General features: G+C 32.8%; 2 protein-coding genes across 4 annotated transcripts; both read left to right on the forward strand.

Moving 5' to 3' along the window:
* Positions 1-4,280: 4,280 nt before the first annotated feature.
* Positions 4,281-69,027, forward strand: LOC127714841 (uncharacterized). 3 transcript variants are annotated; one of them, XM_052220875.1, is made up of 6 exons: positions 4,281-4,402; positions 32,793-32,964; positions 39,693-39,820; positions 41,524-41,634; positions 66,091-66,333; positions 67,539-69,027. In XM_052220875.1, exons 1-6 carry the CDS (start codon positions 4,339-4,341, stop codon positions 67,871-67,873), a joined length of 1,053 nt encoding a protein of 350 aa, XP_052076835.1. In that variant the 5' UTR covers positions 4,281-4,338; the 3' UTR covers positions 67,874-69,027. The 3 variants fall into 3 exon arrangements, with proteins under 3 accessions (XP_052076835.1, XP_052076836.1, XP_052076837.1); XM_052220876.1 differs by lacking the exon at positions 4,281-4,402 and adding an exon at positions 16,474-16,579; XM_052220877.1 differs by lacking the exon at positions 4,281-4,402 and adding an exon at positions 28,041-28,151.
* A 26,578-nt stretch (positions 69,028-95,605) lies between these two features.
* LOC127714835 (uncharacterized) lies at positions 95,606-110,284 on the forward strand. The gene is made up of 6 exons (XM_052220866.1): positions 95,606-95,713; positions 99,262-99,421; positions 100,383-100,492; positions 104,199-104,309; positions 107,719-107,982; positions 109,419-110,284. Exons 1-6 carry the CDS (start codon positions 95,653-95,655, stop codon positions 109,838-109,840), a joined length of 1,128 nt encoding a protein of 375 aa, XP_052076826.1. The 5' UTR covers positions 95,606-95,652; the 3' UTR covers positions 109,841-110,284.
* Positions 110,285-144,179: the final 33,895 nt, after the last annotated feature.

Below are 144,179 nucleotides of genomic sequence, written 5' to 3' on the forward strand. Positions count from 1 at the left end.
TAGAATTAATTATCACATAACTATATATTCATTAGGCATTTAAAAATCAAGGAAACTTTGAATTATTGTAGTTTAATAAGTTTGTTTTAATTGCTACTCATCAATGGCAGCTATTGATAAAAAGATCGCTTAAGAAATTATACTTAAAATTGCAATCATTTAATTTCGTATGGTTTTAGCAATGAGCATTATAATCGTACTATCTAGGTACAAATATTCTATAAATTATAGTTCGTTCGTATATTGATTATCTACAACATCTTTACTAAAATCACGTAACTTTACAAATATCATACACACGTAGCATGATTGTTATCAATAGATTATACACATGACTACGCAAGGGCAAACAGAGCAATTTCATCAACAACCCTTATCTTTACACGAATAGATTATATCTGTCTCACAATTACCTCTATTTATTTTTAGAATGATAATATTAATATCGTAATTTAATAGTATTGTCTAAATCATTACTTATTTATATAAAGGAATTTAATTAGCATTAGATTGTATCTTACTAGTTTAATAACAATTAAGTGTTAAATCATTATTTAATAAAATACACACACATGACAAGAGTTAGATGGTTCGATGACGTAGTAACTGATCTACACTAATTACGGAACAACCAATCAGATTGAGAATACAAATGACGAACTTTATTGTTTGTTACGAGTGACGTGGGAACATTGGAATATCCAATCAGAATCTAAGTCTTAGACTAATGTATGCACGTGGTAATTCTTTGTGTATATTTGCAGTACACATTGATTGCCGCAGAAGTGAACAAACACTTCAACAGAGTTTACATATACAATGTATAATTTTTGAAATAGATTTAAACAAAATACAAATCAATTCATCTCTCAAATAGAGTAGAATTAGTAAAATACAGTTCATCTCTCAAATAGAGTTGAATGTTATATATATTCATTTCATCTCTCAATTAGAGTTGAAATAATTATACAAACAAACAAAGTAGTTTTGTCACGAAAGAAATTTAAAAAAATATATTACTATGAGTAATAGAAAAAGATCTCTCAGGAAAAGGGATCAGACAAAACGATTAATAAAATACAAAAGTAAACTCCGTATACATAATAATAACAAAGGCCATCTTAAACGCACAAAAAACTTTCATGAAAATGTAAGAAAAGCTTTAAACTATATAGAAGTGTTTTCACGTGAAAATCTCACAAAATATGAAATATTAGTTCTTGCAAAGGGATTAAAATTTATTCCCAGTCCTGATGTAAAATACATTAAACAAAATCTCTTACGAGATTTTGACGAACTAGGCAGAAAAATGCGATGCAAATATCACTTTAGTGAAAAATCTAATGCGGACACCAATCATCCTTTTAGAATCAAATCGGGATTCAAACCCTCTTTAGCAAACAACACAATAGAAAATTATCTATTTGCCACAAAGATGGAAATATGCAGACTAAAAATAAACAAAGTTAGAAATAATCTTTCTAAACATGAGAGAGCGGCACTCAAAATCTTACGTTCAAATAATAATATAATTATTAAGAAAGCTGACAAAAATTCATCTACTGTTGTTCTGGATAAAAATCTATATATTAAACAAACACTGAACTTCCTGAACAACAGTATATGCTATGAGCAAATTCATGAATTTAATACGAACAAAATATCCGAAACTATTCAAAAAATGATCAAACAACTACACAAGAAAGAATATATCGACGATATAACATATAAATACCTAGCCAATAATGCCAATATACGAGTGGGACGACTCTATATGTTGCCTAAAATTCACAAAATTAACCATGAAGATAGAGAAAAAATCAAAACTAACAAAAATATTGATACTCCTGGGAGACCAATTGTATCATTATGCAATAGTCCACTTGAAAAAATTGGTCAATTTATAGACTACTTCCTAAAACCAGTAGTTAGCCAATTATGGACTTATACACAGGACACAACCTCATTTATTAACAAAATAGAACAAATAAGGGCACCGGATGACATAATTATGTGCACTTTTGATATAACTAGTATGTACAATTCCTTAACTCACGATGAAATACTGCAAGCAGTTGACAGAGCATGGTACAAAATATGTCGTAATAAACATGAAATACCTCTACCACCAAAAAAGTACTTCTTAAGAATACTTCAATTCATTCTATGCAATAATGAATTTGAATTTAATAACTTGATATTCGGACAGACATGTATATTCCCAATGGGAGCCCCAATGAGCCCATCCCTGGCTGATTTCAGAATGTTTGAAATTATAACGATTATTCTTGATATATTTCCTTTTAAAGATAACTTAGCACTGTTATCTATATACAGAGATGATGGATTCATTCTTTTTAATTCTAGTCAAGATAATCTTACTGAATTATTTAACATTGCTAATAATATACACCCGTTAATAAAATTTACGCATGAAATATCACACACTAGCATTCAATTCCTTGACGTCACAATTTTTAAAGGAAACAGATTCCTTAATCATAATATATTAGACGTAAAACTATACCGTAAACCTACTGATAACTTTCAGTATCTTGAAAGAACGTCAGCTCACCCATCATCGGTGTTCAATGGATTTATTACTGCAGAAATATTGCGGTTTATGAGATCATCAAATAACAAAAATGATACACTAAAAGATATTGAAACTTTCAAAACAAAACTTCTCCATAGGGGATACTCGGAAAAGGATATAAACCCCATAATAACAAAGGCATTGCATAGGGAAAGAAAAGATTGTCTAAGGTACAAGCTTAAAAACAAAAGAGCAATGCCTCCATTAGTTTTAGCCACCAAATTTAATCCTTCCTTCAATGGACTTAATAAAGCAATAAAAAAACATTGGCACCTAATTGAACAAAATGATAGCACAAAAACTATGTTTCCAAAACCTCCGATCATAGCATATAAAAGACACAAAAACTTGAAGGATCCCGCGTCATATGCTTTTTTATGAATGAGCTACCCGACGTCATAGAACGATGACGTAAGAATATAAGCATTTTACGGGAAAATACATGCTTGTGAAACCGAAAATCATCACAACAAGGAAACGTAAACAAACGATGCTATAATGTGTTATATAAGCCATTTTTTGTTTACATATAAGACATATAAATACAATTATCATTTAGATTCATCCAAACCTATCTAAATATGTCATTGTAAATAGTTTACGCATGCCATTTATTCAGTTTGCTCCGTTCTTTTACGTCAATTTAATAGTGCGTTTATTTATGGGAACGCTTCGATCCAAAAGAATTGCCGTATTTGTCCTATTAGAATCGAAATAATTCATGGGGGCTTTTATATATCGCTCAGGGTAAAATATTTGTCATAAAGGGCCAACCCGTGGTAAAATCACGATATATTCAAGCCCCCATGAATTATTTCTTAAATAAATAAATATAATAAATAAATAATTAAATGATGTACTGCCATTTATTCGGTCCGTTTCCAATCTGAGTACTGTTTAACTATCATTTAAGTTGAATATATTTAGGTTCGTCCAATTCAGCGGAATGAGGCTTCTGTACGTGTTTTTTTGTGTACTTTTCTTGTGTTTTGACGGTTTGTAAGTCAGTAAAAGTCCAATGATTAAGTTAATATTGACATTAAAAGACCTTCTCACAAAAAAGGCTGTTCAAATCCCCTCGCTCTTCGGGCTCGGGGATCTCAATATCCCTTTTTGTTTGAAGGTCTTTTAATATCAATATTAACTTATCATTGAACTTTTACTAATTACTTATTGTTGTCATTTGATATAATTTTAGTTTTTGGTTGGGTTCGTTTTATCAAACATTCAATCATTCCTCAAAGTGTTGCTTGATTTCTCCATTTTTTAATTGTAGCCTTTTGGCCGTTTGCAGTAACATTAACGGCACCAATTGTTGTACACCAGATGTGCATTTCGATAATAACTGTATCTTTAGTGATGCTGGAAGCTAAAATACTTGAAAATTTACAGCTTTTTAAAAATAAATGATTTCCGATTGCCCTTTTTTTGTTTCATCCGATAAGACAACTATTCGAACAAAGGATTAAATTGAAGTACCACGTAATACTGCACACTTCAGTGTGTATCAATGAATAATATATGTTCAAACAATTAATTCGACAGCTCTTTATTTGTAATAAAAGCCCAAATCGATGTGTTAGCTAGTTGAAAAAGGCGAAATTGAAGAAGACAACAGATTTTTACTGAATTTAAAAATTAAATTGCAATAGTTATATTTTCCAATATTCGATTCAGTTTCAAATTGGTTTGCACTACAGTGACTAGATGAGTACCATGTGTTGTGTCTGTATACGTGTAAGATGTCATCGTTGATGAGACTCTTGGTTATTTTTATGTACCATTATGTTATAGATTCACAGCCAAGTAAGTAAATTGATTGAATTATTTTTTCTCCTTTCTGTTGTGAATTATCTTATTAATTATCCCTCTTTACTGTATCAAATAAAATACAATTATTTTCATCATTTCGATCTTTTACGTTTGCTTTCTGATTTTTATTTTGTTTTCCTTAAATATAGAAAATGATATCAAAAGTACTAATAAATGTGCATGTCTTGGTACAGTAGATATTATGTTTGCTCTAACATCTTTCGTTTTTATTGTTGTTTTGTAGACTACACGAAAGCTTTTGACATTGTTCAAAGATATATGTTATGGTATAAACTATAAAACTATTGTATTCAAGGTAATTTTTTAATGGTTATCAAAGCAATGTATCCTAATGTCAGTACTGGTGTAGGTGTTGATGGGTATATTTCTGATTATTTTACTAACAAATTAGGTTTAATGCAAGATGAAGTATTATCCCCCATATTTTTTCAATGTATGTCATCGACTGTGAAATGGCTTTTATAAATAATGACTCTATTCCTTATGAGGTAAAGGAACTGAATTTATTTTTACCAATGGGCGCTGACAATATGGTTTTTTTTCAGAAACTGTATCTTGTTTACAAAGTTAACGTACTCAGTATGATAATACCTCCAAATGGTCACTTATGTTCAGTGGTTGTCGTTTGTTGATGTGGTTCATAAGTGTTTCTCGTTTCTCGTTTTTTATATAGATTTAACCGATGGTTTTCCTGTTTGAATGGTTTTACACTAGTCATTTTTGGGGCACTTTATAGCTTGCTGTTCGATTGGAGCCAAGGCTCTGTGTTGAAGGCCGTACTTTGACCTATAATGGTTTACTTTTACAAATTCTGACTTGGATGGATAGTTGTCTCATAGGCACTCATACAACATCTTCTTATATCTGCTTAGTGTTAATATAGCAAAAATTGTTGTTTTCAGAAAGGGTGAAAAATACATGAAAATGAAAAATGATATTTTAATAACTAGGAAATAGAAGTTGTAGATAAGTTTATGTATTACCTATACTCCATGACTAAATATAACTAAAACACAATATGTAAATTTGCCGACCGCCCGTCGAACGTGATAGACGCCGTATGTAATTTGTATCTCAAATAACTTCCAGCAGTACACATTTTACAAAGATTAAACATATACAATGTATTAAATATCAATGTATCAATAGTGTATTCGCTTATATTTCTGAATGTTTACCCTTCATAGATAGTCAAGGCCGTCCAGGAAAAACCAACAATCAATATTTATATATGATTATGAATGGAAACCTGTATCCGATGCCAATGCTCGAACCTATCTTAGGATACAAGTGTCGGACCACACCTTTAATTAGCGAATACGTATATAAGTAAAAAAAATCAGAAAAACAACTTTAATTGCAATCAGCAATTATAAAAAGGAGATTACTATATTGAAAGTGAAGCGCTTGAAAAAACACCAATATATCGTAACACAAAATGCGACTTCATGATTGGTCAATTCTGTAATGCCTTATGAATATTTATGAAAATGTAACGACAATACAATATTTTTCCGCTTTACTATACGAACCGCGGGAAAATACAATTATCTTGGTTTATTGTTAAATTTTAATTGCAAGTATAATCTGTTGCAGCGGAAAGTCCCGAAACAGGGCAGAAAAAGCAGATTTTGCCTTAAGGAGAAATATAAATGATATTTTTTGAATTTTGTTACTTAACTTTCACTTTTTGATACGTATACTATTAATGTACTTTGTTATGGCTGCGAAATATGGGGTGATTATAAAACAACAGCTATAGAAAGGATACATTTGGGCTAATGTAAACATATTATGAAAGTAAAAAGCTCAACTAGTAATGGAATGGTGTATAATGAGCTAGGTAGATTGCCATTATTGCACAACAGAAAATGTAGAATTTTTAAATACTGGTTTTAGCTGATATGTTCCACAAACTGTAATTTTAAAAAACTGTCACTGTTTTTATATGACGATTTACAAAAATTTCTAAATAATAAGACAAATTGGTTGTAATTTTATCAACAAGGGGCTGCTTAGTATAGGTTTTATTTGATATTTGGATAAATCAAGGTTATTTTATAGAGAGTAAGTTCTCTAGTGCTTTATAGACTACTTGATAATCAAACAGCGCCTGTTTGATTGTCTGAGGCAAGATTTTGACAGCCAACTGAGTAACTTAGTTACAAGTTATAAATATATGGTTCAACATTTTTGTTTACAATATTACTTTTGTAAACCAATACCAGTTATTTATAAGACATGTATTAATAAAATAGGACATAGTTTAGCTATAGAATGTGGACATTACACTGCAATTTCTAGAAGTAATAGATTCTGTAGTTTGTGTAAGGATAACATTGCGGATGAGATATATTTCATTTTAAAATTTCCCAACTTGAGATCTTATTTTATTAAACCTTATTATTGGCGAAAACCTTCTATGTATAAATATAAACAATTAATGAGTACGAATAATCTTTAAGTGCTACTAGAACACACCCGCGACATGGCGGATTCGTGACTGAATTAAGGTACCTATGCCATATTTTTAGCCTGGTTTTTAGTATTCCTAATGTCATTTGATGATTGTGAGGTACACAGTTATCTATGGTTTCTAAATCTGTTCGAATCCGTCCTGGTTTTCTTACTACAGTAAACTTACTATAAACTAAATTAATTTTTTTAACTAATTAACCAAAATTAATAGTGGTATTGAGGTGGAAGAAAACAGACTTGTTAAATAGTGTACTATAGTGGAACATAGATATAAAACAACTACTGGAAGATTTCCAGGTTCACTTGATAGAGGAGGAATTTACAGAAGGTAACATGTAACAAATGGGAAACAATAAAAAAAAAGAGAATAAATTAGAAAATATAATTCATTATATACATGAAAGCATTTATCACATTTATAATTTAATCTTTTATTAAAAAGCATTTGTCTAATTAATACCAAATTGTATATGATTGTCATATTTGAATAAGTCCACTGTATTTCCTTTGTGTATTCTCGATCATCCAGATGATTACAAAAATAATAAACTCTAGTTTCCAAACGGTTATCGTCTGATTAACCGTAAATGTCTCTTTATGCTGTATTAACGATTTTCCATTTAAAAGATTTGCATTTGCAGTTCAAGGCATGTGTTCGTATCAAAGATAGTTAATATATTGTACAATACCATTTATTCAATCATTTGATTTCTTGTCCGCGTTTGGCTCTAAGTGTGGTCATGTCTGCTCTTAAGATGATTTTTTTTAGTTCCTATTTGGTTATAAAGCTCTTCAACTGTTTTGGTTCTGATACAGCCTTGTTTTTCAAATATTCGGCTTTGAGCGTTCTTGATGAAAGTTAATCAAGAAAAGTTCTTTGGACGCATGACATTAAATATATAACGTGTTGTTTTCACGTTTTACAGCACTGGGTTGATACCTCTGAAGGTGGACTATCAGTCTCCGAGGGTTTTATCAGCTAAGTATTCAGTACTTCGGTACTGATATGATGTATAACAAACCTTTCTTGAAAATTGTCCATTTATTAATTTTGAAATTATAAAGAAACTTAGATTTCAATTCCTTCATGCAAAGTTAACCTTAAGTATATTTGGCTGTTACTTTAGGTTATTTTTGCTTTTTGTGTGTATGTTTTTTTTTTGTTTTTTTTTTTTGTTGTGCATGTACTGATTTTGTGTCATGGATAGATACCCCATATCCTTTGTTATTCTTTTATATAGTTTTTCAACTGTTTAGGTTTTTATTTATCTGCGTCTTTACAATATTAGGCTTTGAGAGTTCCTGATGAAGGTAATTCCAGAAAAGCGCTTCAGACGCATGCAATTTATGAAGTGTTTTTTTTCTATTCTTACATAGCTTGATCTACTAGGTCCCCCCCACAAAACAAAACCAACAAAAACAATTTTAAAATGTTGACATTGATAGTCCACCTTCAGAGGTATCGACCCAGTGCTGTAAAATAAAACAAAACAAAACGACAAACAACAACAGCAAAAAAAAGATCTCTTAAACTATATGTACCAGTTACGATACAGTCTTCACTCATAGACAAGTGTCTTTACAATTATCTAAATCTTTTTCGATCAATTAGTGAAACAATTACGCAGAGTCCTCCGAATTTGTTACGTCAGAAAACCGTTGACAAGACTCTTGACCTTGGACAGGGACATCAACATTTCGGAATTGAGAGCCTACAAACGTATTGTAATGAGAAATACTGTACAAGCAGTGTCATCGCTTGCTGATTCGTGGACATTCTAAACAGATTTACGAAAATGTCTTTAAGCAAAAACATATGAATTTTGAACCAATGTCAACATTTTGAAATGTTTGCACTCTGCAATACTGACTTCATATTCATGATATTCTGAATTAAGAGGAAATCTACACTTTAAACAGTGTTTCCTCTATAAAAATGAGAATAGAAATACCATTCTTATGTTCGTAGTAATTCCAATAACAACACGATGACGTAAATGTTATCAAAAATACATAAATACTAGTTAAGTGTTGATATTCCAACAGACATTCGGATTTGCAGTGGGTACAAATTGTGCACGTCTGTTGATCTATGTCATTTAAAGCTTGTCTAAAACCCTGCATACATACAAGTAGGAAAAACATCCCCAAACATCCCGCAAAGTTTTTGATATACTGATAAAATTGATATCAGGTATCCTGACCTTAATAAGAATAAGCTGCATTTTGCTATATTTGTGTGTCCATTTCAACGTATTTTTATATCCCTGGCCTTCAAATGTTTATGTTGAAGCGTTGCCGAGACGCACTTTGGACGCACAAAATTTATAAACTGTAACAATCATTCACATAAATCATTTATTACATGAAATTAAGGATAAAAAAGACATAAAGGTAAGGCTAGTTTCTAAGAGGGGGTGGACAGGTGTAAGGGATCATGGGATGAGGTGACAGGAAGCGGGAGTCAGGAGGAAGGAAAGCGGGAGTCAGGGGGAAGGGAAGTGGGAGGAAGGGGAGCGGAAGTGGGAATTGGGGACAGGGAAGTTGAAATTAATGACCCCATGTCCACCCCTCATCTAAGTGTTTTTCTTAGAATTAGTAATGATGCAAATAAAAAAATCAAGTCGGACAAACGCAATGGTTTCAGTTTTCCCGTTGCCAAATTTAACAATGAGTAGTAATGTAACATCTGCCTATCCAATGTCGTTTACGTGTATCGTGTGAATCGACATACCTGCAAAAACTTATTATGATTATGGCAAAATTAGTAACAGAGGTTTGTTCCAAACTTAAAAAAAAGTATTGGGAAGTACTACTCAAATTAGTTATTTGGTCGCTTTAACGAATAAGTTGATCGTTACAATATCCCAGTTTTTTCAGCTGGCTAGTAAATCACAGCTTTAATCTTATTTCTTTGGTCAATATGATGTTTTAACAAATTTGTCACATTCTGTTATTTGTTTTATTATGAATGCAACTGTTGAATTGTTTGATGTTTATTAAATGAATAATGCAAGACAGGAAAGGCTTACCGCCTCGACAGATTTGTTCTCAATTGGTCTGTAGTTCCTGCCATTTCGATTGATTTGGCTTAAATTTTTGTCTTTCGACTATTTGGTTCCTAACCTTTTACTGATTATCTGTTTTCTGCCGTTTGATTTTGAACTTCGTCATTGATTTTTCCTTCCAACGGTTCTGATTCGAGTGCAACTGGTTAGTTTGGTGAAGACAAACAGCTCGATTGCCATGCTAAAATATAGGCCTAGCATTTTTTAATACATTTTCTTTTCTATTTTCTACTGACATTTATAGCTGGAAACGGTAATTTATTTCAGTAAAGTACTAGTCATTTTAATAGTAAAGGGTAAACTCACGCCTAGTGTTTAATGAGATATTTGTTGTCTTCCATTTTTCATAATACATGACTTTTATTGCCCTTTAAATGTAACCCATTTTCACTGTAGATTGAATACTATGATGACTTTCAATAACATAATTTGCATGATTGCTTGATCGATTGCTGCTTGCTTAACGTCTTACTGCACAAATAAAGTGTACACTTCCCTGAAGCAATCTATGTAGGAAAACAACCGGAAGTGAAATAATAATAAATGTCTAATCATTATGATGAAAATAAGTATTGTATTTGACTTTAAAATATTGCAAACGATTTAGTATGGTATATTTATGAAAAACCTATTACTTTTTCATTAATTTGATTATCTTAAATCGTATGCCAGGGGGAGTAGAGATAGGTATCAAAATATATTTTATCAGACCATATTCTTTTACAGAATTATAAGGAAAAAAAGACGTTAGGAAAAAAAAAAATGAAAGAAAGTATCTCATGTTTCAACGACGAATTCGAATATTTCTTAATCTGATATTAAGTGTTATTATTTTCAATAAAACAATAACCCTATTTTTGAAAAGCTTATTAACCATGCTATGCATTTTTTAAATCAAGGAATGTGAGAAAAATAAGTATTCAGTCACAGCTACAGCTGCCACAGTATATCAATTTAGAACAGTTAATCCTTTTCTGTCCTCACAAAAACTAATGCATCGATATTTCATTCCATCTGATGAAATGACCATCATAGATGATTCACAGCTCTTTAATCAAAACTTTAAAATTTATTCCATATTAAGGTTTGGAGAAGAAAAAAAAAAAACCAATAGAACAGAATAAATGTCTATTTTGTCTTCGAATGTGTGAATATGTCCTAAATTGGTCAAAAAATATCTCGGCTTTGCCGCGGGATTTTAATGTTAAGCAAATATGACATGTATATATATATTTCAGATTAATTCAAATTTCAGGAAAACAGATATTTATAATAATAGCAAGCAATTTGTTGTTACTAGTTCATCTGTAGTCAGTGGTGCGGTATTGGCATGATTTGTAACATACCTTCTCTTAAAATTTTCGCACGAAATTTATAATTTTTATTTTCATTTTTATAAAAATCTCATCAAGTTAATGTTTTTTTTAATTTCACTTGCATATGTATCATAATTTTCTGGTACACATAAAAATTGTTTTGGTTGAGGATATATACAGGATTAATGGACAAAACAATTATATTCTGCCAAATGGAAAACTATTACGACAAAAAATATACACGACTGACTGAACAAACTCGAATTGATCTTTGAATTATTTATTTGAAATAAACAGGCATTGATGAATCATTTCTTGTTAAGAAAATCGATATAATTATTAGAATTCTACGTAAAGGTTAATAAATACGGATCCGGCAAGCCACTCGCTCTAAATTTCATACTGTCCAATTTTTAGAACATACTCACCCCTTCTCGTCCAATGGAAAATCAGATTTCTATTTTACATAGTACATGGCTTTCCATGCACTATGTTTTTTAGTTTTTTTTGTGTACAAAGTAATTGCATGGATGATAAATTATCTCAATCATAAAATAGCGTAATAAATATAGTTGAAAATGATTTAACCAAATTCTCAGAAAGTCCATTTCAATGAATAGGAATGTTTTGCTTTATTCTGAGGATTTCAATATTTTATAGGGTACCAATTTACGTTGATTATATAAACAAACTAAAATCGGATTCTTCGAATCTATCATACAGCCTTATTAGTTGAACCTTTAAATTCGTGCTTCATCTATTCCAACGATATCTACGACATTGAGTACCCTATGAATAATTAAGTATTCACAGTAAGATTATAATATGACGTGGTGTAGAGTGGAGTATACATACCAAATAAACCAACGAAGACAAGCTGGCCTTTAGAAGAACGTAGCCAATCAAAAACTTTAAAACACTTGTTAAACACTCCTGAAATAGGTCATATCGGCATTGACATACGATTTATAACAATATTGATAATGAGTTTGAGCTCCCTAATGGTTGTAAATGAAAAAGACAGACGCAGAAATATAAAACAATTCTTTTGTACTTTAGAGAGCCATATCATATTGTTAACATTGTAGTTTTATATAGCACATTTCAAATCATTCTTTGATTTTACGTGTTAATGTTATCTACGTTCAGTAGAAGTAGACATCATCAGTTTACTTGAATTTATAATTCCAAATTTAAATATCTGTGCATAGGCATGTTTTCTGACATCTTTATCAGCTAGTACAACCAGATAGCTTTTCTTATTTTGTTTCCAGTCTTGACATTGTTTCAATAGACTATTTTGTATAAATGTACCTGAAATAATCAACAAGATTAACAAGAAGAATGAGACTCAATGTTTGAAACAGACGATAGTGGACGATATTTCAATTCCTTTCTCAGAAAATTAAAATTGATTCGACTAAATTGCATGCAGTTTCACTAAAAACTCATTACTCAATCTATCATTATGTCCGTTGATCAACAATCCTTATCATAGATTCACAGAGGTTCTCTATAGATGAATATGGATGAGAAAAGTAAAAAAATTGTAAAGTAAAGAATCAAAAGTATAAGTGAAAGGATATAAAACACAACAAAAAAAAGAAAGAAACAACAATAAAACAAGACAAACCAATAATAAAAAGTACAAAAAAGACCAAACATTCTACATAAAAATTCGAGCAACATGAATCCCAGGTTTGATGATCATGATAAGGTATACGGTTCCTGTGCATCCCGCTCGACAGCAGTGACATTCCGATTATAATCAGCATTTTGGAATAGTAGTTCACGGGGGAAAATGTTAACCTAGTGAGAAATGTTTATTTTAGACGTACACTTGTAACGTTTTACAGTTTCAAAAGCAGGTTACAGTTTAAACATTGTGTCCGCTATAACTTGTCAAATGATTAATTCAGTATTTGATATTAGGAAAGACATCAATCATTGAAACATCTTAACATGGTTAATATAAGATGTTGGCTATAGTGAAATACGACTTTTCCCTGAAATTGCGTCTTTTATTAAAAGTTTGTCCGGTTAAGAGAACAGTTGTTATAATACAATTTGATTCCGTCAAATTATCTGAACTGTACAATGAAACACATATATACCTAGCTGTTTAATGTTGTTTGTAGTAGCAGCACGATATGTGCTTACCAATGACGTTTATACATTTCACTTTGTACAACGCACACGTGAGAATCTTCTCTAATAGCAATATCAACAACAAAGTATAATATTATTTCAAAAACCTTCTAGCATGGTAACGAGGACAGTATCACCGATATTATATGTCTCAGTTTCTACGGTAGTCATCACGTTTGAACTGTCTTAAAAGTTTTATATTTATGCTAGTCCCTCAATTTATTATAGACAATTTCAGACTGCCATAGTCAAAGGAGTAAGTCCAGTAAGACCCCTTTTTGGCCCCTAAATAAAGCAGTTAACAGAATTGTTAAAATGTAAACTTTTAGTTATTTATTGGAAAGTAGAATGCTTCTGGTACATAAATATGGGCTGTTTTTTGACAATACAATGCACATATATCGGAAACTAGCATCATTTAGTCATGCTAAGTAACTGAAATCTTCACAATTTTAGCATTTTAGTTAAATTTTAGACGGTTTCCGTCTTAAATGAAAGTGGCCGCATTTGTGTTCATTCTTAATATTAAAAAGTAAGTTGTATTTCATGATAATACATAACATATATAAAGGTTGAGGATGAACACGGATGCGGCCATTTTTATTTTTGGCAAAAACCATCTGAAAAGTGAAATTTTTTGGCATATTTGATACATTTTTCATATTTAAGCTTGAACCGGAGCGTTTTTAATGAGTAAATCTGTTAAAATCTTTCACATAAACTAATAGAATCAACCAAAATAGACACTTAAGTGTTTAAAAAGTGTCGAAAATCTTTCGTCAGATGAACCTGAAATTTGAGGCCAAAATCGGCCCTTACCGGACCTACTCCTTTGATTAATTCATTGATTTTTGTTTGCTAAACGTCCAGTGGCAAACATTCAATGCATATTCAGGACGATAGTAATATTGGAACATCGGCAAACCACTGTTGTCTAGTTATTTTGGTGTCAAATTTCAACCAGATTGGTGTAAACCTTCATGTCTTTTTATCAAAATTTAAGAAAAAAAGTGGGAAAATATTTAAAGATGAAGATGGTACCGGTACAAACTATCGTAATTGTCGTCATTGTTCTTAAACATGTATAACATTCGTTCTACGCATCCCTGTTCTGACGTAATGCAATTTGTAGCATGAATGGTATTTTTTCCTTTGATCTTTGAGTGAGTTAACTTCTGTTATTTTTAGAGGAGTTCGTTAACTGAACGAATTTTTAGTTATTGCATTCTCCAGTCCCGCCGTGTGTCGCTTGTCATAGTAAAAGTAAAGAATTAGAGGAGCTGAGACCAGTGCTCTAACTTCCATCTCAGAGGTTATTTCGTTGCCTTGTTCCGCCTCCTTTGCCTAGTAAACAATGAAATCAATGAGCATAAAATGTCTTGACGAATTTAAACAAAATGCAGACACAACAATAGATAAAAAAACAAAAAATCGGAAAAAAGGGGAGGGGGTTTACCTTAACATCAGCCAACTTGTTAACCTAACCCTTAATTAAAAATGGTTCCCTATACTTGAAACAAATAAATGCTCGAGGAGAGCTACAACAAAGGAATAACGTGGTCTATAAACGAAGAGATGATCAAATCTTCCAAATTGTCACTGGATTTTTAGTCGCCTTATTTCCTCCACTTTTAAACGGTATATCTAGATCTCCACGTGAATTCAGCATGATTAAAATATTTATCTCTGGACCTTACGCAATCAGCCCATCTATTTATAGATCGTTTTCATGGTGTAGGGAAAGGCAAAATACCTTTACAATAAGTGTCCTTCTTCAACTCTTCTAATACTACACGTCCTATGGTTTTGTAAGCAGTCAGCATGGTATACATCTAACAAGATTTGGCATCTTTCCCCTCAAGAAATTTCGCCAGCGGGGCGAAGGGGGGTTCAATAACACGTAAATCGCTCTCTGGTCTTTAAACCTTGATGAACGTATCACTGCAACAATTTATGTACATGTACATCTATCATTAAATCAAATCCTTCTAAACAATTCAATCCATGAGTCCATTTCCTGAAAATAAGAGGCGTTTTGTCGTAGAAAGCACCACTATTTGATTGACATATTTAATTCATGAAAAGTGCAGTTAAATTTAACCTTCGAAATGTGTCATCGCCCATTAATGTTACAAATCATATGTAGCCACGCCTTACTCGTTAACATATTTAATCCAATAAAAGCTACGCTTTTCGTGAATTAGATACATTTATTCGTAAAAGGCGTGCTATACATACCTTGTAATTAATGACAAGTCATTGAATGTTTAACAAGTATTTAAATAAAAATCCTAGTGGAAAAAAAGTAAAAATTATTTACTCTTTGAGCTGTCTCCTAATGGTTTTTTCAGCATTTTACTTGTTGATTCGTTAATTTCTTTGAATTATGAATTGCTCATGAGGACCATCTAAGAAAAGTTTATATTCTTATTTAGTGTTTAGCTGAAAAAGTTCAAATTTGAAACAGGAAACAGATATGTTGGTAAATTGAAAGTTGCTTATTTTGTCTTATTGTTGTCATTTGATATAATTTAAGTTTTTGGTTGGGTTCGTTTTATCAAACATTTAATAATTCCTCAAAGTTTTGCTTGATTTCTCCATTTTGCAATTGTAGATTTTGGCCGTTTTCAGTAACATTAACGGCACCAATTGTTCTGCACCAGTTGCGCATTTCGATAATAACTGTATCTGCAGTGATGCTCTAGGTCAAAAGTCTACAGCTTATTAAAAATTAATGATTTCCGATTGCCCTTCTTTTGTTTCTTCCAATATTTTGTAGACAACTTTTCGAACACAGGATTAAATTGCAGTACCACGTAATACTGAACACTTCAGTGTGTCAACAATGAATAATTTATGTTCAGACATTTATTTCTACAGCACTGTTTATGTAATAAAAGCTCAAATTGATTTGTTAGCCAGTTGAAAAATTCGAATTTGAAGACAACAGATTTTTATTGAATTTTGAAATTAAATTGCAATAGTTATATATTTTCCAATATCCGATTCAGTTTCAAATCGGTTTGCAATACAGTGACTAGATGAGTTCCATGTATTTCGTCTGTATACTTGTTAGATGTCATCGTTGATGAGACCCTTGGTTATTTTTATGTACCATCATGTAATAGATTCACAGCCAAGTAAGTAAATTGATTGAATTATTTTTCTCCTTTCTGCTGTGATTTATCTTATTAATGATCCCTTTTTACTGTATCAAATAACATACAATTATTTTCATCATTTTGAGCTTTAACGTTTGCTTTCTGATCGTTATTTGGTTTTTATTAAATATAGAAAATGATATCAAAATTACTAATAAATGTGCATGTCTTGGAACAGTAGATATTATGTTTGCTCTAACATACTTCGTTTTTATTGTTGTTTTGTAGACTACACGAAAGCTTTTGACATTGTTCAAAGATATATCTTCTGGTATTTACTATAAAGTTTTGGTATTCAACGGTAATTTTTTACTGGTTATCAAAGCAATGTATCATTATGTCAGTACTTGTGTAGGTGTTGATGGGTATAATATTGATTATTTTACTAATAATGTAGGTTTAATGCAAGGTGATGTATTATTCCCCATATCTTTTCAATGTATTTCAACGACTGTGAAATGGTTTTATAAATAGTGACTCTATTCCTTATGAGGTAAAGGAACTGAATTTATTTTTACCAATGGACGCTGACGATACTGTTATTTTTTTTAGAAAATTGATGTTTTCAGAAAGGATGGAAAATACATGAACATGAAAAATGATATTAGAAAAACTAGGAAATAGAAGTTGTAGATAAATTTTAGTTGCAAGTATAATCTGTTACAGCGGAAACTCCCAAAACAGGGCAGAAAAAGCAGTTGTTGCCTTAAGGAGAAATAAAAAAGATATATTTTGAATTTTGTAACTTAACTTTCACTTTTTGATACTTATAGTCTTAATGTACTTTGTTATGGCTGCAAAATACGAGGTGATTATAAAACAACAGCTATAGAGAGCTGAGGATACATTTGGGCTATTGTAAACATATTATAAAAGTAAAAAGCACAACTAGTAATGTAATAGTGTATATTGAGCTAGGTAGATTGCCATTATTGCACAACAGAAAATGTAGAATTCTTAAATACGGGTTTAAGCTGATATGTACCACAAACTGTAATTTGCAAAACTGTCACTGTTTTTATAGAGATTCACTTGTTGTCGAGTATCGAGTTGCGAGTTACAAGAGTTACGAAAGTCGAGTTGCGAGTTACGAAAGTCGAGTTGCGACTTACGAAAGTCGAGTTGCGAGTTAGGAAAGTGGAGTTGCGAGTTAAACATCGAGTTGCGAGTTACAAAAGTGGAGTTGCGAGTTACAAAAGTCGAGTTGCGAGTTACGAAAGTCGAGTTGTATTATGTATTCTTTGGCAGTGACACTCAAAATTGTGGACCTTTAAGTCATATATGTCTACATTGTATTGAGGTGTAGGGGAAAGGTTGAGCGCTCATAAAACTTGTTTTACCCCGTCGCATTTTTGCGTCTGTCCTACATATACGACCGTTTATATATATAATTCTTAAGAAATTAGAGAAACATAATATTTTTGAAACTCGCAACTCGACCTTCGTAACTCGCAATTCGACCTTCGTAACTCGCAACTCGACTTTCGTAACTCGCAACTCGACTTTCGTTACTCGCACCTTGACTTTAATAACTCGCAACTCGACCTTCGCAACTCGTAACTCGAAGTTCGTAACTCGCAACTCGACTTTCGTCACTCGCAACTCGACTTTCGTCACTCGCAACTCGACTTTCTTAACTCACAACGCGGCCTTTTCAACTCACAACTCGACGATAAGAAACCCTTGTTTTCTATGACGATTTACAAAAATGTCTAAATAATAAGACGAATTGGTTGTATTTTTATTGAAAATGAGCTGCTTAGTATAGGTTTAGGTGATATTTGGATAAATAAAGGTTATTTTATAGATAGTAAGTTCTATAGTGTTTTATAGATTACTTGATAATTAAACAGCGCCTGTTTGATTGTCTGAAACAAGATGTTGACAGCCAACTGAGTAACTTAGTTACAAATTATAAATATATGGTTCAACATTTTTGTTTACAATATTACTTTTGTAAACCAATACCAGTTATTTATAAGACATGTATTAATAAAATATGACATAGTTTAGCTATAGAATGTGGACATTACACTGTAATTTCTAGAAGTAATAGATTCTGTAGTTTGTGTAAGGATGATATTGCGGATGAGATATATTTCATTTAAAAATTTCCTACTTATCAAGGTCTGAGATCTTATTTTATTAAACCTTATTATTGGCGAAAACCTTCTATGTATAAATATAAACAATTAATGAGTACGAATAATCTTAAAGTGCTACTAGAACACACCCGCGACATGGCGGGTTCGTGACTGAATTAAGGTACCTATGCCTTATTTTTAGCCTGGTTTATAGTATTCCTAATGTCATTTGATGATTGTGAGGTACACAGTTATCTATGGTTTCAAAATCTGTTCGAATCCGTCCTGGTTTTCTTACTACAGTAAACTTACTATAAACTAAATTATTTTTTTAAACTAATTAACCAAAATCAATAGTGGTATTGAGGTGGAAGAAAACAGACTTGTAAAATAGTGTACTATAGTGGAACATAGATATAAAACAACTACTGGAAGATTTCGAGGTTCACTTGATAGAGGAGGAATTTACAGAAGGTAACAGTTAACAAATGGGAAACAATAAAAAAAAAAGAGAATAAATTAGAAAATATAATTCATTATATACATGAAAGCATTTATCACATTTATAATTTAATCTTTCATTAAAAAGCATTTGTCTAATCAATACCAAATTGTATATGATTGTCATATTTGAATAAGTTCACTGTATTTCCTTTGTGTATTCTCGATCATCCAGATGATTACAAAAATAATAAACTCTAGTTTCCAAACGGTTATCGTCTGATTAACCGTAAATGCCTCTTTATTCTGTATTAACGATTTTCCAGTTAAAAGATTTGCATTTGCAGTTTAAGGCATGTGTTCGTATCAAATACAGTTAATATATTGTACAATACCATTTATTCAATCATTTGATTTCTTGTCCGCGTTTGGCTCTAAGTGTGGTCATGTCTGCTCTTAAGATGATTTTGTTAGTTCCTATTTGGTTATAAAGCTCTTCAACTGTTTTGGTTCTTATACAGCCTTGTTTTTCAAATATTCGGATTTGAGCGTTCCTGATAAAAGTTAATCAAGAAAAGTTCTTTGGACGCATGACATTAAATATATAACGTGTTGTTTGCACGTTTTACAGCACTGGGTCGATACCTCTGAAGGTGGACTATCAGGCTCCGAGGGTTTCATCAGCTAAGTATTCAGTACTTCGGTACTGATATGATGTTTAACAAACCTTTCGTGAAAATTTTCCATTTATAAATTTTGAAATTATAAAGAAACTTAGATTTCAATTCCTTCATGCAAAGTTAACCTTAAGTATATTTGGCTTTTACGTTAGGTTATTTTTGCTTTTTGTGTGTATGTTTTTTTTTTGTTTTTTTTGTTGTTGTGCATTTACTGATTTTGTGTCATGGATAGATACCCTATATCCTTTGTTTTTCTTTTATATAGTTTTTCAACTGTTTAGGTTTTTATTTATCTGCGTCTTTACAATATTAGGCTATGAGAGTTCCTGATGAAGGTAATTCCAGAAAAGCGCTTCAGACGCATGCAATTTATGAAGTGTTTTTTTCTATTCTTACATAGCTTGATCTACTAGGTCCCCCCACAAAACAAAACCAACAAAATCAATTTTAAAATGTTGACATTGATAGTCCACCTTCAGAGGTATCGACCCAGTGCTGTAAAATAAAACAAAACAAAACGACAAACAACAACAGCAAAACAAAAGATCTCTTAAACTATATGTTCCAGTTACGATACAGTTTTCACTCATAGACAAGTGTCTTTACAATTATCTAAATCTTTTTGATCAATTAGTGAAACAATTACGCAGAGTCCTCCGAATTTGTTACGTCAGAAAACCGTTGACAAGAATTTTGACCTTGGACAGGGACATCAACATTTCGGAATTGAGAGCCTACAAACGTATTGTAATGAGAAATACTGTACAAGCAGTGTCATCGCTTGCTGATTCGTGGACATTCTAAACAAATTTACGAAAATGTCTTCAAGCAAAAACATATGAATTTTGAACCAATGTCAACATTTTAAAATGTTTGCACTCTGCAATACTGACTTCATATTCATGATATTCTGAATTAAGAGGAAATCTACACTTTAAACAGTGTTTCCTCTATAAAAATGAGAATAGAAATACCATTCTTATGTTCGTAGTAATTCCAATAACAACACGATGACGTAAATGTTATCAAAAATACATAAATACTAGTTAAGTGTTGATTTTCCAACAGACATTCGGATTTGCAGTGGGTACAAATTGTGCACGTCTGTTGATCTATGTCATTTAAAGCTTGTCTAAAACCCTGCATACATACAAGTAGGAAAAACATCCCCAAACATCCCGCAAAGTTTTTGATATACTGATAAAATTGATATCAGGTATCCTGACCTTAATAAGAATAAGATGCATTTTGCTATATTTTTTGTCCATTTCAACGTATTTTTATATCCATAGCCTTCAAATGCTTATGTTGAAGCGTTCCCGAGACGCACTTTGGTCGCACAAAATTTATAAACTGTAACAATCATTCACATAAATCATTTATTACATGAAATTAAGGATAAAAAATGACATAAAGGTCAGGCTAGTTTCTAAGAGGGGGTGGAAAGGTGTAAGGGATCATGGGATGAGGTGACAGGAAGCGGGAGTCAGGAGGAAGGAAAGACGGAGTCAGGGGGAAGGGAAGTGGGAGAAGGGGAGCTGAAGTGGGAATTGGGGACAGGGAAGTTGAGATTAATGACCCCATGTCCACCCCTCATCTAAGTGTTTTTCTAGGATTAGTAATGATGCAAATAAAAAAATCAAGTCGGACAAACGTAATGGTTTCAGTTTTCCCGTTGCCAAATTTAACAATGAGTAGTAATGTAACATCTGCCTATCCAATGTCGTTTACGTGTATCGTGTGAATCGACATACCTGCAAAAACTTATTCTGATTATGGCAAAATCACTAACAAAGGTTTGTTCCAATCTTAAAAAAAGTATTGGGAAGTACTACTCAAATTAGTTATATGGTCGCCATAACGAATAAGTTGATCGTTACAATATCCCAGTTTTTCAGCTGGCTAGTAAATCACAGCTTTAATCTTATTTCTTTGGTCAATATGATGTTTTAACAAATTTGTCAGATTCTGTTTTTTGTTTTATTATGAATGCAACTGTTGAATTGTTTGATGTTTTTTAAATGAATAATGCAAGACAGGAAAGTCTTACCGCCTCGACAGATTTGTTCTCAATTGGTCTGTAGTTCCTGCCATTTCGATTGATTTGGCTTAAATTTTTGTCTTTCGACTATTTGGTTCCTAACCTTTTACTGATTATCTGTTTTCTGCCGTTTGATTTTGAACTTCGTCATTGATTTTACCTTCCAACGGTTCTGATTCGAGTGCAACTGGTTAGCTTGGTGAAGACAAACAGCTCGATTGCCATGGTAAAATATAGGCCTAGTATTTTTTAATGCATTTTCTTTTCTATTCTCTACTGACATTTATAGCTGGAAACGGTAATTTATTTCAGTAAAGTACTAGTCATTTTAATAGTAAAGGGTAAACTCAAGCCTAGTGTTTAATGAGATATTTGTTGTCTTCCATTTTTCATAATACATGACTTTTATTGCCCTTTAAATGTAACCCATTTTCACTGTAGATTGAATACTATGATGAATCTCAATAACATCATTTGCATGATTGCTTGATCGATTGTTGCGTGCTTAACGTCTTACTGCACTAATAAAGTGTACACTTCCCTGAAGCAATCTATGTAGGAAAACAACCGGAAGTGAAATAATAATAATAAATGTCTAATCATAATGATGAAAATAAGTATTGTATTTGACTTTAAAATATTGCAAACGATTTAGTATGGTATATTTATGAAAAACCTATTACTTTTTCATTAATTTGATTATCTTAAATCGTATGCAAGGGGGAGTAGAGATAAGTATCAAAATATATTTTATCAGACCATATTCTTTTACAGAATTATAAGGAAAAAAAGACGTTAAGAAAAAAAAAATGAAAGAAAGTATCTCATGTTTCAACGACGAATTCGAATATTTCTTAATCTGATATTAAGTGTTATTATTTTCAATAAAACAATAACCCTATTTTTGAAAAGCTTATTAACCATGCTATGCATTTTTCAAATCAAGGAAAGTGAGAAAAATAAGTATTCAGTCACAGCTACAGCTGCCACAGACTTTCAATTTAGAACAGTTAATCCTTTTCTGTCCTCACACAACCTAATGCAACGATATTTCATTCCATCTGATGAAATGACCATCATAGATGATTCACAGCTCTTTAATCAAAACTTTAAAATTTATTCCATATTAAGGTTTGGAGAAGAAAAAAAAAACAATAGAACAGAATAAATGTCTATTTTGTCTTCGAATGTGTGAATATGTCCTAAATTGGTCAACAAATATTTCGGCTTTGCCGCGGGATTTTAATGTTAAGCAAATATGACATGTATATATATTTCAGATTAATTCAAATTTCAGGAAAACAGATATTTATAATAATAGCAAGCAATTTGTTGTTACTAGTTCATCTGTAGTCAGTGGTGCGGTATTGGCATGATTTGTAACATACCTTCTCTCAAAATATTCGCACGAAATTTATAATTTTTATTTTCATTTTAATAATAATCTCATCAAGTTAATGTTTTTTTTTAATTTCACTTGCATATGTATCATAATTTTCTGGTACACATAAAAATTGTTTTAGTTGAGGATATATACAGGATTAATGGACAAAACAATTATTTTCTGCCAAATGGAAAACTATTACGACAAAAAATATACACGACTGACTGAACAAACTCGAATTGATCACTGAATTATTTATTTGAAATATACAGGCATTGATGAATCATTTCTTGTTAAGAAAATCGATATAATTATTAGAATTCTACGTAAAAGTTAATAAATACGGGTTGGCAAGCCACTCGCTCTAAATTTCATAGTATATACTTTTTCATACTGTCCAATTTTTAGAACATACTCACCCCTTCTCGTCCAATGGAAAATCAGATTTCTATTTTACATAGTACATGGCTTTCCATGCACTATGTTTTTTAGTTTTTTTTTGTGTACAAAGTAATTGCATGGATGATAAATTATCTCAATCATAAATTAGCGTATTAAATATAGTTGAAAATGATTTAACCAAATTCTCAGAAAGTCCATTTCAATGAATAGGAATGTTTTGCTCCATTCTGAGGATTTCAATATTTTATAGGGTACCAATTTACGTTGATTATATAAACAAACTAAAATCGGATTCTTCGAATCTATCATACAGCCTTATTAGTTGAACCTTTAAATTCGTGCTTCATCTATTCCAACGATATCTACGACATTAGTACCCTATGAATAATTAAGTATTCACAGTAAGATTATAATATGAGGTGGTGTAGAGTAGAGTATACATACCAAATAGACCAACGAAGACAAACTGGCCTTTATAAGAACGTAGCCAATCAAAAACTTTAAAACACTTGTTAAACACTCCTGAAATAGGTCATATCGGCATTGACATACGATTTATAACAATATTGATAATGAGTTTGAGCTCCCTAATGGTTGTAAATGAAAAAGGCAGACGCAGAGATATAAAACAATTCTTTTGTACTTTAGAGAGCCATATCATATTGTTAACCTTGTAGGTTTATGTAGCACATTTCAAATCATTCTTTGATTTTACGGGTTAAAGTTATCTACGTTCAATAGAAGTAGACATCATCAGTTTACTTGAATTTATAATTCCAAATTTAAATATCTGTGCATAGGCATGTTTTCTGACATCTTTATCAGCTGGTACAACCATATAGCTTTTCTTATTTTGTTTCCAGTCTTGATATTGTTTTAATAGACTGTTTTGTATAAATGTACCTGAAATAATCAACAAGATTAACAAAAAGAATGAGACTCAATGTTTGAAACAGACGATAGTGGACGAAATTTCAATTCCTTTCTCAGAAATTTAAAATTGATTCGACTAAATTGCATGCAGTTTTACTAAAAACTCATTACTCAATCTATCATTATGTCCGTTGATCAACAATCCTTGATATTGTTTTAATAGACTGTTTTGTATAAATGTACCTGAAATAATCAACAAGATTAACAAAAAGAATGAGACTCAATGTTTGAAACAGACGATAGTGGACGAAATTTCAATTCCTTTCTCAGAAAATTAAAATTGATTCGACTAAATTGCATGCAGTTTTACTAAAAACTCATTACTCAATCTATCATTATGTCCATTGATCAACAATCCTTATCACACAGTTCTCTATAGATGAATATGGATGAGAAAAGTAAAAAAGTTTTAAAGTAAAGAATCAAAAGTATAAGGGAAAGGATATAAAACACAACAAAAAAAAAACAACAATAAAACAAGACAAACCAATAATAAAAAGTACAAAAAAGACCAAACATTTCACATAAAAATTCGAGCAACATGAATCCCAGGTTTGATGATCATGATAAGGTATACGGTTCCTGTGCATCCCGCTCGTTAGAAGTGACATTCCGATGATAATCAGCATTTTGGAATAGTAGTTCACGGGGAAAAATGTTAACCTAGTGAGAAATGTTTATTTTAGACGTACACTTGTAACGTTTTACAGTTTCAAAAGCAGGTTACAGTTTAAACATTGTGTCCGCTATAACTTGTCAAATGATTAATTCAGTATTTGATATTAGGAAAGACATCAATCATTGGAACATCTTAACATGGTTGATATAAGATGTTGGCTATAGTGAAATACGACTTTTCCCTGAAATTGCGTCTTTTATTAAAAGTTTGTCCGGTTAAGAGAACAGTTGTTATAATACAATTTGAATCCGTCAAATTATCTGAACTGTACAATGAAACACATATATATCTAAATGTTTAATGCTGTTTGTAGTAGCAGCACGATATGTGCTTACCAATGACGTTTATACATTTCACTTTGTACAACGCACACGTGAGAATCTTCTCTAATAGCAATATCAACAACAAAGTATAACATTATTTCAAAAACCTTCTAGCATGGTAACGAGGACAGTAGCACCGATATTATCTGTCTCAGTTTCTACGGTAGTCATCACGTTTGAACTGTCTTTTATATTTATGCTTGTCCCTCAAATTATTATAGACAATTTCAGACTGCCATAGTCAAATTCGATTAATTGATTGATTTTTGTTTGCTAAACGTCCAGTGGCAAATATTCAATGCATATTCAGGACGATAGTAATATTGGAACATCGGCAAACCACTGTTGTCTACAGTTATTTTGGTGTCAAATTTCAACCAGATTGGTGTAAACCTTCATGACTTTTTATCAAAATTAAAAAAAAAAATGGGAAAATATTTAAAGATGAAGATGGTACCGGTACAAACTATCGTTATTGTCGTCATTGTTCTTAAACATGTATAACATTCGTTCTACGCATCCCTGTTCTGACCTAATGCAATTTATAACATGAATGGTATTTTTTCCTTTGATCTTCGAGTGAGTTAACTTCTGTTATTTTTAGAGGAGTTCGTTAACTGAACGAATTTTTAGTTATTGCATTCTCCAGTCCCGCCGTGAGTCGCTTACCATAGGAAAAGTAAAGAATTACAGGAGCTGAGACCAGTGCTCTAACTTCCATCTTAGAAGTTATTTCGTTGCCTTGTTCCGCCTCCTTTGCCTAGTAAACAATGAAATCAATGACCATAAAATGTCTTAACGAATTTAAACAAAATGCAGACACAACAATAGATAAAAAAACAAAAAATCGGGGAAAAGGGGAGAGGGCTAACCTTAACATCAGCCAACTTGTTAACCTAACCCTTAATTAAAAATGGTTCCCTATACTTGAAACAAATAAATGCTTGAGGAGAGCTACACCAAAGGAATAACGTGGTCTATAAACGAAGAGATGATAGTGATAAATTGTTGGTATCGTGTCAAAACAAATCTTCCAAATTGTCACTGGATTTTTAGTCGCCTTATTTTCTCCACTTTTTAACGGTATATCTAGATCTCCACGTGAATTTAGCATGATTAAAATATTTATCTCTGGACCTTACGCAATCAGCCCATCTATTTATAGATCGTTTTCATGGTGTAGGGAAAGGCAAAATACCTTTACAATAAGTGTCCTTCTTCAACTCTTCTAATACTACACGTCTTATGGTTTTGTAAGCAGGCAGCATGGTATACATCTAACAAGATTTGGCATCTTTCCCCTCAAGAAATTTCGCCAGCGGGGCGAATGGGGGTTCAATAACACGTAAATTGCTCTCTGGTCTTTAAACCTTGACGAAAGTATCACTGCAACAATTTATGTACATGTACATCTATCATTAAATCAAATCCTCCTAAACAATCCAATCCATGAGTCCATTTCATGAAAATAAAAGGCGTTTTGTCGTAGAAAGCACCACTATTTGATTGACATATTTAATTCATGAAAAGTGCAGTTAAATTTAACCTTCGAAATGTGTCATCGCCCATTAATGTTACAAATCATATGTAGCCACGCATTACTCGTTAACATATTTAATCCAATAAAAGCTACGCTTTTCGTGAATTAAATACATTTATTCGTAAAAGGCGTGCTATACATACCTTGTTATTAATGACAAGTCATTGAATGTTTAACGGGTATTTAAATAAAAATCCTAGTGGAAAAAAAGTAAAAATAAATTACTCTTTGAGCTGTCTCCTAATGGTTTTTCAGCATTTTACTTGTTGATTCGTTAATTTCTTTGTATTATGAATTGCTCATGAGGACCATCTAAGAAAAGTTTATATTCTAACTTAGTGTTTAGCTGAAAAAGTTCAAATTTGAAACAGGAAACAGATATGTTGGTAAATTGAAAGTTGCTTATTTTGTCTTATTGTTGTCATTAGATATAATTTTAGTTTTTGGTTGGGTTCGTTTTATCAAACATTTAATCATTCCTCAAAGTATTGCTTGATTTCTCCGTTTTGCAATTGTAGATTTTGGCCGTTTTCAGTAACATTAACGGCACCAATTGTTCTGCACCATTAGCGCATTTCGATAATAACTGTATCTTCAGTGATGTTCTAGTTCAAAAGTCTACAGCTTATTAAAAATTAATGATTTCCGATTGCCCTTCTTTTGTTTCTTCCAATATTTTGTAGACAACTGTTCGAACACAGGATTAAATTGAAATACCACGTAATACTGAACACTTCAGTGTGTCAACAATGAATAATATATGTTCAGACATTTATTTCTACAGCACTGTTTATGTAATAAAAGCTCAAATTGATGTGTTAGCCAGTTAAAAAATTCGAATTTGAAGACAACAGATTTTTATTGAATTTTGAAATTAAATTGCAATAGTTATATATTTTCCAATATCCGATTCAGTTTCAAATCGGTTTGTAATACAGTGACTAGATGAGTTCCATGTGTTGTGTTTGTATACTTGTTAGATGTCATCGTTGATGAGACTCTTGGTTATTTTTATGTACCATTATGTAATAGATTCACAGCCAAGTAAGTAAATTGATTGAATTATTTTTTTCTCCTTTCTGTTGTGATTTATCATATTAATGATCCCTTTTTACTGTATCAAATAACATACATTTATTTTTCATCATTTTGAACTTTAACGTTTGCTTTCTGATCGTTATTTGGTTTTCATTAAATATAGAAAATGATATCAAAATTACAAATAAATGTGCATGTCTTGGAACAGTAGATATTATGTTTGCTCTAACATCCTTCGTTTTTATTGTTGTTTTGTAGACTACACGAAAGCTTTTGACATTGTTCAAAGATATATGTTATGGTATTAACTATAAAATTTTGGTATTCAACGGTAATTTTTTACTGGTTATCAAAGCAATGTATCATAATGTCAGTACTTGTGTAGGTGTTGATGGGTATAATATTGATTATTTTACTAATAATGTAGGTTTAATGCAAGGTGATGTATTATTCCCCATATCTTTTCAATGTATTTCAACGACTGTGAAATGGTTTTATAAATAGTGACTCTATTCCTTATGAGGTAAAGGAACTGAATTTATTTTTACCAATGGACGCTGACCATACTGTTATTTTTTTTAGAAAATTGATGTTTTCAGAAAGGGTGGAAAATACATGAACATGAAAAATGATATTAGAAAAAATAGGAAATAGAAGTTGTAGATAAATTTTAATTGCAAGTATAATCTGTTACAGCGGAAACTCCCAAAACAGGGCAGAAAAAGCAGTTTTTGCCTGAAGGAGAAATAAAAAAGATATTTTTTTAATTTTGCAACTTAACTTTTACTTTTTGATACTTATACTCTTAATGTACTTTGTTATGGCTGCAAAATACGAGGTGATTTTAAAACAACAGCTATAGAGAGGATACATTTGGGCTATTGTAAACATATTATAAAAGAAAAAAAGCACAACTAGTAATGTAATAGTGTATATTGAGCTAGGTAGATTGCCATTATTGCACAACAGAAAATGTAGAATTTTTAAATACGGGTTTAAGCTGATATGTACCACAAACTGTAATTTGAAAAACTGTCACTGTTTTTATAGAGATTCACTTGTTGTCGAGTATCAAGTTGCGAGTTACAAGAGCTACGAAAGTCGAGTTGCGAGTTACGAAAGTCGAGTTGCGAGTAAGGAAAGTGGAGTTGCGAGTTAAACGTCGAGTTGCGAGTTACAAAAGTGGAGTTGCGAGTTACAAAAGCCGAGTTGCGAGTTACGAAAGTCGAGTTGTATTATGTATTCTTTGGCAGTGACACTCAAAATTGTGGACGTTTAATTCATATATGTCTACATTGGATTGAGGTGTAGGGGAAAGGTTGAGCGCTCATAAAACTTGTTTTACCCCGTCGCATTTTTGCGTCTGTCCTAAGTCAGAAACCTCTAACCTTTGTTGGTCTTGTAAATTTTTTAAAAATCAGAAGACACGACCGTCTACATATACGACCGTTTATATATATAATTCTTAAGAAATTAGAGAAACATAATATTTTTGTAACTCGCAACTCGACCTTCGTAACTCGCAACTCGACCTTCGTAACTCGCAACTCGACTTTCGTAAGGCGCAACTCGACTTTCGTTACTCGCACCTCGACTTTAATAACTCGCAAGTCGACCTTCGCAACCCGCAAATCGACGTTAGTAACTCGCAACTCGACTTTCGTCACTCGCAACTCGACTTTCTTAACTCGCAACTCGACTTTCTTAACTCACAACGCGGCCTTTTCAACTCACAACTCGACGATAAGAAACCCTTGTTTTTATGACGATTTACAAAAATGTCTAAATAATAAGACGAATTGGTTGTATTTTTATTGAAAATGAGCTGCTTAGTATAGGTTTAGGTGATATTTGGATAAATAAAGGTTATTTTATAGATAGTAAGTTCTCTAGTGTTTTATAGATTACTTGATAATTAAACAGCGCCTGTTTGATTGTCTGAAACAAGGTTTTGACAGCGAACTGAGTAATTTAGTTATAAATTATAAATATATGGTTCAAAATGTTACTTTTGTAAACCAATAGCAGTTATTAAAAAGACATGTTTTACCAAAACAGAACTTATTTTAGCTTTGGATGTGGACATTACATTGCAATTTCTAGAAGTAATAGATTCTGTAATTTGTGTAAGGCTGACATTGCGGATGAGATATATTTCATTTAAAAATTTCCTACTTATCAAGGTCTGAGATCTTATTTTATTAAACCTTATTATTGGCGAAAACCTTCTATGTATAAATATAAACAATTAATGAGTACGAATAATCTAAAAAAGCTACTAGAACACACCCGCAACATGGTGGGTTCATGGCTGAATTAAGGTACCTATGCCTTATTTTTAGCCTCGTTTTTAGTATTCGTATTGTCATCATTGTTATGATGATTGTAAGGTGCACATTTGTCTATGGTTTCAAAATCTGTTTGAACCCGTTCTAGTTTTCTTATTACAGTAAACTTACTATAAACTAAATTAAATTTTTTAACTAATTCACCAAAATTAATAGTGATATTGATGTGGAAGAAAACAGACATGTTTAATAGTGTACTATAGTGTAAAATAGATATAAAACAACTACCGGAAGAATTCCAGTTTCTCCTGGTAGAGGAGGAATTTCCAGAAGGTAACAGGTAACTACCGGAAACTACATGTGATATATACTATTGGAACGGTATCGGATTCGACCCAGAATTTGTCATTTAGTACTAGTGGTAATACAAGTTATTGCTTTTCTAAAAAGCTTGCCCGTTTTTAGCCTATTATGTTGAAAATTGTTGTTTTGCTTTGTATTTTCATCCCTTCAAAATATTGCTCTGCATATAAATTATAATCGGGTGAAAAAAATGAAGAAGAGGAAAAGCATATATAGTATTTTAAGGGTTGCAATTTTAATTGTGTGCTATTTTGAACTCCTGAAAAGAGCTTTATTTCTAAATCACTTGCGTCATTGTGCGTTTTTGCCTGTACTTATTTCAATAAATTTGTTTTATGAATCAATTGTTCAGCAGACATGTCATAAATTCTCTCAGTTTGAGAAAAGTGTGATCAAGATCTTTCATTAATTGTCCAAATAAACCATTTCACAAACGTTTTAGATCCCAATGAATCTTTAACAAACCGGAAATTATTGATCCTATATCCTACTTAAGAAGGTTCCAGAAGGGTATAAGTTATATGTACATATATAAATCACTCCGACTTTTAAACAACCAAGCGTACAATCCTTATTGTACATCACTTAAAAGAGTAGTGGTATTCGATAGTTGTAAACATATCTATAGTAATGGGTTTCTAAAGGATTATAAACTCTGATTAGGTTACAACGAATCAAAACTATTGAATTATGGGATACAAAAGGTAAATTTGAAGTTATCCCTTCAAATTTGCTACGGATTTGGTTGAGGAAACTTATAGGGCATCTTTGTCACAGATGACAGCAGATATGCTTCACTTATTTTAATCATAATCATATCCTCTTTTTCCCAATTTTGACATCACCAAATGTGACTCGCCACTGTTTTTGTACTTTACATGATACATGATAGCTGCAGCTACGGTAATACGAACTGCTCACCTCCCCGTAGCATCTCATTTTATCACAGCAGTTGGTAGGATTTGTGTGGTTGATTTTTTGACGAGACAGGATGCGCAAGACAAACATAACCGAAATCGACATCTAGAGTGATCAGAACTGCAGTCTTTAACAATAGACAGGTCTCTATACACAATATCGCAAGCTTCAAATCATTCCAAGTCTATATAAGTTATGTAGTAAACAAAACCCCGGATCTTTTAAACCAGGGTCTTTATAAAGTATAAATATAAAAAAGAAGATGTGGTATGATTTCTAATGCGACAACTCTCCACAAGAGACCCAAATGAAACAGAAATTAACAACTATAGGTCATCATACGGCCTTCAACAATGAGCAAAGCCCATACCGCATAGTCAGCTATAAAAGGCCCCGAAATGACAAATGTAAAACAATTCAAAAAAGAAAAACCAATGGCCTAATTTATGTACAAAATAATGAACAAAAAACAAATAGTTTACACTGCAACACACGACAACCACTGAATAACAGGTTCCTGACTTCGGACAGGCACATTCAGAATGTGGCGGGGTTAAACTAGTTTAAAGGCGCCAAACCTCTCCCTAACCTTGGACAGTGGTGTAACAGTACTGTACAACATAAGAACAAACTATAAAAATCAGTTGAAAAAGGCTTAACTCATCAGATAGATACAAATAGAAATACGTCTAACAAAAACACAGAGTGGACGTGGATTGGTACTAATATATCCCCACAACAAACAGACACTAAGTACAGATCTGAGAGTACTCGCAGATACTGACACTAGTTCAAATCAAATAACAACTCATAAAAAAGTCATGCATCTAAGACTAAAAATAACACCATATTACTGGTATACCCCGTTGCAAATTAGTTTCAAACCAAATGTACGCAGTAGTCGTTTTTAAATCTAGAATGCAACCAAGACTTTTGACCATGACCTTAGTTTCAATGTCACAGTAGGTGGCATTTTATATAACGTCCTATAATTTTACTAAAGTTTATAACAAATATAGGAAAAAAAAACAATATAATAACAGTGCATTGACTTTAAGATATGTTCTTGTTTTTCTAGGTACTCTGACCTGTCCTGCAGGTTGGAATTCTCTTGGATTGAAATGTTATAAAATGTCTCACCAGTCATTAACTTTTTGGAATGCAAAAGAATACTGTAATAATCAGAATGCTGAAGTCATTATGCCGAAAACGGCCGAAGAGAACAATGCGATGAAAACACTGCTTCGACAGTAAGTAATTGGGTCATATTAACAGAAATATTGTTTTTCATTAAATAGAAATTCAATTTTATTTTCAAAAGGAAGCCCTATCCAAAGTTATCTTAGTACTTATATCCTCTTTGTTTTCGCCACATATATCAGAATATGGAGTTTTCTTTTTTGTTATAGAAACACAAAGGATATGGGGTATCCATCCATAACACAAAATCAGTAGATGCTCTTTCTTTATCTCAACTTTACAGTGAGGCCTTCAACACGGTGCCAAAAAAAGACTCTCACCTCACTGCAAATTTAAGACGGCCTCTTTGCAACGGCTTGAGCGGAATTCTTTGCAAAAATTTTTCGGATAGACTTTGTAAGATATAACACCACCTAATCGGGCCCGGTTAAAAAAGAACATACTGGAAAGTAATGCATGTTTAAAACAAAATAGTTCCTACGCATAGGTGTAAATATCAAACTATGTAGAAAATATTTTGGTAATTAAGGTATCAAATGAAAGATGATGGACTGGTGATCCTAGTAGAACACATATTGTCTGATAATTTTGAAAAATACAAAAATGTGCAAATGAATTCTAAACATGAGGGCATACATCATGTATATTGCCTGTTTCTCTGATATGAAATTCCTGGTTTGTATCCAAAGTTCCAATAACTAGTATGGTCCAATGTATAAATTACGGTATGTAAATTGTTAAATATCGACTACAAATTCTATTTTAACAGTTTTATTTCTGCCGTCTTGATTGATATTGAAGACATATTAAATATCTTTATTCTTATCCTAGCTTCAATAACAAATTGTAACGATTTATATATATATATGAAAGAAAACGTTTATTCTAAAAGAGTAAAGGAAATATAAAAAACAAAATTGATCAGTTCGGTTCATTGAAAATGTTCATAGCAAGGACAATCATTTTGACGAATTGAACAGATTTAACCCATCGAAATTAAAATGAAGGATACACCAGATACAGTTAAATCTACTTTATATATTGATATTTATACATCTTGAAATTAACAATAAGGTTCGATTGATAACACAACTTTACGATGAAAGAGACGATGTCAGCTTCCCAATTGCGAACTTTTCATTTCTGTGTAGCTGCATTCCATCAGCGCCTGCATGTACATTCAGTATATATCTTCCAGTTTATACTATATTCTCTAGATGGCATTACCTATAATGATTTCATTTATAGAAGGTTCCTTCTTACAAAGAAGCTATTAAACCAAGGTTTCCAAGTATTGAAGTTGTAGTCATTCTTTTGGAAGTGTTAAGGAAGTCATCACAATTTGGTCGAATATTATGAAATATCTGTTTCGCAGATGACGACGAATATGTTGCAATTGTCATAACCAAAATCACCTCCTCTTTTCCTTGAATATGACACAAGCGAATTATACTTATAACCAAATTTGTACTTATAAGAGCAACACGACGAGTGCCATATGTGGGATGTGGGGCAGGTTATGATTACCCTTCCAGAGCACCCAAACACTCGCCGAATTTTGGTTTGTTTCGTGTTGCTCAGTCTTTAGTTTTTATGTTATGTTTTGTAGATTCTTTTTTGTCTTTTGGTAGTTTTTCGCTATGGCGTTGTCAGAGTGTCTTCGACGTATAATTTGATTACACCTTTGATATCTTCTGCCTCTCTGTTGCAAGCAATCCCTTTAAATGTGGTCTCTGTAAAGGATGTATCTCACAAATCAATATCAGATGTGCCTTATTACAATGATCAAACAAGTTAATACATCACTTTGATAACTTTATGCGTCCGAAGCGCTTTTCTGGATTTACCTTCATCAGGAAGGTTTAAAGCCGAATATTTGAAAGCCAATGATGTATAAGACCGAAACAGTTGAAGGGCTATATTACCAAAAAGGACTCGAATATATAACTAAATCTATCTAAGGTCAACTTTGCCTGAGGGAGTGGAAACCTTAGGTTCTTTATTATTGATCAATTTTATAAAAGGACAATTTAAGAATGATCAAATATAATTTGGTAACATTGACTTTCTGCTCCTCAAGGTGATACTGGTTTTAAGGAATACTGCTGCACTTGATTTGTTTTAACCATAGTTGGAACTCGTTCAAGTTGTTTATTAGTGCACATCTGTTGTTGTGTGTTTTGGAATATAGACTTGAATTTGGTTTTAAAAAATATGTACCTATCTGCCTGTTTTAAAATTGTTATGTTAAATCTTAAAAATAATTGAGCATTGTTCAAATGCATATTTTATATTCCAAAATTGAGAATGAAATGGAGAATATGTCAAAGAGAATATCTCCTTTTATCTATCAATATGTACCTACATAACGGCAGATAGATGCATTGGAAATCCACTTACCTAAAAAAAAACCACTGCCCTAAACCTAGTTAGCTGTTTTGTTGATTATTTGACCATGTGCGATCTAATATAAACAAGAAGATGTGGTATGAGTGCCAATGATACAACTATCCATCCAAGCCACAATGAGTACAAAGTAAACAATTTTAGGTAAAAGTACGGCCTTCAACTGGGAGCCTTAGCTCACATAGAACAGCAAGCTAGAAAGGGCACCAAAAAGACTAGTGTAAAACAATTCAAAAAGGAAAACCGTCGGTCTATTCTATATAAATAACGAGAAACGAAAACCACCTTTGAACCACACCAACAAACGACAACCACTGAACAACAGGCTCCTGACTTAGGACAGGTGTATACAAATGCAGTGGGTTTAAACGTTTTAACAGGTGCCAACATTCCCCCTAGCCTGAAACAGTGGTATATAAAGGCAAAATTAGCATACCGCTATTCGAAATTCATAAATCGATTGAGAAAAAAACAAATCCGGGTTACAAACTAAAACTGAGGGAAACACATCAAATATAAGAGGAGAACAACGACACAACAGAAACTCAACACTAAAATGCAACACATACAGAAACGAACTATTATATAGCAATGGCCATTTTCCTGACTTGGTACAGGACATTTTAAGAAAAAATGGGGGGTTGAACCTTGTTTTGTGGCTAGCCAAACCTCCCGCTTTTATAGCAATGTTAAATATAACATTAAAAGGACAAGATTACATGACAGGACTACAATACAAATAAATGGGAGAACATACAGGACAGAGACACACACAAATAATAGCTATCAAAAGGTACCAGGCTTATAATTTAATACGCCAGACGCGCGTTTCGTCTACATAAGACCCCTCAGTGACGCTCAGATAAAAAAAGTTCGAAAGCCAAAACAAGTACAAAGTTGAAGAGCATTGAGGACCAAAATTTCCAAAAAGTTGTGCCAAATACGGCTAAAGTTATATGCCTGGGATACGAAAATCCTTAGTATTTAGAATAATTCACAATTTTGCAAACAGTAAATTTAAAAAAAAATGACTATATATGACTATGTATAACATTACAATATAAAAAGACACACAATAAAATATCTATTGAAATGGCTTAACTGCTAAGACTGTTCATTCATAACTATGCAATACACATGTTTCAAACACATATGATTCCTGACATTGAACATTTGCTCTTAGTTTAAAGAGTGACAGTTGAATATCTCGTATCTCTTCTTTTAACATATAGTTATAAATTTGCAAAACATTAACGAAGAACAATAGATTAGCATGAACACCTAACTTTATTTAGTTTTTGCTTAATTATTCAGTTTTGACCTCTACGTTCCTTTAGAAATTCTTCTTCCCGCTAAATACCCGTCCTGTGAAATATATGTATCAAGCCGTGACATGTGGTCGGGTCTATTTAACGTGTTGTAATTATAAACATGTTTAGGGAAAAGTCAAAAGTAAACTTTTAGCTTCAGATGCTGGAAATAGTATCTAAACATGTTAATGACTGTTAATGACGTCTTTACACAAACTCCATTGAATGTTGGATATGTACTGATAAATATTTTAGTCTTAGATACATGATTTTTTTTTATTTGTTGATATTGGCTTTCAGTAACTGCAAGTACTTTCAGATCTGTATTTTGTGTCTTTTGTGCTTTCTATCGATCTAAATAATAATGCCCTTTACAACAAAGCTGTCCCAGGTAAGGGGAAGTGTTTGGCACCAGCAAACATGTTTAAACCCGCCAAATTATGTATGAGCCGGTCCAAAGTCAGGAGCCTGTAATTCAGTGGTTGTTATCTGTTGCTGTAAGTCATATTCGTTTTTCGTTTATTGTTTTGCACATAAATCACACCGTTAGTTTTCTCATTTGAATTGTTTTACATTTACGATTTTGGGGACAGTTATAACTTTCTATGCAGTATGAGTTTTGCTCAATGTTGAAGGCCTTACGATGAACTATAATTGTTAACGTCTACTTCATTTGATATCTGGTGGAGAGTTGTCTTTTTTGCAATCATACCACATCTTCTTATTTTCATATTAGCACAGAAACATGTTTAATGGACTGTGTTTAATAGCCAAACATGTCACATTTTGTAGTAACCAACGGTTTTCCGTGTCTTAAAAAGAAATTAACAGGTACTGAAGAAATATATGCAACTAAACCCCATGTTTTCCGCTCTCTATTTCGATACCAGTGTACAAATGGAACATATACTTCAATGGATTTTAATCTTTAGTAAAACTTTTAATTCATGTGCTACTCCTATTCTAGACTATGCGTCTGGAATATGGGGAAATAGGAAGATCCAAGCAACAGCTTCAATTTTATTATTGTCATTAAACATTTACAGTATGTTTGTGGCAAGAGAAATTTAGTCAAACAAAAAACAACAAAATAAAAACAAAACAGTATACAAGAAAAAATAAGTGATAAATTTACAATATTACAATATTCAATAGTCATGTTACAATGAGACCACTGCCCTCAGTTATAATGACCTTTTAAAGAAGAAGCCAATAATTCTAACATGTCTAAAAGAAGCGGGGTTTAATATATAAAATAATTTTTGATCATCAGGGAAATGAATGAAATGTTCATCATCTAATTGTATATCATTAATTAGATCGTGTCTGATATATTGGTTTACCTTGCAATTTAGAATAAAATGAAGTTCATTTTCGATGACTTTGCAGGTTTTGTACAGTCTTTGTTCTCGAGAAATTTTAATGTAACAACCATTTTTCTATTTCAAAACCATGTTCACTTATACGAAGTTAAGTAAAAATGTTCTGATAGAAAAATCATTAAACAATAAGTAAAAATTTGCTTCAAGTGAAGGTTTTTTTTTTTTTTTTTACAGAAAACGTTTGCTACATTCGTCGACTTTTTCTATTTTACTTTTATATAAATCTTTACAATAATCATTTATTTCATTTTTAAATTACATTTGTATTATTCTTACAGTTGTCCACTTTGTCTTTAAGGTTATTGTCTGGTAAGACGTTCTTAGCATATGTATACCAAGAATATACACTTTGTAGATCAAGGGATTTTTGAAAATTCGAAGACCTCTTTCAATAATGGGTTTGACTGATCAATATTTAGTCTGGGAAGATATAAAACATATTGGGTTGTAATAAAGTTTTCAACTTGAAGTCTACCTAGTTCCAATCTCACACCTATATTTGATGAGGTCTTCTTGGTTCCATGAAGGTATTTACAAAATGTTAGATGGATCATGTACGTAACAGAGTAATTCGGTATTACTTAGGCGTACACAGATTTGAACCCATTTTAGAAACTTTATGAGGATACTGGGTGGATACTAATTCAGTTTCGGCATTGGGTAAACATCATTCACCATTGCAATAGTCTATTTGAAGACGATCGAGTAACGAAAGTGGTGTTCAACATGGATTACGAACGTTGCACAAGCAATTGGTGTAGTGACACTAAAGATATTTTCACTGAACTTAATGTGTCACATTATTACGAAAGTAGATCGATGGTGGATTTAAAATCTTTTGAACAAATTGTGCGAACTTATTATTGTGATATATAAGAGAGCCGTTTATAGATAAGCCAAAGATATGATCCTACTTAAACTTTAAAACAAACTGTGAATTAGAACACTATGTAAAACGAAAAACGAGCAATCTGTGCAAGCCCAGTTTAGATGCGGGATATTACCGATCAGAATCGAGACTGGTAGATATATCTGGAAACCAGTAGAGGATACACTGTGTCAATTTTGTAGTTCACAGAATGTTGATAGTGAACTACATTTTCTTATAAACTACATTTTATAAGAATATCAGATAAACTGTTTAGCGAGATATTAGTGTTGCCGGACTATATGCAGCTAGATTAACAATTCTAATGGTGATTAATCCAAGGAAAATAGCTAAATACTTAGCAGCATCACTTTTCAGTAGAAAACAAATAGTTTACTCCAGTTAACATTCTCAAACGTTTTCAAATACTTCAGAAGAACCACTTTTGACTTTTACAAATTTTCATTCTTCAATTATGATTATCTTTCTCACGAATTTAAATTGACAATTAACACATGATATTGAAACATTAATATTGAATCGAAAGTAAAAGTTGACTTATTGGTCCAATGGACCTGGTGTATTTTGTATGTTAGATTAATGTATGTACATATATATATATATACTTGACCTATAATGGTTTTCTTTTTACACATTGTGACTTGGATGGAGAGTTGTCTCATTGACACTGATACCACATCTTCTTATTTCTATATTATGTTGATTTACACCTGTCACAATAATAAAAAACTTACTTACTTTTACTATAATATTGCTGATTATATCAATGCAAAGTTAGTTATAAATTACAGGGTTAACAGTACCAAAAAATGGCATGGAATTTGGATTGGACTTACCGATACTGAATCTGAAGGAACATGGCTTTGGACTGATGGTACAAAACTAATTTCTGCAAATAACCATTGGAGTCCTGAAACTTGTAAGTTTTTATATTATTACTAAAACTATAATTGATTAAGGATTAATAAATACACGAAATGCCACACAAGCACATACCCTTACCAATTTCTTTAAGATGGCTACCTGCTAAAAAGAGATCATTCAAGAAGCGTCTTAACAGAAACAACACACTGCATGTACTATATGCGATTTTCTAGTGCAACTGGCAGACAATTTAAATTAAAACAAAGTTCAATAATACGTTACAATTGTTTCATGCATATGTCAGATATGTCCAATACGTAAATTAAGTTCAAGTAAATTATCTTTCCCGACGCAAATTTTTAACAACAAAAAACACTTAGAAAGGACTTAAATTATTTCACATTTTGTCATGTAGGCCTTTAATTGTTGATTATACGGTATAGATTTTGCTAAGTGATGAAGGCCAAAGGGTGACCTATAATTACTTACATTCACGTTATGTGAACTCTTGTGGATAGGTGTATCATTTGCAATCATACCACATCTCTTTTTTTTATTGAATCATCTGATCGAATCTAAGAACAAGTAACATCAAAAATATGTGTCCATATGACACCATGCCAAATTGGCACTATCACATTTCCTTTGTTCAATGAACCGCGAAACCTGAATCCAAACCTTAAATATATTATATGTTCCCTTAATGATAAACATGTGTACCAAGTTTCATGTTGACCACAAAAGCTCAAACAGACAATCTCAATGTGGCTTGTCGGTATGGACTATCTGTGTTAGAGACGACCACTTATTATAGCCACAACACCATAATTGTGTTTTTCTGAATTGCGACGTAACACGGAAATCGAGATAGCATGATAGACAAAAAGGGTGCAATTATTGGTGTAGATATGTTTATCCTCTCGAAGCACATGTGCTTAACCACAGGTTGTCGATGGTCGCGTGTTAATCAAGCTTTAGTTTTCTATTTGTTTTCTTAAGACCTGCTGTTTGTATCTTCGTCGTTCTTATTTTGAGTTATTTGTCTTCGACTTATGGTTATTTATTGTCAATTGGTATCTTCTCATCTTTCTTAAACATTCATTTTTAAATTCAATAAACTATATAGCTTATTACAGAGATGGAAAGGTAACATCTTCTACATGTTCTAGAAAATTCATATTATTACTCACTAAGAAACTTCTTTGTTTGATGGGAGAACAAATTTTTTTTCAATTTTTAAGTTGTATGAAATAAAATATTTCAGAATGTTTTTTCTACACATATCTCAAAATTTTAATATATTCATCAATATTAGATATTCCAAAAAGTTTTATATTCGATAATATACAAAGATTATTTTAAATATCGAAACTATACAAAGATCATTATAAAGCGTTGTTTTTGGATTTTTATAATTTTATGACTGGAAGTAAACATGCCATATTAACCCATGTTTCTGATTAGGTTATCAAATTAAGCTCATGGAAAATCAAAACTTATTTCGATATCTTGCCCGGCTAATATCGTCACAACAAATTAATCGAGCATTATATCCTATCTAACCTAGCTTATGACGTCACAATGCGTTTATTATTTGAAAACAATATTATTCATTTCGTTTGATTTGGAAAGGTAACCTCAAAATTAGGAAGACATTTCTTTTTATGAGAAAACAGTTATGAAATCACTTCTCCTAAACTGGTGCACTTATAGTAACTTTTACGGTATATTTAAAAAAAAATATATGGATTTTTGTAGATGAACCAAATGGATTCACAAAAGAAAATTGTGTCGTCGGTCATACAAGGACTGAAAAATGGATTGATATCGCGTGTTATTCAGAACATAGGGCAGTTTGTCAGTTGAAAGGTATTTTCAATTTACAAATACCAGCACCATTTTTGTAGAAATGAAGCGCTCATAATGTGATGGCAACATGACTAATAATTATAATTATATATATAACTTAGCCATACGAAATGATGAATACAAGTTGTTATTATTATTGAAATAAGTTACAATACGAAAATACTAAAGGAGCGAGAAGCATTGTATTGATGTGGCGGGAAGATACCAAAGGGACTTTCAAATGATTTTACTTGGAGAAAGGGTAATTAAACCCTGGCTTGAGATTACTCAAAGAAAACGTCATTTTCCCCTTCCAAGATTTTACTCAGAGATAGGGTCATTTTACATTGATATGAGTTTACTCAGAGAAGGGGTCATTAAATATGAAAAAACAAGAAGATGTGATGCAATTGCCAATGAGACAACTCTTACCCAGAGACCAAATGACATAGAGGTTAACAGATATAGGTCTCTGTTCGGTCTTCAATAATGAGCAACACCCATAAGTCAGCTTTAAAAGTCAACACTGGACACTTTTAATTTGCAAAACACTCATTTGCAAATCCGCCGCCGCCTCTCCTTACAGCTACAGTGTCGTGTATATAACCAAAATGTGCGGAATTACATGGGATGCAATAAATTCATTGGTTTTCTGCTGTTATTATTATATATATTTTGTAATTTGATTTAGAAAAACATGGGATTTTCAATATCCCATGGGATAAGGCAAATCCCATGGGATTGACCATTATCCCATGGGATTTTGGTTAAATCCCATAGGATTTTTTGGGGTCCCATGGGATAATTGTAGTCCCATGGGATATTTGTTGTCCCATGGGACAAAAAAAATCCCATGGGACTATAATTATCCCATGGGATTTTTAATATCCCATGGGATGAAATAAAATCCTATGAGATTCAAATTATAAATATACAGTAATGTGTATGTTACAATGAATTCTGTTTGGTAGTAAATTGTTTTAAGATGAATCTTTTTAGTTGTATATCTTTTTTTCCTTGGAAATGTTAATGCAATTATATTGTTCTATAACTGTTCAAAACTAAACTTTTAAACAACAAAGTAGATAATGTAAGTATCAATATATGTTTATTTATGAATTGCAGAATACTTTTTTGAAACACAATTTTTTCCCATTTGAAATCAACGAAAACTCTTTTATTAGGCTTAACATACTAGTAGCTTTTTACATAAATCTATTTTTTTCAGGATATCCCTCCACCCAAAAAATTAATAGTTTCTTATCATCCAGCATTGTGTAATCGTAATGTATAGTCCACTTTTTGGCCATTCAGCACAGAACATTGTCATTATTGTGGTTTTAATATCTTTTGACTTTAGATATTTAATAGAACTTCAATTCATTGACTGAGTGATGAAAATAATAACTGATCTGACTTTTGTCTTTGAATTTATTCTGGTCTTGTTTCTGTGTTTTCTCCTTTTATTCTAAGTGATGAATTTCAATCCTTCTGAAAAAGAACAAATAAAATCCGAAGTTATGGATAATAAAAAATTGTACATGTAGCAATAACATATGATTTTCAATAAAAATAGCTAAGCTCCTGACTGTTGAAGGTTGTCCAGTGTCATCAGTTGCTAACCTCCTACATCCTTTGTTCTCTGATGGAGAGTTGTCAAATTAGCAATATACCACATCTTCCTATTTTAATATTATATAACAATCAATTTATGTATTCTTCTTTATAACATTTGGGTATTTTCCCCAGTTATATATATATATATATATAGATCAATGTTAAAACTTTAGGCAATTACAATAACATTCCATTTTTCACAAGAATTTGCAATATATTATACAAAACGCCAACAAACAAAACATATTTAAGCTTCTGAAGTTCTGAAAGAGTTCCACTTGTGTTTTATTTCAATGAGAAAATACCTTGAATTCTTTGGACATGTTGGAAATTATAACATTGATACAAAAAATTATATTGTTTGTTTTTCTTATTTTTGTGTTGTTCGGTTGCTGTCTCATTTTTATATATGGTTATACATATATCCTAAATTTTCTTTTTTTAATACTTAATTATTAATAGTAAAAATGGGATATTTTTTATTTTGATAATCTCAAAACATTATTATTCTATCAAATAACTTATTTTCAAGTTCACAAAACACCAATGTGTCAGATATTTATTTTAAAACATGTACATGATGTATAAACATGATAAACAAGCAGTTGACAGGATGTCATGCAAAAATCTCACTAATATTAAACTTTCACAAAAACTCCATACTCAGCGAGTACTATCAAAAGTTCTTAGTACAGGACAAATTCCTAGTACAGGACACCATGCCTGGCAAACACTAGCATGTGTCAATGTCTAGTCAATCATTTAATCAGGCTCAAAATCTAAGTTCACCACATAATGAACATGTGTATGAAATTCAACTTCATGGTAAGCTATGTACCTTAACCTAAAACGTTATCCTAAGAATGTACTATAATTTCACATTATGACATTTCTATGTTCAGTGATCCCTAAAATCAGGGTAAAAACAGTAAATGCGGTGTATAATGTATAAACAAGAGTGCACACGCTGAAATGTTGCACCTTCTTTACTAATCATTGATATCATGTTGATAGTCCTAAATATAAAGCTTTACTACAACTATCACATAAACTCAACATGATCCAAGAAAATGAATTCAAGGTCATATAAACCCGACAAGAAATACATGTACATCTTACAACCATTCAACATACTAAATACAGTTGACCTATTGCTTATAGTTTCTAAGAAGCAGACTTAACCAAGATTACTAAACACTGACCAATGAACCATGGAAATGAGGTGAAGGTCAGAAGAACCATGCCAGGCAGACATGTACAGCTTACAATCCTTCCATACAACACATATAGTTGACCTATTGCTTATAGATTAAGAAAAACAGACCAAAACACAAAAACTTAACACTGAGCAATGAACCGTGAAAATGAGGTCAAGGTCAAATAAAACCTGCAAGACTGACATGTAAATCATAAAATGTTTCCATACACCAAATATAGTTGACCTATTGCATTAAGTATTAGAAAAAAAGACCAAAACTCAAAAATTTAACTTTGACTACTGAACCATGAAAATGAGGTCAAGGTCAGATGACACCTGCCAGCTAGACATGTACACCTTACAATCATTCCATACATCAAATATAGTAGACCTATTGCATACAGTATAAGAAAAACAGACCAAAACACAAAAACTTTACTATAACCACTGAACCATGAAAATGAGGTCAAGGTCAGATGACACCTGCCAGTTGGTCATGTACCTCTTACAGTCTTTCCATACACTGAATATAATAGACCTATTGCTTATAGTATCTGAGATATGGACTTGACCACCAAAACTTAACCTTAAATATAAAAAAGTAGATGTGGTATGATTGCCAATGAGACAACTCTCCACAAGAGACCAAATGAAACAGAAATTAACAACTATAGGTCACCGTAAGGCCTTCAACAATGAGCAAAGCCCATACCGCACAGTCAGCTATAAATGGTCCCGAAATGACAATGTAAAAACAATTCAAATGAGAAAACTAACGGCCTAATTTATGTACAAATAAACTGCTTCGCTGAGCGCAGCTGGATACGCCCGCAGAGGTCCAACCCTGAACAGTTGGGGCAAAAATGGACACAATATTCAAGCTTGATACAGGTCTGAATTTGGAATGTAATTAAATATTTGACATATTATAGGTTTCTGAATATTAAAATGTAGTCAAAGAACTTGAAATTGGTTATATGAAATGAATTTATATTCAATTAAAGATTTCTTGCTATTGTGCAATACACTGTACTGTTGCGCAATACTTAGTAAATTTGTTGTCAGACTATAAACAAATAAAATCTTATAACTTGGAAACGTAAAATCGAAAATTTATAAAAATCAAAAGGGAGCTTACAAAAATAGATATAAACAATTTACCAAAGTTTCATAAACAAGAGGCTCTCAAGAGCCTGAATCGCTCACCTGTATTTCAGAGAAGATTTTTAAATGTTAGCAAACTTGATGAACAAATTGTGTAAAATTGTCTTTAAAGGGCAATAACTCCTTGAGGGGGCAATTGACAATTTTGGTCATATTAACTTTTTTGTAGATCTTACTTTGCTGAACATTATTGCTGCTTACAGTTTATATATATCTATAATAATATTGAAAATAATAACAAAAAACTGCAAAATTTTGTTAAAACTACCAAATCGGTGGCAGCAACCCAACAATGGGTTGTTCGAATTGTCTGATAATTTCAGGGCTGATATATCTTGACCAATTTAACAATTTTACCCCATGTCACACTTGCTCTAAAAGATTTAGTTTTTGAGATATAAGCCAAAAACTGCATTTGACCCTCATGTTCTATTTTTAGCCATGGCAGCAATGTTTGTCGATGGATACAAACTTCGGATACAATTTATAAACAAGATACCCTAAAGAACATTTACTTTAAGTTTGAAGGTAATTGGCCAAGTAGTTTCAGAGGAGAAGATTTTTAAATGTTAGCAAACTTGATGAACAAATTGTGTAAAAACTGTCTTTAAAGGGCAATAACTCCTTAAGGGGTCAATTGACAATTATGGTCATATTAACTTTTTGGTAGATCTTACTTTGCTGAACATTATTGCTGCTTACAGTTTATAAATATCTATAATAATATTCAAAATAATAACAAAAAACTGCAAAATTTTGTTAAAACTACCAAATCGGTGGCAGCAACCCAACAATGGGTTGTTCGAATTGTCTGATAATTTCAGGGCTGATATATCTTGACCAATTTAACAATTTTACCCCATGTCACACTTGCTCTAAAAGATTTAGTTTTTGAGATATAAGCCAAAAACTGCATTTGACCCTCATGTTCTATTTTTAGCCATGGCAGCAATGTTTGTCGATGGATCAAAACTTCGGATATAATTTATAAACTACATACCCTAAGGAACATTTATTTAAAGTTTGAAGGTATTTGGCCCAGTAGTTTCAGAGGAGAAGATTTTTGAAATAGTTTACGACGACAGATGGAGACGACAGACGACGGACGCCAAGTGATAGCATAAGCTCACATGGGGCCAAAGGGCCCCAGTGAGCTAAAAAAGCTGAAAGCATTTTTGAGTTATTGTCCGAAAACTGGAAAATCCCCCTTTTTGTAATGAATAAAACCCCAAAAATCGGAAATGTATAGTCTAAAATTTATAAAAATCAAAAGGGAGCTCATGTCAATAGAAAAAAACAATTCACCAAAGTTTCTTGCAAATTGATGAAATTGTTTTTGAGTTATTGTCGGAAAACTGAAAATCCCCCCTTTTTTAATGAATAAAACCCCAAAACTCGGAAACGGAAAACCTGAAATTTATAAGAAACGAAAGGGAGCTCACATCAATAGATATAAACAATTCAAACAAGTTTCATGCAAATTAGTGAAATTGTTTTTGAATTATTGTCCGAAAACTGAAAAATCCCCCCTTTTTTAATAAATAAAACCTCAAAACTCGGAAATGGTAAATCCGAAATTTATAAAAAAATGAAAGGGAGCTCACGTCATATATAAACAATTCACCAAAGTTTCATGCATATTGGTTAAAGCGTTTTTGAATTAATGTCTGACATGTTGACGACGGACGGACGGACAACGGTATACCATAAACGGGTGTATAAAAATGAACGAAAAACAAATATGTAACACATAAACAAACGACAACCACTGAATTACAGACTCCTGACTTGGGACAGGCACATACATACAGAATGTGGCGGGGTTAAACATGTTAGCGGGATCCCAACCCTCCTCCTAACCTGGGACAGTGGTGTAACAGTACAACATAAGAACGAACTATAAAAATCAGTTGAAAGAGGCTTAACTCATCAGATGTATAAAAATACAATTACTACAAATACAAGTGGTACTTGTACATCCAAACACCAAAAAGACACTAAGTACAGATCTGAGAGTACTCGCAGTTACTGACAGCTAGTCCAAAGCCACTAACAACTAATAAAAAAAATCATGCATCTAAGACTAAGTTCTTGTTCACTGATCCATGTAATGAGGTCTAGGTCAAGTGAAAACTCTCTGACGAGCATGAGGACCTTGCAAGGTACGCACACACCAAATATAGTTATCCTATTACTCATAATAAGAGAGAAATTAACATTACAAAAAATCTGAACTTTTGTTTTCAAGTAGCAACTGAACCATGAAAATGAGGTCAAGGATAATGGACATGTGACAGACAAAATTGGTATCATGAGGCATCTATATACAAAGTATGAAGCATCCAGGTCTTCCACCTTCTAAAATATAAAGCTTTTAGGAAGTTAGCTAACGCCACCGCCGTAGCTGCCACCGGATCACTATCCCTATGTCAAGCTTTCTGCGACAAAAGTCGCAGGCTCGACAAAAATACATGAACATTTTAAAGTACTAAATTTTGAGTATATACATGTAAAACCACAAGTTCCTAACTGAAGTTCATGGTGAACTGTAACCAAAAACTTTAAGTGAATATGATTTAGAGAAAGACAGATGGATGCACAAACAGTATCAAAACAGAGCATAAAACTTACGGAACAAGATGTTTTACATTTATCCTTCAGAAGCAGGAAAATTGAAGTGTTTCTTTTCTTTCTCTGCCCTCCATGATATAAACTTCAAATTCATTCATGCAAAATATGAAAATCTGCAAAAGTAGGACCTTGTACATCAGCTTATCCACATTTTAACTTTTGAACTGCATTGTTCTTTTCATCTTGCTGGCAACCTAAACATAAAAAAAAATGATAAACACATAATTCTGAAATAACTTTGTGTATTTATTTTTGTTGGTACAAACAATTTTTCCAAATTTAAACAAAAACATCATCACAAAAAAGGATGTCATAGTCTTACTAACCTCCGAAATATTTAAACAAACCAAAATTAATACTTGATTAAGATCTTGTCATAAATGTATAGCATGGATACCTCTTATTTTTGAAGACCATATGTCTATTGCATACTTATATTCCTTTGTACAAGAGTATGCCTATTAATATTAAAGATTGATTCTGAGGACTTTAAAATCAAAGAGGTAGTGCCATTATCCCCTGAATTCATTACACTATACAATGCCATACGGCTACTCCAAGTTGTATGCCAATCTTTAACATGTTAAATTAGCATGATTAATTTAAGTTTCATAACTGCATGTGTACACTTTGAGAATCTTACAATACTGTTCATTCTGATTTTCAGAACTTATTGTGAGGTTTTTATTATTTAATGCGACTGAGAGCTGTATTGAATTCTTATATCTGATACATATTTATGAGCTGAAGACCACCTCCGGGTGCGGGATTTTCTTGCCGTGTTGAAGACCCATTGGTGGCCTTCGGCTGTTGTCTTCTCTTTGGTTGGGTTGTTGTCTCTTTGACATATTCCCCATTTCCATTTTCAATTTTATGTATGCAGGTTTTTCTTAAATCACAATAATCAATCTCACATGTTTGTCCATTATTCAAAATTAGCAACAATAAATGCACACAAAAATTAACATTGTTAAAGCTTTCTTTTAAATTCAAAACAGTTGCCCAAAACCATTAAATTCCTTGTTTGATTTATTTTATATTTATTATTATTATTCAAAGCCTTTTAAAGCTAGCTAGATGGTATGGCTTTTGCTCATTGTTGCATTCATATCGTTACCTATACCTAACTTGTGCATCGTTTGGTCTCTGGTGGGGATAGGCCTGCTGAAGAAGTTTCAACTTGGAATTTGCCGGATAATTGAGTATTTATCCAAAAATGTAGCAGAAAGATATTTATAACCTAAATTATGTTGAAATTAAAGATGTAAATTGTCTGTAACATGTTGTTTCATTTTGATTAGTGAGGTACTGGTGACCTGACGAAATTTATAAACATGAACTTTTGACCTATAGGAGTTACCCTACTGGAGTTTGGATCCAGGTCCGTTCGCCCTGATTCACCTGATAAAGTTAATATCTGTTTGCCCTGGGTCCATTCGCCCTGATTTTAAATTTTATTTTATTATCTTGATGTATAATGTTTATTTTTGAATAATATTTATATTGTATTACTACTACCAGATAATTTACATTATTTTCCTTTGATTTGCACTGTGGTGGATCCAGAAATTTTCATAAGTGACTGCCTAAAGCTAAGAGGGGGCCTGCTCCTGTCATGCTTCAGTGATTCCCTATATAATCAACCATTTTTTTTTCATTCAAGAAAAGGGGGCCCCGAACCCCCACCCCACTAAATCTGCCTCTGCTTTAAAAAACAACTGAAAACCATTATTAACTGCATGTATTTATCTTAATTGAAAACAATTTCTTGAGTTTTTCTCATTTGTATCACCCTGTTATATATAAATTTTATTTTTGTCACTTTTTAAAAATAGGAATGGTTTAAATTCCTCAATAATTCTAGTCAATTAAAAATGTATGAATAAATCATTTAACCTTTATACTATTAATATCAATATATTTCGTTTTTGATAAAAATAGGGCAAACGGATTCTATCAGTCAGGGAACTTACTTAAATGATTAAGAAATCACTGATTTAAGTAACATTTTTTCAGAAATGTTGGAAGTAAGAGTTGTCTTTCTTTAATAATCACCTATTTAAGTAGTACAAATAAATCACTAGACTAAGTGATTTAATTCTATTGTAGCTTTAAACATACACTTCTAATGATCCAGGGACTAATTATGTTGCTAAAATTATCAGAACCAATCTGTGTTTTTAGGATAACCTGTCATGTCAGGTGATGACCTTGTACTGAATCTGGGATAATGACATGAAAATCACTTGTTTTAGTATCATACCTCACTAATTTCAACACCCCCGAACAGTGAAATTTTGGTTGTGAACAGTAATATTTTATTACATAATCTGTAAGATGAAACCTTGAATTATACAGGAAAAATACTCCCACTGCTGGGAAAAAATCTGCTACGAAAGCATTAGATTATTATGTAAAGCTTCATTATAGCATATTTTTCAACAAATATAGGATTTATAGATGAATGATTGCATCAAAGGCATAAACCTTGCTACTTAAAAGAAGCAAAAGTTTCATTTTTTTCAATTTTACTAATAATTAGATATAATTTAAACCTGTACATGTATATTTAAAACTTTGGTAAAACTCTACAAAATCACAGAATTTCTATTTTGCTACTTAAATGAGTGATTAATAAATCACTGATTTCAGTAATTCCCCTGACTGTCTATGGGCGAGCAGACATTATACCCTTGAGGTGGTTTTAAAAAAAGCTTACAACTTAGATGTACCATAAGCATGGAAAAACAATTCAGCAGTTTCACAAAAAAACTTACAAATAATATTGATAGTCATTAAGTCATGTACAATACAGTATACTTACGATTACTTGTAAGTTTTTTTTTTGTAAAACCCACTCAAGTATACTTATAATCAATCTTAGTCGTAAGTATTTTTGTGAAATTGACTCCAGGAGTCCTTAAAGACTATTTATTCATCTTTTGGATAATTTGTAAGGTTTTTTTATGAATATACAGTGGCGGATCCAGAACTTTTCATAAGGGAGGGCCAGCCTATGATATATGTTTATATATCTCTCTGATATGCCATTTCAAATCAAATGTGTATTTAATAAAACTTTACAGTAGAAAAGTAATGGATAGTTATTCATTTGGGAATTTTTCAAATTCACAGCATGCCGGTGCCTATGTTCAAAGTGGTGGGTTTTCAGATTCTTTTCATCACCCTCGTTGTATTGCGGAATAACGATTTAGGCCAATCAGAGACATATATATACACAGAGATTGGCAACTGTAACAGTGGTCAGCGAAATCCAATTAAAAACACGCATCACACGAGACTTGTGTATATATGTCTCTGGGCCAATTGAGAAAAACATCATGTCTGTGGTTGGTAATAGTGTGTGTGCATTAATTTTCTATACCTTCTTATTTAATATTTTTCCAATTTTGAGTACTGACGGCAAGAGTTGTAACGTATAGTGTACCAATGTCTTGAGGCCAATGTGCTCTTTACAAGTGCGATCGAGGAATGCAGGGGAAAGAAACTTATCAATTATGTTTATTCTTAAGACAAAAATTAGCCGCCGTAAAAATGAACCGAGTCGAGGAGGTTACTGACACGTAATAGGGCAGAGACATATATACACATATGTGTATATATGTCTCTGTAATAGGGTCATCCCTCGAGAACATTAACTAGTACATTGATAAAATACTATGCAGTCAGTATCCCGGAAAAAAACAACGTATGGATGCAAAACGCTTAGTGGTTTCGGCTGACTACTTATACGTGCACTTTGTCTCAAAATATCCCGGATAGTTGTTTCATTACCAATCATACCACATCTCCTTATTTTTATATATACGAAAGCTTTATTCATATTTTTTGGTGTATTGATGAATGTGTAAAGATACATTTTAAAATACAGCACAAGAGATGCAGATTATATAAAACTTATAAGTCGAATACATACTGACAACGCCATGGCAAAAACTTAAAAACGACCAAATGACGTACAACAGTCTATAAAACTTAACTATAGCATACAAAACGCAAACATTTAATACACATAAGAAGCACCCAGACAGTCAAATAGAAATTAAAAGAATAAATAATTTGTAAACTAGGCCTACAGCTATATTTTCTTATCATCTAACAGTAAACATAGGTTCTGGTATTATGTGATAAGTCATTTTTTCATGCAGACCCAGTTTCATTGATACTTTGAACTTAAAGTGGTTTTATGCATATCAGCCTGGATTATCATATGTGTGTAATTTTATTAAACAATTCAACAATACACATTCTAAACAGGTTAAAATTCAATTTACAAATTCAGATCTACTGGCATTCAACACCCAATTACTTACTTACTGTATATTGCTAACTTTGATTGTATATTGTCAATCCCTCAACATCGTGAATACGCCATGCGAGGTGTTGGCTATGTTTGATACAGGGTGGCGGCTTCGAAGCGTAGAACAAAATCCAGGTAAATGAAAGTATAAAATTTTGTTGTTGAAAATTTTAAGTACTAAATTCCTAAATTTGTACTTAACTCCGTTCTACGGGTAACATGGTTGTTTGATATGAAAATAGGATAAAAGCTTCCGAAAATTATCACATTATAAGTATTCGTAAATAGATATGAAAAAACCTAACAAGGAATAAGTATTGGTAAACGGACAGAAAGTCGCAGTACAAAAGTTTAAATTAATTATTTTACAATTGTTTAAATATATGAGAGAAAGTTCTTGACGAATTAAATTTATTTATAGATAGTTGCGGAAATGATTAATTCGCCTTCAAATAGTTTTTTTTTTCAAAAACTTATAAAAAGGAGACATTTTTGACAGCATGAAGCCAGTTAATTACCAAACCACTTTAGCAGATTGTTTTCTTAACAATCATTGTTCAATATTAATATTCAAAAATAAATTTTGTTTACAAGTCCGTTTCCTTTTTAAAATATTTCAGAAAAATACTGAAACGTTCTTAAAATTAAGTTTATTCAAAGAAAAAAATATCCCAAAACTGAATCGTGACATTTTACTTGTTACTTTATGCATGTTGTACGTTCTAAGTGTCAATCCTAGCAAACACAAATTTGGAAATAAAATCGATTACAATGTAATTTTATAGAAGAAAAAAGGGGGGTTAATGAACAAATTATTACTATACACTCATATACTTCTAAAAAGATTTGAATTTGTAAGCTGTCTATAGATAATGTTGAATTATTTCAAGAGTTTCAATTAATTTAGGAGAGAAAAAAAGATTACAAACAGTTTAGTTTTCGACGCCTACTACTACAAAAAATAGTGATTCTTTTTGTAGATTTGGTACTTCAGTTTCGACTCAAAATTTCCTATTGAAATTGTTAGATGCAAAATATTTAGGAGAAGATTGTATTTGTAATTTATGTAATTGTAGTGATATTGGCGACGCGATTCATTATATTATAGCAAGGATTTGTACAAATCCTTGATTATAGAATGTTCGGCAATAGACGAAAGTAGACAAACCCTATTTAAACGGGGTTTGGATCTCCAAGGCCGCCACATTTTACATCGAATAAGATCTATATTTATTTAACGTTTTCAAATGAAATAACTTGAATTGAAAATTTCCCGACTATGTGAAGATTTCTTATATTTCTAAATGGCTTCATTTATTACATACAAAACGAAAAATGTATTAAACTTCTTTTTGTAAAAACAATATTCATGTATTTTTATAATTTTTCCAAGGACACGTTTTTTTTTTGTTTGTTTGCAAAGTTTACTTGTATGTGTTTATAACCATCACCAATCAGTTCTTATTATTAAAGATCAAACGTCCTAATCAAAATGATGATTGGTATTGCATATGATCATCGGTCATGCATGACGTTTCCCAAATAACTTCTTTAATGTTGGGTTGATTTTATCAAAACCAAAATTATAAGATCAACATTTAAATTATCTATCGAATGTATACCCTCAACGCTCACTAAAACATACATACCGGTACATGTCCTGAGTGACTTTTTATGTCCTGTCTGCACTCAGGAGGTCCTGAGCGATTTTGAGACGTACCGTTAATTTATAGGCATATATATTTGAAGCTTAGTTCTAGTTATCTTATGTCCTAGTCACAGGCACTTGTCTCAGAAAAAAAATTTCCTATATACTTTTAATGTTATATTAAGGTATATAGGAATCAAAATTCTGAGAAAAGTGCCAGTGGTCCTTGTGTGAAATAAATCCACTGAGAATTGGCCTTTTTAAACACATCTATATATACGTTTTCTCAAGGGTTTGTACATGTAAAGTGAAATTATGTTTACTCCATGCGTAGTTACAATAGACACTAGACAATATTTATAAGCACAAACACATTTACATTAAATGGTTATGGCAAACAGTATTGAGACAAGAAACTGACAATAGTTAAATTGACTATAATTATATTAGAGTTGCAGTGGTATTCACATGGGAAAAAAAAACTATAAATATGTGTGTATCGACAATTAACACATTATTAATGTTCATGAAAAAAAAAAAAAAAATTAGGATACATATTAAAAGAAACATACTTTATACAGATGTTCTCAATAAAAAACAATCATTAATATACTTTATGGTGATTTTTATAATGACTGGCAGACTGCTATTTAAAAGTGCGGTCATATGCCTCAGTGTTATAGGTGACTGCAATTTAATAAAATTGAAATTAAGATTTTTATTAATACTTTGTATATAGGTATCCCTCATTGATGTATAGCATGGACAGACTGAGAAGAAATGGTATTCATCCTCAATTTCTTGTCTTCTGTAGGATAGGCAAATAACATAAGTTTATTTGCTACTTTTTTTCTCCTTTATTTTATATAAATTATTTTTTTTTCAAATTTTAACATTTTTTTCTTCGAAAAATTTGTAGTGTTGCAACAGGGAATGGACACAGATACTTAACTACATTTAACGAAAGAAATTTTGTGTAATGTCATCAATCTGTATTACACATCGACAGGATGTTCTCTAGAAAACTATGGTATTTCTAAAACGTTATACACACCCCAGGGTACACGCACTGTCGTAATGGAAAATTACTGCATGCTTTAATTACCTGTAATCAGCCATGCAACAAATCAGTTGACTGACCATGTCATTACAGTTTAAAAAGTTTTTCCCTAGATCAAAACGGAATATTTATTTTTACTTTAAAATTTAAAACTTTAAAAAGTATACTTTGACATAATTATGAAGTAAAAGAATTTAACAATTTAATAATTGGATTTTTCCAAAGATTAAGATACAATTATATTTATTATTCTGGGACTGACAGATATGTCACAGACACTTGTCTCTGATTTTCCCCCCTATATACTTTAATAAAAGTATATAGAATTTTTTTTTCTGAGACAAGTGCCTGTGAGATATATACATGCATAAGTCCCAGACATATATACTTGTAAATCAAAATGATTTACATAATTACTGGGAAATAATATAATGTTTCAGTTATGTTGATGTCACAAATACACATGAATTATTTGATGATCATGCGGCATGCTGGAATTTCTTATCTAAATGCATGACGGTGACCACAGACATATATATATATATATATATATCCATTTACTGATTCTATAATTTCTTGAGAAAAAAAATCAGGAGGGAAGTCAGAGGGAAGTGAAACAAACATTTTAAGCTTTTATTAAACATTGTTGGGAAAATAATAAAATACGACACTGAGTTTTGAAAAAAAGTTTATGATTGGTCTTGATTTTTTTTTAATAAAGATAGAAACAATTTTTTGTTCCAAGAAAAAAAAAAACAATGCCCCCTTTTTAGCAACACCGACACACGCCGATGAATGGAGAATTCCAAGTAGGGTCACAAGGTCACATTTTAAAACTTTTTCAGTCGCCCAGTCTCAAAAAGCAATTTTGACTGGCATTGTTTTTAGTCGAGTTATATTTTTGCTGGTCGGGTTGCAAAGTGGCAGGTCGGATTTGACCATGTTGACAACGGTCCTCAAAAATATCCGAAAAAACGTTGAATCAAACGATATGAACCTACACAGTTTTATACTATAAGACGGACACACACCAGTGTGCTAACTGTGCTGGGTGAGGTGCTGTAACTTGATATACATGTATCATTAAGTTACAGTACTGTTAGGATTTGCCTGCCTTTTTACAGGGACTTTCTATACTAACTGTTAGTATAGACTGCTCCTGGCTTAAAAGTATGGATCTCTGCTCAGCAACGGGTACGTGATTGTAGCAGTAAAATACATCGGGGGGAGGGGGAGGGGGCACTTCAATACTTAATTGATAGGGTGTGTCGCTGGGGTTCTGTTACCCCACCCTTTTCATATAATTTAGTTCTTAAAAATGTATACCTTTTCATAAATTGCGTGGGTAAAATTGTAACCTTTTCCCATATTGGTTGGGTTTCGTGGGGTGTGTTGGAAAAGTGGAATATTTAAGGCTAAGATTCTGTGTGTAATGTTTACTTACGGCGAGACTTTCGGCTGTGAAAAAATTACAGGGCTTTGCATATACAAGTAATTGGAACTTTATCGACCTTATCATATATTTCTGATAATTTTCCCCACCTATTCCCATATTTTCAAGCTGGAAAAAGTGACCTATTCCAGCGGCACGTCCTATCACCTTGTATATAGGAAGTGCCCCCCCCCCGAGTAATATACGCAAATATATAAGTTAATATACCTTCATAAAAGATTTGTTTAAAGTCGGTTATACATATAACAATACAACATAAGCTCTGTAGAGCACAGTCTGTCTTTACCGTAAATAACTTCGAGATTAATATGTAAGTTTACTTTGCTTATCGATGTTCCTGTAATTCAGATTTATGTTTATTTGTGAGACACCCGTCACTATTTATATTCACTCAAGAGTCACTCAAAGAAAGGGGTTCTCCGTTACTGGGAAAATCTTATCTGATTTAGGATCAATTTATTGGTTACACTCCCCTATCACCAGTGATTCTTTGTTGTAAGCTGACATTCTGAAAAAGGTACTATACTGTTGACTATCAATTTGCATGATTAGTTACAGATGTCGACTCGGACTGCTGCAAAAGACAATAATTCAGTTCACTTATTTAGGTTGAATAGTGGTTCGGTTAATTCTCCTTTTCCCCAAACAAGTAAGAATTAGGTTACATCTTTAGGTAGTCAAAATAATTATGACGTCTTGCAAGACTATTTTAATTTTTTTTTCTATCTATCTATCTTCATATAGGATGAAATTTGAAAATAAAGGCGGGACAGGAGTTTTGAGTAAAAAAAAAATGCAGGATGACAATTTATGTAAAAAAAGGCGGGATAAACTAATAAAAAAAAGGCAGGACCAAATAGAGTGAAAAATGTAAAGGCAGGACAGAGATAACAACTTAAAAAAAATGCAGGACAACATTTTTCATCCTAGCCCCCTCCCCATAAAAATCAAATGGTAACTCCCTTACACCTACATGACAAAAACATATACAAATATGGTATCATTGGACATTGCCAATGTGACGGCTCTTCAACAGAAACTAAAGACGTAGAAGTTAACAACTATATAGGTCACTGTACAGATTTCAACAATGGACTAAAAAGCCAAACTGCGTAATAAGCTACAAAAGGCCAAAATAGATAGACAATATCTGACAAGGGTAGAAATGTTCAGAATGTTGAAAAAAAAACTACTGTCCATTTAAATGGCATCAAAACTGGCAGCTGACTCATAGGAGTTGTTGCCTTAAATACAGATTTTTACCTTTTTGTTTTCTTCATATCTCTTGAATTTGCCTTTTTATCTCTAAAACTGTAATATTTAAGGAGAAACTTAAATCTTATTAAAAAGTTATTGCTTTTCAATGATGATTTTGATCCAGTTTTTGCAAAAGCTTGGAAACTTTAAATCTTGGGTAAACTCTATATTATACTGCCTGGTCTCGTGGTAGCGTGTTCATCTCAAGTGCGGAAGGTTGTTTATTTTGAACCCAACGGGGTAAAACCAAAGACTTTAAAGTTGGTATTTGCTGCTTCTCCCCTAAGCATGCAGTATTATTACGGAGTAAGAGCAAATACTGGTTTTTCAGAGTCAGAATTATGTGTCAAGGTAAGGTGACATGTCCCTCTGAGAACTAGTGTAAGAGATAAATTAGTCCTTGTAAAAATTGTCTGGTCAGACAAATATAACTAGTATAAAAAGTCCATGGATACAGAATTTACTAGTATATTTAGTCAGATGTCAGTAATTTATGTCCCCAGACTAATTTTCCTAGTCAAAGACATCACTATTCCTAGGTAAAAATGTCCAGTTTTTATACGGCCGGCCGCAAAAAATTTTTGCGGTCATATATTGGTATGACATTGGCGTCTTCGTCCGAAGACACATTGGTTTCGCACAATAACTTTAGTTAAAGTGAATGGATCTCTATGAAATTTTACCATAAGGTTCAATACCACAAAAGAAAGGTTGAGAATGATTTTGGGGGTTATGGTACCAACAGTTAAGGAATTAAGGGCACAAAAGGGGCCAAAAATAAGCATTTTTGTAACTTCCAGACAATAACTTGTGTGTTAGTGTATGGATCTCTCTGACATTGTACCACAAGGTTCCATATCACAAAGGGAATGCTGGGATTGATTTTGGGGGTAATTGCCTCAAAATTTTAGGAATTAGGGGCCAAAAAAGGGGCAAAAAACAAGCATTTTTCAAGTTTCATGACAGTTACTTGTGTGTAAGTGTATGGATCTTTCTGAAATTGTACTACAAGGTTCCATATTACAAAGGGAAAGCTCGAATTGAGTTTGCGGGTAATTGCCCAAAACATTTAGGAATAAGGGGCCAAAAAGGGTCTAAAAATAAGCATTTTTCTAGTTTCCAGACAATAACTTGTGTTCAAATGTATGGAACTCTCTGAAATTGTACTGCAAGGTACCATACCACAAAGGGAAGGCTGGGATTGATTTTGGAGGTAATTGCCTTAAAATATTAGGAATTTGGGGCCAAAAAGGGACAAAAAACAAGCCTTTTTTCTAGTTTCAGGACAATAACTTGTGTGAAAGTTTATGAATCTTTATGAAATTGTACTACAAGGTTCCATATCACAAAGGGAAAGCTGGGTTTGAGTTTGGGGGTAATTGCCATAAACGTTTAGGAATTTGGGGCCAAAAAGGGGCCAAAAAACAAGCATTTTTCTAGTTTCCAGACAATAACTTATGTTCAAGTGTATGGATCTCTCTGAAATTGTACTGCAAGGTACCATACTACACAGGGAAGGCTGGGATAGAGTTTGGGGGTGATGAATCATAAGGGGGTTAAAAAAATTGGGGGAGGGGGATTTTTTTTCCTTTTTTTTTTCTTTAAAATTTTCCATTTTAAGTTGGTTATTTTTTATTTATGTATAAAAGCAAATAATAATGATATGGTTTGATTTCATCAAAAATTGAAATATTGGGGTTCTTTGATATATGCTGAATTTAACCGTGTATTTAGATTCTTAATTTTTGGTCCCGTTTTCAAATTGGTCTACATTAAGGTCCAAAGGGTCCAAAATTAAACTTAGTTTGATTTTAACAAAAATTGAATTCTTGGGGTTCTTTGATATGCTGAATCTAACCGTGTATGTATTTAGATTTTGGATATTGGACCATAATAGGTAAATTAAAAAATTTTAAGTTCTTAGACCACATTCATTCTGTGTCCGAAACCTACCGGTATGCTGTGTCAAATATTTAATCGCAATCCAAATTCAGAGCTGTATCAAGCTTGAATGTTGTGTCCATACTTGCCCCAACTGTTCAGGGTTCTAACTCTGCGGTCGTATCAAGCTGCACCCAGCGGAGCATTTTATTCTAATACTGTATGCAACATGTCAGTATATTTGGTGTATGAAAATTTTTAAGGATGTACATGTTAGTCTGGCATGTTTTATTCGACCTTGATTTCATTTTTATGGTTCATTGCTCAATGTTATTTTTTTGTTTTTTGGTCAGTTTTTCTATTTTCTTATTTTCAAATTAGCAATAGGTCAACTTTATTTGGTGTATGGAATGATAGTAAGGTGCATATCATGATATGTTTGACTGAGAAGTTTCGTCTTACCTTGACTTTATTTTCATAGTACATTGGACAATGTTTAGTTTTTGTGGTTTGGTCTATTTTTCGGATACTGTAAGCAATAAGGCCCCTATATTTGGTGAATGGAATGATTGTAAGATGCACATGTCTGTCTGGCATGTTTTATATGACCTTGACCTCATTTTCATGGTTCATTGGTCAATGAAAAGTTTGCATTGTTTTGTCAGTTTATCATATGCTTTAAGCAACAGGTAAATTATATTTGGCGGAAGTAACGATTGTAAGGTGTGTATGTCTGTCTGTCAGATTCATATAACCATGACCGTATTTTATGGTTCTTTGGTCAATGCTAAGTTTTCTTGGTTTTTTCTTTTTATCAGATATTATAGGCATATGTCTACTTGTAAGTGTATGGAATGACTGCAAGGTGTCATATAAAAATAAGAAGTTGTCTGTCTGCCAAGGTTAATATTACTGTGACCTCATTTTCATAGAATATTGATAATATTAAACAAAAAAAAATGATGAGCATGACAAGATATACAAATGATCCAAATTTGTCAGTTGCCTACTAATTATGTAATAGTAGTTATTGTCATTAAATGATAATGTTTACCCTTTTATGTGTAGGGCAAGAACATTAAAGATAAAGGGAAACTATAAACAAACGAGATTATCAACAAAAATAGATTTACAGACGTCAACAAAGCCTGAATGGTAAGTCCACTTCTATAAAAGGTTTTTGCCCTTGAATAATGATTATTATGAAAATAAGATGTGGTATGATAAATGAGAAAACTATCCACCAGAGTTCAATTAAGTGGATGAAAGCAATGCAATTACTTATTAGAGGCCAATGATGACCTGTAAATAATGAGAAAACCCATAACCTATACATGATATAGTCCTCTATAAAAGACACCACAAACAAAATTTGGAACAAAACATCAATTCAAACTTCGAATATACCAGACTAATTCATAAAAAAGAACAAGTTATGAAAAAACAAATATGACGGACGTGAACCAACATCAACCACTGAACTATGTACAGGCTCCTGATTTCGGACAGGCAAAATATGGCAGGGTTGATATAAAAATAAGAAGCGGTATGATTGCCAATGAGACTTTTCTCCAATAAGGATCAAATGACATGAAATTTAACAAAATTAGTTCACTGTACAGCCTTGGACAATGAGCAAACCCTATACTGCATAGTAACCTATAAAAGGCCATGAAATACAAAAACAAATATAAAACAATTCAAAAAGGGCATGGTGTCATTTAAAAAGGACATAATGTCTATCCATGCTAAACATGCTTGGGGGGAAACACCACAAAGGCGAAAGCTAAGTGCCTGATTTTTGCACAAAACAATAAACAAAAAACAAATATGATATATAGCAACAATTGACAACCACTGAATAACAGGCCCCTGACTTGGGACAGACACTTACAAAATGTGGCATGGTTTAACATGTTTGCTGGCACCAAATCCTCCTCTAATTAAGGACAGTGGTTTAAGTGTCAGTTCAATATAAAAACTATAAAATCAGTTGAAAAGGGTTTTTTTTCTGCTCTTGAGTCAGGTTATTTTTATACATTCCCGTTTTCATTCTCAATTTTATTAACTCATTAGAATGCAACAAAGCAGAAAAACAGCTACCAAAAACACAGACCCGATATGTGGCTGGATATTTATTCTTTCCCTGTAACAAAAAAGACTCAACATACCGATCTATTAGTATTCACAGTTACTGACCGCTAATTCATAGCAAATATCAACTAATAAAATAAACATTTTGTGAGCATTCAACCCACCCCTAACCTAGGACAGAGGTTTTAATAACAGCACAACCTTTGAACAAACTGTAAACATTTGTTGCAATTGGCTTAACTCAAAAGACTGCAACAAGGCACAAAAACAACTAATATGAAAACCATAGACAAAAAGCACTGAAATAAGAGTTCTTACGATTTTAAATATTCAAATGAAAGTTTTATCAAAATGTATATAAACATGATAAAGTAGCCATTTTATTGCTGTATTTCTTTTCATTTATAATTTTTGAGTTCTGTGTATTTGTAGGTCAGACATCTTGGTTTTCATGATCATCATTCAACAGGTCAATACTGAACTGAAAACTTAAAGTTGATATTTTTCTACATAGTGTGACTTTTTTATTAATTTGAAATGGAATGTGTTTTTTTCCTACATAAGAAAGAGGAAATTTCAACATAATGACTATAAACAAAAAGGAGTCATATTATCATGATCATAGATGCACAAGAACTAAATCATGTAAATGCAACAACGTAATTATCAATTGAAAGAATGGAGGATTGAAAAAATATATTAGTATTTTGTTGTCCAAATGAACTTGCTTTGTCCACTCATTTAAATCGCTCCATCCAATAAAGATGTACGGAGGAAGATTTTTGAAGAACAGATTGCAAAAATGTTTTGTTTAAGAATTGTAGGAATATCCTAGTGGATGAAATAATTTATTTACTTGACTCTTATATAGTGGACTGAATAATTGTACATAGCAAGCTGAAACAAGAAAACTAAAACTTAACAGGAAAAGTGTTTATTTTATAAATTTGCAAATATAAACGTAATATTATGAACACCACAAAGGTATGAGATTCAAATCGTTTGCATATTCATGTATTGCAGTGGAACTATAACAAAGAAAATTTACCTCATTAAAAGAGTAAACTATTAACTGTGCTTTGTCAATTTATTCAGTCAGAATATGAAATATTTTTTTCAGTTCTATTTTTCATAATAAAACAAACAAGACAAAGATTTCAAATCAATATTTTTTTCTTTTATTAAGACATGTCATCATTTTATTTCAGTTAAAGGATTTTATTTTTTTACTTTAAATATTATTATACTTTCAAAAATAATAATAATCTTTATTGTCATATAAGCAAATTAAAAACATGTTTGTGACAAATGAAAAAAAAACAAAATACACTCGTATATATATTATAAACTTTTTACTACCAAACAGAATTCATTGTAACATACACATTACTGTATATTTATAATTTGAATTCCATAGGATTTTATTTTGTCTCATGGGATATTAAAAATCCCATGGGATAATTATAGTCCCATGGGATTTATTTTGTCCCATGGGACAACAAATATCCCATGGGACTACTATTATCCCATGGGACCCAAAAAAATCCTATGGGATTTAACCAAAATCCCATGGGATAATGGTAAATCCCATGGGATTTGCCCTATCCCATGGGATATTGAAAATCCCATGTTTTTCTAAATCAAATTACAAAATATATATAATAATAACAGCAGAAAAGCAATGAAATTATTGAATCCCATGTAATTCCGCACATTTTGGTTATATACACGACACTGTAGGTCTAAGGAGAGGCGGCGGCGGATTTGCAAATGAGTGTTTTGCAAATTAAAAGTGTCCAGTGTTAAAGGTCCCGAAATGTGAGAGTACTCTGAGAAAGGGTGAATGAGACGTAACATGGCCCCCATAATTTTCGTACAGTGAACGTTCGAATCCTCCAAAATAATCAGCCAATGAATAATTCAAATTGCCTTAAAACACACGCGTTTCGTTTACACAAGAATGTTCAATCAAAATAATTAGAAGGCATAACCAATTACAAACACCAAGTTAAAGAGCTCTGAAACTCTAAACACTCTTGGTTATTTATGTCATCAGAGTAGTAAAACCTTCACGTTGGTGTTTTCATTGATTATTTTTTTTCTATCAAGAGTAAAGTTACAGAAAATGGCTTTATTAATGGAATTGCTGGCTACTGGACTTTTCATATCTCCGAGTGCGAAACGTTCGATTAGCAGTACCATCGGCTCGTGTAAAAAATCAATACAACCGGATAATCGCCTTTGGAATAGAGTATACATTACATTACAGAAGTAAATATGTCTGTTCAAATCAAAGGAAACAAACAAAAGCATTGGGAATCAAATGAACTTTAAAAGGATCAAGACTGTGTGTGTCGACAGGTTAAGCGTCTCCTGATATATATGCCTCACCCGCCATGCGAATCCTTACTCAGTAAAATTGTCACAACCGGGAATAAGAATCACAAATCAGAAACTATTCTTGTATCTAAAGATCTAAGACTGCGAAAACATGTGGTCAACACATGAATATGAGTAATATTAAGTATAGTCTGAGATGAGCGAACTATATTCAACTGTCCATTACAATGGTTTTATACAACTTGACGGCCATTTACGGGACGTATAACATGTAGTAAATGCATGTGGCTACTTTTAAAGTCTATATAACAGTACAAATTGAAATCCAGTAGGATCCAGAATCCTCAGAATACAAATTGGATTTCCACTATCTACCAATAGAAATGAAATTGGAATTCTGATTTACACTAATTAAAAACCAGTATAAATCAGAATTCCAATATCTACTGGTAGAAATGGGGATATTCGGATTTGTTCTAGGGGGATCTTAGATTGTACTGGATGTTTACTAAAAAAGACAAAATAACAGGATTTTCCTTTAAAATGAAATAAACTATTATAATTGAACTTGTGTGATTCAAACAGTAAAGAGGTAGGGCCAATTTCTTATGAATTGATCTCGCAGTAGAGTCTTTTCTAAATGTCTAATGTGACATTTATTTATTTCTTGAATTTACAGTATCATATTAGGTCCTTTATGGTTTTAACAAAACAAGACTTAAGTGCATGTACATACACTTCAGATCATTTTGATAAAAAAGTATAGCAAAAATACTGAGTCCATAAAAACTGACTAAATCAAACGCTTTAGATCAACAGAACAAGTGAAAAACGATTGCCATGTTCCTGACTGGGTATAGGCATTTCCGAAAAAAACATGGTGGGCTAAATCTGGTTTTCTAGCTAGCTAAACCGCCCACTTGTATGGCAATTGTTTATAGTTCTGTTATATTGACAACATTGGGTGAGCAACCCAAACAGATATAAAAGGTTAATGTGACAATAATTAGGATCCATCATCCAAAACTAATATTGTTTTTAGATAATAGAAACCTATATATCATGTATATGGTTAAATACTTCAATTTCGGCAATTATTTTTAGCAAGTATTAAGACCTTTTAAACCAAAACCAAAATTTTATTGGAAGGATTTTATGTATTGTCTATCAGATTAAAAATTAATTCATTGAACTTAATGATGTCTTTTGATACAAAATGTAGCACAAACATGTTAAATTATCAATTACGTCTCAAAATTAATATTAAGAAGACAATTATGTTAATTTACGTAATATGCATTTCCCTGAGCTCTATCCATGGTATAAGGTCAACATTGTTTGCTTATCAAAATTCCATAAACAAAATATTAGCAAATATTATCATCAATAAAAGAATGTCCTGAAAGTTTACCATATTTTGTTTGTAATGAAGAATTGCAAGCGGCATTTTCATTTACTTTTTTTCTACTCACTATAAGTGCATCAGTAAAAAAATGCATAATAAAAAAATTCGATTAGAAGCTAAATCATAATAGTTATTGTTTTAGCAATTTTATTAGGCGGATTCTGGGACCTACTCGGTTCCATTTTGTACTGTAACATCTACATAAATATCAATGCTCCTTAATGCCTTTGATTAAATAGATTTGCACAACAAGTAGTAACTGATTCTTCACCCCATGTTTATTCACATAGATTATATGTATAAAAAAATAAAATTATAAAACAGCGTTTGAAACCAAAAGAAGTTTCAAAATTATGTACCACAGATATCATATTTACATGATTTATATATGCTAATATTTCTTAATAGATGTAACAGTCAACGAGGGTGAAAGCGTTCAACTTACTTGTGGCGTCAACAACATGCAGATTTCATGGACCAGGTCTGTCAAAAACACAAGTGTAAAAGTGTCTGAATATACAAATGGTGTATCTTTGACAAACCTTGTATTCGATAATGTGAAATGGTCTGATGAAGGAAATTACGAATGCAGTTTTACAAGCATCGATGGATTACCTGAGACCAAAATTACAAGACTGTTTGTAAATACTTGTATGTTTATATATTGTTTACAATTACGCTTCTGAAAAACTATGATTACGATTCAAATATCTTATTAGATAATTGTTTTGATAAAGGGACAACTGTAGCATGCATTTTATTAAACATAATCGGTCACCCAAACCATTACTATTCCTTCACTAGATGAGTAAAGTAATTTATGTAAGGTCGAGTTTTCAAATGTTTAAAGGATTACATAATATTAACTGTAGTAATGTGAAACTTAAACATGAAGAAAAGAGACATAGAAAAAAATACCAAAAAACAACTGTTTCACTAAACAAAATCAAACATCTGAAAATCATAGTACAATACAATACAAGAACAACCCAAAATAGACGAACACCATTACACAGTCAGTCATAAGTAGTTGCTTCCATTCCTAATAAACTAAGAAGCCACCATAGGCATAATGGGTGCAATCTAAAATCATTCTTAAAGCAACCCAAGTGCGAGAAAAATTGAGATGACAAGTAACAGTCAACAAAACACGACAAAGAAAACCAAAGATCACAGAACGAGACTGTTTATGACGTATTTACATTGCATACAGAGAATCCCGTTTTTGATTAGTTGTTATTGGCTTTGAACTAGTTTTCAGTAACTACGAGTACTCTTAGATGAGTGCTTTATGTCTTTGTCTTTATGTATGTTGTTTTCGTGCTTCGGATGTGTCATCTATTTCTAAATGATTTTTATAGTTTGTTCTGATGTTGTGATGTTGTGCTGTTACATCACTGTCACAGGTTAGTCTGAGAGTTGACGCTCGCGAACATTTTACAACTTTGCTTAATTCTATTAATGCCTGTCCAAAGTCAGGAATCTGAAATTAAGTGGTCGGCGTTGGTTGGTTTCTGTTAGGTTGTAGCAAATACGCATGATATGTTTACATTGTGCATATAACACAAGAAAATCGAAGAAAAAAACCCAGATTTCTTGTTGTCAAAAGTTGTTAGTTGTGGTTAAATTTGCAATCATGTGCGATCAAAGACCGCACAATAAACCAATTCTACTTTTTGGCATGGCGTTGTCAGATCGTTTTCGACCTTTGAGTTTGAATATATCTTTGATATCTTCCGCCTCTCCTTTAAAAATTGTATTTCGTATCTGAAAATATTTTGTCAGCCCCTGATCAAAATCAATTGTTCGATTATGCTTTTAGACAAAGACAGAAAATCACAGTTTTTCTATTTCAGCAACAAAAATGTGCAATTGTCGATGTGATTACAGAAGAAAACTGGAATATTGGGAATCGACAATACAACGAAATCAAACAAAAACGGAACTGTATAAGAAGTTAGAACATGTCATCCGACAGATACAAGATGAATTAAAAGTAAATAAAACTATGCTTTCGTCAACTACTCGCAAGCTGACATCGGCTTATGACAATCGCAAGTTATCTCAGACAATTGGTTTCGTTGGTGCCGTTTTCATCTCTGTTGTCGTCGGACTGGTCGTATTTATTGACATTATAAAGTTTAAACAACACATAGAAAACATATGGAAAAAATACAGTTCTAAGAGATAAAGATTAAAAAAACAACTATTAAACCAGAAAAATGAAGGAACTTTTCAATATTAGATTCGACGACAACTGTTTTTTTTTTATCGTGTCAATTGTATAGACTTTTCAATTATTTACATATGGTTTTGTTACTACATATATATTTTGTTTGCCCTGTTATGTTTTTATGTTAAATAAGAATACATACATGTACGTAGCAACGATTTGAAAAGATGAGTGCAATTGGATGAAAAGGTTATGGATGAAAGGTGTGTGATTAAAAAGAATAATTTTACAAATTACTTTCAGAGGAACTTTATAAGAAATCAAATTACAAAAACCAAAAGATAAATAAAATGTTAAATAACAAGATAAAAAACGTAAACACAAGGAAAATAATTCCGCCAGCGATGTAATTGATTATTTTCATACAAATACAATGAGGTTAGTTGCAAATTACTAATGCTTATTATCTTTATTTTCATTAGCAGTTTCAGAAAAAGTTTCCGTTTAAAATCGCTTCAAAATATAACAAAATTACCTTTTCTTAAGAAGAATCATCTTTTAAGCGTTCCAGATTTGCGACTGATTTCGAAATATCTATTCGTTAATATATATATACAGTAAAAGCACCGTCTATGTACTAGTATTTTCATTTTCTTTTTACTTTTTTTGTCAAACTATATTCGTAACCATGTGCAATGATTCGGTACAAAGGCACTTTGTAATATATTGATTTTAACTACTTAAAATTAATATATTTTCTATCACTGATGACATCATCAGACATGAAAAGAAAATATTACATTAATCGCAAGTGCAGTAAGGAAACCGATGACAAATCCTCTTCAGTAGAAAAAAGTCTTCAAAATTACGCAAGTTTTCCTCAAGGATGATACAGGTTTTATAGAGATCACAGAAAAATATTTGTAAAAATTAATAATGATAACAAAAAGTTACAGGATGATCATTAAACGTAAAAAGTTCCTCTGAATACAAACAACGTCGAGAAAAGCAGTTTAGATGACTGTTGTTTAAAATAATTTTATAATGTTACTTTGTGAGCAAATGCTCTCCTATACGGCTGCATCTTATTTTTCTAGTGGCGTTTTATGTTATAGGAAACTGTCAATATACTAAGATAGATAAGACAAGTTACAAATAAATATACAAAATCGGTTTTTTACATGATATGTGTGTAATAATCGTGAACATACACTTATAATTGTTAAATATTTAGTTAATGAATAACGGATAACCCTGTTTGTAGAAATATGTTACCCTTCATTTCTGAAACTGCGCGGACTCAATGCTATATGTAAAAGGAGACCAATTTTTGTAATGAAATTTCCGTGAAAATTGTTAGATTTTAGGAAAATGTATTATTCTTAAGACAGAAATATCCCAACAATTAGTGTATTGAAAGAGATTATATTCTGTTGTTCTTAATTTTCATCAGATACATTAACCTAAATGTCCTCGATAAATAATGAAGGTACAACGCTAAATATGTTAACATTTGCTAAAAACAAAAGTGCAACGGTCGTTCCAAAATACCCTTTAGGAAGTTTGAATATAAAGTTAATTGTTTGACAGTCATATAAAAAGCTACTTTGCATTGTTACCGACTCACAAGTCACCAAACACTTAATTGGTTTTTCGATAACATATCATATCGGGATCAACTCAAATTTTTGTATAAGTATGATTTGCTTAAATACTTTTGTTAAGAATTATATTTCGTTCAAAGTCATCGTAAAATTTAGGAAACGTCAATAAATGCGCTATTTAACATTTAAACATTATACATGTTAGACACTTCAAATATCATCGCTGATTCTTTTCAAGCTATCACATGACATACAATAAAATAATTTTAAATTTTGATATTTTAACTGTTCCTGCTTTAAGGTCATGTGTATATGTTGAATATGTGCGTGTACTTACATTTAAATGTTAGTTGCTTGTTTTATATATTCACTAATGCCTTGCAGGTCGGTTTTTGGGTTATATGGCTCTGGAATCAAAATAAATATTACTTTTCTTATCATCTTTTATCTTATCTTGATACGATATCCACGTGTTACTTTTTCCCAATATGATATCGTAAGAAGATGATTACTACTTATACGAAAGCTTTTGCGCCAAGGCTTCTTTATGGTGAGAGTGAAGTTACGCCTTCTAAATGTTTATCGAAAAGTCATAACAATCATGTTAATAGTAGGAGGCTATAAGTTTAACATGACGATGAATGTATTTCATTATAAATCCAATAGGCAAAATACTATTGTCCACTTTCCAGGTTCCTACGCCCAAGCATTTGGTACCTGTTGCAGCTAAACAATCAAATATATATTATACATTTCCAGCAAAAATATTAAAAAAAATAAAATAAAAATAACTGCAAATAAAATCAAGTGAGAGGACAACTCTTAAATGTTTTTTTTTAATCTAACATTTAATAGCCTGTATCACTCTATATCAATACTTTAGGTGTATTATATGAATGTCCTGTAAAATACTTTATGTTGTAGAGATTATATGTGTTATATGTGTATGCCCCCTAGGGACCTAATTTGGAAAATTAAATATCTTATCTTATCTCATCTTATAAATACCACACCAATAAAAAAAACCATACGTACGAACAAACAAACAAAGAAATATGTGTTTGCCCCCTACCTTAATTTTCAAAGTGTGGAAAGGCAATCACCCCCATTCCGGGATCATCAACACCCATCCCCCCAAAAAAAACTCAAAGAAACAAAATAAACAACAAAAATAACATATGTTGAAAATAATGAATTTACATGTTTGGATCTACATATTTTGGAAACCACATTTTTCAGTTTATTTTCATGCTCATTACAGTAATGTAATATTCGAGTAGACCCAAATATATATCACATGACAACATTTTTTTTTTCATTTTCCATCCCAATGTTCAAAATGAGTGGTAGTTTATTTGACGTTGAGACTGATTTTGCGCTATCACAATTCGACTTAATCAAATTCCTTCAACATGAAGAGAAAGAGGAAATCCTCCGTATTGTTCAGCTTAACTACTAAGCAAACCGAAGAGAGGTTTTTACATGGAAATATTTTATGGTTACAGTTACTCTTGCACTCAGTAAATTTGTAGATGCTTATCAAATTTCAGCATTATGGGACAATGTTAGCTTTTTTTATAAATATAATTTCTATGGACACTTTTCATCTAAAAGATATTATTAAATTTGGAGACCACAATTTTGTTAGCCGGTTTGTCTCCTAGCCAACGATCGTCTGAAATATTATATAATAATGAATAGTTAGCGTATGTAATGTACTTTATAACTTCATATAGTAATTGCTTTAATTACCGTAGCTTAATTAATTAAACCCCAAACAAAGTTCCGTAGCTGGTTCCTTACCGTCTAGTTTTGTATTCAATTTGTCTTGAATTTATGGCACGAGGATAAAAGCTTATGTGAACGGTTACTGCCAGTCACCCAACGTCAATAACGTTGCACTACGAAAAGTGTATACGCAAGTTTATGTAGTCCCAACTAAAAAGATAGATCTAAATATCTAAAAGGAAAAATATTTGAGCATGTATGAGCTGTAAAATAAAAAAGTGCAATGTTTCTTGATTATCAATAGAATACCCTGTGATTTACAAGTAATACTAATTCCGGCAAAAAATGGAGATATACTGATGCCAAGTGAATCAGTTAGTGCTTAACATCATAAAGTCTGTCATCTCTATAATATGCATTGTTTGTCCTTTTACTTTAACTTAAGGTTTCAGATTTTCCGTTTTTATCTTTTGATTATCCTCTTTGTATTACGTTGAAAATTTCTGTTTATTGGAAATATTTAAATACCATTTACAGTCATAGCAGGCAACATGATAGGTGACTGCAGGTCACATTGACATAGCACCAACTTTTAAAATGTTGTAGATCTGTTCACGGATTTGCAATTATTTATATCAGGGACAAGGAGGAAATTGAAAAACAAAACAGGAAACTTGGTTTTCAAAAGTATCTTATGATTAAGACATGTCTTACAATGGTTTAATATCATGTCATAAGATATGTATTCGAAGGGTCTCAAGTCATGATATTCATAACTTTGATCGTACACTAAACTTAAGACACCTCGGGACATGACTTATGATGTTCTTATGATTGTCATGAATGTTATGACATCACACATGCAACATGCAACATGAAGAATAAGATCAAGGATTTTGAGAAAAGGGGGCCCAAACTAGGCATCGTTTGGAGTGGTATATGCTAAAAGTCTATACATAAACTATATATATAGCTCCATAAGGGGCGAGGCCCTGACCTCTCCTTTAAGAAAATCCGTTTCTGTATGCAGCCTTCCTTGCTCTCTTTTTGGCACTGTTTGTTCTGTCGCTTAATCCACTAAATAGTAAAGATTTATTTCTTCTTCACTTCGTTATTTAAAATTTGAATCTCCAGCGACGTACAATTTGGAATCCTTTTCTTTGTAATGATTATTTTTATTAAATATTCTTTCTTTGTATAGTAGTTCATTAACATGTTTGCACGGGCATTCTATGTACAAAATATTAAATGCATTCCCAATAAGATAACACTTCATTATAATAATACATGAACGCGAAGTTCTAACTATAAAATTTAAACAAATTATGAACTTAGATTTTAACTCCTATTCATATATAATTTCATGTTTATCGCGTCCATTATAATGAAAAACATATGAAATATTCGTATAAGATAAGAATAGTAATAGTTATAATTTTCATAGTTACATATTTTCACTTTTGACTGTTCTTAAAGCATCATAGGTATGACTATCTTTTGACAGCTATGATTTACATTCTATGACATATCATATGATAGTCATAAGATGGTTATAAAATTTGCCTTAATATGAATCGAAATCAACAAAATCAAATGTGTATGAAAATAGGTATTTATTTACTGTACAGCAACCGAATCTAGAATCCAGAAAAAAATCTACAGGGGCATATTCTTAAAGTTAACTGATTCAACAGGTGTTCAAATATTGTTGTAGTGGAGTATAGTTTCCTTTTCCTTCCTTGAATGTTGCAGTGTTTTTCCCTTTTTTTTTGGGGGGGGGGGGGCGGTAATTCATGATGTCAAAGAGTGGCGTCGTGTAAAAGGACTTTTGAATTGAATTGAATGCAATTTCTGACCGTTTTACTCCACATAACAGATCATTTTCTAACACGCAGTAGTTTCATTTAAAAGGGGGACACGTATGTATTCACGTGTGGAAGTCATTGGTGTCGTCATTATTCTTTCAGGTAGATATTTAGTCATGCCAAGCAATTTCTTTCGTTGCAATTTTGAAAACATTCAATGGAGAAAATTACACAGATGCTACTCAGACTTTGTTAAAAGTCACCAGTGTCTGAGCAGAAAGATGGGATATGTCAAAGAACATCTCGTCCTTTTTAGAAGATACTGAGACCTTGTTAATAAATATTCCGCATCAACTTCACAAATAATACACAATGGTTTTGAAATATAGATTCTAGGTACTGAAGGTTTTGATTGAACTGTTCGTGTCATGACAAGTATGGTTGGGTGTCAGATCTTTTATTTTTTTAATTAATAATTATAATTATAATTAGACTTTGTTTTTCTGCCAATTTAATTTTGTATAATTTTACATGTAAAATTGAGAATGGAAATGGGGAATGTGTCAAAGAGACAAAAACCCGACCAAAGAGCGAGAAACTCCCGCACCCGGAGGCGGGCTTCAGCTTGCCCCTAAACAAAAATGTATACTAGTTCAGTGACAATGGACGTCATACTAAACTCCGAAATATACACAAGAAACTAAAATTAAAAATCATACAAAACTAACAAAGGCCAGAGGCTCCTGTCTTGGGACAGGCGCAAAAATGTGGCGGGGTAAAACATGTTTTTTGAGATCTCAACCCTCCCCTATACCTCTAGCCATTGTAGAAAAAAAAACAAACACACAACAATACGCACAGTAAAACTCAGTTCAAAAGAAGTCCGAGTCCGATGTCAGAATAGGTAACAAAAGAAACTAAACAAAATGACAATGATACATAAATTAACAAAAACTACTAGCCGTTACTGACATGCCAGCTTCAGACCTTAATTAAAATGATTGAAAGATTATGTCTTCATCATATGAACATCAAGTACAATACCTCCCGGTAGTGGTTTAGTAGTATAGCATCATCAAATATATGAGAAGAACATAACCCGTATCATACCAACAACTGGTTTTAAAATAAATGTGTTTATTTCCGATGCAAAGACCCTATAAGTGAATCAATAGTAAAGCCAACATATGCAATCTTCAATGACCTGACAACAGTATCGTAACTATATCCCTTCTTAATAAGTTTGTTTAAAGGTTGTGTTAGCTTTTGAGGTGAATGCCGACATTTTTGTGCTTTGTAAAGAATATTACCATAAAAAATTAGATGTGAAATACCTGAACGTATAAGATGTTATTACTAATTTATGATATCGAAAACCCTGGTGTAATAATTTTTCAGTAATACACAAATTTCTCTCGCTAAAATCTAATACGTTGTTACATACACGAGCGAATCTTATAAGTTGAGATATATTTAAACACCATATTATGGTATTGAGGTTCTCGTTAATGATATACATATCAAGATTGAGGAAAGGGCAGTGTTCATTTTTAGTATTACAATGTAGCTTTATTTAAAGTTAGTTCAACAGGATAAATTTCTTTAGTATACATACTGAAGTCGTCATTACTGAGAGCCAATATATCATCCAAATATCTAAAAGTATTGTTAAATTTTTGTATCAGATGTTGTTTCGATGGGTCTTTGCTGATTTTAATCATAAATTGTAACTCATAACAATACAGAAACAGGTCCGCCATAAGTGGTGCGCAGTTAGTCCCCATTGGAATTCCGATAGCTTGACAATATGCGGAATCTCCAATGCGAACAAAAATGTTATCTAATAAAAATTCAAGGGCAGTTATATTATCAAATCATGTCCAATTAACATAGTTCTTTTGTTTGTTGTTACTAAAAAATGACCCAAAAGAGTTTAAAGATATGTATTCGCATTCAGACTTTTTAAATGCCCATTGAATTAGGTGTCTGAATTTTTTCTTAATAAGAATATGAAGCAAAGTGGTATATAGGGTAGAAAAATCAAAACTTTAAACAGTTTTAGATGAATCAGATCAATAGCAGGGTGTCCGTGTAGTAAACCCTGCTACTGATCTGTACCATAATCATCTGCGGTGCCTGTAGGTCACCGTGCTATTGATCTGTAACATAATTATATGAGGAACATGAAGGTCAACCTACATTTGATCAGTATCATAATTATCTGAAATTCCTGTAGGTCACCTTGCTATTGATCTGTTCTATACTATAACAATATGAGGTGCATGTAGTTCACCCTGTTGTTGATCTGTACCATAATCATCTGCGGTGCCTGTAGGTTACCCTGCTATTGATCTGCATGTACCATTATAATTTGCAGTGCCTGTAGGTCACCCTGCTATTGATCTGTACTATAATTATCCGAGGTGCGTGTAGGTCAACCTGCTATTGATCTGTACCATAAAGTTCTGCGGTGCCTGTAGGTCACCCTGCTATTGATCTGTACCATTATAATTTGCGGTGCCTGTAGGTTACTCTGCTATTGATATGTTCTATACTTATCTGCTGTGCCTGCGAGTAACCCTGCTACTGATCTCAACCATAATTATCTGCGGTGCCTGTAGGTCACCCTGCTATTGATCTGTACCATTCTAATTTGCGGTGCCTGCAGGTCACCCTGCTATTGATATGTACCATAATCATCTGTCGTACCTGTGAGTCACCCTGCAATTGATCTGTACCATAATCATCTGCGGTGCCTGTTGGTCACCCTGCTATTGATCTGTACCATAATCATCTAATGTGCCTGTAGGTCACCCTGCTATTGATCTGTACCAAAATCATCTGCGGTGCCTGTAGGTCACCCTGCTATTGATCTGTACCATTATAATTTGCAGTGCCTTTAGGTCACCCTGCTATTGATATGCACTATAATTATATGTGGTGCCTGTGAGTCACCCTGCTATTGATCTGTACCATAATTATCTGCGGTGCCTGTAGGTCACCCTGCTATTGATTTGTACCATAATTATCTGCTGTGCCTGTAGGCCACCCTGCTATTGATCCGTACCATAACCATCTGAGTTACTGAAGGTCACCCTTCTATTGATCTGTACTATAACTATATGAGGTGCATGTAGTTCACCCTGTTGTTGATCTGTACCATAATCATCTGCGGTGCCTGTAGGTCACCTTGATATTGATCTGTACCATATAATTTCAAATGTGCCTACAGGTCACACTGCTATTGATCTGTATCATACCCTTTCAAAAGCGCATATAGGTCACCTTGTTTTTGATCTGTATCATTTCCTATCAAAAGTGCTTGTAGGTAATCTAATATTAGTCTCTTCCATATCTTATGAAAGCTGCTGAAGATTATATTTCTGTTCATCCTTATCATATCCTATTTAATTATCAAAAGTGCCTGTAGGTCACCCTGTTGATGATCTGTACCATATTATATCCTATGTGCCTGTTAGTGTATGTCACACTGCTTTTTACTTTGCCAATAATTTCAACAGTGCATGTACGTCACCCTGTCGTTTACCATGTCATATTACAAATGCACGTAGGTCCGCTCGTTCTTTTCAATATCATACTATATGTACCTGTAGGTCACCCTGGTATTTACAAAATTTTATCATAGGTGCCTGTAGGTCACCATGGTAATTATCCATAATATCATGATATAGGGGGCTGTATGTCACCCTCTTATTTTATATTCCTTTCAAAGGTGTGTATAGGTCACCATGTCATTTTCAATATCATATTATACGTCTCTGTAGGTCAACCTGTTATTTTATTTTTCCTATCATAGGTGCCTTCTAAGTCACCAAGGTATTATCCATATAGTATTGTGACGAAAAAGAGAATGGTCGGGGAACTGGGGGAACCAGAAATGCCTGAACCTGGCGATGACAAATGCAAGTGATGGCAATTTCCTTGTACTCCTGTGGTGCTCTGTTTTCATTCAGGTAGATCCTCCAAGTATTGTGAAGTTTCATGAATCAAGTAGCGTTGTACTGAGAATGTTCCTGGTCACATAAATTATAAGTTGATTCTTGAGTAGTGTATAACTAAAAGATACTCAAAGTCAATGATAAGTTCCAACTTGTATTAAAAAGACATGTAGAATAAACACAATTTAACAGTGCATAGTAAACGGACGGTATTACAATAAGTTTACCCAACAGACTACAAAACTCGACTACTGACTGCTTACTGACTAACATAATGCCTAACCCCCCCTTTTTATACTCCCCCAATTAACTTGAAAAATTATTAAACACTTAACTCCAATGAAAAGGTGACACATAAACTGTTTGGGCTAGTAGGTCACGTGGTAGGGCACAACAGCTCCAGTGGTAGGGCTGGTAGGGCTCTGAGAACTAGGTCAACAAAACAGGAAGCATCTGGTATTGATAGTTAATTTTCAGTTATGAAACAAATAACAACCTTGAAAAACAGTGGACTAATTATAGCTGAACTTATTTATGAATGATGAAACTTGGTAACCCCACCTTTAAAAAAACAAAGTAAATGATAACACTATTGCTATAACTGTAAATACATACAAATACATATAAAATCTTGAAAAGGTGGAGAATACCAAAATACAATATTCATTACAGTATTATAGGATTCAATCTTCATGCACCTATGATACAGATCTATATGGTAATTGGATCTGAAGGCTCCTGTAATGTGCAAAAGTATAGATTTATATCAGTGTAACCTGCAGGCACATAAGATAGGCTATGGTATAGAGAAAAGTTGTGTGACCTGCAGGCACATTTGATAGGCTATGGTATAGAAAAACGCTGTGTGACCTGCAGGCACCGATTATAGGCTATGGTACATATACATAGCAGTGTGACCTGCAGGCTCCTATGATGGGCTATGATAAAGATCTATGATGATAGGGAAGACCTACATGCACCTATTATACAGATCTATGGTGAAGTGACCTGCAGGCTCATATGATGTGCTGTGGTACAGATACATATCAGTGTGACCTGCAGGTAGTTACAAAAGGCTAATGTTACATATGAATAAAAGTATGACCTGAAGGCAATGATGGTGCAGATAAATTTTGGTTTGACCTGTAGGCACCTATGAAAGGATATGGAACGTAAATCGCGGTGTAACCTACAGGCACCTATGATAGGCTATGGTATAAATAAACAGTGTGACCTGCCGGCTACTATGAAAGGCTTAGGTACAAACATATGGTGATGTGACCTGTGGGCACCTAGGATTGGCTATGGTGCATATCTATAGTGAAGTGACCTTCAAGCACCTATTATAGACCCATGATAGGCTATGGTGCTTATCTATGGTTATGTGACCTGAAGGCACATATGCTAGGTTATGGTACAGATAAAATGTTGTATGGCCTGCGGGCAGCTATGAAAGGCTATGTGCAGATCTATGGTGGTTTAACTTGCATGCAACTATGATAGACTATGGTACAGATCTATGGAAATGTGACCAGCAGGCACTTAAGAAAGACTTTATACAGATAGATATCAGTATGAACTGCAGGCATCTATGATAGTCTATGGTACACATAAAAAGTTGTATGACCTGCAGTCACCTATAGACTATGGTACAGAGGAACGGTGTGGGACCTGCTTGCACCTAGGATAGCATCTGGTACAGATAGATGGTGATGTGACCAGCAGGCACCTAGCTATGATATGCTAATATACAGTTAAATAGCAGTGTGACCAACAGGCACCTGTGATAGGCTATGGTGCAGATAAAAGATCGTATGACCTACAGGCATCTATGATAGGCTACAGTGCTGATATGTAGTGAAGAGACCGACAGTCACATATGATATAATATGGTGCAGATAAAAGGTCGTATGACCCACAGGCACCTATGATAGGCTATAGTGTAGATAAAAGGTCGTGTGACCTACAGGCACCTATGATAGGCTATAGTGCAGATAAAAGGTCGTATGATCCACAGGCACCTATGATAGGCTATAGTGCAGATAAAAGGTCGTATGGCCTACAGGCACCTATGATAGACTATAGTGCAGATCTGTAGTGAAGAGACCGACAGGCACCTATGATAGACTATGGTGCAGATCCAAGGTTATGTGACCTGCAGGTACCTATTATAGTATATGGTACAGATAAATAAGCACTGTTACATGCAGTCACCCATGATAGACTATAGTGCAGATTTATGGTGATGTCACCTTCAGGCACCTATGATGGGTTAAGGTACAGATAAAAAGCTATGAAACCTGCAGACACCAATGATAGGCTTTGATCTATGGCGATGTGATCTGCATGCATTTATGATAGGCTATGGTACTGATAAATAACAGCGTGACCTGCTGGCTCGTATGATAGGCTATGGTGCAGATGATAAGTGAAATAACCTACAGGCACCTATGATAACTGCGAGTATTCTCAGATCTGTACTCTGTGTATTTTTGTTATTCGTATGAACAAGTAACCATCAACGTCCACTTTGTGTTTTGTTAGATGTGTTTCTATTTCTATTTATTTGATGTGACCTGCCTTTTTCAACTGTTTTTTTTTTTTGTTTTTTTTTGTTTTTGTTATTATGTTCTACTGTTACATCACGGCCCAGGGTTAGAAGAGGGTTGGCGCCTTCAAGTAGTTAAACCGCGCCACAATCTGTATGTGCCTGTCCCAAGTAAACTGGTAATTCAGTGCTTGTCATTTGACAAATTGTTCCTGTGTTACATATTTGTTTTTCGTTTATTATTTTGTATTTAAATTAGGCCGTTAATATAGCTGACTATGCGGTATGGGATTTGCTTGTTGTTAAAGGCCGTTAGGGAACCTGTAGTTGTTAATTTCTGTGTCATTGGGTCTATTGTAGAGAGTTGTCTCATTGGCAATCATACCACATCTTCCTTTTATATATATGGTGCAAATCTATAGTGATGTGCCCTGCCGGCACCTAACATACAGATATATAAATGAAAAGTGTGACATGCAGGCATATATATAATAGGCTATGGTACAGATAATAAGCAGTGTGACCTGCAGACTCAAATGATAGGCTATGTTAGCGGTTTTAAGTGATGTGATCTGCAGGCACCTATGGTCCAGATAAATTGTTGGTGAGAGCTGCAGGCACATTTGATACAGATGAATTATGGTGTGACCTGCAGGCACCTATAATATTGAATATGATAATACGCGTAGGTATATGCAGCACTACTTTTTTATAAGTGGTGACTGGCAGTAACCGTTCACAAAAGCTTTTATCCTCGTGCGAATTTATGACATTTGGGCCCACGGGCAAATCGCCAAACTCAAACACTCTCACTAATTATCACAACTTGCATCGCTTTATCAGACTGGTACCACTCAAAAAAAAAAAGAAATATAACAAACTCGAAGAATCTTCTATATATTATACTATTAAATTTGGAGTCCAAAATGTTTTAGCCGGTTTGTCTCCGAGCTGACGATCGTCTGAAGTATTACTTAATAATAAATAGTAAGCGTATGTAATGTAGTTTATAACTTCATATAGTAATTGCTTTAATTACCGTAGCTTAATTAATTAAACCCCAAATAAAGTTCCGTAGCTGATTCCTTACCGTCTCAGTTTTGTATTCAATATGTCTTGAATTTATGACAACTTGGCCAACGGCCAACTCGCCCAACGGAAACACTCTCATTAATTATTACAACTTGCATCACTTTATCAAACTCGCACCATTAAAAAAAAAGAAATATAACAAATTCGAAGAAATGTGTTTAATCATTAGATTGTTTTCTTCTTCTCTTAGTAAATTCTTCCTTTATCGGAACACCCGTGTCACACAGAGGCACCACTCGAAAAAAAATACTATAAACTCGCACCACTGAAGAAATGTTTTAACTCATCAGAGAGTTCTAGATTGTCTTTTCTTAGTTATTTCCTCTGTTCTTGGAGCACCCGTATCACACAGAGACAGAACTTGACTCGCATCTTTCGAAAAAAAAAAAAGAGAAAAGAAATACTACTAACTAGCACCACTGAGAAATATTGTAATCATCAGTGTTCTAGGTTGTCTTCTTCCTCTCTGAGTTATCACCTCCGTTCAAGGAGCACCTGTGTAACACCGAGACAGAAGCCACTAATTGGAAATTCATATTCATATGGAAAAAGAACTTACAAACTAATCAAAACTATCAACATAATGCATCAGTGCATAAAAACAGTTTGAGAAACACGAACCCAAGCTGTGTATCACCATAATCATTTCAAGTAGTCTTTTTTCTAGTATAAATTATATCTATTAAAACAGATTTTACAAATTGTAACTTGAATCGAGAGTTGTCTCATTGGCACTCATTCCACATCTTCTTAACATATCTATTTATGGTCACAAGGTGTACGAAAAAGTGCCTATGAACTCTATTCATAAAAAGTGTCACACTCGTTATTAAAAATTTGGTGGGGTAGCATGCATGATTAATTCGTGCAGAATAGGATAGACTAAAATCTTCTTCTGCCTGTCCGTCAATGAATGAACAAATGAGTAAATAATAGTAAATATTGTAAATATTCCGGACCATATGAGTATTTGGACCATACGCGTATGGTCATGACCGTATGCGTATTCTCATATGGTCGGACCATATGAATATGTACTCGTTTGGTTTTCAGTTAAACATTTTGCTTGCGAGTGAAAAGCTAGCCTTCTTTTGACTGCGTGCAGTGATACCGGGGTCTGCAGTACACCATATTCACAGACAACTTAAATAAACTATGGTCCTTGTCGATGATGTCATCTACTTTACACAATAAAAGTGGTAAATCACCAAACGCCCTGACAACCACCGGTATACGTAAAGTAACAAAACTTCCTTTGTGCATTTGATTTTGACATCTTCTTCTTGTACTTACAAATAGCGAGTTAAATGTACTGTGTGAAACTGCTTATTTTTATTTAATTACTTAGTAATCTATTATTTTATTCTTAAAATATAATAAAATGACATTTTTAATGACTTGACAACTAGATTGGTTATACCTTATGAAGAGTTTATGAGTAACGTGTTAATTACCCAGACCATACGCGTACGGTTGGACCATACGCGTATGGTCGCACAGTATGAGTATATACCCATATGGCCATGACCATACGCGTATGGTCCAAATACTCATATGGTCCGGAACATAAACAAAGCATATAGTATAGTGAAACATACTAGCATTACTCTTTTGATAAATTGATATGGTGACACAATCATACCACATCTTCTTATTTTTACATCATAACATATAAAAGTACAGTAAACAAACAAACATCATAATGTTATAAAAGATTTAATGTAAGTGCATGGTATAAGGTAATAATATTACAATTAAAATTAGTTCGAAAATTGGTGCAATAAGGTATAACTATTGCATTTGAAAAACGTGTACTCCTTATTTCGAAAAGTGCCCGTTTAAAATAAATTTTTACACGACAAGTTTGTTTTTCAATAACATATATATTGAATTTCTTTCGACGGACAATGTTCAGATCAGTGTTAACGTCGCTATTGATAAATGTGTGGTTTCAAAACGAAACAAAACCGGGTCATTATGTAGTTAACAACATTGACAAAAACCAGGTCCTTCCATTTTGACATGACCCATTACTTTCGTTCCATGCACATAAATACAAATATTGAGGTGCTTAAAGTGACTAGTCTTGAAATATCTATGTTAATTTCTTTCTTTCCGTACTTTTCTTACCGTACCACGTGCACAATTCAACGAGAAATTAAAAAAACTCGAGGCAAGGTTCACTCAATTCATCATTTTGACGTGCCTTTTCACTTATTTCTCCGTTAATCTAGAACGGTTGTAGAAAATATTACATCTCACAAACGAAAATAGTTATATATGTATTTATATTCTTCAATATCATAAAAATAACAAATGAATAAGCAGAAATCCAACCTTTTCTCTGTCTGTTGATTGTCTGTCACGGTAACAGAAATTAGACACCACTGAGTCCAAACGTTTTTTGCCGGGATAGTTAAGACACAGTGTATTTGGGATTTAGAAATCAACGTTTTAAAATAAAAGTTTGACAAAAATAGTTCTATTTAACTCTCTTACAAGTCTTTTAATCAACTTAAAAAGTTTTGATTTTGAAACATTGAACTTGATAATCGTGGCCAAATATTGTCCTTATCAAACTTATTCCTTTTTCATCATCGCATCGATTAATATTAATTTTGCTTTATTATCAAATTATAAGTTTCCTATATTACAGAATCATTTTACATTTTCTTTCAATCATTTCACGTCTCAGTCCTTACAGCTGAAAAAACGTGCTGGGTCAGCACCACATTATCTGCTAGCTGCAAGATGTTACGATTGATGTATGGTTCAACGACACACTGCTCTATGTTTACAACAAACTGACTCAACGCCGTTCAGTACAACAAGTTGTAAATGGTCCGCGTCAGCATACACTCCAAACCTCATTGTGGATGGGGGAGTGTTATGTCCTCCAGACGTCCTAGGACCCGGTATCCGAGGTGTTTGGTAATGGAACATTTTTCAATCGTGGTAACCCAACCTTAGCCTAGATACAATGTATGATATCGATCTACCACACTGTTCCTGACCAAGCTTCTTGTAGACATTCATTACTGAGTCCACGATCCATCTACCAGCAAAACAACGAAATGGTTAGCGGGCTGCCCAGCTGATCAATCTGGCCCCGAAAGCAGCCGTTGTGAAGGCAATAAATGTCAAACCAAACAACAATAGTCAAAAACCAAATCGATCCAGCAAAACCACTGATAATAACCGCCTTTTTACAGCTTGACAACAACAAAATATTTAAATGCTCATCAAACGCCTTTGGTCACCGAGCCGACCGTGCGAGGACTTACCAGTCGGTCAAGATCGTTAAAAACCACCCTATAAGTTAGTTTTACACAAGCTACTACGAGCGGCGTCTGTCCTTTGTAATTAACTGTATATACATCCATTTCAATATCAATCAATAGTTTTCCTTCTTCAATGTGTTCGTTAAAACAACGACATAATTGTATGGACTCTTTTGAATTTCCCTTTTGGTATCTTTCGCCTCTCTATTGAGGGGTCCGTTTTTCTCCTTTTTAAAGGAAAAAGCTATGCCCATTCATCCCTCAAACCATCATTGATTTCCAGTGGCAGTCCAGATATCTCGCCTTTCATCAAGGTCAGTTTACCTGGCGGAACCTACCTATTGTATTTTTATACGCCCGTTTATGGGACGTATTATGGTTTACCGTTGTCCGCCCGTCTGTCCGTCCGTCTGTCTGTCTGTTTGTCCGTCCGTCGTCAAAAATTCGGACAATAACTCTATAACGCTTTTACTAATTTGCATGAAACGTTTCTGGGTAATGAGATTTTATTCATAAAAAAAGGGGAATTTTTAAGTATTCGGACAATAACTCAAAAGTGCTTTGGGCAGTTTTCATGAACATCTGTTGACTGGTTTATATCTATTGAGATAAGCTCCCTTTCGATTTTTATAAATTTTAGATTTTAAGTTTCCGAGTTATGAGATTTTATTCATAAAAAAGTGGGAATTTTCAAGTATTCGGACAATAACTCAAAAGTGCTTTGGGCAGTTTTCATTAAAATTTGGTGACTGGTTTATATCTATTGAGGTAAGCTCCCTTTTGATTTTTATCAATTTTAGATTTTAAGTTTCCGAGTTATGAGATTTTATTCATAAAAAAAGTGGGAATTTTCCAGTATTCGGACAATAACTCAAAAGTGCTTTGGGCAGTTTTCATTAAAATTTGGTGACTGGTTTATATCTATTAAAATTACCTCCTTTAGTTTTTTTTTTATAAATCTCTGATTCGACATTGAGAAGTTATGGAACTTTATTGTTTGAAAAAGCGACGTGCGTATCATGCGCTCATGGCTCAGCTCTTAATGAGCTGCGTCGGATAGAAATCGACCGTATGAAAATGAATATCAACACATCTGTCAGCCTATTACAGGTTGAAATAATCTCAATGCAAAGTCTGTAATTGTTTGAAAATTGAGTTGTTACAAAAACCCTACAAAATATACAAAACATTCATCTTTTATTTCGTATTCGAATGTTTCAAAATCATTCAATGTACATGTGTACGTCCAATTGCATAAGGTTGGTTTTTATCCGAAGCAGCTCATTTGTTCTTGTCCAGAATATGCATGAAATAATTGCCATTTGATGTTCTAAATACACAAACGATTAAACAAAAATGTCGATGAAGTATACAGGTAATGCGTAAAAGAAATAAAAACACCATAAAATCGTATGTTTCTTGTTTCTTTTTATCTCCATTCATTGCTTCAACAGTTTAGGCAGAAAAACCTACCCTTTTATGTTTTCATTTCATTAAAATTGAAATATTATCACTACCATAATTCTATTTTCAAACACTTTCTATGAAACGAATTTTGAAAAATCGTAATTTCAAGTGAATGAAATTAATATTTCGCCACTTTTTACGTACATTCTTTATATTTATAGATCGATTTCTTAAAATTAACATTGATTTCAAATACTACGTTCATCGTTTTGGTTTATAGTCAAAAGTTAGACGAGTTCTAAATGCATATTTACACCATTTCGAATCCGGAACGCTTTCTTAACAGATAAAGCATACGTATGACCGTGTTGAAATAATTTTATGATTATCAAAGTACTGATTCTGCTCCATTAACCACAACAAAAAAGACAATTACGTTTCATTTTTTCTTGGTACAGCATTTATTCCACTTTTACTTTTAATGTTAATTAAAATATTTCATGGAATGACAATTAAAAATAATATTGATTAAACGATTTGAAAAATATAAATATAATGCACGAACGTTATAGCTTATTAGTTAATAAAGTCTTCTGAGTTAAAGCTATGTCAGTGCAAATACAAATGCTAATTTAAATGACAGATTTCTTTCTTAGGTATATGTATATCCCGCAACGAAGCAGATATCTTCTTTCAACAGATATATGTATCTCAAGGATGGAGGATACATGTTTGCAATTAGCAAATAGTTGAAATTGTATATTGTCACCGATAGCAGTATGTATCGATGATACAGTTTCATATTACTTTTGTTTAACACATCTCTAAATTATGGATACTTTGCAGGAGTTAAATGTTTTCATTTCATCCTGTCATAGAATGTTATATTTGAGGAAATCAATAACTTAGTTTAAGCTTTTTCATAAAGTCGCATTAAGTATAATTATATATTTATGAATTGTTATACATTCAATAGAGTGACGTATACATGTACCTGATGATCAATTAAACGTTTCATTATCAAATTGCGTTTTAAATGCACTTTGCCTAGTACAAAAAGATTGTTCAAATTATTTTGCATATAATTAATACGCAAATGGTCTATTCAGAACAATTGAAAAGTGACAGAAAGATAAATTTTATATAACAATACAGCCTTCTCAATGTAGGGACGGAAAGGGGTATATACAAAAATCTGTATTTTTTACCTCAGATGTATCATCTGACTTTAATACATTTTTCTAAAGAAGAATGCAATTGATTTCAACTGAATCCTTCCACAAATATTGAAACTTTTTCCAGTTAAAAAGATTGGTACCCTCTGACGTTTTTCTATAATAATCAATTAAAAAATGTCAAAAGTACTTGCAGTTTTAATCTTTTTTTACAAAAATTAAATCTGTAATATTATATATTCCATTATCTATAGTGGGAAGAATATACATAGGTGAACCTTCTTAGAGCATTTTTGTTTATAAAAAGTGATATCTTCATATCAAAATAAAGGAATAAAAGGAGAGATAATAATAAATTTTATTATTCCATATTGATAGAACTTTAGTAGGTTTTTCTATACGAATTGGATTTTAAATAAATAAGCATATTCAACTGTGGAAAAAGTATATTCACCGCGCCAAACGTCGCGTGCTTTTACGTGTATAATTACGTTAAAATCGTTTGACGTACAATTGGTTTTGTCATTACATACATTCATCTCGGTACTCTGTCGGAATATGGAATAAAACTATTACTGTCTTTTGTTTCGGTAAATATGTGGTTTAATTGACGTTTGAAAAACTGATATTCACTTCGGCCGTTGGCCTCAGTGAATATCAGTTTTTTTGAAAAGTCAATAAATTCACATATTTACCTTATCAAAAGAAAGTAATTGTATATTATCATTTCTCTATATTTGGTAAAAGTATCGTAAATGATAACAAGTCGTCCAAAAAGTCCACAATCTCACATGAAATGTCTCTAAAAAAACCACCACAGGTTCTCCTGTCTTCTTAATCTGTAGAGACCTGAAATAATAATAAATTTATGTCAAAATCTGTGAAAATGCACAGCAAAATCATTCATTAAATAGAAATAACATAAACTTGAATATGTATGTATGTATATATTTTCCATTCCACTAAATGAAGAAAAGTAAATAAAAAAATAGTCAACATCATAATTTTCCTGATCTTAATAGATCAATATAGGATGACTATAACATAACAGACCTTGAAAATAAAATCTTTTTATGAACAAGGTACACAAATAACATTATAAAACCATGCAATATAACAACTAACATATAAAACCATGCAAAATAACAACTAACATATATAACCATGCAAAATAACAAACTAACATATAAAACCATGCAAAATAATAACTAACATATAAAACCATGCAAAATAACAACTAACATATATAACCATGCAAAATAACAACTAACATATTAAACCATGCAAAATAACAACTAACATATAAAACCATACAAAATAACTATGAACATTACTAAGATCATTGTAAGGACAAATCAATCATTTGTTCTTGAGCATGGGAAGGTTTGTTTTAACATTATTCAAAAACAGACAAGGAGATGAGTAGTGCTACTCCTAGTTTTCTTTAATCAATGCAAAAAAGTTATAAGTGAAATCCAATTGGTTAAAAAAACATAAAAATGTTCATGATGTTAGGGCTCAGAACAAAGAAATCTTTAGTTGGTATAAATATTTCAAATAACTGCAGGACAGTATCATCTTTAAACTTTTAACGGAAAATTGTGGAAATCATATTAACATTTCTGCAAATTGATTGATTCATAGATACATTGTTGCTTAATGTCAAGTAGCAACTATTTAGTGCATCTAGGATTGAGAAAGGAAATGGGGATATGGGGAATATGTCAAAGAGACAACAACCCGACCAAAGAGCAGATAACAGCCTAGTCTAGAACTCATCATCATCATCATCATCATCATCATCATCATCATCATCATCATCATCATCATCATCATCATCATCATCATCATCATCATCATCATCATCATCATCATCATCATCATATATGTATAAATAAAGATCACAGAAGTATAAGATGATACTGCATAAATGTTAACAAAACTGACATTGTTTATTTTCAGACAGAACAAACATGCAGTCATGCAAATCAAATTTTCAATTGTTTAAAGATGACATCTGGTCAACAAATTTGTAAGCTGCAACGTTGGACTGGACCTCAAACAACTTCTGCAACTCACCACATCTGGAATAATTTCCAGATTACCATTTCTATAGTCCTCTTTAAGTTTATATGTGCAAATTGCAGTGGGTGTAGTAATATCTTCCACATCTTTGTCATAGATATTGTTGTAAAAATCAGGAAATCCTTGAACAACACTGACTACTCGACCATTCCATTTCCCGTCTTCAAAAGTATGTACAACTCGTTTTCCAACAAACAATGGAACATTCTGAGATTTTCTTTCAGAACTTACACCTTCATTGACATCTTTATCAATTTCAACACATTTTCTTTCAACTTGTCAATTGAGTGGGCTTTACCTTTTTCGGTCACATGATAAATTTTTTTATCATTTACACTTTGTTTAACCACTTTTTGTCGAAAACGAATTTTGGAAATTAATGCTCTCCTCTTTTCTGACACCCCAGTTATTTCCTCAAATATCGTATCTACCTGATCCCTGTTCTGCCATAAGCCATAGTAAATACTGTCATTAGTATGTTGGCTCTTTGCTTTTAAGACAGCTTTTTGTTTTTTCTCAATAGCGATTTGCTTATCCTTTAATTTTTGCTTTCTGTGCTTTGTTATTTCTGTCAATCTCTTTCTGTACTTAACACGAATTTCCCTTCCTTCCTTTATACTCTCATTGAGGAGCTTTTCTTTTTCGTCCTGTGGTAATGTTTCTAGCCATTCAGAAGACTTGCTAAATACAAACATTAAGAATGCTTCATTTGAAATTGTAGAAGCATTTGGTCTTTACCGTAGAAAAAAGTCCAGCATACCAAATACACGCTCCGGCAGTTTATTATGTGGAATAACAGATTTTGATTGATTAAACAATTATTGTGTTGGCTCAAAGAATTTCCCACAGCAGTTGCTCCTTCATTGCCCTTTCCAGTACGCCATGTAATCCTTTAAATGCCATCTGTGCAAAAGAACATACCTTTTCATCAATGCCATTTACAGGTTGGATAAGGTTATCAAAATTGTTGTCCTTTTCCATGATATCGTCAGAGAATGGATATTCTACTCCACTAACAAATGGATTTGCATCTTTACTCATTCTCTCTAAGTATTGCAAAAGTGCATAATAGTTTTCATTTAAGTGTAACACATATTTATTGCTTTCGATTAAACTCCAAAGAGGTAGCAGTAACTAGTAGTTTTCCACGAAAATCGACAAACATGACTGTTTCATTTTCGTTCTCACAATGTGTTCGGAAAGAGCTGTAACACCCACTTTTTTCATCTACACCACGGCCAAAACATTTGCCACAAAAACGCAAGAAAGAAATCGTTTTGGAATCAGTGGAGAATACTTGGATTTCTGGTGCTTCATCTTCATCTGAAAAATTGTCTTGTATAGAAGACTCAGTTTCTTGCATTTTTTCAAATAACTTTAAAATAGGAGACAGACATTCAGCAAAATTGACTAATAAATGCAGCCCACAAAAAAAGTTGTTAACTTTAGACATGTTGGATGTCATTGATCTTTCAGCATCTGATTATTCGTTCTAATTACTAATGAAGTTTGGCATGATGTCTAATCTATACTGCTCAAGTAGGTCATTAAAAGCAATATTTGTTTGGGCTCTGACAGACATAAAGTCCCGAATATTACATAAAATACCATGCCCTTGTGATGTTATATCTTGTTGTCTGTTTTGTTCACATATATCAGATATGTCATCAAGTATGTTTTAAAATACATCCAATGTCGTACTTGCGGCCTTATCTAACATGTTCCTTAACCCAAGAAAGTACACATTTTTGTTTTCATCGCTTAGCAAAAAAGTTTGATAAGTCTTGCCAAATTTCCTTGTCTCATCGCCATACAAACATGTAATGTAACTTCACTTATATATATTATTACTTTCTTTTTTTTCTTGAATTACAACTTTGCTCAATTTTGCACCCATTATTTGCTTATGCTTTTGGCTTTTATACCGTTTCAATTGTCTCTGTAACAGGATGTGCTTGTATGTTAAATCTGTCTTTGATTTCATTACCTCCTTTAATTTTTTCATCAGATTTTTGCTTTTTGTTCGATTTAAAGCGTGTATTTTTCTCACTTTTTTAATTGCCAATTTTAACTTCTTTCTTGATTTTTTTGTATCATCAGCATGAGCTCTTTTTAATGTTGTTATTTCCTATATATGACTATATTTGTTTTATCTCAAGTTTGTGAATGTTTTCAGACTATCTAGATCCTGTTTTGACTTAAGTTGTTCTTTGTGTAAATCTGAAGCTATACTGACACTTGTCTTTCATAAGAAGCTATTTCATCATCATACAGTTTACCTTTACTTGCAACAGGGGATATGTTGGTTGCAACAGGTAAAGAAAATATCTCATTTTCAAAATCAGTTTTAAGTTTTCCTCGTTTTTCTTTCACTTTGGACCGATAACGGTACAATTTTGAAATAAGTGCATTTTCAGTTATAGATGAGCTGTCAATATTAGCAATGGGAGCAAGCTTTTGAATTAAATAATCGTCATCTTAAGACCTACTCTGGTCAAATATTTCTAATGCAGTCTTTACATTTATATTATGAGTCATTTTTATTATCAAGCTGATATCTTCAACTTAAAAAAAATATCTACATATGTACATATCCAGTAGGAATGTTTATTTCAATATCGTATTGATGTATCTTTCACCCAGGACAGTATTAATCACTTTAGAACAAAAAGTGTGATATGGGGGGAACATTCAATCTCCCGTCGTCAAGTGCATTTTTTAATGCCTTCTTTATTTTGTTGATCAAATAATCAGTAAGTTCTTTGAATAATTTGTCTTTTAATAGAATCTTTTCTGTCTGTTTCAAGTGCAATAACAGTTCATCTTTCAGAATGAATATTTTTGTGGGAAAATCAGAACATAACCAATTCCAGACATCTATAACATCTCCATTTCTTAAAATGTCTTGATCAATGTAATCTACAAGACTAACCGCTTTCCCGATGATCTTTTGTGGCAGGACTTCTAAATCTTGAGGGCAGGTTTGAGTGCGTGCTCCCCTAGTTCTCATAAAAGTCTATACCTTACAAATCCTTGTTGTAATGTCATCAGTACTTGTTGCTGCGTCAGAGCAGTTTATTCCAGCTGATTGCATGAATGATCAAGGACTCAATAAACTGAAATGAAATAACATTATGCAATGCAAAAAAATACTTGTTCCCTTACACCAAGAAGTATTTGGCACACAAATTCAGGTCAAATAAAATAATACTTGCCTTTATAGTTACATAAAGGAAAAAATAAAGGTACGTAGGTAGGGATTTATTTTATTACATTGAGTCTATAGTGTTATAGAGCAACATTCTGACTTTAGTAAAAGTGCTTCTTCAACTCAAGTTCATGAAACATTTCAATTTTATTTTTTTAGGTAGACATGACAACAGTATATCTAACATGTACATGTTCCTAGGTAGGCTTGTTTTAAAAGACTAAACCAGAGGGCAAGTGCTTAGCCTTGTTATCCTAAGAATTAGGATAATACCCCCCCCCCCCCTCCCTTCCACACACACACACACTTTTTAGACCCACCACTGTGATAAGAAGTTGAAATATCCCAAAACTTAATACAAGTTTCTTCATAATAGCATCTGATAACATTATTTCGTTGTCTACAAAAACTTTTCTATGTTTATTTACACAATTCTTACCGGAATAGTGTCATTCACTGGGCGCCGCCATATTGAATCGAAAGCGAGGCCCTGATAACGGGAGTTTTCTCGATATGGAAAAATATGTATTACACACGATTCAGTGGACAACACACACCAATATTTGGCAAATATATGCATTAATAATAAATATTTCAAAATATATATGTTTCCGTGGCATAATAGTTCAATTTCAACCAGTAACAACAAAGTTTTACCTTAAAGATAGCGCAACTTTCTTCTCTTTTAAATATTTTACACCTAATGGATGATTACGCGAGCTTTATTATTTGCCGGAACCGTTCGTAGCACTCCGTGGCTCAGCAACCGCTCAGATTCTATATAAAAGGACGTAATCGGTACATTCTAACCACGATTGCATCCGGAGAAAACACTAGAAATGTTCCAGACATTTTCTGCGAGTCAAACAGAGTTACCCCCTTACCATTGTCCGTCCCTACTCAATGTTGTTATAGCTGCATAGTACGAATACGATTAATATAAAAGAAGTCAAACAGTCCTCTTTAAAAGTAGAGATTATTATAACTTTTACGTTAAAAATACTAATACACATTGAAGACCTATTGGTGGCCTTCGGCTGTCGTCTGCTCTATGGTCGGGTTGTTGTCTCTTTTACACATTCCCCATTTCCATTCTCAATTTTAATTCTAAAAGATACACCATAAGCAGCTATAATATGCTTAATATGATTAAAGAACAATAACATGAATAAATAAAAACACAAATTATTATAACAGACAGCAATAAACAAAAACCACTGAATCATAGGATGATGACGAGGGACATGCACATAAAGAATGTGGGATGAAACATGTCTATAAGCGCTCCACCTCCTTGAGGATGAAAAAATGGTGTAACATCTCCATATAAGAACAAACTTTTGAAAACGAAATGACACACAATGCCGATCTAAGAGTACTTGTAGTTACTGAAAGCTAGTTTCAAAGCTCATAAATACACCATGTTCTCCCAGATTGATGTATCAATCAGTACACATCAAATACATTTAGTGTAAATACGTCATATCAGTCTGAGAAAAGCATAACCTTGCGCAATGCCAAAATATAAGAACTTGATATCGACAGGATTTAAGGCCATAATTTTTCTTAAATGTATAACAATACATATTTAGTTATATTTGTTTCAATTTATTATAATAATAAAAAAACTAAATAATGTCAATACCAATAAATAAAATATTTAAAAAATCTTGTCAAATTGATACCATTTAAGAAACCTTCTATACATTGATACTCTTTGAGGCTACCCGTTTCATTGATGGAGGTTATAAAAATTATAAAAGGACCAGAAAAAGTCATTTGAATGAAAATTGAGGGAGAAAAAAACCCAATGAAAATTCAATACATGTGATGCCTAATATTTTCAACTAAAGTAAAAACAAGAAGAAGTTTTGAATTGCAAAGGAATTGAAAGTAGTGTTCTAGATGAAGAAATGTACAAACCATCCTATACTAGTAAGCGTAACGTATCGAGTCGTAAGCCGTACCCTGGCCTTTTGAATAGAGAGTTTTTATTGCAAATCTTTGGTTTTCTGTCTTTTGAACTGTTATTTGTCTGTTTGTCTTTCTCTTCTCTTAGGTATGGCATTGTCTGACTTTTTTAGATTATGGTTTCAATTGCCTCCCTTGGCAGTTCTCTTTTTGTTTTAGCTGATATGTTCAAATACTTCCTGAATTCAGGAATTATCAATAATATTTTAAATAATAGTATTTTAAATCTTTACTATAAGTCTTACCCGTATCAATTTCCCTGAAATTCAAATGGAACACAACATTGACAGGGGACACTCTTTCTGTAAAAAAACAAATTGATCGGCACTGATTTTCTAACTAGTCCAGGACACTACTGATATAAGCCGTTGATATAAATTTCATAAAAATCTGATATGAAATATTTGCTTGTTAACGCTTACAATGCAATTTCCCACCAAATTTACATTTTCAAGGGGCATAATTCGTTTACGTATAGTTGATTTTAACTGATTTTTAAACTAGTCCAAGATATTTCTGGTACAAACCTATTACATAATTCTAATATAAATATGGCAAGGTAGAATTGATCACGTGAGAGCGCACCTTACAGACGGAAGGACGCCATTTATCTCTGTGCCCCTTACACCACATTGCGACGGGGACACACATATATATACTTGATGTCTGAAACCAGTATTTGAAATTAACACCTCACAAGGAATTGGAAAAGTATAAAACTTGTAGTTGTTGCATCTTAGAACCTATTAGACCAAATACATTATTGCAACATTTAGTTATTCAGCTACAAATATGTTAAAATACATGTATGCTATCGATTTTTGAAATGTTCACATTTTTTTTAATATATTGTACCGATTTAAATACACGGCACGTGTTTCCGGAATAATCCTCGAACGAGATCAAAAGTTTGAGTGAGTATCAAACAAAATAGTGCAACGAGAAAATATCAAACTGAGTCGTCTTTTTAAAGTAGACTATGCGTGATGGAATTGCATTTTAAGTTTAATGCAATAACAATACATAATGCATTAATAACTTAAACATATTAAAAACAGTAAAAATTGAACCTCGCTTATATCAACGTGCCATTGCCACCGATACTATGAGTCTCCTGGTATCTTGCTTCTGTAGAGAGCAAAAAGTTATTAGATAAAAGAAGATGTGGTATGAGTGCCAATGAGACAACTCTCCATCCAAGTCAAAATTTATAAAAGTAAACCATTGTGGGTCAAAGTACGGTCTTCAACACGGAGCCTTGACTCACACCGAACAGCAAGCTAAAAAGGGCCCCAAAAATTACTAGTGTAAAACCATGTAAAAGGGAAAACCAACGGTTTAATCTATATAAAAAACGAGAAACGAGGAATACTTATGAACCACATCAACAAACGACAACTACTGAACATCAGATTCCTGACTTAGGACAAGTGCAAACAATTGCAGCGGGTTTAAACGTTTGAATAATGCTAAACCTTCACCCTTATCTGAAAAAATAGTGTAACATCACAACATAGAAAGACAAACTATAAAATATCAATTGAAATGGCTTAACTCAATCAAAAGACATATCAACATCAGTGAACATACACTGAACAAATAAATGTGATCTATGATACAATGTAAATATGTTCCAATTAATGTTTACATTACAGTTCAGTTTGGTGTCCTAATTGCGGTCCGCGTTTTAGCCTATGCGTGTAGTATCCTATAGATCATCAATTATAAATATGACTACGAGTGTCCCGGGAGTTTTTTTTTGTGCATGAATGTTTCATTACAATATGTTTCTGTAATGTATCTAGTTAACGATTAAAACACCTACATTGCAATTGCATTGAAAAGAGAATCAGTAAAACAATCAAAAATAATTAAGTTCTTCATGCGTCTAGGTGTACAGCATCTGGCGTGTGTGATGGAAATCTAGAGATACAATGTTTAACTATACATTTTTAGGAATTATTTTATTAGGAACTTTTAGTAAATCGTTTTCAAGTAAGTAAATTTTCTGCAACGAACAAATGTGGTTATATTTTGGAAAACTTACACGTGAAAATAATTACTGTGAAAATGTTTTAGCATTGATATTTATAATAGGAAAATATGCTGGTTATATGTCGATCGATGAGACAGCAACGCAACAATACATAAAACAAAAAGTTAAGTAGAGCCTGTTTTCACTGTAAGTCAACCCGTTTTTGATTATATAAATCGGCAATTTTATTTAAGTTAACTGTTATCGAAGACTGGTCATGTTTTGGAATAGTCCATTATGCTATAGATATAGAAAGATGTGGCATGAGTGCCAATGAGACAACTCTCCATCCAAGTTACAATTTATAAAAGTAAACCATTAAAGGTCAAGGTACGGCCTTCAACACGGAGCATTGGCTCACACCGAACAGCAAGCTAGAAAGGGTCCCAAAAAAATTATGCTATGCATTTATAGACTTTAAAAAAACTTAGAGCACCTAACATTAAGCAATATAGGAACGGGAGTAAAATATGATGCATCGGAAGCATGCGCAACTCAGGCACCACTTATATATTTATTTTATTGAATCCAAGAGAAGGAATTATAAAGAAGATAGATATATGTTTATATCAAACATTTGGTGCACTTTCTTCGCTTTGTTTATTTTGATAGACAATTTAAATTCATTATTATTATATTGGTGTTCTTTGCATTGGAATGAAACAAAAATGAATAAAAATGAATAAATAAATATATAAAAGACACTTAACTCCAACGGCGGTTTTTTGACGACACATTATTTACAACGCTAACAGACTTTTTGATAATACAAAATCATCTTATTACGAAATTTAAATACAGAAACAGAAAGATCTGACGGCAATTCGTAAACCTGTTTTCTTTATATGAGACCATGGCTCGTATGCATAAAGCTACTTAAGTTAAGATTTTTTCCGAACGGACTGATTTTTCTACATGTCCTACGATAAATGAGTACTACGAATGGATATCTTGACTTAAGTGATTTTATGCATGTCAGCCCATATTTTTATCGATTGACAAATAACATTTAGGTCACTGGAATTGTTAATAATGATCACCGACTACTTTGACGTCATTTCTTGAGATTGGAAGGATTTTGGTATAAACGGTAACATCGTGGACACCATTTGACAAAGGTGTGTCTTTAAAATGGTCGTCATATTAATCAACTTCTAGAATTAGCCATGGTGACATAATGAAAAGAACAAAACAAAAAAACAAAAACAGAAGGTGTGGACTACAGAAGTTAATAAATTTCTTTTATATATATTTTACTTTATTAACAAATGGAGACATTTGACCTATAGTGCTATTATATATTTGTTATTAAATTTCCATCATATAGTCAATAGTTATAGTTAAGAAGAATCAAATATTAATCCCGTCGGAAGCGGACCTTTTATATCCCACACTCAAGACTTGCCATTGCTCTGAGATAGATAATACTTAAAACTTATAAACTGTATCGGTATTCAATTGATCAGTCATTTATGCTCATGAAGGTCTGTTATTTCAAACATGAATAATCGAAAAATATTCAGTATTTTATTGATAAAAATTAATGTAGATAGAGGGTTGCTGCTTACAAGGAAGCTGTTAGCCATTGCACAAAAGGTTCTTAAAGGTGAAGTTCGAGTTATTTACATAATAGTTTAACGGACGTCATAATGAGTTGATGTTCATTATGTTATATCTTTATCTTTGATCCAGATCACCAATGGTATATTTCATTTGACGGTAACATAACTATTTCTCGACGATTTAATCGATTATTTCATTGCTGAATGTGCCATTACACAGATTTTCACATGCCACAAGCACCTAAACGGATGCTATCCGTTTTATTGAACAGGTACTGCTCATCCTGCCGGAACACTAGAGAACTCTTTGAGGCTATCCGTTTCATTGATGGAGGTTATAGAAATTATGATAGGACTAGAAAAATACATTTGAATGACAATTGAGGGAGAAAAAAAAAAACCCAAATAAAATTCAATACATGTGATGCCTAATATTTTCAACTAAAGTAAAGACAACAATAAAGATAAGAAGACGTGGTATGATTGCAATGCGACAACTCCCCACAAGAGACCAAATGACACAAAAATTAACAACTGTAGGTCACCGTACGGCCTTAAACTAGTACTACGAGTAAAACCCATACCGCATAGTCAGCTATAAAAGTTCCCGAAATGATAAATGTCAAACAATTCAAACGAGAAAACTAACGGCCTGATTTATGTAAAAAATAATGAAAGAAAAACAAATATGATATACAGCAACAAACGACAACCACTGAATTACAGGTTCCTAACTTGTGACAGGCACATACAGAATGTGGCGGGGTTAAACTAGTGTGAAAGCGCCAACCCTCCCCTAACCTGGGACAGTGGTGTAATGATATTGCTATCTTATTTTCACATGTATATGTTGTTTCTACCGCTAAGTGTTGTTAGGTCAATTCAAAAACGATTTTTTTTATCTCAAACTTTCACATTCGGTCATTTGTTTTGGATTGATAAAGATTAACATGTACACCTGGTACTAGTATATGAATTGAGAGACGACCAGATGAATTTTCCCGCTAATTTGCGATGCGTACCCACCGGATATGAATTATCCAAAGATTATAATACGATTAACACTATGGGTATTTCTAATCGAGTAGAGCTTACACTTTTAAAACAACTACTCGTATAGACATCATCAGTTTTTTGGGGTATTCGGTTGTTATACTCAAGCTTTAGTTTTTCTGTATATTGTTGTTTGTCTTTTCGTCTTGTTCTTTTTGGCTTGTGTTATCTGATTTTATCATATTATATTTCGACATTGGAAAATAATTCTTACGATTTTTACCACGTTAACACGTAGCTGATAATGACAAGAATGCAATTTAAATAATGATACGGTATAAATGCAATAGTAAGTGAAAACATCATAGGACTAAATATTAGAATATCGAATGACACAATAAACGTATTTACACTTTTGGTATTTAGCTATATTTTGCCTCCGAATGACCTTAGATCTACTCCGAATCACCTTTTGACGTCAGGCAACAATCACTTTTTAATTGTGACGTCAAATGTTTTGAATTATGATGTCAAAATTTACGGGAACCTGTGTGATTTTACGTAATGGCGGACATATTTGCATACAAGTGTAAATACGTCTATGAATGAGTTGTTATCAAATAATGAAGTAAATGATTGTGTATTGTTCTAAAAAAAAAGTTTTTGAAGTGCAGTTGTATTTGATTAAGTAGAACACGATTAAGGAAATTGCAAGCTGTTAAAAAGTTTTTGTGAATTGTCACTTTTTTTATCTGCCATTTTGATTTTAATGTTTATATTATATATACATTTCTTTGAAACAAAAAAATCTCATTTCGAAGATTACTATTATTAATCTTTTTAACGTATTGCTCTCAAGTTGTAAATTCAATGGACAGTCAATTCTACGTCAAACACAAACATCAGAGAAGCATCCGAAAGGATAATACATATTAATTTGTTGTATTGATTAGGCATATTTACCTGTTCCGAAGGCTGGGATCTCCATGGTTCTAAATGCTATAAGCTGGATCCAGAACCGAGGAATTTTACAAATTCAAAGAAATTTTGTGAGAATCTTAATGCTGAAATGATTATGCCTATAACTGCAGAAGAAAATAGTGTATTATCAGAGTAAGTTGTCCTAAACTTATATGTTTCATTCTATAAGAAGTCAAGGAACCGTTTTGTACAATAAAAACTAAATACCCGTATCTATATTTCAATGTCATTTCTTATCATTACATAATTTTAGAGTATTAGTTTTTCAAACGAAATTTAAACAGATTAATTAAACAGAACTTTCATACAAACAGACAATATTTTACGCATAGTTGTTCGTCCTTATGTCCATAAATCAGTTATTGATGGTGACTGACAAACATGTATAGTGTCGATTTTAGACTTTCTTTCTTATAACCGGTCTGAGGGAGTTTTTGTGTTTATGATCTTTTGCATTTTGTTGATTGTTTTCTTGCTTTTTTAATTGCACCTTTGATAATAGTATTATGTTTCTCCTATTAAAAAGTAGTATGTTTGTTTTTCTGTTACCTTCAAGAGTACCGACATCTGATGTTGATTTCATTGTTGTCTTCTTAATTGATTCCCCTTTAACCTAGTCGATTTTGAATCTTCTACCTACTGTTTACTTTTTACGTTCCAACTCACTCAGGCAAATTTGTTTTTAGATGGATAACATTATCCCCCTTGTGGTCATATAGGTCTTCACGTATTCAGCCACTTAAACACCATTTGTTAACACTGCGTTTGGGTATGAATGTTCCTGTTATAGGTAACTCCAGAATAGCGCTTCAGACGCACCAAATTTATAAGGTGTTATTGGCATTTGATATCATGTTCTTAGTAAAAACGTTATATTTCTGTTGCCAGCACGAGTTGTCATAGCAATAGCGACTTCAATTTTTGTTTTTTTTATTTAAATACTCTTCGAAGTTATAGACACGTAAAGTACAATGACTGCAAATGATTAAACAATTAAGACAAGGTAGATGACAGTCCTTAAATTAAAAAAAAACCTGCTAGCAAAGATTTTAATAATATCCATCACGATTGCATTACTTTGATTCTACTATAGAATTGGTGAATGGTTTTGGATAGGACTAATCGATCATGATAAAACAACAGCACTGGATTGGACATGGAACGATGGTTCTAAATTAGAATCCAACGATAGATGGTCAAATGGTACGTTTTTTAATGTCAGTTTTGCATGATCTTTATCTTGAAAATAAACCATAATTTCTTTTATCATTGATTCATGGCATGATAAATGATAGACTATCGACGGTAAATATTGCAGGTATATTGAACATGTATATCATGTTCTCCAGTGCCACATGTGGAACAAGAACTTCCCGAGCATCTGAGATCACTCACTGTGTTTTGGTTGGGTTCGTGTTGTTCAGTCTTTAGTTTTCTATGTAGTTTTCGTAGATTTTTGTGCATCCTTTGTCGCGTTTTGCAATATAAATGTCGGTTTTTCTTGGATTCCTGATTTTTGATAGTCGCTATGATATCTTGCTAAATTTACCGGTATTATCACTCGGTTGATGTCACTGCTAGTGGAATCTTTTGTCATCATCTACCAAGCAGCGTACAATGTATGAAAACGAGAATTAGAAATATCCTTTATCATGTTTATCTTGAATCATTCCAAAAACAAAACACCTCCTTATTTCAATATGTTGAAAGACCTGTCTGTATATTTCATTAATATTTCACAGCAATAGCGACTAAAATTTTTAATTACATATACAAACATGTTTTGTAGGTTCTTAATATTGACTCCTTTCAAGGCTCAGCTTCGTGATAGATTATGCCAAATGCCATTCATGTATAATCCAGCTGGTCACTGTATTACTTGTGACACTTTCCTGCTAAATATGTTAACAAAAAGTCGAAATACCATGAGCCTGAATCAATAAATAGCTAGGAAACACGAGTTAAAAATACTAGTTTATTCAGACGCAAATTATGCAAGGCAATATTGGGTTAAACGCGAAAAAGAACGAAGATTCTCTTTCCAAATAATTAAGGCGGTGAGATCACTTATACAAATTAGGATTAAACATTTAAATTGGTCTTTGAACACTTATTCTGAATTTATCTCGAAAGATCCAAGTGTTGTTAAATTTATCATGACAATATGTTGTGTCTCCGACAATAACATAGTGTTTGTTTTTTACATAAGCTTACTTTCCTTGCGATATAGTATAAAAAGCATTTGCTTTCATTACCCAATATATTGGTAAAAAAAAGTCATAAAACAGAATGGCTTACGTAGATACAACCATCTTGTCTTAGGAAAGGATAAATATATCTTATATACCCCTCTCCCAAATAAAACAAATACCCCCTCCCCAAAAAAAAAGTCTAATTCAAACAAACAAAATTATATCTGAAACTAAAATCTGTTATGTTTGGACAACATGTTTTTGTCCAGACAGCATTTATATGGGAACCAGCTGTTTTTCTGTTCTTGCAGACTTATTAAAGGAGCTTCTCAGGTAGTAAGCAAAGAAGATTGCCATATTATCTGTCTCCACATTCCGGTTTATAGATGATGTCCTTTTCACTAGTTAATTAAAAGTTTGGTGTCTATATTGAACGTATTCATTCCATCGAGCTTGAAATAAAGGATACCGTTAAAAATACATAATATTATGACTTACACCAAGAAATTGAAAATAAGGGTCGGTTGATGAGTAAGTATTTTGACAACAAAGATGATTTCAACTTTCCTTTAGTGAACTTTGAATTTCTATGTCCCAACATTCCAGCAGCACCTGTATATGAAGTAATTGAAACGGTTTTCCAGAACATGCGTCTCCTATCATAATATCAATTAAAAGGAGATTCGAGCTAACAAGTAAGCTATAGGTCCAATGGGAACCATATGTATGCAGCTAGTCTAAGGCTTTTTTTTTACATGCATTATTAAACATTGAAACATGTGTACAAGCATTGCTTTAGTTCTAAACTATTTTAATACGTTGTAACATTATCATCAATAGATATGTTTCAAATTTAAAGGCATTTTTTATACATGTTATATGAGTCTGACTCATATCAGGTTTATTGTACTTTATGCCTCTATTAAAACTTACTGTGTTGTTTTTTTCATTTATTTTTTTTTTTTAATTTGTTTGTTTGTGTGTGTGTGTGTGTGTGTGTGTGTGTGTGTGAAGAAAAGGGGGATAGAAAGCAACAAAGGAGAAAACATTTGTATCAATATTTTAAAACATTAAAAGTAGCAAATATAATGTGAACATTACACAATTTTAAGAAAACGATTGATTAACTGTTGCTCTCAGATTTGATGGATATTCAGGACGAGAACAAATTCACATTACGTAATATATACATCAGGCACAGTCAAATGAAGTCCCACTTCAGCAAGGGTATAATTGCCGGACATGAGAAGTGCAGGGATGACCATATTTGTATACTACCAGTCAATGCAATCGTTTGGGGTCTGAATGATGTGATGTTGGGTAAGCCTTGGTCTTGAGATAATAATAGCCAAGGTGAAGTGCACTACATAAAATGGGTCTATAAAAGCCAAAAATTATACATCAAAATTAGCATTTACGAATATCAAAAACAAAATACGACTAACTACTAAACAAGGAGGAATATCGGTTCTTATCTGTGAATTCGAAATATACTAACTTTATATACAAATCTCTGGTTTGTATTTCCTAATGCCACTGGATGTATAGCAAACAACAATCAAGCAATCAAAGACACATATTTACTTTTATTCCCTATTTTAACTTATTTTTAACTAAGACTTCTGATGCAAACAGTAAGACTCATATGACAGAAAGTTACAGATGCCATTAGGTTAACATCTTGGGCCAAACATTTCAATTGTTCAATCCTTGTATCCGGATAAAAACACTAATTGAAATTTATCAACATTCGAATTTGAAGAACAGATTATAAATAATTTAGGCCTAGAATCTCATTTTCACTAAATTCATACTCATTCAAAACGATTTATGCTAATCGCATGTCATCATAAACCTTAAATGTGTAGACTTTTCTATTATATAAAGCGGTATGAAGAGATATAATTGCAGATTAAAAATGCATAGTCTCAATGATCTTGTACAATAACATCGAGAAATGTGATACAGTTTTTTTTTTAAACAATTAGTGTTTATATTGGTATTACTGATCGAATCTAGTCATATTGCGTTAGTTTAGATTTATTGTCGACATTATATCTACTAATTATAGATCAAACACTACAATATAACTTACTCTGAGGTAGTACATTTATCATTCGTACTTTCATATTTTAATAGTTAAATTTGATCGTTTTCCAATTTAAGGTACTTTATGAAGATTGAATTATCAGATTTACCTTATAATGTTATTTTTTTGATTTTTTAAAATGGCTCAATTATTGTCAGTTCTATTCTTTTTAAAGGATCGTCGACTTATATATTGTTTAATCTAATTGATTTCCATAGCTTATAATCAAATGTAATTTTGTTGTCTCTTTGAGATTTTTACCAATTGTGATGGAATACATAATCTACAAAGTAATTTTCAAAAACGCATCCAGTGCTGGCCAATCAAGAAAAGCGTTTCGAACGCTCCAAGGTTGGATAAATGCTATTAAAAATTTCAGAAATTAATTGATCATTGAAATAGTTAAGAAAAAAAATTATTTCATGATACATGATTCATGGTATAATCTTGTATGTTCAACATTAATGCATAAACGATCACTATGTTTATGCATTATTCAGAAAAAAAAAAATCAGATGTTTTGCAAAAAAAGTGTCGAGAAAAATACTTAAATCTCACTTTAAAGGGTAAGAAACTGAAGAATTCGAAAAACTTACAGATCAATGAAAACCTTTTTTATTTTATTGAGGCGAGCCAAATAATGATGAATCTCCTGAAGAATGTGTCATTTCTTGTCCGAATGGATGGGCTGATGTTCCATGCACAGGAATAAAGACAACTGCTTGTCAGAGGAAACCAGGTAATCTTTGTGTTGTGTAACGACACCTTCATAAATAATTATAACACATTGGTCTCCCATTGCTGAACAAATCAGACATATGCCTAGAGAAATACGGCGACAGTAGCATTTAATAAAGCAGACCAAAGCAGCATATATTCAAATACACATGGTACGATATAGATAAAAAGTTAGAACGATAACACAGTCTTAATCTTTTACAAATACAAAAATAAAAAGAAGCGGTATAATTGCTTATAAGACAAAATGAAGTAGATTTAAACCCCAGCTTACAACAATGAGCAAACCCATACCACAAGCTATATGAGGTCCGAAAATGACCAAACATAACACTATTTAAACGAAAAAAATTATTTTATCTGTTAAAAATACAAAATACCACGACTTCGAAACGACTCAGTTCGACTATAAGAAGAAATTGAAGACAAAATGGTGATGTTTTTAACTTGTAATACTAATAATAATAATAATAATTCAACTGATACATTATTTATGTAAAGAGGGTAACTCAATGAAAACTTGTCTAACTTTCATTGAGGCCCCAAACAAAATTCATATATATATATTATTTTACATACATAACATTTCCAAAAAATGATTGTAGCAATGTTTCTTGAATAATTCTACATTACGACAATTTTTTTTTATTGTGAATGGTAAATCATTCCATACCTTGGTTGCAGAATAATGAAAATATTTTTTTATAAAAATTAGCATTTGGCCCGGCTTGGAACAAATTGATCGTTTTTAAAGACAGCTCGCAAGCTGTAGTGTTGAATATCATTATCATTTATTAATGAGCATTGATAAGTTATCAAGTGTTAGATAAAAAAAAATGTGGTATGAGTGCCAATGAGACAACTCTCCATCCAAGTCACAATTTATAAAAGTAAACATAACGTATAGGTCAAAGTACGGTCTTCAACACGGATCATTGGCTCACACCGCACAGCAAGCTATAAAGGGCCCCAAAAATTACAAGTGTAAAACCATTCAAACGGGAAAACAACGGTATAATCTATATAAAAAACGAGAAACGAGAAACACTTATGAACCGCATCAACAAACGACAACTATTGAACATCAAATTCCTGACTCAGGACAGGTGCAAACAATTGCAGCGGGTTTAAACGTTTGAATGGTACCAAACCTTCACCCTTATCTGAAACAATAGTGTAACATCACAACATAGAAAGACACACTATAAAATATCAATTGAAATGGCTTAACTCAATCAAAAGACATTTTAACACAAGTGAACATACACTGAACGAATAAATATGATCTATGATACAATGCAAATACAAAATCAATAAAATAAGGGATGAATAATTAAAGTAACAGTATTAGATCGCTGTGAAATGTTAAACAATTTAAGAAAAACAACAATAACCTTAAACATGTTAAACAAAAGTTAGTCCATTTTCAATTTTATACATTATAATTGGTTGTTGGTATTTTTGTAAAGGATAATCATATTAAAGAAGAAAACTCCAAATTTGAGGGAACAGAAATACCACATTCAAGTATAATTATTACTACTCTTTTTTGAAGTTTTATGATTCTATCTGGATCGTTATGTAATAAATTTCCCCATACTAAAATAGCTCTATGGTTGAATATATATGCATTATACAATGGTTGTCGTATGTGTATAAGCAAATATTCTTTAATATAAAATTAAGGAGATATAGTATGATTACCAATGAGACAACTATCCACCAAAGTTCAAATTAAATGAGTGTAAGCAATTATAGGCAACCGTATGGTTTTAGTTTATACAAACGTGATATTTTCGATGAAATCATCTTACATAAACGACTAACATGTTCTTCCCAGCTTAACTTTTCATCAATGTCAATTCGAAGTAATTTGAAAGAATGCTTTTTTGAATAATTCGTTGTCATCATTAGCGTTGTTATGACAAGTATTTTCACCAAATAAATACACAAGTTAAATGGGATAGTCACAAAAGCAAAAATAACCTATTGCGTTCCGTAACCTTTCTTTACTACATGTTCCATTAGATTAATCTCTAAAAGAGTGCATTTTTAATTGGTTAAACGTGCGCGTGTTTGTAGTGCCGTCTCATTTTCTTCAAATGCGATGTTCAGTAGTAAATGTAAAGTAATATATATTGAAAACCCCTTTTCAAACACCAGGCTTCATCATGATTTAGGTTGATACTAGTATTTGATATTTCTTTTCAAAGATGGGGATTTTTTAAAGGCTTTCAAATTCCAAATTTAATTTACGTGCTGTCATGACTGCTGTACCCCAATTTTTGACATTTTACCTGTTATGTCTGTTTGTTTTGCTCACACTTTGGTGTCAATATAATGCAATTTTTTGCGACTGTCATACAAGTGAGATGTTTTGCTAGCTATAAAACCAGGTTTAATCCACCATATTCTATATAAGAAAATGCCTGTACCAAGCCAGGAATATGACAGTTGTTTTCAATTCGATTGATGTGTTTGAGCTTTTGATTTTGCCATAGGTTAACAGACTTACTGTTTTGAATTTTCCTTGAAGTTCGGTATTTTTGCTGTTTTACTTTTTACTGCAATATCATTAAAATTTCTAGTTAAAATAGTGTATTTATTTAAATTTGGCGGACAAACGTTTGGTATCATTCGTATTTTATTAAAGAGACATTAGCTACGATCTAGACAAACAATCAAAATACGATTCGTTTTGTTTTAAGTATTAATAAAAACGAAAATTTTAAAATTATAGTTCGTTATAGGCAGTCAGTTTGTCCAAAATTTGTCAAAATACGCTCAAAACATCGCTGGTGTACTATAGACTTGCAAGTTAATAATTTAACCTCATTGAACCACAGTCCTGTGACCTTCTATTAAATTCCTTAGCTAGAGATGGGTTGTGTATGTACTAGAACGTCAACATTTAAAGTAATACTAGGATGAACCATTGTGTTGACTGATTCGATACACAAAAAAATCTTTTTTATACAGGCAAAATTGATGATTAACATATTTTCCCCCTTAAATATGAAATCAAACAGACCACGAAAAATTCAAATGCACGTGCTCGCTATCTCTTTATATTTGTTTATATCCGTCGACAGTCTTCGGAGTTCATCCCGATGGTTAATTAGATGGAGTCTAGATTAAAATACACACGAAATGCTCTTATATATCACCGAGTCCATGCTTTGTTAATTGTTTGTTTTAGACTGTTTGTAATTTGGATATACGTTATAGTATGTTATTAATAAAACATGAGAATTTGAGTCAAATCGGTAAACACGAATTTCACAGCATGTCTATTTAAGGAGTACCGGAAACGCGTGATGTGCGCACTGATATCCAAATTATGCCGTAACGTTGTACAGTCTATGATGTATGCTTTATTGCTTGCATTTTGTACATTTTCTGATTAACAGATATTATAGCCGACGAGGATGAAAGTGTTACCCTTACCTCCTGTGACGTCAAGTACAAAGAGAAAATCACAAAACTGTTTTGGACAAGATCAACGGATGACACAAGTGTAATCGTTTCTGAGTACGCAAAAGGCGGGAACGTTATATTACCTAATCTGGTTTTTGAACACGTAAAATGGACAGACGAGGGATTGTATAAATGCCATGTGATATTCATTTCCGGACTGACGCTAATAGTAGAAACGAGTCTCTTTATCAATGCAAGTATGTAGAATACATGTTACGCTTGTCATTCTTTTTATTTTGTATTGCGTAGAACATAAACAAAGGATGTTTGGAGAATTAAACATAAATGGTAATGGTATAAATTCAGACAACACAATCATGGTCATTGTTTAAAACACCTTTATGTCATAAATTGCAATGATACAATACAATGACTGTAAAGAAATTTAGAATTAATGAAGTAATGCATCTTTATTAGTTTGATATAGTACATAAATATTTGAAGTCTTAAGTTTAATGGTTGACACGTATGTGTACACAAGTTTAATATAATTATAATTTGCCAAAACAACCCCGCATGCAGTGAATCAGTCACCCAAAATAAGAAAATGAAGGTCAATCCATATTAACATTTCGAACGAACCAAATATATAGGATATTATTTTAGTTTCCTCGTCGGCTTGAAAAAAGGGCAATGTTTAAAATTGTAAATTGAATACCTCGCAGATACACTGTTTTGTGAGTCGTTTAGGCTGATAAATATTTGCCATGTAGTCACATCAATATATGTTCATTTAATACTTAGTATACATGTATAATATGTGTCAATTTTATGGAAGATATTCTTCAATGAATATCCTAGATTTTAACAGGGCAGATACCACGTGACACATCTTTTTTGTCTGACTTGCAAGCTTGAAGTATCATTTTAACCATTTGTTAACTGGGCATGTAGCTTTCAATAGTCGACTGAAACATGTATACACCTTCTGTTTTTACAATTACGATGTAAGATTTTCCTTTCAAATTATAACTATATTCAGATGTCTTTTAACACTACATAACGCGATACCATATTTCCTGGTTTTTTTTTGTTTGTTTGTATGATGAATAGCATGCTTTTTCGTCGTTTCATTTAAGACAATTTATTCTAAATGAAAGAAGTGTGTTATTTTGTTATCCAAAATATTTAAATATTGATTTTTGTTTTTGACAACTTGAAAAAGAGGCGAATGATAACAAAATATTCAAAACTCATCAGTCGAGAGGAAACTGTAAACGTCATGCCAAAAAAAACAAAACAAAAACAAACCGAAAGACAACGAAAAAAAAACAGACAAGTCCACACAATGCGATATAGAAAACTAAAGACCCATTAATACGAACCCCGTCTAACATTAAGGTTGATCTCATGTGCTCCGCTATTCATGGTAAGTTCACATTCGGGAATAGGTGTCGTTCGATGATGCCACAATCGTAATAAAGAGAACGGAATTATGGTTACGACAATTGGAACAAATCTATGGTCATCTGTGACATTGATATTACAGGTTCCCAGATATTGAAGATTTGTTCATTGACAGCTTTACATATATATATATATATATATATATATATATATATATATATATATATATATATATATATATAAGAAAAATGAATAATAATATTTTATAAGCTGTCATTATTTTCAGCAAATATGTTTCCATGTTCATGCGAATATCGGAGAAAACTAGAATATTGGGGTTTCAAGATAATTCCAAACAGAACCCGAGAAGAATTGCTGCAGGAATTGGAATCAGAATTACAAAAGATTAAAAAGGAACTGAAAGTAAATAAAAGACAACTGTCGTCTAGCATCCGCAAGCGAACATCTGCTACTGATAGACGGAAATCTTCTGAGACCATGGGATTAGCCGGAACTGCTGTTATTTGTATTGTCTTTGGCCTTGTTATACTGATTGATTTACTTAGTTTAGTTAAGTTTGTAAAGTCGACAATTACCTTTTGGAATTCCAAGAAAATAAGACAAAAAGCAAAAGACAAAAAAAGTAAGATGAGAAAAAAGTTCGATATTAACAAAAAGATAATCCAAACATCGGAATCTTTTGCATAAGAGTAAAATTATAGCTAAAAATAACTTGATAGCTTTTAATTTTGAATGAATTTGTAAAGAAAATTAAGTATCTTGGCTGTTCAATATCGAGTTGATTAGTGTGATTCAGAAACTGAATTGTCATTGGACAACATCTTTAATATCGATGTATGGTTTGTACACAAACGTGATTTTTTGATGAGATCAACTTAAATATACGATCAAAATGTTCTTTCCAGCTTAACTTTTCATCAATATCAATTCCATATAATTTGAAAGAATGCCTTTTTGAATAATTCGTTGTCATCATTAGCGTTGTTATGACAGGAATTTTCACCAAATAAATACACAAGTTAAATGGAATAGTCACAAAAGCGAAAACAACCGATTGCGTTTCGTAACTTTTCTTTACTGTTATGTTCCATTTGATTAATCTCTAATAAAGTGCATTTTAAATTGGTTCAATGTGCGCGTGTTCGTAGTGTCGTCTCATTTTCTTCAAATGCGATGTTCAGTAGTAAATTTAAAGTAATATATATTGAAAATCCAATTTTAAACACCAGGCTTCATCATGTTTCCGGTTGATATTTGATATTTCTTCTTAAATATGTGGATCTTTTAAAGGCTTTCAAATTTCAATTTTAATTTACATGTTGTCATGACTGCTGTGCCCAAATTTTTGACAAATTTGCCTATTATGTCTGATTGTTTTGCTAACACATTATTGTCAATATAATGCAATTTATTACGACTGTCATAAGTGAGAGGTTTAGCTAGCTATACAACCAGGTTTAATCCCCCAGTTTCTACATAAAAAAAATGCCTGTACCAAGCCAGGAATATGACAGTTGTTTTCCATTGGTTTGATGTGTTTGAGCTTTTGATTTTGCCATTTGTTGAGGAAATTTCCGTTTTGAATTTTCCTTGAAGTTCGGTATTTTTGTTGTTTTATTTTTTACTAGGGATGTCAATTCGGTGAACAATTACTAATCGAGTACTCGTTGGTTTTATTGAGCGATACTCGAGTACTCGCTCGGGAATATATCTACAACACGGAAACACGTATTTTACATTCTGTGGTTTGTTGTTCAACGGACGAAAAAACATCTACATAAGAAACTGGGACAAGGAATTACACACCATGATTAATAGCTTAAGTACTATTTATATAAAACAACAATAATCTAATCAAATTATTTAATGAGCACCTATTTAAAAATTAAAACAATGAAAAACCATATCAAACAAGTATTTGGTAATCGTTAAGAAAACATATTTAATGCTTACAAAGGCTAAGGAATTAGAAGTTTTACTATTCACTGAGGGTCACCAGAGGATGCAACGAATTTATTCTATTTAGAAATATTTTCTTGTAAATTTTTATTGGGGACAGTCGGTTTTGTAACTTTGTAAATTACAGTCTTGCAGACGAAAATATTTTCTCTGACGGTACTATGTGACGGAATGGCTAAGACATGTTTAGTTTAAAGTGTCAGCCTAAGTATAGACCACGTATTTTTGGAGGCTTTTTAATGATAATTTAGCGCAAGCATTCGAAACAAAATGTATTTTATTTACTAGTATGAATATTTGGTGATGCCTATTTAATTTTCCGAATGATGTTCTCAAGAAGACCAATTTTATATGAAGAAGACAGCAATATTCTAACAGGAAACCGTTTAGTTGAGTATCGTTTAGGTATTGGATACTCGGTACTACCGAGCTATATTCGAATACTCGAGAACTTGTTGACATCCCTACTTTTTACTGCAATATCATTATATAATAGTATATTTATTTAGATTTGGCGGACAAACGTTTGATATCGTATTAAGGGGACATTAGCTACGATTTAGACAAACAATCAAAATACGATTCTTTTTGTTTTAAGTATTAATAAAAACGAAAATTTTAAAATAATAGTTCGTTATAAGCAGTCAGTTTGTCCAAAATTTGTCAAAATACGCTCAAAACATCGCTGATGTATTGTGGACTTGAAAGTTAATAATTTAATCTCATTGTACCATAGTCATGTGACCTTTAATTAAACCCATTAGCTAGAGAAGGGTTGTGCATGTACTAGACATGTTTAACTATAAAAAGGAAAAGAACGTCAACATTGAAAGCAAGGCTAGTGTGAACCATTGTGTTGACTGATTCGATCCACAAAAAATCTTTTTTACACAGGTAAAATCGATGATTAACATATTTTCCCCCTTAAATATGAAATCAAACAGACCACGAAAAATTCAAATGCACGTGCTCGCTATCTATTAATATTTATGTGTATGGTTATATCCGGTTATGTCACCGTCGGCAGTCTTCGGAGGATAATCTCGATGGCTAATTAGATGGCATATAAATTAAAAATGACACGAAAGGCTGATATATATTATCGAGTCCATGCTTTGTTAGTTGTTTGTTTTAGGCTGTTTGTAATTTGGATATACGTTTTAGTATGTTATAAATCAAACATGAGAATTTGAGTCAAATCGGTGGACATGAATTTGACAGCTAAGGCGTACCGGAAACACGTGAAGTGCGCAGTGAATTCCAAAATATGCCGTAACGCTGTACATTCTATGATGTATGCTTTATTGCTTACATTTATAACATGTTCTGCTAAAGGTGAGAGGTACGTAAATCAGCGCCTCTAACGGAAAACGGAAAACATTACGTTAGTCGTTGAGAGTTATCTCCCTTACACCAGAAAAAAAAATATTTTCAAGATGTCGGGAGATTCCGCCTCATCGGAAAAATGGATTACGGTGGAACTGTACTAATGCACATCAGCAATATTTATCAACAAGTGTAGTTTTTGTACATGAAATTTCTTGTCCGAGTGAAATAATTCAGCATGGCGTGATTTTCGGAGAGTGGTTGAGTTGGGTTTACTGGCTGATTAGTCCAAATTACTAAGACTATTTTAATTGTTTTCTGCGACGCCTTCCCCCTACTTGCTGACCAACCAGAAGCTTGTTAGAACTGCTATGCACCATTTCTTCTCCACAACTCTATAACAAAAAACAGATACGGTCTCGGAAGTATCTCATATACATTGTTGCAACTGTCCCAATACTAACTTATAAACACTAGAAAACGGCACAGATCAGATTAAAAAGAAGAAATTCAATGTTGATATGGTCGGTGAACACAAAATGAAGTGAAATTCTAAACACGCGCATATACACATATACAAACGCAATATAACACATTATAGCTTATACTATAAAGTTTTTTTTTTATTTTCATTTCATATATTGAAATTCCAAAGTAAAGATATACAGGTTGCACTTTAAATAGCTGTTTTACAAACCACGCCTCTTTAGGGGAAATATATACTATTCATAGAAATTTTGTTGTGTTTACTTTCTGGTTCCCGGAAATGATCTCTATGTTTCATCGCGTAGAGACATAACATGGGAATGTTACCAGTATAAATACACATGGATAGCGGTTAAATTGAATTATAAGGAAGACCCAAAGTGAAGGGAAGGGTACTACAAAATTTTAGTATAAGTTTAAATTCTTAGAAGTTCGAGGCATATAAATGTTGAAAATATGCCGCACAGCCCTATATTTTGACCTTTGAAAAAAATAGAAGTGGATATGAACTCTCTATTCTAGGATATAATTTTTCACGAAACTTCATAGTACTAGTGGCACAGTTTATGCCGTAAAAGGAGTTTCAATGGGAAATAATTGTCTATATTTACAGAAGTGCAACCTACAGTTGCATAAAAAGAAAAAAAAATCGTCTCGTAAAACAACTGACAACACTATTCAATTTTCGACATTATAGAGAAAAACAGTGTTTTTATATCATGCCTAATACAAATATTCTTGATTTGATATTCATGCTAGATAATTACTTTAATTGATTTGAAAGTTCATAATTATCAAAACGTTGTTTACAATGCTTTCTTTCACGTCTGCAATGCGGTCTATAAATAGGAGTAGAAAGTACTAGAAGTAAAATTTATATTGGCAATATTTAAACAAAAGTATTGATTTTTTTTTTGTGGATGTGGCATGAATTTTGTTAGTATAATGTCGGAAATTACTGGATTAGTGTAAGAGAGAGAAGAGGAAAAGAAATTTGAATGAAAGTCGTAAAAGGGAAGAGGAGGCCTAGGTTATAAACGGACGAATGGGAAGTAAAATGGAAATTTCAAGATAAACGAAATATAACTAAAAAAAAATAGCTTACATGTTGCGTTTGACCACTTTATACGAAACATGGTGAATGATAAGCTTCAAGCACGAAATAAATGCAACAGTAGAATACCCTCTTATATAGATATCTACAATAAGTTGACACAGTGGAAGTTTTAGCTAGCTTTTAAACCAGGTTTAACCTACCATTTTCTTCGGAAAATGTCTGTACGAAATCAGGAATATGGCAGTTGTTTTTCACTTATTCCATTGATTGTAAGCGTTTGATTTTGTCAGTTTTATGGACTTCCCCTTTTTGCATTTGCCTTGGTGTTCGGTATTTTTTACACTTCTTTTGTGTAAGAAAAACACACGATTATATCGGGTTATATGACCTTAGGTTGTCTTCGGAGGTCGTTTCGATGGTTAGATGGTGTCTCGACTAAAATACAAACGAAATTCAGAATGTTACCAAACATGAGAATTTGAGTCAAATCGGTGAACATGAATTTGACAAGTGTACCGGAAAGACGCGAAGTGTGCACTGAAATCCAAAATAATGCCTTTACGTTGTACTGTTTATGATGTGTGCTTTATTTTACATTTTGAACGTTTGCTGTTTAACAGATATCATAGCCGACGATGATGAAAATGTCACCATTACCTATGACGTCAAATACACGCAGGATATCACAAAACTGTTGTGGACAAGATCAGCGGATGGTAGCAGTGTAATCGTTTCTGAGTATGCAAAACTCGGGAACGTTACATCACCTAGTCTGGTCTTCGAACACGTGAAATATACAAGGGACTGTATAAATGACATGTGACAAACATTTCCGGACTGACGCAAAGAGACAAAACGAGTCTCTATATAAATGCAAGTAGATAGAATACATTATACGCTTGTCATTCTATTTATTTTGTATTGAGTAGAACATAAACAAAGGGAGTTGGGAGAAATAAACACAAAACGTAATAGTATAAAATCAGACAACACTGTCATGGTCATTGTTTCAAACATGTTTATGTCATAAAATGCAATTATACAATACAATTACTGTAAAGAAAATTAGCATGTATTTATTAGTTTGATATAGAACACAAATATTTGAAGTCTTAGGTTTCATGGTTAAATTCCATGTATACATCAGTTTAGTATAATTATAATTTGCCATAACAACCCTGCATGCAGTGTGTCAGTCGACCAAGATAACACAATGATGGAAAATCCATAGAAGCACTTCAGACAAACCACATAAATAAAGTGTAATTTTCCTCGTCGGCTTGAACAAGGGGGGATGGGATGTTTAACATTTTAAATTCAATACCTTGCAGATAGGCTGTTTTTCTCAGTCGTTTGGGTTGATAAATACTTGCCATGAAGTCACAGCAATTTTTTTTTTTTATCTAGTACGTATCATACATGTATAATATTTGTCAATTTTACGGTACATATGCTCGATTAGATAGCGTAAAGTTTAATACGTTTAATCCAACATTTGTTTTTAAATGTCCTGTACCAAGTCAGGAATATGGCAGTTGTTATCAAATAGTCCGTTTCTATGTATGTTGGCGTTTGTTTTTGTAGCAGTTCAGTGTTTATGTTGTTCCGTTGTTTTCCTCTTATAGCTGATGTGTTTCCCTCGGGTTTGTTTTGTGACCCATATTTGTTTCAGTTAAATCGATTTATGACTATTGAACAGCGGTATACTACTGTTGCCTTTATTTGATATAGCAGATACCAAATAAGACATTTTTTTTGTCCGATGCAACGATGGTAGATCTGCAAGCTTGATGTATAGCTAGATGCAGCTTTCTATAGTCAAGTGAAACATGTAGATACATTCTGTTTTTTAAGGATGTAAATAAAGGAAACAGTAGTATATCGCTGTTCGAAAGTCATAAATCGATTGAGAGAAAACAAATCCGGGTTACAAAGTAAAACCGAGGGAAACACACAAACTATAAGAGGAAAACCACGAAACAACAGAAACACTAAAGTGAACAAAAAACAAACGACAATGCAGCACACACAGAAACGAACTATAAGATAACAACTGCCAATTACCTGACTTGGTACAGGACATTTTAAGAAAAAACGGTGGGTTGAACCTGGTTTTGTGGCTAGCCAAACCTCGCGCTTTTATGGCAATGTTAAATATAACACTAAAATGACACTATTACATTACAGGAATACAGTACAAATAAATGCAAGAACATTCAGGACGGAGAAATACACAAATAAACAATACAATAGTACATTTTAGACATGCTAACCACAGAATGAAAACAAACACGTAAAACGACATAGGACAGCACACAAAAACAGCACAACAGAACCACAAACTGTCTTTCACACGACTGGATCAACGCCACAAAAGTGACGTCACAGGTAAAATTCTAAAATTTGACACATTCAAGATCAGATATATAAAAGAGTGACGAAAGATACCAGAGGGACAGTCAAACTCATAGATCGAAAACAAACTGACAACGCCATGGCCAAAAATAAAAATACAAACAGACAAATAATAGTACAGATGACACAACATAGAAAACATAGCAACACGAACCCCATCAAAAACTGGGGATGATCTCAGGTGCTCCGGAATGGTAAGCAGATCCTGCTCCACATTTGGCACCCGTCGTGTTGCTTATGTTATTACAAAGCCGGTAAATAGTCTAATTCGGTAAATCACATTCGTGAAAAGGGAAGGGTATTGTAGTGACGACATAAGGAACATGTCCGATATCATCTGTGAAACGGTTATTCCATAACGGTCAACCAACTCGTGATGGCGTCCGTAAAATTTACGAAGGGATGATTTCAACTTCACCATTTGGAACTCTTGGCTTATTAGCTTCCTTGTGAGCAGCAATTCTCTATCAAGGAAATCATGATAGAAAACACAAGCCCGGGAATATCGTATCAATTGGGAGATATATACTCCGTATGCAGGCGCTGCTGGAATGTTGTTACATAGAAATGGAAAGTTCACAATTGGGAAGCTGAAATCATCTCTTTTGTCGTAAAGTTTTGTTTTCAACCGATATGAGGCAGACTTAACTGTATCTGTAGAATCCTTTATCTCTAGTTCGATGGGATAAATTCGTTCAACATAGTCACCAAATTTTGTATTATTTAGTGAGAGAACATCATCTATATAGCGGAACGTAGAGTTAAAGGATATTGCTAACTTCTTATCTTTCTTCCTAAGAAGTTCCTGTATGAAGTCAGCCTCATAATAATAAAGACACAAGTCGGCAAGAAGAGGGGCACAATTGGTTCCCATTGGAACTCCGACAGTCTGTTGAAAAACACGTCCTCAAAACGTAACAAATATGTTGTCAATCAAGAAATCAAGCATCTTGATAATGTCAGTTTCAGAGAATTTTTTGTTTGAATCAGAGTGATTCTTTACAAAGTAGGATTTATCCCTCCCCAAGACAAGATACTTGTATCTACGTTCGCCATTCTTTTTACTGAAACAAAGTAATACCAACTCTTTCAATTTGTCTTTTAGTTTGGAATGGGGAATACTTCTGTAAAGTGTAGAAAAGTCAAATGTTTTAATACTATTGCAAGATGAGAGAGTCTTAGATTGTATGTACTCTAAAAGATCTTTGGATTTTTTTAGCATCCACATCTGATTCACGCCACCTCTAGAATAGGCAGTTTCACAATAACTTTGGAGCCCGGCTTTGATTGCTGATAAAATAGATGTTAATAATTTAGAAAGAGGTTTCGAGGAGCACTTGGAAGACCCAGCAATATACCGTTGTTTGTAAGGACACTTATGTAGTTTAGGTATCCAATACAGTGATGGAAGATCCAGTTCTTTGTCATTCGATGTATTTTACAACAATTACAAGAATATTTATATAGAATTGTGTTAGTAATTAGATAATTAATTGTATTATCTAGCTATGTCGGTATTTCTTCCAAATCAAACTGTAAAACAAATAAATCGTGTACATATAGTTGCTTTAAACTACAATCTTATAAATGAAATGGGAGATTAATTATCTTTACTTTTACATACGAATAGAAAATAAACTACAAACGATAAGACATTTAACAATATCCGATCAGAATTACAAATACAACATCATAACTAAATACATGAATGTTAGATAAACAAATACCATGACAAATCTTATAGCAATGCGAATTCACACTCAGCAAAACAGTCATATTCGGGAATACGTCATGTTCGGTACTTAAAAGACCAGACGACGTAAAAAGCTAACCACAATCAAAGACGTGGTAAAAATTTCCTTAGTTAGTTTAGACACAGACATATCGTATGGATCAACCAATTCGTGATTGTGTTCATAATATTTACGGAGTGTCATTTTTAATCTTTCCTCCTCATAACTTTGTTGGAGCAGTTTCTGCGTAAGGAGCACACTTCTGTATATAGAGTCCGTATAGTGTGAACATGCAAGAGCATAACGTATCAACTGAGATATGTAAACACCATACGATGGTGCAGAGGGTATGTTACTGCTGAGAAATGGAAAATTGATAATTGGGAAGTTGAAATCGTCCCGTTTTTAAGATTTTCCTTCCAACTTTATACGACATTGGGACGACTTTTAACACTACATAACGTGAAACAATATTTCCTTTGTGTTTTTTGTCCGTTCGATGTTAACATTATAAAACGTCCGAAATTTAACGATGAATAGCATGCTTTTTTGCCGTTTCATCTAAGACAACTAATACTAAATGAAGAATGTTTGTTATTTTGTTATCGAAAGTATTTAAATATTGACTTTTTGTAATGATTATCTTTGTTTTGTAATTTGTATCTTAGATTCGTTGTAATCAAACGTTTTTATAATGGATTGTTTTAACGACCCAGCGACTTCTATACACATTATTATCACGTCTTACATAAAACACTGGAGATTATCAATTAGATTTGCACATATCTAATCACAAATCTTCAGTGTTAATGTATATACAGCATTTAGCTCTGTCAACAGAAAAATCTAGTTGTGACATGGAATAGACAAGTCTCGATTAATCGAATAGCTGGTTTGTTATTTCGTAACTACACTACATAAATATGCTACAACAATGATGAGTAATGTCGAAATTGAAAGGTATAAATAGAAAAAAATTGTGTCCATGTCATCTAAACTTTCCGTTTGTATTCTTCTTTGACAATGATTTACGAACTGTTGATGCCGTAATATAATATAACAAAATGACACGTAAATATAGCATTGACCGTTTATTGACATTATTTTGACAACTTAAAAAAAGAGGTAGATGATACCGAGGGAATATTCATAACGCATATGCTCAGAGGAAACTGACAACGCCATTGCAAAAAAAACAAAAACAAAAAAAAAAACAAAACAAAAAACGAAAGACGACGAAAAGACAAACAAGTCCACCCAACGCTACATACAAAACTAAAGACCACCCCTCAACACGAACCCCATCTAACATTCAGGTTGATCTCATGTGCTCTGTAAGGGTAAACATAACCTGATCGCTAACCTAGTGGCACCCGTTATGTTGTTCACATATGTGTCATTCGGTGATGTCACAATCGGAATAAACAGAACGGGATTATAGTTACGACACTTGGAATAAATTTGTGGTCATCTGTGACATTGACGTTCCAGGTTCCCAGATATTGTAGATTTGTTCGTTGACAGCGTTATATATATATACATATAAGAAATATTCGGAAAAATGGATAATACTTAAATATAAGTTGTCATTATTTTCAGCAAATATGTGTCAATGTAGATGTGAATATCGGAAAAAACTATAATATTGGGGCTCTAAGATAATTCCAAATAGAACCCGGGGAGAATTGCTGAAGAAATTGGAATCAGAATTACACAAGATTAAAAAGGAACTGAACATAAATAAAACACAACTGTCGTCTAACATCCGCAAGCGAACATCCGCTACTGATAGACGGAAATCTTCTGAGACCATGGGATTAGCCAGAAATGCTTTTATTTGTATTGTTGTTGGACTTGTTGTACTCATTGATTTACTCAGTTCAGTTTAGTTTGTAAGTTCGATAAATACCCTTTGGAATTCAAAGAAAATAAAAAAAAAAGCAAACAGTAAAATCACAAAAATACTGAACTCAGAGGAAAGTTCAAAACGGAAAGTCCCTAATCAAATGGCAAAATCAAATGATAAAACACATCAAACGAATGGACAACAACTGTCATATTCCTGACTTGGTACAGGCATACAAGACACAAAGAGCAAGATGGGAAAAAATATTCGATATCAACAAAAGGAAAACCCAAACATCAGAATATGCTGCATAGGAGTAAAGCTAATTAATAGCTAAAAATAACTTCATGGCTTTAAATTTCGAATGAAATAGTGCAGAAAACTAAATATCTTGGCTGTTTAATATCAAGTTGATTAGTGTGAATCAGAAACAGAATTTTCATTGGACATCTTAAATATCAATGTATCAATTAGCCAGTTTTGCAATAATTAATAATTAAATTCTAAACACATAAAGAATGATTTTGTAAGTCACGATAATTATGAGAACTTTTTGCATAAAACACTTCATATTGTTGATACATTTCGTTATGAGATAAAGAAATATATTTAGAAGTTGATTTATAAAAAGGAATAACGTGGACATGGTGGACATATCAATCATAACTTACAAAAAGCTTCGAAGCACTTCTATAAATATTAGTTTAACAATTTGAATTCCGACAGGAAACATAATTCTTTTCAAACATGTTTTACATATCACAGAATGATTAATCGGTAGTAAATAGCTCAATATCTAGTGTCAAATACTTCAGGCATATTCAGAACAACTTCTCAAATTTATTACGTTCATTTTGGAAAATTGTCCTTTAGACTGGAAACAGTATGTTGGAAACAGGCAAACATAGTGCCATGTGAACAGCAAGGCATCCATAAGACCCTACAAGAAAATGCTAAAAAGGTTTTAAAAAGTGCAGAAAGCGTGGCATTCGGATTTAAAATCATAATTCATATCGCTAGTGGCTGCATATGTATATACCTCTCACAGCCAAACGGATTTCCTCTTTGTCATTAATTTTACTGCCGGATAGAAATATAGGCACCAACATTTCTTTTTCCTAGTCCATCTTAATACAATTCCTTAGTATGAGTATTATATTTCCTCCTCTGAGGCTGAGGCACCTTTATTTATTTGTCTTATCTTGGTTGATTTTCAAAAGTTTACAACGGTTCACTAATGATAATAAAATTGAGAATGGAAATGGGGAATATGTCAAAGAGACAACAACCCGACCAAAGAGCAGACAACAGCCGAAGGCCACCTATGGGTCTTCAACGCAGCGAGAAAATCACGCACCCGGAGGTGGTCCTCAGCTGGCCCCTAAATAAAAGTGTGTACTGGTTCAGTGAAAATGGACGTCACACTTAACTCCAAAACATATAAATGAACTAAAATTAAAAAAACATACAAGACTAACAAAAGCCAGAGGCTCCTGACTTGGGACAGGCGCAAAAATGCGGCGGGGTTAAACATGTTTTGTGAGATCTCAACCCTCCCCCTATACCTCTAGCCAATGTAGAATAAAGAAACACATAGCAATACGCAAAATAAAACTCAGTTTAAAAGAAGTCCGAGTCCGATTTCAGAATAGGTAACAAAAGAAAATAAGCAAACTGACAATGATACATAAATAAACAAAGGACTACTAGCAGTTACTGACATGCCAGCTCCAGACCTCAATAAAACTGATTGAAAGATTATGTCTTCATCATATGAAAATCAAGTACAATCCCTCCTGTTAGGGGTTTAGTATCATACCATCATAAAATATATGAGAAGAACGAAACCCGTATCATGCCAACAACTGGTATTATAATAAATGTGTTTATTTCCGATGCAGAGACCCTATGCATGAATCAATATTAAAACCAAGATATGCTATCCTTAATGACTTGACAACAGTATCGTAACTATATCCTTTCCGAATAAGTCTGTTTAAAGGTTTGGTTAGCCTTTGAGGTGAATGCCGACATTTTTGTGCTTTGTAAAGAATATTACCATAAAATATTGAATGTGGAATACCCGAACGTATAAGATGTATGCATGTTGATTTATATTTACGAATGATGTCCTTGTACCGATGATAAAATTTAGTAAATGTTTTGACTAGTTTGTGATATCGAAAACCCTGGTGTAATAATTTTTCAGTAATACAGAGATTTCTTTTGTTGAAATCAAATACGTTGTTACATACACGAGCGAATCGAACAAGTTGAGATATGTAAACACCATAAGATGGTGACAAGGGAACTTCACCATCTAAAAATGGATAATTAACAATAGGAAATGAAAAATCATCTCTTTTATCATAAATGTTGGTATTAAGCTTCCCGTTTAAGATATAGATATCAAGATCCAGGAAAGGGCAGTGTTCATTGTAAGTATTAGCTTTATTTAAAGTCAATTCGGCAGGATAAATCTCTTTAGTGTACATACTGAAGTCGTCATTATTGAGAGCAAATATATCATCTAAATATCTTAAAGTGATATTAAATTTTTGAATCAGGTGTTGTTTTGATGGGTCTTTGCTGATTTTAGTCATAAATTGTAACTCATAACAATACAGAAACAGGTCCGCAATACGTGGTGCACAGTTACTCCCAATGGGAATTCCGATAACCTGACGATATACGGAATCTCCATAGCGAACAAAAATGTTATCTAGTAAAAATTCAAGGAAAGTTATAGTATCAAAGCAGGTCCAATTGACATAGTTCTTTTGTTTGTTGTTACTAAAAAATGACCTAAAAGAGTTTGAACATGCATTTATTCATCTGATTGTAAAGACCCAATGATTCTTTTGGACAGTGAAGATGAAGATACACATATACCTTTGCATCACACGAATTTGCATGGCGAAACCCATGCTATAAAGAGGCAATCTGTTTGACTGTACAGAACGCATACATTCGAAGCAACCTTTCTGTCTCTATTCAACATACCTTCATTTCAAGCAACAGTCAAAATTCCTCTCCTTTATCCGGATTAATCTATTGCAGAACTTACATCGTTGATTTGTTATTAATTTCTTCTCGTCTTAAGTATGTGTGAAATGTGTGATACTAGATGGAAACAACAATCAGTCAATAATAACATGATTATTTTTCTCTGCTTCATATAACAAACTTCTGTTTTAAATCTAGATTTTCTAAATATCTGTTTCTATTTGTTTTTCTTCTGCCATCATGACAAAATGATCTTAAAATTACAAAACAGAGTGAGTACATACTTAACGTAGTTTCACTCAAACGAATACAAACTTTCCAAGCTCGTTTTGGAAGATAAACTCAATTTTACCAAATATTTAGTTATTTTCCTTGCAAGATATTGTGTTTTTGGTTAAATGCATCTGAATTGTAGTTATCCATTTTTCTTTACAAATTACCCGAAACTGAATTGGCAATTTGTTGAATTTTGTTTCTAAATTGGTCATTTTACAAAATGGCAAGGTATTTTCAGTCATTTTATATCATGCCTATCACATTTGGGCGTTTGATGAATTGCCTGAAAATTCAGTCATTTTACAAAATGCCTAAATTTAGAAAAATGCCTGTAACCTATATAAAAATAAGGAGATGTTGTATGATTGCCAATGAGACAACTACCCGCCAAAGTTCAAATGCAGTGGATATAAGCAATTATAAGCAACCGTACGGACTTCAACAATGATCATGCCGTATGTTCTGCCATTAAAGGCCCCGAGATGAAATATATGAAACGACTGAATTGAGAAAACTGACAGTCTGATTTATAACAAAACAATTTACGAAAAACAAAAATGACAGACATGAACCAACGACAACTACTAAATTTCATGCCACTGACTTGGGATCGGCACATAAAGAATGTGACGAGGTTAAATATGTTTGTGAGGGGTCAAACCTCTCCCTAACTTAGTACAGTGGTGTTGCAACACAACATAAGAATAAAGTGTAAAAATCAGTTGCAATATGGCTTAGCTCAAAAGATCGGTGCGTGGCACAAAACTACTAACATGAAAATAATAGACACAAAGCACCAAATTGAGAATACTCGCAGTTACTAAAAGTAAGTTCAAAGCCAATTACAACTAATGAATAAATCATTTATACTCACTCCAAAGCTATTAAAACTGAATAAATAAATATCCGATGCGCTGGCTTTGTTTTTCTTTCATTCAGGCGCACACTCCAAAAGATTTGAAATCCAATACTGTATTAATATTTGAATACTCGAAAAGCTAAAAAGAAAAGCAAAATCCACTAAATTTCAAGTTTGCCTAAAGGTTAAATTTTCTTAATTTCTTAATTTTTTAACGGAAAAGTTAGTACTGCCAAGCTTATGATAATCGTAGGGAATAGTATTCGTTTAATATTCGTACATCATTTTGTTTATATCATTTTTTGTAAATATTACTATTGGCGGAATGAAAAAGGCAATTTTTAGCCGAGTTGAAAAAATGGAGTCCATCTATCTCTTTATATACCATGTACAACCTACCCCTCCTCAAATTTTCATTACAGAGTCTTCAAATTTGCTTAACTGTTTGTTTGAATATTTGAAATCATCATTCAAGTTAGTGTATGTAGATACATTTTTCAGATTTGGAAATATGGACACTACGAGAATTTTTCGATGGAGGGATCCGAATAAATCATCCTCTTATATGTTTTGTCGTCTTTTTTTACGGTTTGTGTGTACATTGAAGTCCCGGAGAGCATGTACATTATGTGCGGATATATCTAACTAAAATACGTTTTTTCGTTTTCTTATCTGTTGTTTGTCCATTAAACAACCAAATCTTAATAAAAGTAAGCGAGGGGAAATTATTTCAATAAGATTGTTTGCAGACTTTGAACATTTGAAACCGTAGTAACTTTTCAGTCTTCTCACAAAGGGGTTCCCATTATTCTAAATTTGTACATGGCTAAACGTCATTCAAAGATCAGAAGAAATGACTTTTCCTTTCAAATCAAACGAAAAAGAAAGTCCCAATCAAGATAGCCAACAAATATGATGGGATTTAAAGAACTCCAAAGGGGTAATACAAGGTTGATTGACATGGTTATTTATTGATATTCATTGGTATTGTCGTTGAGATTACAAATCATAAATTCGTGTATTAAAATAAAGCAGTTGGAGTGTTTGACTTCTTTTTTTAAATATGCACTTCATTATTTGAAAAAAAAAAAAAAAAAAAAAAAAAAAAAAAATACAGGTTTAAACGAAATAAACAGTTTTAAGACAATCACTTTGTTTTAAATCGTTGACTGAAATATTAAATAGCGTTTACCATGTATTTAGATGCAACAGATAAAACATTGTTGAAACTGTTTTAAAAGAGGGACGAAAGATACCAGAGGGACAGTTAAATTATCATGATAGGAAAGATATATAGTCACACGCCAACGTTATACTGCAAATTAATCCGTCGGAAAATTCTGTTAAAACATTTCCCGTTATAGGTGCGACACAGCTATTTAAACTATCTAGTAAATTGAAATTAAATTGCTTTTGTTTTAAAAAGTAGTTTTTATCTTTTATAAGTATACATTGGTATCACAAACGATTAAATATTACTTAAAAAGTAAACGAGGAAAAGCTTTTACATTGATCCTAATTAAATTTTCAGACTCCTAGGTCTATATGTTTTGTTGGTATAAGAATTATGGTAAGTTCGAAATATACATAACATATATTTGTCAAACATATTATCAGTTATTAATATATAATGAAGGTTAATGTAACCAATAAATTTTTATGTAAAACAGTGTTATCTTACAAATTACCAATAAATATTTTCAAAAAAATAACATTTGGACACGGTGTTTGTTTTAGTCTTCATATGATCGTGTAACTAGGTTGATTTTTGTTTAAATATCTAAATAAAAGCGGAATTTGCAACTCTTAAATTTTTAACATGATTTTATAAACAGAGACCACACTTAATGGCTCAAAACAAAAGCACATCTCAAATACGCATATCATTTGGAAGGATAATGATACAGCTACAGTTTTGGTTAATTATATTCAAGACATTTATGCTCTTCAACTCATTCTTGTCTACAGGTGGTAAGTATATGGAATAATCTATAATATATTTGACTGAATACTATTAACTGTATATAATGGTATAAAAATATAAAAGCAACAAATTTTCTGAAGGGTATAGTAACATTTATTAGGGATCAAATATTTCTTCTGAATGTAACCTTTTAACAATCTTGCAGTATGTTCGTTAGGAAAACATTATAGTCCCATTTCGTACAATGCATTTACAATGTAGTTAGATTATTCGGAACGGAAAAGGGTGAATGATATGTCACAAATATAACAGGAGACGGCGTCAGTACGAAGATTACATCCTATATCCATCAATTAGAAATACAACTTCAAAATACTGATAGATTCAGTCGAGGATTATCCCAGGCAATGGGCTAAACGCAAGAAAGAAGACGTAAATACTCTCTCCGAATGGATTAAGGCTGTGAGGTCGTTGATACAAATCCGAATTAAGAAACTAAATAGGTCTATCAATACCTACGCTACGTCAATTTTTAAAGACCCAAGTGTTGCAAAACACTTGTCCTACATCCATGACAAATATGTTGTTGTCCCCGCAGATAAAGCCCCAAACAACATCGTTTTTGTGTTTAAATATCATTACATAAACTGCTTGATAAATGAATTAGGTGTTGACAATTCATTTGGAAACTCAACATATACCCTCACGACACTAGGTCTGTTCTATGTTCCTTTGGAACTTCAACCATAGATGAAGAACTGGATCTTCCATCACTGTATTGGATACCTAAACTACATAAGTGTCCTTACAAACAAAGGTATATTGCTGGGTCTTCCAGGTGCTCCATGAGACCTCTTTCTAAATTATTAACATCTATTTTATCAGCAATTTAAGCCGGGCTCCACACTTATTGTGAAATTGCCTATTCTAGAGGTGGCATGAATCAGATGTGGATACTAAAAAATTCCAAAGATCTTTTAGAGTACATACAATCTAAGACTCTCTCATCTTGCAATAGTATTAAAACATTTGACTTTTCTACACTTTACACAAGTATTTCCCATTCTAAACTAAAAGACAAATTGAAAGAGTTGGTATTACTTTGTTTCATTAAAAAGAATGGCGAACGTAGATACAAGTATCTTGTCTTGGGGAGGGGCAAATCCTATACTTTGTAAAGAATTACTCTGATTCAAACAAAAAATTCTCTGAAACTGACATTATCAAGATGCTTGATTTCTTGATTGACAACATATTTGTTACGTTTGGAGGACGTGTTTTTCAACAGACTGTCGGAATTCCTATGGAAACCAATTGTGCCCCTCTTCTTGCCGACTTGTTTCTTTATTATTATGAGGCTGACTTCATACAGGAACTTCTTAGGAAGAAAGATAAGAAGTTAGCAATGTCCTTTAACTTTACGTTCCGCTATATAGATGATGTTCTCTCGCTAAATAATACAAAATTTGGTGACTATGTTGAACGAATCTATCCCATCGAACTAGAGATAATGGATACTACAGATACAGTTAAGTCTGCCTCATATCTTGACTTACATCTAGAAATTGACAATGAGGGTCGGTTGAAAACAAAACTTTACGACAAAAGACATGATTTCAGCTTCCCAATCGTGAACTTTTCATTTCTATGTAGCAAAATTCCAGCAGCGCCTGCATACGGAGTATATATCTCCCAATTGATACGATATTCCCGAGCTTGTATTTCCTATCATGATTTCCTTTATAGAGGAATGCTGCTCACAAGTAAGCTATTAAACCAAGAATTCCAAATGGTGAAGATGAAATCATCCCTTCGTAAATTTTACGGACGCCATCACGAGTTGGTTGACCGTCATGGAATAACCGTTTCACAGATGATATCGGATATGTTCCTTATGTCGTTACTACAATACCCTTCCTTTTTCACGAATATGACCTACCAAATTAGACTATTTACCTGATTTGTAATAACATAAGCAACACGACGGGTGCCACATTTGGAGCAGGATCTGCTTACCCTTCCGGAGCACCTGAGATCATCCCCAGTTTTTGGTGGGGTTCGTGTTGCTTAGTCTTTAGTTTTCTATGTTGTGTCATCTGTACTATTATTTGTCTGTTTGTCTTTTTATTTTTGACCATGGCGTTGTCAGTTTGTTTTCGATCTATGCGTTGGACTGTCCCTCTGGTATCTTTCGTCCCTCTTTTACAAGGATCAAAGATTGTTTCGTCCGCCTCAATTTTCAAACATTTACCTCGAATTCGAAAAAAGTGGTCATCCCAGTACTAGAACGAGAACATTCTAATTTTCAAATTATAAATTGCCTGTACCTCAGTAGTTATATACCAACTTCAATCGCGTATGGAGCATACATTTCTCGACTCATACGATATTCAAAACCTTGCAGCTGCTACTCAGGCTTTGTAAACGTCATCGGTATCTGAGCAAACAATTAATGAGACGGGGTTTTGTCAAACAACGTCTCGGCCTTTTTCTCAAAAGGTTCATTGGAAAGTATAAAAACCTAATAGATAAATATTCGGTGTCTTCAAAAATGATACAAGATGATCTTGAGTTATATATGATAGGAGCTGAGGTTTTGTATCTTTTTATCAACTTTGCAGTTTTCCCATTACATATTTTCTTGCTCTTATGTTTCGTTTGGTTGTATGAGTTTTGACGTGAATCAGAATTTATGCATCTCGCTATCGGGATTTTACTTTCAGCGTTCCTGATGCAGGTGGGTCCTGAGGTGCAAAAAATTTGTGTCAAATGTTCTATCCAATACAAGAAATTTTTATGTTGATGTCTCTGTTAGATTTTTTTTAAAAGTTTGTTTGAGCTTTATAGTCAGCTGTGATGTATGTCTTTGAAGTATGTTTACACAGTTTTGGCTGCTGAATCCTATTTACTTTCACATTAACCTATTATGTATGTTTTGGTTTCTCCCCCGATTTTGTCAATATAACGGAACTATAAACAATTACCAAACAAGTTGGAGGTTTGGTTAACTATAAAAAACCAGGTTTAACCTACCAATTTTTAGCTTACGTAGCACGAAGGGACAGTGTGCATTTACTCTCACTTGACGTCTGTCATCCCTTAACGCATTTAAGGATCATCTCCTCTGAAACTAATGGGTCAAACTTGACCAAACGTGTCTACAATCATTAAGGCTGAAATCCTCAGCAGATGCGGCATTGAAGTTATTGCCCTCTAATGATAATTGTACAATTTTTTCATAGTTTTTGTCTAATATCTTGAGAACTATAATAGATATATAGAAACTTTAAAAAGAAAACATTGAACAGAAGGATAAGATATACCTACACTTCAACATGCCTGAAACTTACTCTTAATACAGTTATTCTCATTTAATGATGATTTTACTTTAAAAAAAAGGTCATTGTTGAAGATACAGGTAAGCAACACAGGTGAGCAATACAGGCTTTTAGAGCCTCGATCTAGGTTTAAGAAAATACCTGTACCAAGTCAAGAATATGACAGTTGTTTTCCACTCGTTCTGTTAGTTGATAACGTTTGATTTTGTTACTTTTTATGAATCTCCACTTTTTAAATTTATCTTGCAGTTTGGTATTTTTGTTATACTTTTTTTATTGTATAATTGGTAAATGTTAGTCGTTAATATAAAAATAAAGAGCTGTGGTATGATTGCCAATGAGACACTATTCACCAGAGTTCAAATGGAGAAAGTATTAGCAATTATAGGCCATTGTAAAGCCTTCAACATTGAGTAAAACCCATGTATTATAGTCGGTTATAATAGGCCCAGATTAACAAATGTAAAAAAATTTAAATGCGTAAACTAACGGTCTGTCTTATTTCAAACTTATTTACCAAACACAAATATAACACAAAGTCATGTAACAGACATAAAACCAACGACAACCACTGAACTAAGAGTATGCGTAGTTACTGAAAGTTAGAACAAAGCCAATTACAGCTAATGATAAATAATTTTCTCCTAAACTAAAGTATTAATCAGTAGACATCGAACGGAATAGACGATACTGCGCATATAAGGAAACAATATTTAAGTCTAAAGATTTGCACACCGGTACTAATATAAGATGGTAATGTACGAAGATGATGTTATAGAATCGTGTTGACAAATATTTCGGCTTAACAAATAGCCTTCGCCAGTGTCAATAATTTTACTGTCTCGGGTTAGGGTGAAGGTTGGCGCCTGTTAAAACGTTTAAACCCGCTGCATTTTTATGCACCTTTCCTAAGTCAGGAGCCTGTAGTTCAGTGGTTGTCGTTTGTTGGTGTGGTTCATAGGTGTTTTTCGTTTCTCGTTTTTTATATAGATTAGACCGTTGGTTTTCCTGTTTGAATTGTTTTACATTGTCATTTTACATGTTTTAAGGCCCTTTATAGCTTGCAGTTCAATGTGAGCAGAGGCTTCGTGTTGAAGGCTGTACTTGGACTTATAATTGTTAACTTTTTATACATTGTGAATTGGAAGGAGAGTTGTCTCATTGGCACTCATACCACATCTTCTTATTTATAATGATATATTCAGAAATATTATGTTACGATATATTCAGAATCGATTATGTTTTCAATAATCTATACATGTTAGGGCTGCTCGTGACAGTCGTGTTATTTCTTATAATCACGTGCATTTTATTAACAATATATCGACCATTGATAACATTACGTTTGCGTGATTTTAACTCGAGGATGTATGTGTCCTTTGAGCAAAAGATTTGATTACGAAGTATAAAAATGCAAAAATAAGTTTCCTTTGCTTTTAGTGTTTTTGCTGTGCATTTACTGATGTTTTGTCAGGATACCCCACAACCTTTTGTTCTTTTATATAGCTTTAAAGTGCTTAATCGAATGACAACATTAGGTGATAGACAATGAAACGTGTGAGACGATCAACACAAACAGTTGAAACAAATTTCATAAACTTATAACCTGTTCTTGTATTAATCAGGCTCATTGACCTGTCCCGATGGTTGGAAACATCACGGGCCTAAATGCTACCTCCTGCATCAATTTGGGAAGACGTTTTCAGAAGCAAAGACATTCTGTCAGAGTCTGAATGCTGAAATGGTCATGCCAAAGACAGCAAATGAAAACATCATAATGTCAAAGTAAGGTTTGTAGATATATATATTTTGTCAATTGTATGAAAAAAGGCAGAAATACCATAAAGCGATTTAAAAACTCATCCGACGAAGAGAGATTGATAAAATCCCGGCAAAAGCACGCAACCGAACATCACATTAACTGAAAGACAACTTTAGGTCAACATTTTTGTTCACCATTTCAAGTTGTTAATTGTTAAAACATTTCTTCCAGGCCCTTTTTTTTTTGGCGTGATTTTTACTATCTGTGGAAGAACATATAGTGCCATATAACTGTTAACAACATCTGCTATTGAAAAATGGTCTTAGCTCATCACTTACAAAGGGCGTCGGTCGTCATCATCCGTTGTCGACGTAAACTGTTACATATATCTTCTCTGAAACCACTGAACCAATTCAACTGGGTATTAACTGATAAAATTTGTGTTTTTCATTCTTGCCAATCAAGCAGCATAGTCGCGAAAGACACAAAGAAAGCATAGAAGAAAAATGAAATCTTGAAGATGTTAATAGGTAGAAAATATAGAGGGTAAATATATTCCAAATGCAAACATCTATGTCATTGATTCTCGTCCTTTTTCTCAAAACGTTCATCGGAAAGTACCACGGCCTAATAGAAAAATAATCAGGGTCTAACTTAACAAATAATAAAAGAAGGTCTTAAATTATAGATTCTTGGTGCTGAAGTTGTGTTTCTTTTTATCTTACTTTATTTTCCTGTTATTTGTCTTCGTGCTATTATGTGTCTTTTTGATCGTATATTTTTGACGTGAACCGGTATTTATACATCCCAACATCGTGATTTTGACCTCTTTAACTTTAGGGCATGCCTGTTGCAGATGGGTCTAGATCTTGATGTGCGATTCGGACTTTAAGGGTTTTTACAGTATTGTTTCTATTTTGTTTACCCTTGCATTATAATGTATATTTACTTCATTTTTACTTTATCGAGAAATTGTTTATACTTTATGCAGTATGTACTATCAACGACAAACACATTTTTTGTTGACGTCGCTGTCACATTTTTAATTTACTATCTCTTTGTTAAATTAATTTATATATTTGTTTGCATTTTTTTAGTCAGTTGTGTTGTATCCCTGTGATGAATGCTTACACAGATTTATTTTCCGACTCTAAGAGTATTAACATATTTTGTCTGTTTGCTTTACTAACTTATGTTGTCAATGTAACGGAACTATGAACAATTGTCATACAAGTGGGATTATTAGCTAGCTTTATAACCAGGTTGAACCCACCATTTTCTTCAACAAATGACTGTACCTAGTCAGAAATATGGCAGTTGTTTTTTTTTTACTTGTTCTGATCATTGTAAGCGTTTGGTTTTGTTAGTTTTATGGACTTCTTCTTTGTTCAATTTGCCTAAGTTTGGTATTATTGTTAAACTTTTTCCCAATCTGCACTTAAATTATGAAAACAGAGATATTGCCTTTATTTTCGATTATTTTCCTTTGATCTTGAAATATATGATAGAAAGAAGTATCTGTGAACACCAGAAGACATAAGCCATACACGAACTCTAAATTCGGCAAAATTTCCGGAACCATCGAACAACTCCTCATAGGATTTCTGGTTCGTAAATGATGATTTTTGACTAATTGTAATTGAAAAAAAAAATTAACACAAAAATAAATTAGTATAAACGCAATTATAAATCTAATTCTAAATTCTCACCATGATAAACACACTTTCTTAAATTTGTTTTTAAAAAGATTTTAAAATATTTGTGTTGTGTATAATTCATACAATTTATATTAAATATGAATTTCCGATGTCAATTTCGATATATATATATATATTAATTGAAAAAATCAGAGCGATAGGGCATCATCAATATATGAAAGGTGAAGTTGATATACAAAAGTGCTTTGTATTAACTTATACAGGTTGATGCTTATAGATACAAAAGAAAATTGTTCGGTAGGGGTAAAGTCCTCATGCCAACAAGTTCGACAAAAAATGTTGCCAGTAAAACAAATTAGATGTGTTAATACATGTGTATCTCCCGTGGTGTAATTTAAATGGTTTTTGCACAATGTAAGATTTTTGTGTGACCTAAACCAACATATTGAAATGCAATATTTGAATGAATATCGACTATCTAAATAGGATTGTATGTATCAAACTTGAAATGGTGCAGATTATGTTGCTTAAAGCTTTGAATATTTCGTATTATAATTTTTAAAAATTCTGATTATTGCCGACGAAATCTCTCATGTATTTCTATCGAAATCTAGAACATAATTTTTTAGCAATCTTCTTCAAGTGTTTTACTCTGAGGCACCATTCCGTCTTTTTGTCTGCTATTCCTCTTGTTTATTTCCAGTTAAGAGTGCTTCCATACACACAAAGAAATTAAACAGATACACTGTTTTATATTATTCTGCCATAGTCTTAATTTAATGTAACCCAGTTAGCACAAATTACCCTACAACGTCCACACGTTTAATATTCTCATAGGATGGGTAGAGGGTTTTGGATTGGACTAACAGATCACGACAAAAACAACTCAGATTGGACATGGAACGATGGTACCAAATTGCAATCAACGGATAGATGGGCCCATGGTCAGTTTTAACGTGTTATTACATGTATTAGAATGTTTTTAATAAGTTATCGAAATAAACCAGAATTCTAATCTTTCTAACGTCGGTTTGATTGATTAATTGATATGATAGATTGTAATTGTCCCACGGCATAAATTTATAAAGTTAACATATCATATCAATATTCTAATTATTTTTTTAGCATTCACATAACTTTAATGTGATTGCGCAAGCGTAAATAATCACACTGAGAGGATATTTCCTTCTCACTTGCATTATTCTGACTCCTCATTAAAAGAACGATGTAGAGATCTATACAAACTGTAGTACTAGTTTGGTTCCTGAATGTTATTTATCTTTCGTGTATTTTTTATCATTAGATTGATGATAGTCAACAAAACAATTGTCCGATGATTAAACATAAAAGCTGCGTCGGATAGACATTGATCTTATGCAAATGAATATCAATACATCTGTTAACTTATTTCGAGTTGAAAAATCTCTAAGGAAAGTCTGGAACTGTTAGAAAATGCAATTTACATAAGAACCTTACAAAACAGACTCAAATTTGTCTCTATTTAGTATTTGAATGTTCCAAAATCAATCAAAGTCTTTTTAATGTGCATGTAAATGTGCACTTGCATAAGGTCAATTTCTATCCGACGCAGCTCATATGTATATCCTTCATGTAATGAATTACTTAGTATATTTAAACAGAAAAAAACGAATTAAACCATAAGGTTAAAAACATTTGCCTCAACACTCACTACAGATAAATGCCTTCCCTGCCCAGTATTAAAAATTCTTTAAACCATATGTATAAATGATTTTCTTTTTGTTTTATTTAGGCCACCCTTATGATAACATACCTCCCGAAGAATGTGTTGTGTATGGTACGAGAGGATGGTTTGGTGACATATGCCGAAGCAGTAGAAAAATTTGTTGTCAGAAACACACAGGTAACTTAATAGAAAAACAATACTTTCACAAAATATATCCGGGTGCGGGAGTTTCTCGCTGCATTGAAGACCCATTGGTGGCATTCGGCTGTTGTCTGCTCTATGGTCGGGTTGTTGTCTCTTTGACACATTCCCCATTTCTATTCTCAATTTTATGTAACACATTCAATGTGTAACATCACCACCGGATATAGGTACCCCCGAAACAAAGACACAATGATAGCAAAAAATAACTTCTGTAATCCAAATACAGTAATTAACTATTCGCCGTACAATTTATCCGCTTTATTTACATGAATTTTCTCTGTGAAAGCAATTGTTTATTTCGAAATACATTGTTGTTCAATCTTAAATATGATATAGCTTTGTACTACGAAAACGTCAAATGAATAGTTGAAGGATAAATGTGTTTTTTAACAAGTTGAAATCTTCACATGCTTTGTTGATCAGGTATCACCCTATCCGATTCTGACGATGAAGAGAGAAAGTCAAGTAAAGACCATAACCAGCCCTAAATAGTAGCTACATTAATAGGAATCACTATCATTAAACTTTACTTGTCAGCAAAACGTAGATTATAATGAAAATAAAAAGATTTTGACCTTACCTGACTTCACATTTGTTTTATCACCGCTTCGGATGTACCTATATCCGGTGGTGATGCAACAGACAGACATTGGGGTATCTTACTGTTGGATTAACCTGAAACCTTATTTGAAGACGATAATGACTAATTCAAGCACCGGATGCTTTGTGTGAGTCGAACTGACGCTAAGAACAAAATGTCAACCTACATTGTTCATAAAAGAACATCAAGCAGGACAGCAAATCTCATAACGGCGACTGTTTGTGGTAGCATATTCGGATTAAAATCTTAAAAGCCATGAAATTGTAATTTAATCAATGGCATGAGGGCACTTAACCTGTAAAATGTCTGAATCTAAACAGTCAACAATGTGATGGTGGTATGACGTAAATACTACACGGAAGTCCTAGAAATTGCATTCAAGGCCGTACGCTCCACAGAGAAGAGTCATATATTAAATAATCATGTCACTACCACAGCTCAGATTTAGGCCTCTCTAAACATTTGAAGGTCCCTACTATGTATTGGTTACCTAAAAACCCGTAAAATATCGTTTCTTCTTGGCCTCTTGTAGGTGGTCTACTACTGATCTTTCCGTGCTTTTAACGAGTTCCTTAACTACTAAAAACAGATGAAAATAATGGAATTAACCATTTATGGAGTGTAAAAAAATCTTTGGATGATTTAGATGAATTACGCCCTTTTGGTGATCCTTTTGATTTGGTTGACAGTTTTGACGTTTCCACTCTTCACACTACACTTTCAACAATCTTATCAAACAAAAGATTTCCTATTTAATTAAATGGTCGTTCGATAAATCTAGTTGCAAATTTATTTCCTACAACTCATTTAAACCTTTTTTTCTCAAATGAGAAAGTTAAATATGCTAGTTATACTTGCTGGAGGTGTGATGAGATGATTAAAGCCATAAATTATCTCCTAAACAACATTTATGTGCGTTTCGACAATAAATTTTATCGACAGATTGTAGGTATTTCTATGGTCACCAATTGTGCCACATTAATAACAGACTTGCTCCTGTACTGTTATGAATCAAAATTTATGGCCAAACTCAGTAAAGACCCATCTAAATTCCATTTAATTGATAACTTCAACAACGCTTACCGTTATCTTGGTGATATGTTCCATTGAATAATCAGGAACGGTGATGTTTCTCTTGCACAGTCTTACGGTGTTTATATATCCTAACTCATTCGCTATGAGCGTGTCTGTAGTGACGTTTGTGATTTCAATGAGCGTGATCTATGTATTACTGGTAAATTATTAAGTCAGGGATTTCGCTTTCACAAATTACTTAAAACCTTTACTAAATTCTTCCATAGGTACAAAGATTTGGTTTGCAAGTTTGGCTTTACCTGTAAAAAAATATTTCAGACGGAATAGCACATCCTAAATTTTACGGTGGTGTTGTTTACCGAGCCCGAACATTTATATCCGACCCGTGTAAACTTATCAATCCTCTAAATAAACTTATTCTAAAAGTTTGCCAGTTCAACACTGTAATTAAATCTTTGAATATTGTTTTTATTGGTATAAATATTTATTTTGTAATCAGTAGATTAAAACCATATTAATATTACTGTTATACACAAATATACTTTCACGGTACAACAATATGTGGATACCTACATTTTGGCATTGCACAAGGTTATGTTTTCTCTGACTGTTAATGACGTCTTTACACTTAATCCATTGGATGTTGGATTGATACGATTGATATTTTAGTCTTAGATACATGTTTTTTTAATAGTTGTTATTGGCTGTGAACTAACTGTCAGTAACTGCGAGTACTCTCAGATCTGTACTTAGTGTATTTTTGTTGTAAGGGATGAGGGATGGATAAATACCCTGCCACGTCTAGTCTGTGTTTTTGGTTTGATGTTTTCTGCTTTCAATCAATCGGATGAAGTAAGCCTTTTTCGACTGATTTTTATAGATTGTTCTTTTGTTGTGCTGTAGATTGTTTCTTTATAAATAAGGCCATTAAGTTTCTCGATTGAATTGTTTCATATTTCATGTCGGGGCCTCTTATAGACGACTATACGATATGGGTTTTCATATTGTTGAAGGTCGTACGGTTGCCTATAATTGGTTACATCCACTTCATTCGAATTTTGGTTGATAGTTGGCTCGTTGGCAATCATACAAAATCTCTTTATTTTCATTTTGGTGAGAAAGTGTAAAAAAAAATAATAAATGGATTTCTGCGCTGTTTTGTACGAAAGCCTATTAGGATCACAAAAAAAAAAAATATTTATCGCGTAATAACGAGATAAATATCTCGTTATTACGAGAAAACTATCGCGTAATTACGAGATAATCATTTTTTATCGCGTAATTACGGATAACTATCGCCTAATTACGAGATAATCATTTTTTATCTCGTAATTACGAGAAAACTATCGCGTAATTACGAGATAATAATTTTTTATCTCGTAATTACGAGATGATCAATTTTTATCTCGTAATTACGAGATAATTATCGCGTAATTACGAGAAAACTATCGCGTTATTACGAGATAAGTATCGCGTAATTACAAGATAAGTATCTCGTAATTACGAGATCATCAACGCATAATAACGAGAAAATTATCGCGTATTTACGAGATAAGAAGTTTTTTATCTCGTAATTTCGAGATAATTATCGCGTAATTACGAGGAAACTATCGCATTATTACGAGATAATCATTTGTTTATCTCGTAATGACGAGATAATCATCGCGTAATTACGAGAAAACTATCGCATAATTACGAGATAATAAATAATTTTTATACGCCCGTTTACGGGACGTACTATGGTATACCGTTGTCCGTCTGTCCGTCCATTGTCAACAAGTCGGACATTAACTCAAAAACGCTTTAACTAATTTGCATTAAACTTTGGTGAATTGTTGATGTCTATTGACGTGAGCTCTCTTTCGTGTTTTTAAAATTTTAGATTTTACGTTTCCGAGTTATGGGGTTTTATTCATAAAAAAAGGGGGATTTTCCAGTTTTCGGACAAAAAAATATAAAATGCTTTCAGTTTTCTTATAAAACTTTGGTGAATTGTTTATATCTATTGATATAAGCTCTGTTTAGGATTTTATAAATTTTTCATTTATCATTTCTGAGTTATTGGGTTTTATTCATTAAAAAAAGGGAGGTTTTCCAGTTTTCGGACAATAACTCATGAATGCTTTCACCAACTTGCAAGAAATTGTGGTGAATTGTTTCTATTTATTGACATGAGCTCCCTTTAGATTTTTATATATTTTAGATTTTACGTTTCCGAGTTACAGGGTTTTATTCATAAAAAAGGGGGATTTTCCAGTTTTCGGACAAAAAATAAAAAATGCTTTCAGCAGTTCTTATAAAACTTTGGTGAATTGTTTATATCTATTGATGTAAGCTCTGTTTAGAATTTTATAAATTTTTTATTTATCATTTCTGAGTTATTGGGTTTTATTCATTAAAAAAGGGGTGATTTTCCAGTTTTCGGACAATAACTCAAAAATGCTGTCAGCAATTCTCATGAAACTTTGGTGAAAAGTTTATATATATTGATGTAAGCTCCCTTAACATTTTCATAAATTTCTAATATGACATTGAGAATTAATTGAACTTTATTTGTTTTTAGTCTGACAACAGATTTACTAAGTATTGCGCAACAGCACAGTGTAATGCACAACAGCAAGAAATCTTTAATTGAATATAAATTCAATTCATAAAACCAATTTCAAGTTCTTTGACTACATTTATTCAGAAACCTATAATATGTCAAATATTTAATTACAATCCAAATTCAGACCTGTCTCAAGATTGAATATTGTGTCCATTTTTGCCCAACTGTTCAGGGTTGGACCTCTGCGGTCATATCTAGCTGCGCTCAGCGAAGCAGTTTATTTTATCTCGTAATTACGCGATAGTTTTCTCGTAAATACGCAATAGTTTTCTCGTAATTACGCGATGATTATCTCGTTATTACGAGATATATCTCGTAATTTACGCGATTTTTCTCGTAATTACGCGATGATTATCTCGAAATTACGCGATGATTATCTCGTAATTACGCGATAATTATCTCGTAATTACGAGATAAAAATGATTATCTCGTAATTATGCGATAGTTTTCTCGTAATTACGCGATAATTATCTCGTAATTACGCGATAATTATCTCGTAATTACGCGATAGTTTTCTCGTAATTATGAGATATTTATCTCGTAATTACGAGATAAATATTTATTTTTTGTGTGACCCTGATAGGCTTTCGTAGTTTTGTGTTTTGTAAGATATTATTTTTTTTTTGAAATATTGAAAAACTTTCTTTGAATCATACAGACATTATACAAATTGACAATTCGTATATCAAGATTATTTTTCTCAGTTTATAAAACAACATGTACATTGCTTTTAGGAGAACTATAATACTACACACACTCAAAGCGTTGAAAATATTCATAATTAATATACTGATCCCCAGTTTTGATGAAAACCATCCAGCAAAAAATAGGAAAAAACGTTTCAGCCTTTTTCAAGATTACAGATATATCTTTTTTTCATTCCTTGATAGAAAATGGTTTCAATGCATACAGCTCCTTGGAATAATCAAGTATTATCCTTGAATACACTTAAATTATTCGTAATATTAAATCATAACTTTTATTAAAAAAAACATGTTTGTAGGTATAAAACACAACATTTTATAAAGATGATGGGAATGAAATAAACATGTTTTATAGTAAAGTGTTTGAGCATTTCTGTTAAGACTCACTATCTCATTTCAGTAAAAGATGTTTATTAAAAATGTTTTTTAGTTTCTGTTAAATTATTCAAAACTTTTAAGGACTTGGGAAATATAGAGCTTGGTATATGACCTGGATACCTCTCCACATGTCTATATTCACGGCACGATATTAAATTTTCAATGTTTCAACTAACAGTAAATAGAATATATTAGCTTATATGGTCAATTGAAACCACCAGTTCCTCAATTGTTGAAAGATTTTATAAACTGATATAAGTTTCTTTTGCACCTCAAAACTCCTTATAGAAATGTTAAATTAATTTATATCACATATATAAATGCATACATATCATATAATATGGAATAACAGTAATTGTCAACCCCCTTGTTTTATTAATTTTGTATTTACATTGTGTCATAGATCAAATTTATTCGTTCAATGTATGTTCACTTGTTTCTTTTAATATGTTTTTTGATTGACTAAAGCCATTTCAATTGATATTTTATAGTGTTTCTTTCTATATTGTGATGTTAGACTATTGTTTCAGGTAGGGTGAATGTTGGCGCCTATTTAAGGTGGCTCGGCCCTTTAACAGTGCGCATATTTTAACGCAAGTAGTGTAAAAAGGCCGATTCTGCGGCACTTTCCATTTTTAAGGGGAAATTTAGCATAAATCCAACTTTAGATTTTTTACAATGTAAATGGACTAGCATTTTAATTAGTCTAAGGGTAAATACAAATATGACTTTTGCAAATAATGGTAGAAACACCTTAAAGGGATGTAATCCTAAGGTAGAAACAAAATATGGCTTTTGCAAACAATTGTAGAAACACCTTAAAGGACTGTGTTGCTACAAGTAAGATGGATGAAATTGAAATAAATGAAGAGATGGCATCCAATAGTGTTGATATAAATATGGATCAGTTCAAAGAAAATGAAGAACTCAAAACTTGTGGTGCTCCACTAAAAAGAAAGAAGGGGCAGTTTTGTAAGAGTAAACCAGGGAAAGATGGGCTTTGCTGGAGACACAGTAAAGAACCACGCCAGCAGGAGGATACCCCAGTTGTAGGGAACATTGTGGTGAAAACCACCATGAAAGAACTTCGAAAAATCGCAAAGAAGGAGGGTCTTAAGGGATATAGTAGGAAACCCAAGGCGGGAATTAGTTAAGTTAATTGAGACCAATACTGCCCACAAATTTACTCGCGAAGAGGTTTTTACCAAAAAGGAACTGAAGACCATTGCCAAAAAACGGGGAATTACCAAATATTCCCGACTAGGGAGAGCTGACCTGACCGAACTGGTGAAGAAGAACATTGAAAATGCCCCCGTTGAAGAGGAAATCAAAATTGTTGACCGACGCGATGCATTGAAAGGTGTATTTGGCACAATCACCATTGAACCCTTGAAACAGCATGATATGCTAACGTTTTTTAATGTAAGTCAAAGCACTATCGCCAGCACAATTTCAGATGCACTCACCAAAAAGAAGGCCCTAAAAGTGCAATTAGTACTACAGGTGGAGATGGTAAAAACAAACCCAGCGACCGGAGAAAATATCTACGTCATTCCCCACTTTAGATCAACTCTTACCACCATCACCAATTCCACAGACCTTGAGTTGGAAATAGCAATGGTCGAGAAGGTCAAAGAAAATATTGCTAAATACATGCGTGAAGGTAGTGGGTGGACATTTGGTCATATTGAAAAGCTAGAAATCCACTTAAACAAGTTTAAACCTCTCAAGGGCAGTTCCTACATAGCATTGCCAAAACCGCTCGCTCAAAAGAAAGCTATCATCAATGTGCAGAATACTGATCAGGAATGCTTACGCTGGGCCATTCTTTCAGCCCTACATCATGAGGAAGTTGACAAAAACTGTACCAAACGGGTAGGTCAGTACAAAAAGTGGGCTGATGAGTTCAATTTTGATGGCATTGAGTTTCCAGTCTCGCTAAAGGCCATTGACAAATTTGAGAGGCAGAACACCGACCTAAACATTAACGTCTATGGCTTTGACGGGTGAAGATGAAGAAGAGGACCTCCAAATATATACTCTCAGAATATCTAAGAATACAGGTTCGAGACATGTGGATCTTTTGTTCCTGACCAATGAGAGCAAGCAGCACTATTGCTGGATTAAGAGCCTATCTCGACTTTTGAGCTGTCAAATCTCAGAGCATGGTCATGAACTGTTCTTTTGCCGCAGGTGTTTGTCTCACTTCTCAAGACAGGATATCCTGGATGAGCATATGGAGTATTGCAGTCAGAAGGATGCAGTAAGGATCGAGATGCCAGAGGAAGGAACCCACATAGCCTTCCATAACCACAAAAAATTGATGAGGGTTCCATTCGTCATTTATGTGGATTTCGAGTGTTTTACGGAGAAGGTCGACACTTGCCAGCCAGATCCATCACAGGCCTACACAAAGGCATATCAACAACATCGACCATCACGTTTTTGCTATAGGGTGAAATATGCTCACGGTGATTACAAATACTCAGTCATCTACTGTGGAGAGGATGCAGCCAAAAAGTTTGTACAGTGCATGGAGCAGGAAGTTAGGGAGATTGCTAAGCTTTACAAGGAAAACAAACCTATAGAGATGACCGACGCTGATAAAGAGATTTTTGAAGCAACCACAAACTGTCACATTTGCGTTGGTGAATTAGCTGGTGACAAGGTTCGCGACCACGATCACCTCACAGGTAAGTATCGCGGCGCAGCACACAACCAGTGCAACTTGGACTTCCAACTTCCAAGACATGTACCCATTGTTTTCCACAACTTGAGTGGATACGACGCCCATCTTTTTGTGAGCGAATTAGGAGTTGGAGAAGGTTAGATAAACTGCATCCCTAACACCGATGAGAAATACATCAGCTTCTCGAAAGAAGTAGATGGAGCATTGGAGATGAGATTTATAGATTCATACAGGTTTCTACCGAACTCCCTGGAAACCTTGGCAGGGAATCTTATAAAGGAACAATTCGGGGCAATAAAGAAGTGCTTTGGCGATCGATATGAACTGATGATCAGGAAGGGAGTATATCCCTATGATTACATGGATGGACCTGCCAAGCTAGAGGAAACACAACTACCACCCAAGGAGGAATTCTTCAGCAATCTCTATGGCACACACAGCGACGAGGACTATGCACATGCTCAGCAGGTGTTTAAGGAATTTAGGTGTAAGACTTTGCGGGACTACCACAATCTATACCTGGAAAGTGATGTAGCCATATTGGAGGATATTTTTGAGGACTTTAGGAATATATGTATGGCTAACTATAAACTCGACCCTGCACACTATTTCACATCTCCAGATTTATCCTATGATGCAATGCTAAAATGTACAGGAGTGAGACTAGAACTCCTCTCGGACCCTGATATGCTGATGATGTTTGAGAATGCAACCAGAGGAGGTGTCGCCACGATCTCTCATCGACATGGCAAGGCTAACAATCCCTACATGAAGAATTTTGATAGCTCCCAGCCAACTAAGTATTTGACCTATCTTGACGCTAACAACCTTTACGGATGGGCGATGGTACAATCTCTGCCCACGGGAGACTTTGAGTGGGTAGAGCCAGAGGAGATTGAGGAGATCCTAGAGTACCCCGATGACCATAAATATGGTGCCATGGTGGAGTGTGATTTGGAGTACCCCGAAAAGCTTCATGATGCTCACAATGACTATCCACTAGCTCCAGAGAATGTGGAGATAAATAAGGTGCGAAAGCTAGTGCCTCACCTAGGTAAGCGCAAACAGTATACTCTCCACTACGGAATTCTCAAAATGTACCTGACGATGAGCATGAAACTCACCAAAACACGTCGGATTATCAGGTTTAGACAATCCCCATGGCTCAAACACTACATCGATCTTAACACCGCTCTCCGCACCAAAGCTAAGACCGATTCTGAGAAAGACTTTTTCAAACTTATCAATGTCTCAGTTTTCGGAAAGACCATGGAGAACATCCGCAAGAGGGTGGACGTCAAACTGGTCAATAGTGAGAAGCAGGCACTTAAGCTTGTGGCCAAACCCAACTTCGATCGTCGGGTCGTCTTTACCAACAACTTAGCAGCCGTCCACATGAAAAAGACCAAGCTTAAGTTTGATAAGCCTGTGTATTTGGGAGCCTGTTTTCTGGACAT

The sequence above is a fragment of the Mytilus californianus genome, unplaced genomic scaffold (genome assembly GCF_021869535.1).
Source record: "Mytilus californianus isolate M0D057914Y unplaced genomic scaffold, xbMytCali1.0.p SCAF_9, whole genome shotgun sequence".
Taxonomy (NCBI): Eukaryota; Metazoa; Mollusca; class Bivalvia; order Mytilida; family Mytilidae; genus Mytilus; species Mytilus californianus.

Excerpts from the sequence above, each read along its gene's own strand:
- LOC127714841 (XM_052220875.1), top strand. The coding sequence starts at position 4,339 with ATGTCATCGTTGATGAGACTCTTGGTTATTTTTATGTACCATTATGTT. Across the intron at positions 32,965-39,692 it reads ATGAAAACACTGCTTCGACA|GGTTAACAGTACCAAAAAAT; the intron begins GTAAGTAATTGG and ends TATAAATTACAG. Across the intron at positions 39,821-41,523 it reads CCATTGGAGTCCTGAAACTT|ATGAACCAAATGGATTCACA; the intron begins GTAAGTTTTTAT and ends GGATTTTTGTAG.
- LOC127714835 (XM_052220866.1), top strand. The coding sequence starts at position 95,653 with ATGTTTAACTATACATTTTTAGGAATTATTTTATTAGGAACTTTTAGT. Across the intron at positions 99,422-100,382 it reads GAAAATAGTGTATTATCAGA|AATTGGTGAATGGTTTTGGA; the intron begins GTAAGTTGTCCT and ends ATTCTACTATAG. Across the intron at positions 100,493-104,198 it reads CAACGATAGATGGTCAAATG|GCGAGCCAAATAATGATGAA; the intron begins GTACGTTTTTTA and ends TATTTTATTGAG.